The sequence below is a fragment of the Leucoraja erinacea genome, chromosome 6, assembly GCF_028641065.1.
Source record: "Leucoraja erinacea ecotype New England chromosome 6, Leri_hhj_1, whole genome shotgun sequence".
In the NCBI taxonomy this organism is placed as follows: Eukaryota; Metazoa; Chordata; class Chondrichthyes; order Rajiformes; family Rajidae; genus Leucoraja; species Leucoraja erinaceus.
Genome location: NC_073382.1, coordinates 86,619,256 through 86,763,434, shown reverse-complemented (window position 1 = coordinate 86,763,434; position 144,179 = coordinate 86,619,256). Strand labels below are relative to the sequence as shown.

The following is a 144,179-nucleotide window of genomic DNA, read 5'->3' as shown; positions in this document are numbered from 1 at the left end:
TTTGCCAGAGAGAGGGTTGGTCCGGGAAAACTTCAATGGGGAAAATAAACTGCTGAGCAGACTGTTAAGCAGAGATTGTTTACACTAACCTCCAGACCCAGAGGTAACTGTAGTCTTAGGATAATAATCCGTGTGTAGTGCTTTACGACTTTACATTGCAAAGAAGCTCAAGGGAGCAGCTGGATAGCAAAAGGCCACCTAGGTATCCCACCAGGTCTCCTTCATCTTCTAAAGATACTGTTGACAGTAATATTGACATGTGCACTCCAATGTTTTCGGCCAAGAATACCTTTCAATGAGAATGTAGATAGATGGTAGGTCAGGACCGCTCGCTAGTTGGCGACAGGATGGTTCAGTTGCCCGATAACAGCTGGGAAGAAACTGTCCCTGAATCTGGAGGTGTGCGTTTTCACACTTCTGTACCCTTTGCCTATTGGGAGAGGGGAGACGAGGGAGCGGCCGGGGTGATTATGCTCAGGAAGGAACTGCAGATGCTGGTTTGCACCGAATAGACACAAAATGCAGGAGTAACTCAGTGGGACAGGCAGCATCTCTGGAGAGATGGAGTGGTTGACATTTCGGGACGAGACCCTTCTTCAGACTGGGAGTCAGGGAAGAGGGAGTCAAGAGATATAGAAAAATAAGATGTGAAAACTGTTGACGATAAGTTAAGGTTAAGGACCAGTTCTGCTAGGCGGAGGGAAATTAGCTGGTAATGTGGTTGAGGAAGAATCGGCAGGCTTTAAGTCCTTCCTGGTTGGGTATGGATGTGTAGTATGACTATCACCAGGTCTCCTTAATCTTCTAAAGATACTGTCTGCACTAATATTGGTGAGCACTCAAATGTTTTCGGTCAAGAATGCCTTTTATAAGAGATGGTAGGGTAGGTCAGGATCACACTCTAGTTGGTGCTAGGATGGTTCAGCTGCCTAATAGCTAGAAAGAAACATTCCATGAATCTGGAGGTGTGTTTAAACACTTCTGTACCAGCCCTGTTGCCATCTATCTTAAAGCACATGCATCAAAGAAAATGTATCAACTTATTGGGTACGGCATCAAAACAACTTTTACATCAATGCCTATCCCTAATTAAGTCTGCAGGTTAAGATTGCCTGTATATATATATATATATGACAATTAAACTTTCTTGACTGATAGTCATAGTGTAGCAACAAGCACACGTCTGCAGAACGACGTCTACTCTGCCACAAACTAAAATGCAGGATTATCAGATCCACAGATATCAGTAAAGATAACATTCAATAGTCATGAGGAGCCAATTCATAACAATTTAGTGTCAGCTGTCAGTGGAGTTTAGAAGGATGAGGGGATATCTTATAGAAACATATAAAATTATAAAAGGACTGGACAAGCTAGATGCAGGAAAAATGTTCCCAATGTTGGGCGAGTCCAGAGTCAGGGGCCACAGTCTTAGAATAAAGGGGAGGTCATTTAAGACTGAGGTGAGAAAACCCCTTTTCACCAAGAGTTATGAATTTGTGGAATTCCCTGCCACAGAGGTCAGTGGAGGCCAAGTCACTGGATGGATTTAAGAGAGAGTTAGATAGCGCTCTAGGGGCTAGTGGAGTCAAGGGATATGGGGAGAAGGCAGGCACTGGTTATTGAGAGGGGACGATCAGCCATGATCACAATGAATGGGGGTGCTGGCTCGAAGGGCCAAATGGCCTCCTCCTGCACCTATTGTCTATGTTTCTATGTCAGAACAACCCAACTGACATTACAGGAAACATAGAAAATAGGTGCAGGAGTAGGCCATTCGGCCCTTCGAGCCTGCACCGCCATTCGATATGATCATGGCTGATCATCCAACTCAGTATCCCATCCCTGCCTTCTCTCCATATCCCCCGATCCCTTTAGCCACAAGGGCCACATCTAACTCCCTCTTAAATATAGCCAATGAACTGGCCTCAATGACCTTCTGTGGAAGAGAATTCCACAGATTCACCACTCTCTGTGTAAAAAATGATTTTCTCATCTCGGTCCTAAAATACTTCCCTCTTATCCTTAAACTGTGACCCCTAGTTCTGGACTTCCCCAACATCAGGAACAATCTTCCTGCATCCTGCCTGTCCAATCCCTTCAGAATTTTGTAAGTTTCTATAAGATCCCCCCTCAATCTTCTAAATTCTAGCATGTACAAGCCAAGTCTATCTTGTCTTTCTTCATATGAAAGTCCTGCCATCCCAGGAATCAGTCTGGTGAACCTTCTCTGTACTCCCTCTATGGCAAGAATGTCTTTCCTCAGATTAGGAGACCAAAACTGTACGCAATACTCCAGGTGTGGTCTCACCAAGACCCTGTACAACTGCAGTAGAACCTCCCTGCTCTTATACTCAAATCCTTTTGCTATGAATAGCGTTTAGGAAGGAAATTTAAACCAAAGATAGACACAAAGATCAGGCAGCATCTCTGGAGAAAACGAATAGGTGACGTTTCAGGTCAAGACCCTTCTTCAGACTGAGTCGGGGGAAAACCTGTCCTATCCATGTACCTATCTAAATGTTTCTTAAACTTTGCGATAGTACCCGACTCAACTGCCTCCTCCCGCACCCACCACCCTTTGTGTAAAAATGTTACCCCTCAGGTTTCCATTAAATCTTTCCCCCCACACCTTCAACCTATGTCCTCTGGTCTTCGATTCCAACCTTTTCAGCTTTGACATTATTCCTATGACATGGTGCAATGAACTGAACACAATGGCCTCACCAACATCATATATAACCCCTACTTTGGGCGAGAGACTGTGCGTCAATAGCAAGGTAATATGTTTGGAAGTTTGGAACCAGTTCAAAATTGGACAGCGCATAGAGTTGACCTTGTGAATAGGATTGAAGATAATGGCTTCTGATTTGAGTATCTAAGTAGAGTAAATTTCTACTCACCCAATCCTCATCGTCTGGCAAGTTGAATGCAAAACGGAGGCAGTGGAAGAGTTGATACACAATGTCACATACAGTTTCTGTATCAGACTTGGAGACCTTGTAACATAATGGGCTAGTTGTGGTGGCCTCACCAAGATGGCAGCCGAGACGGCAGTCTCGCGAGCAGCCCGTGTTATTTCGACTTTTTTGTTATTTTTAGTGTCTAAAATGTATGTTTTAATGTTTCTCAGTATGTTTTTGTGTGGGGGGGTGAGGGGGAAATAGGAGAAAACCGTTTTCAGTCACTTACCTCGACGGAGGTGTGATCTTTCTCCGTGTCACGTCTCTGTCCCTTCCCCGCGGCCTAATAACTGGATTGTGCGGCCTTTCCTAGAGACCGGCCTGGAGCTTCAAGCCGCAAGCGCGGTGCTGACTTTAACATCGCGGAGCTGCGATCCTTTGCCGAGGATCGCCAGAACTGCTCCAACCTGCGGGGCCTGTGGACTTTAACACCGTGAAGCCGCGGGCTCCGGAAAGAAAAGGCGAACTCAGGAGCTTCATGCCATGGAGTGTTTCCGTTCCGTCCCAACGCCGGAGTCACCATCATCCTGACGCGAGGGCTTTAACATTGGACCATCAGCAGGGTTCAAGGCCCCGACCACCACGGATGAACAAAGGAGGAAGATGACTGAACTTTATTGCCTTCCATCACAGTGAAGAATGTTGATTCCACTGTGGTGGATGTTTATGTTGAAATTATTGTATATTGGGTTCTTTTTGTTTTTAAACTTGTATGGCTGTATTGCAACTCAAATATCACTGTACCTTAATTGGTGCATGTGACAATAAATGTGAACTTGAACTAGTTATAAAATAAAGGCCTTCTACACAAAATACTTGAGTCTGGGCGGAATTCCATCTTTTCAAGAAAAAGGGAGGGAGGAAAAAGGTTTGAGAAGGGAGCTGGTGGGAGGTATCTAAAAAGAAAACGCATCAATCTTCAAAATTTTCAATTTATTGTAAAATACATATGCACGCAAAATGTTTTCAACATCTAGACTGCAGAAATAAGCCCAAGTAGCTATAGTTTTTGCAACACTGAACATAAAACAGGAACACGAAAGTGTGACTTAATCCATTGCATTTATATACCACAAAAGGTAACAATTCTGACAAAGTTCTTTCATAATTAATGAGAAAAAGTTAAAAGATTAAACGAGTGCAGGCTGGTTTCTCAAGTACTTATAGTTTTGAGGGCCAGTGCTGCATTGAACCTGTAGCTGAACAATTACAAGAAGTGTTCCCCACATTGTGTAGAAGGACCAATGAACTTGATACCTATTCAAAAGGCAAACACCAGCATCACCACAAATGGTCACTAATACTTGCACCAGGGGCTATCAATATGCCCTGTAATATTTTATTGCAAATGACATAAACGGAGCAACAAACATTCCCAACAAGCTTTACAATTTGAAAATAGATGCTATTCATTGCACTTCTAGTGTAAAGCTAATCGTTGTGGGAGAGAGTAAAAGACTCGGCAGTTCTTCAAAGCAGCACGTTGTACGTAGGGAGTGAGAAAGCAGAATCCCATTCCTATGACGTCAAGGCAGACTGATCTCCATGTTTATTTATTTATTTTTAAACATACAACTCCTTTCAGGGCGACCTCTGGAGAAATGAAGTGTGTGTGTGTGTGCATCTGCATGAGTGTGTGCGCGCATGCACACACCCATACACACACACACATATATATATATATTCCAGGTATGTTTGGATGCTTTTTCACCCACCTGGATTTTCCCTTTAAGTGTTTTCTCTTGAAACTTAAAAACAATAACTTTACATTTACTCAACATGAACGTGTCAACCTTTTTACAGCTGCATTATGCCGCTAACTACTCCCAATCAGAAAAAGTTTATCCAAAGAACCTGCATCGCGCCACACCATCCATCCCATTCTCACTTCCCCCCCCCCCATCTGACTTGAACACTAACTATTTACATAGGCAAGGATTCAGATATGGAGTCTTGTCCTGAAATCGACAAACTATACACCATCCATACAATCCTTTTAACCACAGACTGTCTTCATTGGACAGCAGAAGTGTCATAATGCTAAATAACACCCATTAAAATCAATAAGAAGCTCTCCGCCAGCAAGTGGAAGGAAGAGGTTTAACTAAATCAATCCCCACGTTCAAAGCAAGGGATAATGCCGCCCTGGCTATAACGATGGTCAACTAAGTGAAAAATATATAAATTAAGCACAATCTCTCCTTTACTGCTTGCATCACAAGTGCTGCCTGGGCTGCCAAGACAGAAAATACCTGTGCCGTTTAATTTTAAAACAAGCATGCTGTAAAGAACATTACAAAAGAATCATACCACATTACCAAATCTGTTTAAGCGGCTTACAAAATGGATCCGAGTTTTTTTTTTACACACACACACACACACACCGACACAATACAAATTTGACACTGATAAAAGGCAGTCTTTCGAAACACTCCAAAAGTTAAACTCGGGGATCGACAAATATTTCACAGAAATGGATTTCTAACACAATTATCAGTTGATAGGAAAGCAAGTAGCTATAAAACAACTGCATTTGTGACAAGGGACTGATTAATTAAAGCTTCATAGCCCTTGAACATAAAAAATGGAACACCTTTCTGCAACGGTGCATTAAATATACACAACCCACTCATGAAGTGAAGTTTTATATGACAGAAACAGGTTAATAAATTACACCATATAAATCGGAGTGGAATGTAAGAATCAACCAACCTACTGAAAAACACATCAAAAGGCCAATGTTCATCGAGTTGTCATTAAATTCTCCAGGACACCAGGAACATGAAAGAGAGCTCCCTCTTGTGGCCTGGCCTATAAGTGAACAGCACAAAGCAATAGACACAAAAAGCTGGAGTAACTCAGACGTCTGAAGATGGGTCTCAACCCAAAACGTTACCATTCCTCCTCTCCAGAGATGTTGCCTGCCCCCCTGGTTATTCCAGCTTTTTGAGTCTATCGTCGGTTTAAACCAGCATCTGCAGTTCCTTCTTACACAGCACAAAGCAATATTTGGTCCCAGGTTTAACATTTGTTCCTTCCTCGGCTACTTGAACTAGTAGCCACTGAAATGTTCAGAAAAGGGAGCCAGCCAGGCATTTAATACGAAGGTGAACATGCACCATGTTCAAACAAGATTAAATTCAAGGAAGGACACAAAATGCTGGAGTAACTCAGCTGATCATCCCTGGAGAATGTGGACAGGTGATGTTTTGGGTCTGGACTTTAAGAAGGGTCCCAGCATATTAAGTTATGTAGGAAGGAACTGCAGATGCTGGTTGATAGCGAAGATAGTCATAAATTGCTGGAGCAACTCAGCAGGTCAGGCAGCAGCAACTCTGGAGAAAAGGAATAGGTGATGTTGTGGGCCAGAAATCTTCTTCAGACTGGACTTTAATAAAGTCTGAAGAGGGGTTCCAACCCAAAACATAACATATTCCTTTTCTCCAGAGGTGCTGCCTGACCTGCTGAGTTAATCCAGTCTTTTGCTTTGATATTACTCATCTGAAGTTCCTGGTTTCTAAGGACAAAATTCAGGCATAACTGCTGCACTGGGTACTATTGTCTATGCCAATCGGTTCCAACACAAAAAACAGGTACAGGGACTCCCCAAAAAGGACACCTAAAAATATCATCCATTGTGGCTCCTTGAGCCTGATAGATTTGAAATTTAGCTGAATCCATCGCTCTCCGCCCTCAAATTCCCAGCAAAGAACAAACTGGTTTAATAGGAAAATACTCCAAAAATCCCTACATGTAGATATTAGATTGCCAGGGTGCCTGAAGATGCGACATCAGATAGGAACAAGTGCCGATCACTTTATACTCCAAAAAGATAGGATCAAATTACAGCTTGGTGTAAAATTAATCTTTTATTTTTGCCCTCCTCACTCTTTCCAAATATATGCTGTGATTTATTCCCACAAGCATCAGTAATTATCAACAAACGGGCCACGTGTTACCTAATGTGTACCCATGGGCTTTAAGCTAGAAGGGCTCACTACAAGTCACATGCTACCTCAATGTATACAACAGATTGTGAATAGGTCGACTGCCCAATTCCATTCCCACCCTTCCCCTTCATCCCAACCCTAAACCTACTACCTCTTCTTAGCCAGATCAGCAAGGAAGTTAATTACAATCGCAACTCTGCAAACCATGAGCAAATTGGGCTACATTGCACACTGCACTTGCTAATTGAAAGAGCGCAAAGAAAACTTAGCACAGGTCCCTTGATTCCAGAGCCTTTCTGGGTTATCCGTTTTACCGGACCAACCGAGGTCACGGCTTCTGAGAGGAGTCCAACGGTGCCGGAACCTTCCGCCTGGGCCACTGAGGAGCAAAGTCCGGCCTCGGAAGTCGGTCATGGGAACGGAGTTCCAGAGCCCCGGCCGCGGGGAGGGTGGGAGGCAAATTTGTTCTGTCGATCGGCTGCGGATGTCCCAACGAGGTTTGAGATTGGCCGCCTCACCGGCCGAGACGCTACTTTTATGGGAGGGGGGGGAGACTTCTGGAATGGGATTCCAAGTGAGCTCTCGTACATTTCGTCCGGATTAAAGGAGGCGTCGGTTCACCATTTGCCAGAAAATCGGTGACAGACCTGTATTTTAATTCACTGGGCCACTAAAATAGCAGTAACATCTTCCCCAGATGGAATTATATTTTAATTACAAAAAGGGAAAGGGTAATTTTCCAGATAACATTTTTCATTGAATTAAACTCTAATTAACTAACCTGCAATTTCAAAATATGACTATTACGTTAGTAAGTGCCGTTGTTCTCGCCCTCTCCCCAGACTTTTACAAATGCGCAGGATGTGCACATATATTGCTTACACATATATATTTAAGATAGGGAGCCAAGGGTATTTGTCTCAGTGATTATTTTTTATTCAATCTTTCAGCAGGTGGGGTGTTTTTGTCCCAGTATGAACTTCAATTAAAATACCTCAGTGTTAACAGCAGATTCCTCCCTCTCCTAAATGAGCCAGCTTCTTAAATCACAATGAATAGTAACACAATGAATAGATGATTATCGATGTTTCTCCACATCTCTCCCCATTGCCACCCCTCAGTCAAGAGACGGAGTTCATGGAAAACAAATAATTTAAAGTATTAGTAACTCTTGGTGGTCATGAGATGTGATCTATTCGATTTAAATGCAGTATTTTCTCCGGTGTTAAACGGATCTAGATTAAGTAGCCGGTTCTCATCTTTTAACCTTGATCGCGAGAATGGGCTGAATGTGTTGAGAGGTATGGGAAAAAAAAAACAAAACAAGTGAACTAGATTATTAATGAAACTAATAGCAAGACAAACCGCTGGAGTAACTCAGCGGGACAGTCAGCATCTCTGAATGGGTGATGTTTCGGGTTGAGATCCTTCTTCAGATTCGACCCTAAATGTCACCCAATCCTTCTTTCCAGAGATACTGTCTGTTCTGCTGAGTTACTCCAGCATTGTGTGTCTATAATCGGTGTAAACCAGCATCTGCAGTTCCTACACAAGGTATTCTAAATACATGATTATTAATAGTTTACTATTTAGAATACCTCATGCAGAGAGAAAAATAAAAATTCCCTGATTGGCTTCCAATACTGAAATTTAGCGATGACAGAAAAATAGTTGAATCATATGCACTGCTCAACTATTGATAGTGGGGAGGGAGCAGGGATTGGAAAGATGAAAGATCAGCTTGGTAACAAAATGTTTGCACCACAGCTCAGAACCCAATGTGGAGATCTGGTCATTTGTAGCACAAGCTCATGCAGAGTACCAGAGGAATGTCACACAGCCATACCCTCTCACACACCATGGCTCGAAGGCAAGTCAAGTTCAACGTCCAGGAGTGGGTAGACCCAGGCACAGATGCTGCACACTTAGAGTATTTCACACATACAAAAACATTGTTCATGCGTCAGGTTCAATTGTTTCGCCTGCATACCAACTTTTTAAAGAAACTTAACAATGGCGATCTCGGTGGAGACCGTTGCTAAAAAAAAACGCCCGGTGATCTTTTTAAATTATCCTAGGTCAGGCTTCACACATGGATGCGTCTTTGGCAAGATTCTCTCCGTTTTCTTTTGGCCCAGGGCAACGATGCTCAAAATTAGAGATAATTGAAGGTGGACGGAATGGCATGGCATGGAAAGGGAAGCCTTAAAGATAATGTGGGGGGTAAGGCAGAGGGAGGTTAAGTAAATATAACAATGAATGAAAGCACTCCAAAATTATCATACTCTCCTCATAATAAACATCTCTGAGAAACCCATGCAAGAGTCATCATTTAAACATGCCCAACCCGACTTGGTCACAGATTTAGATGCAGACTATTAAATTTACTCAAAGGGAGCACAGAAACATTTTATTGTACAGCTACTTCAGAACTATTTACATTACTTACACTAGAAATGTTCATTTCTGAATTTTCTTCTGAATTTTTAACTTCCAAAATCTTTATTCCTTCATCACTAACATCCTGAGTGCAAACACTCACACTGTCAACTTCCACCGTGCTGCCCACTGGTGGGGCGAGTGTTTCCACTGTCTCTGTGCAGTGCTCTACCTCCACCTCCACAGTCCCTGCATCTGAGTCGTGCTCCAATTCCACCGTGTCCACCACATCGGGTGCCAGGTGCGACTGCAACTCCAGTACGTTAGGTCCGGGGTGCTGGTGCATGTCACTGGCACCTGCGTCCGAATGGTCTGCGATCTCTGCAGCGCCAGGCGCAGGGTTTTGCTGGATCATCAGTGGGTGGTGTTGTATCCCTGCGACTGTAGCCTCTGGGTGGTGTTGGATCAGCACTATAGTGGTCCCCGGATGCTGGTGTATCTGGGCTGTCACGCACGCAGGATGCTGCTGTAACTCCAAAGCGGCAGGCTCAGAATTGTTCTGGACCACGCAGGCACTGGATTCCTCAGCGACGGGCTCAGGATAGTGCTGTATCGTCGCGGTCACAGGCTTGGGGTGGCTGGGAATTACTATGTCGCAGGGCTCCGAATGCTGTATCTCAGGGTTGGCAGACTCCAAGTGGAGCTGTGTCTCTGAAATGACTGCCTCTGAAGGGTGCTGGATTTCCACGGCGATGGGCTGAGGATGGTGTTGGATCTCTCCACTAGGAGGCTCGGGATCTTGGTGCATCTCTGTGGTGACCGATTCCGACTGGGGTTGGATTTCTGAGACTCCTGGCTCTGGGCATTGATGCATGGCTGCGTCATCTGGCTGCAACTTTGCCACCCCTGGGTCGAGAGGATGTTGCTCTTCTGCAGCCACAGGTTCCAGGCTGTGCTGCACATCTCCCTGTCCGGACTCTGGATGGCACAAAATCTCTGTTGTGACGGCTTCTGGTTGGTGTTGCAGTTCTATGGCATTGGGCTCCAGAGGTTGCTGCAAATCTGCGGTACTGGGCTCGGGGTACTGGTCCACCTGCATGACGCTCTCTCCTGCATGTTGGCTCAACTCTGCAGCACTGGTCTCAGGATGATGCATCTCCACCGTGCTGCCTTCAGGGTGATGCTGCAACTCCACGGTACCTCCGTGCATGTGCTGCAAGGTCACGTGGTGCGGCAGCTCCACGGTGCCTCCCTCCAGCGGCGCCTCAAATTCCACCGCCCTCATCTCCGAGTCGTGGCTCACCTCGACCACCACCTCCGGCTGGTGCTCCAGTTCCATGCCGTTCACCTCGGAGCCGTCCTGTATCTCAACACCGTTCACCTCCACCACTCTACCCCCCATGTGGTGCAGGACCTCGACGCTGCTTCCCACCGGCTGCCCAGCCTCCTGCGGATGGTGCTGCAATTCCACGCCGGCTTCCGTCGGGTGCTGGGTGAGGATCATAGTGCCGCCGACGGGAAGCTGCTGAAGCTCCACGGTGCTCCCCTCCGCGTGCTGGGCCACCTCAATGACATTCTTGCTTGCATCGCAGGCCTCCAGGATGGTTCCCGACGACTGGTGGTGCAACACTATCCCGCTCACCAGGGTGTGACTCGCCACCTCAATGCAGTCACCGTCGACAGCATACAGTGGACCGGTGTCCGTGGCCAAACTGTTTATTTCCACCTGGCTCCCGTCGCCATTGTTCACTTCCACGCTATCCAAATCTGTCATGTGAGCCAACTGCATTTTCTCCGGGTACAGCTTCGCATAGGTATCGACCATCAAGTCATAATCATGTTTGGTGTCGTAATTAATGTGGATCAGTGCCAGGCTGCTGGTTCTTTCCTCGACTGGAGTGACTTTCAAGTAGGCTTTGAGTCGCCTCCTTCCAATGTCACACTTGTCCGTCTCCAGCTTAATGATGGGAAGGTTGGAGATGATTTTCAGCAAAGTGTAGACGTTGGGAAAGAACTTGATGTCTGGGTGACGAAGGGTATCAGATATAGTGCTGGGCAGCTTGACATCTCGGCTGCGGTGCTTCCATTTGATCTTCCAGCAGTGCAACTCCGCGGAAAGGGTATCAGGGTTTGGGAGATCGTCTTTATACAAGTCAGCCATGTTTTCCTCACCCGTGTTATACTTGAGCTGTGCCATTACAGAGGGCACCAATGACAGGCACTTGAGGGCCCTTAACTGCTGCTCAGAGAACATGTCCTCGATTTCTAAAATAATGTGATCCAGAAATGGTGCGGTGATGGCTTCTTTGTAGTAATTTTCTGGAGTCTCGTCAGATATCTCTCCACTCTGGGGCTGCCTACGGCACCTCCACGGCAACTTCAATTCGATCCCCATTTTGAGGGACAGGTTGGTGGCTTCCTCCAGCCAGAACTCGTGGTACACTTCAATGTTGTCTCTCATCTCGTTCAACGAGTGGAGGACGGCAGTCAGAGTGCTGGAGGCAGCGTAGGTGTCCGAAGCCTGAGCCTGGAGGTTTTTGCCGAAGGCCCGTGTGTAAGAGAGGACGTTCTTCAAGACCATGAGAGAGACAATGATCTCGAAGTCTCGCATGGCGGATGACAACATGCTGGCTTGTGTTGCTATCTCCGAGTTCCACCGGCTGCACGTGTCATAGCTGATCTCATCCAGGCATGTCACCAACACCTCGTAAAGATCTGCCAGGATCTCAAAAGTGTCGTGCCTTTCGTACCAGTTGTTGAGGAAGAGCTTTTTCAGCTCTTTTGCCTTTTCCTCGTTCGTTTGGAAGGCGCCATCGACGGTGACTTCAAAAACCTTCTGGAGCTGGGATGATAGACTGAAAAACGACACTATGTTCTCCATCACGTTCAGCAACATGTTGATACCAAAAATCAAGCTGGACTTTGCCATCCATATATTCAGTGGGTACGAGGAGCAGGGGGTGCACAATGCCTTTGGACAATGTTGTAGGATGCTTGCCGAGACCACTTGCTTCTTGTAAGACATAGTCCCAGAGCCGCTGTAAGCTTGTCCGCGACAATAGTACATATTCAGCCCCCATTTCTCCGTGAGGGTTTCATGCATCCGACTTGCTAAAAACACCCCGTCTAGCTCACAGGGTATGAACCCAACAAACTCTTGCCTCAGGGAGTCGGATTCATCTACAAACCTAATGAGCAGAGAGACGTTGTCAACCCCAGCTATGTTGATCACCTCATCGGTTATGATTGAGAAGAAGTTGCTGTCGCGGACTTCTCTCAGGACCTCCTCCCGAATGCACATCTCACAGATGTCCAAGAGGTCCTTCTGCAAGGACTTTGGGCAATACACTGCGTTCACTGCAGTCGTCTCAAACCTCTTCCGTAGGATCTCGTCGCCTGCATTCATTCTGAATTCCAGCAGCGCTTGGATGTTATCTGGAGAATTGCACAAATGACTCACGTTTTCAGTGCCAGATCCTCCCAGGGGAACGTTTTGCCGCCCCAACAGCAGTAGAGTTTCAAATAAAACTTTGAGAAATTCTTTATTCCCTTTCTCTTCAGGCGTCAGGCTCAAAGACTCTTGCAGAAGAGTAGATCCCTCAAGGCCTTCTGTCGCACCCTCCAGAGCAGATTTCTCCAGTTCGTTGGCCGACTCCTGCTTGCATTGTAGTCCTCTCAAGACATCACCATCAGCTTAAAGATTAAAAAGAGATGTGAAACCTTTAATGCAAACGTGTGAAAGAGGAGCAGGCCGAGATCACTCAGAACCAAAGCCAGCTCCACCATTTAATGAAATCACAGCTGATATGATTGCAACCACTTACAAACTCCTGTACACCTCTGCAAAAATCTCTACCTTAAAAATATTCAGATTCAGCTTCCACTATTCTTTGGGGAAGAATGCAAAAAGTTACCTGAAAGAACCCATTTCCTTCATTTATCAGTCTGAAGACCCAAGAGGTACCTGTCCATTACCACCAGAGATGCTGCCTGATCCGCTGAGTTTCTCCAGCACTGCTTTACTGAAGACTCCAGCATCTGCAGTTTCTTGTGTCTCCCTCATCCCATGCCTTTTTATTTTACCGGCAAATTTCCACATTTTCATACATTAAATTCCATTTGCCGACTTACTGGACCTGTATCCTTTTTTTTATTAATCAATATATCATTTGGGAACAAAAAATAAGTTAGGCAAACACTTCACGGGCCTATAAAAAATGTTTTTTAACATGACTCGAGGTACTCATCCAGTTTCATGTAAAACTAAGAAAGACACAAAATGCTGGAGGAACTCAACGGGACAGGCAACATATCTGGAGAGAAAGAACGGGTGACATTTCGGGTCTCGACACTTCATCAATAAAAAACGCTATCTCTCGTTTCCCTGTGCCGTGACTTTCAGTCTCAAGGAGAGTCTACACCAAAAAGTCACCCATTCCTTCTCTCCAGAGATGCTGCCTGTCCCGCTGAGTTCCTCCAGCATTTTATGTCTATCACTGATTTAAACTAGCATCTGCAGTTCTTTCCTACTTATTAAACATATAAGATTGTTAAGGGCTTGAACACACTAGAGGCAGGAAACATGTTACCGATGTTGGGGGAGTCCAGAACCAGGGGCCATAGTTTAAGAATAAGGAGTAAGCCATTTAGAACGGAGACGAGGAAACACTTTTTCTCACAGAGTGGTGAGTGTGGAATTCTCTGCCTCAGAGGGCGGTGGAGGCGGGTTCTCTGGATGCTTTCAAGAGAGAGCTAGGTAGGGCTCTTAAAAATAGCGGAGTCAGGGGATATGGGGAGAAGGCTGGAACGGGGTACTGACTGGGGATGATCAGCCATGATCATATTGAATGGCGGTTCTGGCTCGAAGGGGCAAATGGCCTACTCCTGCACCTATTGTCTATAAACTAATTTAGGGAGGATCGGGGGTGGGGGAAGGGTTGTACAATTGCGCAATTACCAAACTCAATTACATTTCTTCTATAATGTTGATTTCTGTCAACCTTAAGTTCAAAACTCAAAAAATTAATGTAACAATGCCATGATTGCGCTGAAAGGAAATGGCCAAAGACAGAACGAACGGCTATTGTTTCAATGATGTGAAATAATGTGCAGTTCAAAAATCACAGGATGTTCCAAAAATCAAAACTACAGGAAGGTCTTTGGTTCCATTTTGCACACTTAAATGTCAACAAATATTTAAAAGGACTGAAGAAACTATAATATGGGGGATTTGTGAATTCATCCATTAAATTCTCCACACGATTGATGCTAAGTCATGAGATATAATCAAGACCAGGAGAAAATTACCCATACAGATGTGACAAGTCAGTGGCATTGAAGAGGCTTTTGGGATAGGCATATGGAAATGCAGGGAATGGGGCGATATGGATTATATGCAGGTAGGTAAGAGTTGATCATGGACTCGTGTTCGTCAGATATTATGACATAAAGGGCCTATTCCTGTTCTGTACTATTCTATCCATCACATAGAAAGCACAGGCTATGGAGATGGAGATCAGGCAGGGACTAGTCAAGGGCACTGATTAGTTCAGTGATCTTACAGCGGCTGAGCAGGATCAAGGAGCGATTGCTGCTGCTCTGTTATATACTTTTTAATAAACCACCATCATCACTGAATCAAAGCCATGTACGTATTCATTATAAATTAGCAACTGAAACAGGGTAAGCTTATTTAAATTGTGCATTAGCTCCACACAGGCAGCAATAAAATTAATGGCACATGCAAATTTAAAGATTTTGACCAATTTTTTAATTTTTGGATATGGTACTTCTGGTACGTTTTCGCAATTATTTAGTTACTTTTTAGCAATTATTCCTGACGTGAATACTGCAAAGTAATGCCTGGAATACTAAATTTAACTAAGAACAACAAATTAATGAGTTCATATCACTGAAAGATCAACACAAAAATCAATGGCAGAATTATACGCGTATGGAATGGTCAGCCAGGTATGTTCAGTAGAAGGAAAAATAATAGAATAAATTTAAGATCAAGAAACAAATGTCACATTAGCAGTCTGACATTCTAGAAGATATTCAGACAGAGCACACAGTCTCCATGTTCAGTAATTATCCAGTGTGACCTGCTATATTAAAAAAGGTAGTAAGATTTAGAGTTAAGGGCCAGTCACATTTACGCGATTTTTTTTGGCGACTTACCGGCACCAGTCGTAGTCGCAGCAGCCCGCCAAAAATTTTCAACTTGTTGAAAATCCAGCGGCGACCAGAAAAATGTACGACTCTTTGGGCGACAACTCACGACCATACAGGCGTCACCAGGATCTGGGGGACCTTGTACATCAGTCTATGAAAGTAAGCATGCAGGTACAGCAGGCAGTGAAGAAAGCGAATGGCATGTTGGCCTTTATAACAAGAGGAATCGAATATAGGAACAAAGAGGTCCTTCTGCAGTTGTACAGAGCCCTAGTGAGACCACACCTGGAGTATTGTGTGCAGTTTTGGTCCCCTAATTTGAGGAAGGACATTCTTGATATTGAGAGAGTGCAGCATAGGTTTACAAGGTTAATTCCCGGGATGGCGGGACTGTCATATGCTGAGAGAATGGAGCAGCTGGGTTGTACACTCTGGAGTTTAGAAGGATGAGAGTGTATCTCATTAAAACTTATAAGATTGTTAAGGGCTTGGACACGCTAGAGGCAGGAAACATGTTCCCGGTGTTGGGGGAGTCCAGAACCAGGGGCCACAGTTTAAGAATAAGGAATAAGCCATTTAGAACGGAGATGAGGAAACACATTTTCTCACAGAGAGTGGTGAGTCTGTGGAATTTTCTGCCTCAAAGGGCGGAGGAGGCAGGTTCTCTGGATGCTTTGAACAGAGAGCTAGATAGGGCTCTTAAAAATAGTGGAGTCAGGGGATATGGGGAGAAGGCATGAATGGGGTACTGATTGGGAATGATCTGCCATGATCACATTGAATGGCGGTGCTGGCTTTAAGGGCCGAATGGCCTACTCCTGCACCTATTGTCTAGGTTACTATACTGGACTCAAACCTCCAAATTTTGTTTAACATAAAAACAGTCACAAAATAAATGCATATTTTTATGGCTCTGTCATGGGTTATCAGGAACGAACCTGAAACACAGGTAAATTTAGTTTAGTTTATTATTGTCACCTGTACCGAGATACAGTGAAAAGCTGCGTAGGAAAGAACTGCAGATACTGGATTAAATCAAAGGTACACACGTAATGCTGGAGTAACTCAGCGGGACAGGCAGCATCTCCGGAGAGAAGGAATGGGTGATGTTTCTGGTCGAGACCCTTCTTCAGACTGACAATAGGTGCAGGAGTAGGCAATTCGGCCCTTCGTTCCAGCACCGCCATTCAATGTGATCATGGCTGATCATCCCCAATCAGTACCCCCCCCCCCCCCCTTCTCCCCATATCTCCTGACCCTGCTATTTTTACGAGCCCTATCTAGCTCTCTCTTGAAGGCATCCAGAGAACCTGCCTCCATTGCCCTCTGAGGCAGAGAATTCCACAGACTTACCACTTTCTGTGAGAAAAAGAGTTTCCTCGTCTCCGTTCTAAATGGCTTACTCCTCATTCTTAAACTGTGGCCCCTGGTTCTGGTCTCCCCCAACACCGGGAACATGTTTCCTGCCTCTAGCGTGTCCAAGCCCTTAACAATCTTATATGTTTCAATGAGATGCCCTCTCATCCTTCTAAACTCCAGAGTGTATAAGCCCAGCTGCTCTATTCTCTCAGCATATGACAGTCCCGCCATGCTGGGAATTAATCTTGTAAACCTACGCTGCACTCCCTCAATAGCAAGAATGTCCTTCCTCAAATTAGGGGACCAAAACTGCACACAATACTCCAGGTGTGGTCTCACTATGGCTCTGTACAACTGCAGAAGGACCTCTTTCATCCTATATTCGATCACTTGTTATCGCTTTCTTCACTGCCTGCATGCTTACTTTCATAGACTGATGTACAAGGACCCCCAGATCCCGTTGTACTTTCCCTTTTCCCAACAGCAAAAAGCTTTTTTGGTGCATGCTATGCAGTCAGCAAAAAGACTATATTGTCAAGCTTGAAAGGGCTCAGAAAAGATTTCCAAGGATGTTGACAGGACTAGAGGGTGTGAGCTACAGGGAGAGGTTGAGTAGGCTGGGTCTCTATTCCATAGAGACGCAGGAGGGTGAGGGGAGATCTCATAGAGGTGTACAAAATCATGAGAGGAATAGATCGGGTAGATGCACAGAGTCTCTTGCCCATAGTAGGGGAATCGAGGACAAGAGGACATAGGTTAGGTGAAGGGGAAAAGATTTAATAGGAATCCAAGGGGTAACTTCTTCCACACAAAGGGTGGTGGTTGTATGGAACAAGCTGCCAGAAGAGGTATTTGAGCAGAGCTGTCAAGTTTTGTCAGAGCATTTCAGTATTGTAGTACCTGAAAATCAGTATTTTGCTGAGGAAATCAATATATTTTACAGTGCCATTTTGCTGAAATAAATGTTGTTTTTTATGTCCGGTCATACCCATGTAATAGTACGACAATGCATAGCTTTGCTACCAATTGACAAGTCTTCTAAGCACCTTACTGGACAGTGTATTCATTGCCATCTCTTTGTATACGTCTGTTTGAACGGCTGCTTCCTGCTTTTAGCACCAGATGATGATGAAGAAGCCATTTTGGAAGCCTCCCTCTCCCTCCCTCACTCTCTCTCGCCCTCCTTCCTCTCTTTCCCTCCCTCTCCCTACTCCCCCTTTCCCTCCCTCCCTCCCTCCCCGAAGTCTGTGACCCATAGCGCTGTGGCTATAACGCTATGTGTAAAGCCCATAGCGCTAGGTGTAAAGTGCTCCAGCAGGTAGTGCTATAATTAGAACCCATAACACTAAACTGACAGCGCTGTTTAAATCTGTAGCGGGACAGGCAGATCAAAGCTTACAAAAATAATCATCCCGATCTTGAAATTTAAAATACCAATAGATTTAATCTGCTATAATTTTTAGAGTTACAGTATGACTTTTTATATCCTTGCATTTTTTAAGCAGCAAGATGAAACGGGTCAATTTTTTAAAAATCCGTATTTTACAAAGCAAGTCCGTACATCCATATTCTTATCGCATTTCCGTACAAAATATGGAAAATCTGTACTACTTGGCAGCTCTGTTTGAGGCTGAGACTATCCCATCGTTTAAGAAACAGTCAGACAGGGACGTGGATAAGACAGGTTTAGAAGGTTTTGGACCAAGCACAGGCAAGTGGGACTAGTGTAACTGGGACATTAACCAACGTGGGCAAGTTGTGCCGAAGGGCCTGTTTCCATACTGTAACACTCGATGACTCTCTATGACTATACATGATTACAATCAAGCCGTCTACAGTGTATAGATACAGGATAAAGGGAATAACGTTTAGTGCAATAACAGAGTTGCAGAAAATTGCAAAGGCAGTAGATCTTAAACTCGTAAATTAGCCTACCACAAGAAGATGATACAAAAGTGAGTGGTTTTGCAGATAGTGAAGATGGTTGTGAAAGATTGCATCAGGATCAAGATCGATTGCCAGGTGGGCTGAAGAATGGTTGATGGCATTTAATAGAGAAGTGCGAGGTGTTGCATTTTGGGACATCTCACAAGGGCAGGACCTACACAGTAAATGGTAGGCCTCTGGGGAGTGTTGTAAACCAGAGGGGTCTAGGAGTACAGGTGCATGGTTCCTTAAAGGTCGAGTCACAGGTAGCTAAGGTGGTCAAAAAGGCTTTTAGCACATTGGCTTCATCAGTATTGAGTATAGAAGTTGGAGGTCATGTTGCAGTTGTATAAGATATTGGTAAGACTGCATTTAGAATATTGTGTTCAGCTCTGGGCACCATGTTACAGGAAAGATATTGTCAAGCTTGAAAGGTTCAGAAAAGATTTACGAGGGTGTTGCAAGGACTAGAGGGTGTGTCATAGGGAGAGGTTGAGTATGCTAGGTCTCTATTCCTTGGAGCACAGGAGGATGAAGGGTGATCTTAAAGAGATGTACAAAATCATGAGAGAAATAGATTGGGTAGATGAACAGTCTCTTGCCCAGAGTAGGGGAATCGAGGACCAGAGGACATTGGTTCAAGGTGAAAAGGGAAAAGATTTAATAGGAATCCTATGGGTAACTTTTTCACACAAAGTGTGGTGGGTGTATGGAACAAGCTGCCAGAGGAGGCAGTTGAGGCTGGGACCATCCCATCATTTAAGAAACAGTTAGCCTGGTATATGGATAGGACAGGTTTGGAGAGATATGGACCAAGTGCAGGCAGGTGGGACTAGTGTAGCTGGGATATGTTGGCCGGTGTGGACAAGTAGGGCCGAAGGGCCTGTTTCCACACTGTATCATTCTATAACTAACTCTAGCTCCAGTAACATTTGTTGAAAATGTTTATAATCCAGAGTGTTTTAGTGTCATATGTCCCAGATCGAGCAATTAAATTCTTTTTTGCAGAGCATATGTAATAAAATAAACGAGACAAATAATTGTCTGTGTATGTGTTATTTTTATTTATATATGTGTATGCACACACAGACACATCCAAGATGGTGCCCAACCCAGGCGACTATTTGCCTGCAAGCCACAGAAGTAGATCTACAAACTCATATTACAATCGCTCCACACTTTTAAATCTCTATTCCTATAGCAACATTTCTTACTTTAACCATGATATTCCCTTGTCATTAATCTACACGCTGCTAATGGCTTGATTGCAATCAAGTATTGTCTTTCTGCTGACTGCATAGCACGCAAGAAAAGCTTTTCATGTGCACCTTGGTGGTGCATGTGACAATAAAGGAAACTGAAACACAGACATACACAAATCAACAATAATAGTGCAAAAGACAAAACCAATGCCCCCCAAGTCTATGTAGTTACTATATAGTTATCCCCATTACTGCTTGGGATATACACCTTCATCCCACAATGTGGTACTTACTTCTTGGTGCCTTCACCCTCAACAGATCTTCCTCAGTCTGCAACAAGGGAGGATAAAGACATTTGTTACCATAACAAGTTTAAATATTCAATTTATAAGATGCCTCTTAAACGCTGATCATCATTGCAAACGACATTGAGATAATAACTTACCAGCTCTTTTATCATCTTATGCTTTCTGTGTTTGCCTTCAGGTTTATTGAGATGACTTGTCAAGTCAAACAAGGTTGGCACAGCATTATCCTTGAGGACTGTTCTGTAAGGGCTCTAGAAGAAAAGTGTATGATATTAAATGTTTCATTTTGATGTCAAACACCTTATTTAAGTCAGTTTATATTTCTCACTTTCTCCATTCGTTTATCACAAGCTCCCACAGCCTCAGTTTTTCATTTTGCTGCCCGATCAAAAACTATAAGTTATTCAATTGCTGCAGACACCTCATAATAAGAGCTTTTAATTTTTCAGATGTGATGAAAACAGAACTTTTTTTTAAACTTGCAGCAGCAGAACAGATCAGTAAACAGTACTTACAGATGCAACAATAAACAAAAGAAACTTCAATAATCTTTAAAAAAAAAACCCACAGTTAGTGCAAAACAAAAGCCCAACATTCTAGTGCAACCAAGACAGTTTGTGGTTAATTGGCATTTGTAGTGTTGAAGAGTTCAAGAGTCTGATCGTTGTTGTGAAGAAGCTGGTCCTGAACCTGGAGGTCTGACATTTTAGATCCCGAGATGCATTAATATTTGTCAAAATAATATACTAACTTTACCTTGATACTAGTATCTCTTCACATATACCCAAGTGTGGAAAGTTTTGACTGATGCAAGATGAACTAAGCAGCTTTTGAATGGATACAGAAAGCAAGCAAAAGGAGTGGAAGGAAGAACTCAGATTAAAGACCAACAATTTGTCATAATACCATAAGACATAGGAGCAGAATTAGGCCAATTGGCCTATTGAGACTGCTCCACCTCGCGACCATTTTTGATCTATTCTTCCTTCTCAACCCCATTCTCCTACCTTAACATCTCCTACCCTGTAACATTTGATGCCCTTACTAATGAACTTTACAACGAAAAAGTGAAGCTATAATAGGAGCTGTCATCTTCCTAAATGTTGTAGATCGCAAAATAGTTTGCGCAACACGGCAAATGTAAAGTAGATAAGGGAAAACTAATGAATGTGGGGTTTTGGCGTTTTGGAAGATCATTGATAAAAGTCCCATGCTTGTGGTCCCTGTGAAAAATTAAAGCACAAGATTAAAGACAATATACTGGTTTGCAATTTAAAAAAATGGCTACAGACAGGAAAAAAACAGGGATAAAAAGCAATTATTTGGAATAGCAAGTATGGCTTCTTTGCTACCACAATGGAAATGAGTGCTTTGGGGCACAGCTTTTCCACAACATGCATCAACAATTTGGATGAGGGAACTGGAACTAATACCTTTAGTTTGTCAAACCACACAAAACATTTAGGAAGGGAAATTGAAAGGATGCAAATAGACTTCAAGGCAATTTAAATAAGTTGAGTAGATATGCAAAATACATCTGGCCCCAAAGAATGATGGAGGTGGCTAAAAACACCAAATAGCTTACTCCTGTTCCTATTATCTATGATGCTGATCATAATGCGCAGAGTCTCTTACCCAGAGAAGGTGACTCGAGAACAAATGTTTAAGGTGATGGGGAAAAGATTTAACAGGAATCTGAGGGGTAACCTTGCCACACAAAAGGTGGTGGGAGTACAGAACGAGCTGCCATAGGAGGTGGTTGAGGCAGGGACTATCCCAACGTTTAAGAAATAGTTAAGACAGGTACATGGATAGGACAGGTTTGGAGGGATATGTCCAATTGCAGGGGACTAGTGTAGCTGAGACACGTTAGCCAGTGTGGGAAAGTTGGGCTGAAGGGCCTGTTTCCACACTATCATTCTGTGACTCTATAACACTGAAATACCAAGGTAAACTGTATTATTCCCTCTGTCGAGCACACTTTCTCACTCGCTGTCATTCTCTGCTCAATCTGGTCACTAACTTAAACCTAAAGAATAGATAATTTATTGTATTTGTGGTCAACATCATAGCTACATTAGGAAATAAATGCAAAGTGTTTTATTTGTTATTCCAAAGGACACAGGACAAAATTGGATGAATTGCAATATGATGTTCTTATGCTTCTATCACAACAGTAAAGCCAAAAAAGTATGAGAAAATCGTGCAGCCCTCCAAAGAAAATACTGCCTGATCTTTTTTTTTTAAATTTCTGCAACCTTATTGACTTCCTGCTGACAGATCAGAAGAGAGCACACAAAAGTAGTAAATAAGATCTGGACTTCAACACCTTTATTAGTTCTACAATTTATTCGAAGTACTGCAAACCCTCATACTAACGGACCACGGGAGGGGGTGGGGGGGGGTGTGGGTAGTGGGAAATCGTGTCCGTTGTTGCCGATTGTCCGATGTGCGTGTGGGGGATAAATAATAACAAGTTGAACCTAAGGCTGGATAAGAAGAAATATAGCATCTGGGGGGAGGGGTTAAACCAGCAGGAATTCATTGGTGGAGGGGGGGGCGCAACGAGCCCCTGGCCCCACAGGCAATGTGCCAGGGAAGGGCCACCTTCATGCTGCTCACTCTCCACTACCGCAACCAGAAACGCGGCACTTGGCGCCAGCTCATCGGGTAACCTCGCCCAAGGTGGGCGGGGGAACAGTGCAACGGGGCCGGCGCAGTTACCGTGTGACTGAGGGACATGTTGCCAGCATGACGCGGGTGCAGTTACGTGCGCTGCATTTGCTTCCAACACCCCGATACCTCCCTTTGTGGCAGCCACGGCAAACCCATGCCCAATGCAACGCTTTCCAAGAGCGTCTTACTGCTCGCTCTCACCGCACCAATACTTTTCCACTGCACAACACCGTGCTGCGAACCGCCCACCAACCACCACAAATGGACCAAAATCCATTATGTACAGGTCCATAGTTTTGAGGGTTTGCCGTACTTGTTACAATTTTCAAAAGCTTGCCAAAGTATAAGTTCCAACTTACATTGGTGCATATTAGAGACTGTTCGAAGTGTCTCGCACACAGCCTGTACTGTTTGTGAAGCTGTTCTGCGGAACGGTTTTCTAGATCTGCTCTCCGACAGTTCTCCACCCATTTCTGGCACCTACATTAACACAAGAGCAATATTTCACTTTACCCAAGAGCTCGCAAACTTTAAATTACTGTAAAATAAAACCCCGTGCCAAAAGAACATTTGCTTTTACCAATATTTATTTCAAAAAGCAAAGGTCTGCCCCAGTACACACTGATGGATCGTACAAACCCTCAACTTCAAATCCACATGAAGATGAATTACTTTCACTATTGACTGGAAAACCTTAGTTATGCATGAACCAGATCAGCAACATCACCTGTGCATGTCCTATTCTGTTCAGCTATACTGTTTTTTTTGGGTTTTTTTATAAACACACACACACAGTAGGTACCCAGTAATGGAGACTTGGAACGCATTGCCTGGGGTGGTGGTGGAGGCAGATAGGATAGTGGCAATGAAGAGATTTTAAAATAGACACATGGAAGGTTATGGATAGTATATAGGTAGACAAGATCAGCTTAACTTGGCATCATGTATCGGCACAAATATTGTGGGCCGAAGGGCCCGTTCCTTTGCTGTACTATATTCTCCAGGGATGCTGTGCGACCTGCTGAGTTACTCTAGCACTTTGTTATTTTTTATATAAAGTGATAGACATTGCTCTCATTTCTTTCTCCCTCCAGCATGATAAACTGCAATCATCATAAAGACATTAGGCTGCATTTGCCTTTAATCCATTTTTCTAATCAATATTTTTATCTTCTTATGCTTCCATGAAGTATCATGGAACATCTTCTCATCCTAAAGGCAGTAAGCAAAAGCACAAATTTGTTGTTGACGTCCATCAGGAATGAGCACCATCTGTTCAAGAATAGAATCGATCCTCTCCATCTGTACAGGTACAGGGATAGGAAAGATTTAGAGGGATATTTGTCAAACTCAGGCAAATGGGACGAGCTTAGATGGGCCTCCTTGGTCGGCAACTGAAGGGCCTATTTCCACGCTGTATGGCTGTATGACTATCTGTCTACAGCAACCACTACAGCGCAAAAACACACTCACCAGAAAACTCAAATAGAATAGAGCAAGGGTCAGGGTAGAAAGGGAGGAAAGGAAGCAGCAATTGTGACTAAATAATCTGATTTATTCAAGATTTATTTCATACTTTGTGGGTGTCTTTAGCAAGGCCAGGATTTATTTCCCATTCAAAAGAGTGGCAAGCCATTTTCTTGGAACTACTGGGGCTATCTGGCAAAGGTCTCCCATAGTGCAGTTGGGTAGGGCATGTCACAATTTGCGCACAGCAATACATTACCCAGGCAAGACATGGATTGGTGGAGGGAAAGGGCAAGTCACAGGTCTTGGAGTTTCAATGGGCCTGAACGCCATCTCTAAGTGATCGGGTTTGCTGGCTTAGCATGTAATATCAAAGCAATCTTGATAAGTAACAGCAGTATCCTCTGTAGGCCGTATGGACTATAGATACAATGGGCTGAGGTGTAGGGAGTGAATTTTGGGGTTTGTCCATGCTTTGTCCTGGAGATAGACACAAAGTGCTGGAGTAACTCTGCAGGTTGGATAGCATATTGGAGAAAAAGGATGAGTGACGTTTAGGTTCAGGTTGGAACCCTTCTTCAGACTGAAAGTAGTGCCCCCTCCCTCTACTTTCCAACCAGAATTGTCTCATCTCTTATCTTCAGAGATGCTGCCTGACCCGCTGAGTTACTCGAGCACACTTATTCCAGTGTCTGTCTTCATCAATAAACAAAGCATTTTACATAATGGCTTTTGGCTGAATTATTTTGCTCATCTCGGTCTACGCACAGATGGAACAGTGCCAACACTGCCACTGTGGGATTTGCTGGGAAAGGATTTTGTATAAACCAGCATCTGCAGTTCCTTCCTACTACTTCGATTTGTCCTGGATGGATTTAAGCTTCTTAAATGGAGCTTCACTCAGCCAGGCACGTGGAAAGTTAAAAAAAATCTGAAACATCACAGGACAGGAGAAGGCAAGGCAGTAAGTTTTGGTGAGGAACGAACTGCAATGTTGGTTTACACTAGACACAAAATGCTGGAGTAACTCAGGACAGGCAGCTTCAGGAGGGTCTCGGCCCAAAACGTCACCCATCACTTTTCTCCAGAAATGCCGCCCGACCTGCAGAATTATTCCAGCAATTTGTATATCTTCGGTGTAAATCAGCATCTGCAGTTCCTTCCTGAACAAAAAAATATTTTCACTGTACCTCGGTACACGACAATAAACTGAACCTAAACTGATTTGAAGTGTGTCCTCCCGTCTGTGCGACAATGTATTTTGGCTCTACTGTATAAACCAGCATCTGCAGTTCCTTCCTACACATCTTGCCTTGCCCTGGATTGATTTAAGCTTCTTGAACGGAGCTTTACTCATCCAGGTAAGTGGAAAGTGTAAAAAAAAATGAGGACATGACAGGATTGAAAGGCGGTGAAGACGGCGAGGCAATTACTCGAGTTTTGATGAGGGGCGGGGAAGCGGCTGAGCACTTTCGCGCCTGCGCTTCTGGACGGCGAGGCCTGGCGTCGGAAAGTGGAAACACAAGCCTGAAAATGATCTGTATTGTTTTAGATATCAAGCGCCATCACTGGACGTCTGTCTCCTCCCTCCCACCACCCAACCCCGCTTCCCCGCGAAACTCCCCACCTATCCCCTCCCTCTTCTCCCGGGACACTTTAATGGGAGGGGAAAGGAGTGAGCGCTCACCTCTCGGGGTCTCTGGGGAACCTGAAGAAGGGTAGGTCCGGGTAATTGGTGCTGCCCCTACTACAATTCGGGGCCGCGCAGAAATTCGGCATGTTTTGTATTCCCCACCCCCTCCCTCTAGCTTGACCTCCCCCACCACCCCGTAAACTCGAGGAGGGGAGTGAGCCGCGTTGCCAGCGAAAAGATGCTGGGCCGGGAGGTCCGCCCGGTCCTCCCACAGTCCACAATGCGCCGCGCCATCGCGCCAAAAATCACTGTATCCAACTGCGGGAAAATGACACAAAATGCTGGAGCCAAACTCAGCGGGGCGGGCAACATCTCTGGACAACACCGAAGATAAGACACAAAAAGGTTGGAGTAACAGCGGGACAGACTCAGAGTCGGGAGAGGAAGATTAGAAGGTAGACAAAAATGCTGGAATAACTCAGCGGGACAGGCAGCTGGAAAGAAGGAACGGGTGACGTTTCGGGTCGAGACCCTTCAGACTGATGTCAGGGGAGTGGGCAGGACAAAGATATTATATAGTCGGAGACAGTAAGACTGGTGGGAGAATTGGGAAGGGGGAGGGGAAAGCAAGGGGTATTAAAGTCAATGTTCATACCAAAGATCTTATAGCGATAAGATCTTTGGTTCATACCGCTGGGGTGTAAACTATCCAAACGAAATATAAGGTGCTGTTCCTTCAATTTGCTCTGGGCCTCACTCTGACAATGGAGGAGGCCCAGGACACAGAGGTCAGATTGAGAATGGGAGGGAGAGTTGGACTGCTGAGCCACCGGGGTGATCAGGTAGGTTAAGACGGACAGAGCAGAGGTGAGCGAAATGATCAATGATCTTATAGAAACTTACAAAATTCTTAAGGGGTTGGACAGGCTAGATGCAGGAAGATTGTTCCCGATGTTGGGGAAGTCCAGAACAAGGGGTCACAGTTTAAGGATAAGGGGGAAGTCTTTTAGGACCGAGATGAGAAAAATAATTTTCACAAAGAGTGGTGAATCTGTGGAATTCTCTGCCACAGAAAGTAGTTGAGGCCAGTTCATTGGCTATATTTAAGAGGGAGTTAAATGTGGACCTTGTGGCTAAAGGGATCAGAAGGTATGGAGAGAAGGCAGGTACAGGATACCGAGTTGGATGATCAGCCATGATCATATTGAATGGCAGTGCAGGCTCGAATGGCCGACTCCTGCACCTATTTTTCATGTAAACCAGCATCTGCAGTTCCTGCCTAATTCGTTGTTGACTAAGAAGAAGGTGACAATGATAGATACAATCAGTAAAATGAATCAGAACAGTGAAACTAGCCAGAGAACTAGGATGGGGTAGGGAAAGCAGGCTTTACAACTCATACCGCTGGGTTGTAAGTTGCCCAAGCGAAATATGAGGGTTATCATTATTTATCAAATAATGTAATTCCCTTAAAAAAAAAAATCATTAAAATCTTGTGTTTAAATAGGCCTACCTCGCCTGTGTTCACCTATAGATCTATAATAGTGATGTTCAGAGTCATTTTTTGGATTTCAGCTTTGAAGGCATTATGAATACAAAAACAAATCTCAGCAAAAAATGACATCCACAAAACTTTCAATGGTGCTCAGCTTCAGGGTAAAGAGGCATTGGAGTATTTTCATTAATTTTAAATTTCTGCAAGAACAGCGTTTAGTGACCAATGATTCTTGGAAAATACAATTTTGACATATTTAAATTGACGTTGTTTTAAAATGGCATTGACATGGTTACGATTTTAAATTAAAGTTGATCTATGTGGTTATGTGAATTAATTAAAAAGCACAATTTCATATTACAATAGGATTGAGGCTAATAGAAACAGACATTTTCAAATATGAAATGAGTTATAATTATTTATAATAAGAATGAATAATTATTGACTGGCTCATACAACCAAGAATAAAAGTTCATTAGTTTATTGATAGCAATAATCTTATTAGTTTCAAAGTTGTATTTTATCTGTATAAACATACAATCAATTTAATGTTTAAGAAGGAACTGCAGATGCTGGAAAATCGAAGGTATACAAAAATGCTGGAGAAACTCAGCGGGTGCAGCAGCATCTATGGAGCGAAGGAAATAGGCAATGTTTCGGGCCGAAACCCTTCTTCAGACTCAAATTAATTTAGAGGTTGTTCTGCCTTAAGCCACAAAGAACCATTGAAGAGGCACATGGTTTGATGTGAATCTTTCTGGCACAGTTCTCTGAAGCAAATGGGTTGGGGTGGGAGACTGCTAGTCAGGGGGTTTAAACAACTATCACAAAATAAAATAAATAATAGTGTGTTTATTCTTGAACAACAAATTTAAATGTCTATACACAGAAGTGGTTAATGATCTGAAGTACTCGGAGAATGTTAAGAAAATATATGCAAGGAGTGTGATAATGACTTAATCGTAGAAGTCTCCAGGAATGATCAACACAGAAACAAAAATACAGACTAGAGCCAGACCAAAATGAGACAAATCTCCATTGTAATATCTTTTAGGTATCAGCCATGTTGGAAGCTAGTTCATTTCAGTGGTTTAACAAGACAGCTCCAGTGACATACAGGACAAACGGCGACTCAACCTGCAAATTAACCTTTTAGGAATCCTGTATCAGCGCTCCCAAATGCGTTTGCTCTGATTTCTGAATCCTCTCACAATTCTGATCAAAGCCTATATATGCCTTGGATGGAATAGTTGACAATATCTCCAAGCATAGTTTGCATACTGCAGCTCAGCTACTGAGGTTCGAATGAGTTCTTTCCTACACATTTTCTATGCACTGCGAAATCTCTTCAAGGTATGACACAAAAAGCTGGAGTAACACAGCTGGACAGGCAGCATCTCTGGAGAGAAGGAATGGGTGACGTTTTGGATCGAGACTCTTCTTCAGGTATGCCTACTTTGAAGAAGTTCTCCTCCTCTCTCCAACACACTCTCAAGCTGCTCTCCCTTTGTGAGTCCTCCTGCTCTCCAACCATGTTTTAACCCAGGCACATTAGCCTGCTTTGATCTGTCGTTTTCACTCCTTTCCATATCTAGTATCCCTCTCTCCTGACTCCCAGACTGAAGGGTCTCGACCCAAAATATTACACATTCCTTCCCTTCTGCCTCTCCCGTTGAGTTCCTCCTGCATTTTGACTATCTGAGGTTTGAATTAACTTGGTTCAGGAGGATAGTTGCTATCGATTGAGCAATTTCTCCATTAGTTCTGAAGATATGCTCTATTCCCATGGAAGGTTTGTTGGGAGGTGAGATACAACATTGCAGTAAGAAAGATTGAATAAAGGAACTAATATGCAATCTTGTTTGACACTTTTTTGCCGAGTTAGGCTCTTTTATAACCTATTAGTTAATAGCAGGGCCTGTACACTACCATGGAATAAACGTATGCGGAGATAGATCTGTGTCCAGCCAAATTTGATAAGGATGTTCCACAATAGTCAGAGTAATTCAGCAAGGAAACAGCCCATTCAGCCCAACTTACCCATGTTTGGTAAAATTGTAAATTATCTCTATTGTGTAGGATAGTGTGTGGGGTGATCGCTGATCAGCGTGGACTCGGTGGCTGGAAGGGCCTGTTTCCATGCTGAACATCTAAAGTCTATCGACTACTGAGCTGACCTGGAACTTGCCGAATCTGTCGAAAATGCAGTAGGGCTGGCATGAACATCACCCCCCACCATTAAATGCGGGCCTCCAAGAGGATTAGAACAGCACTGGAATGGTCTGCCTAGGTCGCGGGTGGGGGGAGATATACCAGCCCTCAAATGTCTGCCTTGGAAGTTGAATACGGGAACGGATCTTGGCTGCAAGGGGTAAATTTGGCCCGCCGATATGCGCGCAAGTCCCAATGACGATGAGATCGGCTGCCTCACCAGTGTAGGTGCCACATTTTAGGGGGAACTTCCGTAGAGGTGGGGGGAGATTTCAAGTGCACTCTTGTAACCTTGTCCAGGTCAAAGTCGGTGCCGGACCACTAGTTGCCGGAAAACCAGTGGTGGAACAAACCTCCTGATTCCTGAACAAAACTCAACACCGCTGAATGCCGGTGACATATTCTGAAGTATTTTTCCATTCGTTAACAGGATGCAACATACTGGGCTAGGAAAAATGTGGAGAGTCCCGCAGACAAATGGGAACAGCTCAGTAAGATGATATGGTGAGCTTGGATCATTTAGGCCAAATAGCCTGTTTCCATGCTGTATAGATCCTGTTTCCATGCTGTATAGCTCCATCACCATTTCCTTGAAGCAGTGAAACTTAAGAGGTGAACTGTTCATAATTTCCTAGGTGGCGAAAGGCTTTGATGGGGATAAACAAATGAAAAATACCAAATATGGAATGTAACATTCATTCATTATACTTGCCTCACTGACAATTGTACTCAAACAATCTTTTCATAGCTTTTGATCCATTTTTCAGCCTCACCCTATCAAATATGTTCATCTTGGTCTATAACTCCCACACTCTCTGCAAACTAAGACTAGTTATTTTCCTTTCCCAGCTTCAACAAAGGTGTTTGAGCTTTAATAACGTCCACTTCTAATTTCATAGATGCTGCCTCGCCTACAAAGGTTGATTTTGACTTGCCTATGCATGCCTCCCACCACCAAACCCAATTCACCTACGAAGCTCAACCTGAAACATCACCTATCCATGTTCTCCAGAGATGTTGCCTGACGTGCTTAGTTACTCCGGCACTTTGTGTCTTCAGACTTTAAAGATATAGCATGAAAACAGAAAGTTCAGCCCACCGAGTCTGCGCCGACCAGTGATCACCCCTGTACACTAACACTATTCTACACTCTAGGGACAATTTACTATTTATAACAAAGCCAATTAACCTACACACGTGTAGATCTTTGGAGTGTGGGAGGAAACCGGAGTGCCCGGAGAAAACACATGTGGTCAAAGGGAGAACGTAAAAAGTCCGTACAGACAGTATCCATAGTCAGGATTAAACCCAGGTCTATGGCGCTAAAACAGCAACTCTACTGCTGTGCACCCAAATCCTTGTGCATTAACCATCATCTGCAGTTTTTTGTTTCTCCAAATTAAACTAATCCCTACTACCTACACACGATCCATATCCACCCTCCCCCCATTCTCCACATATTTATGTGCCTATCTAAACCCTCTTAAAGCCATTACCATACCGACTTCCATCATCACCATTGGCGACATGTTCCAGTCAATTAGCGCACTCTTCGGAAAAAAAAAACGTACACATATCCTTTACACTGTCCCCCACAGTTAAGCTATGTGATCTAGCATTTGACGTTTTCACCCTGGAAAAAGACTCTTGACTATCCTGTCTATGTCTCGCATAACTTTATAGCTTGCAGTCAGAAACAGGTGAGTTGATCATGGGGAACAAGGATATGGCGGACCAATTGAATAACTACTTTGGTTCCGTCTTCACTAAGGAAGACATAAATAATCTGCCGGAAATAGCAGGGAACCGCAGGTCAAAGGAGTTGGAGGAATTGAGTGAAATCCAGGTTACTCGGGAAGTGGTGTTGGGTAAATTGAATGGATTAAAGGCCGATAAATCCCCAGAGCCAGATAGGCTGCATCCCAGAGTACTTAAAGAAGTAGCTCCAGAAATAGTGGATGCATTAGTAATAATCTTTCAAAACTCTTTAGATTCTGGAGTAGTTCCTGAGGATTGGCGGGTAGCAAACGTAACCCCACTTTTTAAGAAGGGAGAGAGAGAAAACGGGGAATTACAGACCAGTTAGTCTAACATCGGTAGTGGGGAAACTGCTGGAGTCAGTTATTAAAGATGGGATAGCAGCACATTTGGAAAGTGGTGAAATCATTGGACAAAGTCAGCATGGATTTACGAAAGGTAATTCGTCATGTCTGACGAATCTTATAGAATTTTTCGAGTATGTAACTAGTAGCGTGGATAGGGGAGAACCAGTGGATGTGGTGTATCTGGACTTCCAGAAGGCTTTCGACAAGGTCCCACATAAGAGATTAGTATACAAACTTAAAGCACACGGCATTGGGGGTTCAGTATTGATGTGGATATAGAACTGGCTGGCAGACAGGAAGCAAAGAGTAGATGTAAACGGGTCCTTTTCACCTTCGAGCCTGCACCGCCATTCAATATGATCATGGCTGATCATCCAACTCAGTATCCCGTACCTGCCTTCTCTCCATACCCCCCGATACCTTTAGCCACAAGGGCCATATCTAACTCCCTCTTAAATATAGCCAATTAACTGGCCTCAACTACCTTCTCTGGCAGAGAATTCCAGAGATTCACCACTCTCTGTGTGTAAAAAATTTTCTCATCTCGGTCCTAAAGGATTTTCCCCTTATCCTTAAACTGTGACCCCTTGTTCTGGACTTCCCCAACATCGGGAACAATCTTCCTGCATCTAGCCTGTCCAACTCCTTAAGAATTTTAAGTGTTTAAGAAGGAACTGCAGATGCTGGAAAATCGAAGGTACACAAATAAGCTGGAGAAACTCAGCGGGTGCAGCAGCATTTATGGAGCGAAGGAAATAGGCAACGTCTGAAGAAGGGTATACAAAAAAGCTGGATAAACTCAGCGGGTGGTTTCAACAACTAAGTGGACAGAAGATAGGTTGAATAGGTTAGTTTCGGGCCGATTCCCTTCTTCAGACTGATAAGGGGGCCTGGGACAGAGGTCTTTAAAATGATGGGAGGAGGAGCCCGAAGGCTGGGGGATGGGAGGAGACAGCAGGGGGACTGAGGAAGGGGAGGAGACAGCAAGGACTAACAAAATTGGGAGAATTCGATGTTCATGCCCCCAGTTGCAGACTCCCCAAATGAGGGGGAGGTGCTTTCCTCCAGAGTTCCGGTGCTGCTCGCTGTGGCCAGTGGAGGTGGACCCAGGACATTGGTAGAGGTCGGAGACGGAATGGGATAGGCATATGTGCTGAGCCACCGGAGGGAGGGTTTGGTTATTGCGGACTGAGCGGAGGTGTTCGGGGGAAAAAAATCGCCCAACCTCCGCTTGGTCTCACCGATATGGATCTGCTGACTGCTAGAGCAGCAGACGCAATAGATGAGGTTGGAAGAGATGCAGGTAAACCTCTGTCGCACCTGGAACGACAGAAGGGTTTCTGAAGAAGGGTTTCAGCTCGAAACGTTGCCTATTTCCTTCGCTCCATAGATGCTGCTGCACCCGCTGAGTTTCTCCAGCTTTTTTGTGTACCCTTAAGAATTTTGTAAGTGTCTATAAGATTCCCCCCCTCAATCTTCTAAATTCTAGCGAGTACAAGCCGAGTCTATCCAGTCTTTCTTCATATGAAAGTCCTGTCATCCCAGGAATCAGTCTGGCGAACCTTCTCTGCACACCCTCAATGGCAAGAATGTCTTTCCTCAGATTAGGAGACCAAAACTGTATGCAATACTCCAGGTGTGGTCTCACCAAGACCCTGTACAACTGCAGCAGAACGTCTCTGCTCCTATACTCAAATCCTTTTGCTATGAATGCTAACATACCATTTGCTTTCTTCACTGCCTGCTGCACCTGCATGCCTACTTTCAATGACTGATGTACCATGACACCCAGGTCTCTCTGCATCTCCCCTTTTCCTAATCGGCCACCATTCAGATAATAGTCTACTTTCCTGTTTTTGCCACCAAAGTGGATAACCTCACATTTATTCACATTATACTGCATCTGCCGTGCATTTTCCCACTCACCCAGCCTATCCAAGTCACCTTGCAGCCTCCTAGCATCCTCCTCACAGCTAACACTGCCCCCAGCTTCATGTCATCTGCAAACTTGGAGATGTTGCATTGAATTCCCTCGTCCAGAACTGCATACCCCAATGTAGCTGAACTACAGTTTTATAGAGCTGCAACACGAGTTCCTGATTCTTATACTCAATGCTCTGAACAACGAAGGCAAGCATATCATACACCTTCTTTACCACTCTGTCTGCTGGAGTTGCTACTTTCAGGGGGCTATGTACTTGAACCCAAGGTTACCTGCTGTTAATGGGTGTTACCGTTAAGTGTATACTATCCCCTTACGATTGACTTCCCAAAGTGGGACACTTTATCTTTGCTCAGATAGAAGATGTGGAGATATGCCATTTCTCCACCATATGTGGTGCTGGCTCGAAGGGCCTAATGGCCTACTCCACGTGCAACTGCCGTATTCATTGACAACTATCTTCATTATCTGTAACTCTATCAATTTGTTGTGTCGTTCAAACTTACAAATCAACCCCTCTACATTTTACAGTCTGAAGAAGGCTCCCGACCCGAAACATCACCTATCCTTTTCCACCAGAGATGTTGCCTGACCCGCTGAGTTACTCCAGACACATGGGGACGAAGGGAGGGGAGGGGGGGAGGGGAGGGGGGGATCGAGGGATGGGGGGATCGAGGGGAGGGGGGGATTGAGGGGAGGGGGGGACGAGGGGAGGGGGGGATCGAGGGGATGGGGGGGGCATCGGGGGGTAGGGGGGGGTGTGAGGGAGGGGGGGGTGGGGGGATCGGGGGGACGGCGGAGGGGAAGGGACGGAGGGGGGGGGGGGGGGCCGAGGGGAAGGGGATCGAGGGGGGGGGGGAGCGAGGGGCAGGGGGGGGTGACTTGGGGAGGGGGGGGGGGATGGAAGGGGTGAATGGACTAGGGGGGGGGGGGGGGGGGGATGGAGGGGAGGGGGGAAACTAGGGGGATGGAGGGGGGGGGAATGGGTGGGATCGAGGGGAGGGGGGGGGGGGTGAGTGGGGGGATGGAGGAAACTAGGGGGAGGGGGGGGGGGATGGAGGGGAGGGGGGGTGAGTGGGAGGGATGGAGGGGGGGGGGGGAGAAGGATGGATCGGGGGGGACGGAAGGGGGGGGGGGGTGAGTGGGGGGGATGGAGGAAAACTAGGGGGAGGGGGGGGAGGGGGGAAGGGGGATGGGGGGGGGGGGGGGCTGACCCGTCCTGCGCAGGGGGGGGGAGTGGGGGGGGCCCGCGGGTTGGGGAGAGCGAGCGAGTCTGGAGACCTCCCAGCTGACCCGTCCTGCGCATGCGTTCCCCCGGGGCCCTCGGGTTGGGCGAGCGAGTCCCTGTCCCACTCCGGGCGCCCACTGTCCCCCCCACTCCCCCACCCAGGCCGGCGGAACATTCTGGAAGCGGCACCCCGCGCCGCGCTCACCTGGTCGGGTCTTTGGGGAACCTGAAGAAAGGGATCTCGGGGCAGTTGGTGCTCTTCCTGCTGCAATTGGGCGCCGCGCAGAAGTTCGGCATGGCCGCCTCGCCTCTCGCTCCGCGCTATCTCCGTTTAAACACGACGCCTTTGTCCAGTCGGCGCCCCCTGATCTCCAGCCTCGGCGGGCGGGGTGACTGTAGGCCGCAGCTCCTGCCGTCGCCCAGGGCCGCACGACGCGCTGATGTCACCGCGCAAACTAGCTGACTGCTGCGGCCGTCCTCCAGTATCCCACAATGCAAACGGGAGGCGCCAAAAACGGCAGATGCCTCAATCCCGAGGCAAAAACCCGGCAGATGCTACAATCACGGGGCAAAAACCCGGCAGATAATAATAATAATAATGTATTTTATTGTCATTGCACGTCAGTGCAACGAGATTTAGTATGCAGCTTCCAACCGATGTAAAAGAAAAGTTTAAAAAAAAAATAAGTTGTGTGTCGTGACCATCCGAGGGAGACAGTCCAGGGGGGCACTCAGCAGGACCAGTTCAGAGCCGCTATAGCTCTGGGAATAAAGCTGTTTCTGAGTCTGGAGGTTCGGGCGTAGAAGTCCTTGTAACGTCTGCCGGAGAGAAGTAGTTCGAACAGTCCGTTATAAGGGTGTGAGGAGTCTTTTTGGATGCTGACGGCCTTCCTGAGGCACCGTGTGTGGTAGATGCCCTCCAAGGCTGTTAGCCCTGTCCCAATAGTCCTCTGCGCTCTGTGAAGCTCTCTGCGCCTCCATGCAGCTGAGATACCGCACAGACATGCCATACGTTAATATGCTCTCTGTGGTGCAGTGGTAGAAGGTTGTCAGCAGCTGTTGGGGCAGACCAGTCTTTTTTTAATGTCCTCAGGAAGAACAGTCGTTGCTGTGCCTTTTTGACCAGTGCAGCGGTGTTGGTAGACCATGTGAGGTCCTCTGAAATGTGTGTGCCCAGAAACTTAAAGCTGGACACTCTCTCCACACTTTCCCCGTAAATGGAGATTGGGGCGTATTCTCCATTATGGGGCCTCCTGAAGTCAATAATCAGCTCCTTGGTCTTGGAGGTGTTTAGTGACAAGTTGTTACGTGCGCACCAGTCCACCAGGTTCTGCACCTCCACTCTGTATTTTGTTTCATCACCGTTGGTGATCAGCCCAATCACAGTTGTGTCGTCTGCAAACTTCACCATGGCATTGGTGTCGAATGCAGGAACACAGTCGTGAGTGAAGAGGGAGTAGAACATGGGGCTTATTACACAGCCCTGTGGTGTGCCGGTGCTCAGGGTGATAGTGGAGGACAGGTGCGGGCCCAGTCTCACTGCGGTCGCTCCGTCAGAAAGTTCAGGATCCAATCGCATATCGGCGAGCTGAGGCCTAGCTGGTGGAGTTTGGTGGTGAGCTTGGTGGGGATGACCGTATTAAATGCAGAGCTATAGTAAATGAAGAACATCCTCACGTACGTGCCCTGTCTGTCCAGGTGAGTCAGGACAGTGTGAAGAGCCAGAGAGATGGCATCCTCTGTTGATCTATTTGCCCTGTATGGAAATTCATGAGAGTCCAGTGAGGCAGGGATGCTGGATTTGATATGGGAGAGGACCAGCCTTTCGAAGCACTTCATTGGGATTGGAGTTAGGGCAACCGGGCGGTAGTCGTTCAGGTTGGTGACTTTAGACTTTTTCGGCACCGGCACTATGGTGGCTGTTTTCAGGCACTTGGGGACCGTTGCCAGAGATAGAGACAGATTAAAGATTCTCGTGAATACCTCCGCTAGCTGTACAGCACAGTCCTTTAGTACCCTTCTCTGGACTCCATCCAGGCCTGCAGCCTTACGTGGATTGATCCTATGCAGAGCGCACTGTACCTCCTGAGTGCTCAGTGTTAAGGCCTGTCCCTCCGCCATGGCCGGGGTTATTCCACTCCTGGTGGTGTTGCCAGTTTCGAAGCGGGCAAAGAAGGTGTTTAGTTAGTTGGCCAGTGTGATATCACCGTGGGTGCTGGAGTGGCTGCTCCTGTAGTCAGTGATGTCCCTGGCACCCTGCCACATGCTTCTGGTGTCCGCTGTATTGAAGTGGTCTTCCACCCTTTGCCTGTGGATGTCTTTGGCCTTTTTTATGCCTTTGTTCAGGTTCGACCTGGTCGCACTGTAGGCAGAAGTCACTGGATTTAAAGGCATTGTTGCGTGCCCTTAACAGATCCTGAACCTCGTTGTTCATCCAGGGTTTCCGGTTTGGGAACATCTTTATTTGCTTGTCCACTGTGACAGTCTCCACGCAGCAGTTGATGTAGGAGAGCACAGTGGATGTGTACTCCTCCAAGTCTACCTCTGTACCACTGGTTGCCTGTTGTGCAAACAGGTCCCAGTCAGTGCGATCAAAGCAGTCCTAGAGTTGTAGGGTGGCGTCCTCGGGCCATATTTTGACCGTCCTTGTTGCAGGTTTGGTCTTGTGGATGAGGGGTTTGTATGCAGGCAGTAGAAACAGTGAGAGGTGATCGGATTGTCCCAGGGATGGGCAGGGGAGAGCGTATGCGTCCTTGATGTTGGTGTATACTTTATCCAGCGTGTTTGAGCCCCTGGTAGGGCACTGCACATGCTGGTGGAATTTGCGGAGTGTGGCTCGTAGGTCGACCTGATTAAAGTCCCCTACAACAATGAAGGCACCGTCGGGGTGAGCATCCTGCTGCTTACTGATGGCCGAGTGCAGCTCTGCTAGCGCTAGATTAGCATTAGCCTGTGGTGGGATGTATATGGCCATGATGATAACCACAGTAAACTCCCGAGGCAGGTAAAACGGCCTACATTTAAGCAGTAGGTATTCCAGGTCTGGGGAATCCCGATGCCGCAATCCCGAGGCAAAAACCCGGCAGATGCTGCAATCCCGAGACAAAAACCCGGCAGATGCTGCAATCCCGAGACAAAAACCCGGCAGATGCTGCAATCCCGAGACAAAAACTCGGCAGCTGCCGCTATCCCGAGACAAAAACCCAGCAGATGCTGCAATCCCAAGACATGAAACCCGGCAGATGCTGCAATCCCGAAACATGAAACCCGGCATATGCTGCAATCCTGAGACATGAAACCCGGCAGATGCTGCAATCACGAGACATGAAACCCGGCAGATATCGCAATCCCGAGGCAAAAACCTGGCAGATGTCGCAAACACGAGACATGAAACCCGGCAGATGCTGCAATCCCGAGGCAAAAAAACACTTTGGGGCGGCGCAGCGGTTGAGTTGCTACCTTATAGCAAAATGCAGCGCCAGAGACTTGGGTTCGATCCCGACTACGGGTGCTGTCTGTGTGGAATTTGCACGTTCTCCCCTTGACCTGCATGGGTTTTCTCCGAGATCTTCGGTCTCCTCCCACACTCCAAAGACGTACAGGTTTGTAGGTTAATTGGCTTGATAAAAATGTAAAATTGTCCAAGGTAGCGATATGCAGACTACTGCCCTGTCGACTACAAAATTCAGAAGGTTCACATTGCCAGAGACAGTGTTTAATCCTGACAACGGGTGCTGTCTGTACGGAGTATGCACGTTCTCCCCATGACCGCATGGTTTCTCTGGGTGCTTCGGTTACATCCCACACTCCAAAGACGTACATGCTTGCAAGCTTATATGCTTTAGTTGTAGATTGTAAATTGTGCCTCGGGTGTAGGATAGTGTTAGTGCACGGGGTGATCACTGGTCGGTGCGGAATTAATGGGCCGACGGGCCTGTTTCCGTGCTGTTTCTCTAAATTAAAGCTGGCAGACAGTGCAATCCCAAGGCACAAAACCCGACATTTCAGTTCAATTTAGTTTATTGTCACGTGTGCCGAGGTACAGTGAAAAGCATTTGTTGTGTGCTAACCAGACAGTGTAAATCCAGAACCAGGCATCACAGTTTAAGAATAAGGGGTAGGCCATTTAAGACTGAGACGAGGAAAAACATTTTTCAGCCAGAGAGTTGTGAAGCTGTGGAATTCTCTGCCACAGAAGGCAGTGGAGGCCAATTCAAGAGAGAGTTAGAATTAGCTCTTAGGCCTAAAGGAATCAAGTGATATGAGGACAATAGGCAATAGGTGCAGCAGTAGGTCATTCGACCCTTCGAGCCAGCACTGCCATTCAATGTGATCATGGCTGATCATCCTCAATCAGTACCCAGTGCCTGCCTTTTCCCCACATCCCCTGACTCCGCTATCTTTAAGAGCCCTATCTAACTCTCTCTTGAAAGCATCCATAGAACCCGCCTCCACTGCCCTCTGAGGCAGAGAATTCCACAGACTCACAACTCTCTGTGAGGAAAAAGTGTTTCCTCGTCTCCGTTCTAAATGGCTTACCCCTTATTCTTAAACTGTGGCCCCTGGTTCTGGACTCCCCCAACATATAACCATATAACAATTTACAGCACGGAAACAGGCCATCTCGACCCTTCTAGTCCGTGCCGAAAACATAATCTCCCCTAGTCCCATATACCTGCGCTCAGACCATAACCATCCATTCCCTTCCCATCTATATAACTATCCAATTTGTTTTTAAATGATAAAAACGAACCTGCCTCCGCCACCTTCACTGGAAGCTCATTCCACACAGCTACCACTCTCTGAGTAAAGAAGTTCCCCCTCATGTTACCCCTAAACTTCAGTCCCTTAATTCTCAAGTCATGTCCCCTTGTTTGAATCTTCCCTACTCTCAGTGGGAAAAGCTTTTCCACGTCAACTCTGTCTATCCCTCTCATCATTTAAAAAACCTCTATCAAGTCCCCCATTAACCTTCTGCGCTCCAAAGAATAAAGCCCTAACTTGTTCAAACATCGGGAATATGTTTCCTGCCTCCAGCGTGTCCAAACCCTTAACAATCTTATATGTCTCATCCTTCTAAACTCCAGAGTGTACAAGCCCAGCTGCTCCATTCTCTGAGCATATGACAGTCCCGCCATCCCGGGAATTAACCTTGTAAACCTACGCTGCACTCCCTCAATAGCAAGAATGTCCTTCCTCAAATTAGGGGACCAAAGCTGCACGCAATACTCCATCTGTGGTCTCACTAGGGCTCTGTGCAGCTGCAGAAGGACCTCTTTGCTCCTATACTTGACTCCTCTTGTTATAAAGGCCAACATGCCATTCGCTTTCTTCACTGCCTGCTGTACCTGCATGCTTACTTTCATAGACTGATGAACAAGGATCCCCAGATCCCACTGTACTTCCCCTTTTCCCAACTTGACGCCATTTAGATAGTAATCTGACTTCCTGTTTGCCTCCTACCAAAGTGGAGAAAGCAGGAACGGGATACTGATTTTTGATGATGAGCCCTGATCATATTGAATGGCGGTGCTGGCTTGAAGGGCTAAATGGCCTAATCCTGCTCCTGTTTTCTATGTGAAGACTATTAATGGTTCGTCCTTTGTCCACTCGGCGCCCCTTCTCCAGCCTTGGCAGGGGGAATGACTGACGGCCGCACCTCCTGCCATCGCCCATCGCCACCCAACGAGCTGATGTCGCTGACTGCTCGGGCAATCCTCCAGTATCCCACAACGCAAACGGGAATCACCAAAACCCGGCAGATGCTGCAATCCCGAGACAAAAAACCCAGCAGATGCTGCAATCCTGAGGGGGAAAAACAGCAAATGCCGCAATCTTGACGCAAAAGAAACGGCAGATGCTGCATTCCTGAGGCAAAATAAATGGCAGATGCTGCATTGCTAAGGCAAAAAAAAAAAAAAACCTGGCAGATGCTGCAATCCTGAGGCACAAAACCCGGCAGATGCTGTGAAAGAGTTAGTTATTAATTGATTGTTGTCATATTTAAGTTTTCCTGTTGTAAAAGGCCAATTGTAATGCATGATGGGATTTGGACAACTTCCATCATGACAAGGGTTTTTTTAACTTAAGGTGAAAAGTTCGCAGCTCTCATGCAAGGTTTTTTATGTAAGTTGAAGAGGTTAATCAGATAAGAATGGGCCCAGAGGATGCCATTGGGGTAACTGGCTTTTGGCAAAGAGTGAAAAACAACTCCATATTTGGAGGTGGAGGATGGTTTTTGTACATTACATCATGTATTTGATTTTATTTCTGCACGTATATAAACTCACGTTTTCTGGTATGTCTGTGTGTGTGCTGCTGGAGATTCAGACATGAAACTGTTGCCTCTGGGTCTCTCAGTCCACACCCGTCAGACGTTAAATTAAAGCTTTGTATGGTCTTAAGAATTTGTACTTTGTCTATCTTTTAAGTGCACTTTTTCAGCTGCAATCTTGAGGCACGGACCAAACTGCTGGAACTGCTCGGTCAGGCAGCCTGTTCCCCACTATGCAAAGTGCTTAACTGTAACTGAGGCAAGAAATAAACTGCTGGAGGAACTCAGCAAGTCTACTTCAGTTTAGTGTAGAGATACAGCATGGAAACAGGCCCTATGGCCCAATGAGTCCACACCAACCAGCAATCACCCATACAATAGTTCTATCCTACAAACTAGAGATAATTTACAGAAGCCAATTAATCTACAAACCTGAGATGGACACAAAATGCTGCAGTAACTCAGTATCTTTAGAGAGATAAAAATTGTTGGTCGGAACCCTTCTTCAGTCCAACCTGAAATATCATCTATTCTTTTACTCCAAATATGCTGCTTGGCCCATTGAGTTACTCCAGCATTTTGTGTCTATCTTTGGTGTAAACCAGCATCGGCAGTTCGTTCTTATACAACCTACAAACCTAGGATGTGGGAGAAAACCGGAGCTCCTGAAGAAAATTCTTGCGATCGCAGAGAATGTACAATCTCTGTACAGACAGCACCCGCAGTCAGGATCGAACCCGGGTCTCTGGTGCTGTAAGGCAGCGATTCTACCACTGTGCCACCCTCAGTTCAGGGCAGGCAACATCTGTGGAGGTAAATAGATCTGTCTAGCAGCAGTTTGTCTGTTCCCCACAATGCAGGGAGGTCAACTGGATCAGCTGTTCAGCATTGTATGGAGCAATCCCTTGCCACCTATCCTTGCCAAACAAGTCTCACAATATTTCTGTGTATATAAGCATGGTATATGTTCAGAGAGCATCTTTTCAGTCCTGTCCTAATGCAGGGTTTTGACCCAAAACATCCGCAATTCTTTTGACCCTACAGCTTCTTCCCCGCTGTTATCAGACTACTGAATTGCCCTCCCATCAACTGGAGTGGAATTCCATTCTTCCAACCTACCTCATTTCGTACATTATGCTTTTTCTCTGTAATTGTACTGTTATAAAGCTGTAAGATTATTTGGTGTGGGTCCTTGATGACCTTAGCAGCCTTTTGAGGCAGCGACTGTGATAGATCCCCTCGATGGTAGGGAGGTCAGAGCCGATGATGGACTGGGCAGTGTTTACACCATTTTGCAGCCTTTTGTACCAAGTAAGAATATCATTGTTCTATCTGGGACATATGACAGCCTTGATAAATGCAAAAAGCTGGAGTAATTCAGCACATCAGGCAGCATCTCTGGAGAAAAGGAATGGGTGATGTTTTGGGTCAAAACACGTCTTCAGACCTGATACGTCACCTATTCCTTTTCTCCAAAAACGCTGCCGGACTTTGCTGGCTTGCACTTTACCTTGCACGAAACATTATTCCCTTTATCATATATCTATGCACTGTAAATGGGTTAGTGCGCAACAAAAAGTTTTTCACTGTACCTCGGCACACGTGACAATAAACTAATTGACCCGCTGAGTTACTCCAGCTTTTTGTGTGTATCTTCGGTTTAAAGGGGTGACGGGGAGAAGGCAGGAGAATGTGATTTGGAGGGAAGAGATAGATCAGCCGTGATTGAATGGTGGAGTAGACTTGATGGATCGTACGGCCTAACTCTGCTCGTATCACTTATGAAGTTATGAACTGCCTGAGGCGGCATGTGGCGCAACTGTCGAGGTCACTGCCTCACAGCGCCACAGACCCAGGTTCGATCCTGACTCCGGCTGTTGGCTGTATGGAGTCTGTACGTTCTCCCCGTGGGTTTTCTCCAGCATCTGCAGCAACAATCATAGAAACCATGCCATGATCATATTGAATGGCGGTGCAGGCTCAAAGGGCCGAATGGCCTACTCCTGCACCTATTTTCTATGTATCTATGTAAACATAGAAAATAGAAACATAGAAGGCTTTTGCTCTAGTATCTTTGATTTGCAGTGCCTTCCAACAAATCTTCCAATTGCCCTTGCTTGACCCAAGACCAAAGCTCCAGCTCTGTAGTATTGTTCAAAGATCCTATAGCTCTGCTATAGGATCTTTGGTATTGTTGCCCAAGACCATGGAGCTCAATGGGAGGTACACAACATTGCTGGAGAAACTCAGCGGGTGCAGCAGCATCTATGGAGCGAAGGAAATAGGCGACGTTTCGGGCCGAAACCCTTCTTCAGAGCTCAATGGGAGATTGGCCTCTCCCTCCCCCTCCCCCCCCTCTGGTCGCTGACCCCGCCCCTTTGGGAGCCGGCGCCGTGCATGGCGGGATTGTGGAGGACCAGGCCGTCTGTCCGTCCGTTGGCGCCATCACCCGCAGCCGAATATCCGCGGAATAAACCCCCTCCTCCCTCCTCCCCCCGCTCGAGACGGGCCAGGATGAAGGAAGGAAGGAAGGACAAGGGATGCCGAGCCTTTGGAACGGGATAAGCGCCGGGCTCGGCGGCTCCAGGTTCATTGCCCGGAGAGCCCGTGAGGTGAGACGGCGCGGGGAATGTTCCAGAAGGCAGAGGAAGGGAGGAAGGGAATGAGTGAGGAGGGTGGAGGGTCTGGGGGTTGGGGGGTGAGGTTCCTGTCTCCGACGGGCGGAGGCGGCGGCGGGGCCGGCTAGGCCGCGCCGGGTAAACACTGGCCATTGCGCACGCGCGCCCGGCAAAACCTGTCTGATGAATGAATGGGATCCGGATCCAGGATCCCGGCCCCCAGGCCAAGAGTGTTGTTTAATTGTCACAGGTAGCACCCACACACAATAGTGAAGCCTTGTAGGAACAAGAGTGTTCAATTGTCACAGGTAGCACCTACACAATAGTCAATAGGTGCAGAAGTAGGCCATTCGGCCAGCACCGCCATTCAATTTGATCATGGCTGATCATCCACAATCAGTACCCTGTTCCTGCCTTCTCCCCATATCCCCTGATTCCGCTATCTTTAAGAGCCCTATCAAGCTCTCTCTTGAAAGTATCCAGAGAACCGGCCTCCACCGCCCTCTGAGACAGATAATTCCACAGACTCGCAACTCTCTGTGTAAAGAACATTGAAGCTTAGTCGGAACAAGAGTTTTCAATAGTCACAGGCAGCATCCATACAATAGTGAAGCTCAGCAGACACACGAGTGTTTAATTGTCACAGGTATCACCCACACAACAGTGAAGCTTAGTAGGAACAAGAGTGTTTAATTGTGTAAGAAGGAACTGCAGATGCTGGTTTAAACCGAAGATAAGACAAAAAGCTGTAGTGACTAAGCGGGACAGCATCTCTGGAGAGAAGAAATGGGTGATTTTGGGTCGAGACCCTTCTTCAGATTGTTGAGTGTTTAATTGTCTTGGGTAGCACCCACACTACAGTGAAGTTAAGCAGAAATAAGAGTGTTTAATTGTTACAGGTACCGCCAACATAACAATGACTCTTAATACACACAAGAGTGTTTAATTGTCACAGGTACCACCAGTTGGATAGAGTGGATGCGGAGAGGATGTTTCCACTAGTGGGAAGGTCTATGACTAGAATTGATAGCCTCAGAATTAAAGGATGTTCTTTTAGGAAGCAGATGAGGAGGAATTTCTTTAGCCAGAGGGTGGTGAATCTGTGGAATTCTTTGCCACAGAAGGCTGTAAAGGCAAAATCAGGGATATTTAAGCAGAGATAGATAGATTCTTGAATAGTACGAGTGTCAGAGGTTATGGGGAGAAGGCAGGAGAATGGGGTTAGGAGGGAGAGATAGATCACCCATGATTGGTGTAGTAGAGTTAATGGGCCAAATGGCCAAATTCTACTTTCACTTATGATCTTATGACCACAAAATAATGATTATTAATACACACAAGAATCTAGAGTGTTTAATTGTCACAGGTACCACCAACAGAACAATGACTCTTAATACAAGTCAAGTATATATTTGTCGCAAGTATGACTAGTACAACGATGAAGCTTGGTAGACATAAAAGTGTCTAAATGTAAATGTACCACCGACACAACAATGACTCTTAATAGGGTGACAGGAGTCTAGTGTTTAATTGCACATGTAGAAACATAGAAAATAGGGCTAACGGAATCAAAGAGCATGGCTTAAAAAAGCAGGAAAGGGGTACTGATTTTGGATGATCGGCCATTGCATTCAATGTGATCGTGGCTGATCATCCAAAATCAGTACCCTGTTCCTGCTTTTTCCCCATGCTCTTTGATTCCGTTAGCCCTAAGAGTTACATCTAACTCTCTTGAAAACATCCACCAACACAACAATGGCGCTTAGTAGACAGTGTTTAATTGCCACAGGTACCACAAACAACAATGAAGCTCAGTAGACACAAGAGTGTTTAATTGTCACAGGTACCTGAAATTTGATGAACGATGAAATTTAGTAGGTACAAAATGCTGGAGTAACCAACCATCTACAGTTCCTTCCCACACAATTAATATTAATAGACACAAGTCAAGCTTGTTTAATTGTTTATGTACTAACACAGAACAATAAATCTACGTAGTCGAGAGTGTTTAATTGTTACACGCACCACCAACAGAACAATGACTTAATAGACGCAAAATGCAGGAATAACCATCTGCAGTTCCTTATGATTCTTAGTAGACACAAGGAACTGTGGATAGATGCAAAGTGCTGGATACAAAGCGGTTCAGGCAGCATCTCTGGGTGTCATTGTGGTGCAGCGGTAGAGTTGCTGTCTATATGGAGTTTGTATATTCTCCCTATGTCAGCATGGGTTTTCTCCAAGATCTTTTTTCCTCCCACACTCCAAAGATGTACAGGTTTGTAGGCTAATTTGCTTGATATAAATGTAAATTTGTCCCTAGTATTTGTAGGATAGTGTTAATGGGTGGGTATCGCTGGTCGGTGGCGACGCGGTGGGCCGAAGGGTCTGTTTGCGCGCTGTATCTCTAAACTGAACGAAACTAAAAAGAATAGGTGACATTTAGGGTCGGAACCCTTCGCACCGACTAGTTTACACAAAAGGACGCAAGGTATTTGCAAAGTGCACCTCTTATTGAGGTGTATATAATCATGACAGGTATAGATTAGGTCGTTAAACAGAATTTTTTACTGAGGGTAGGGGTATCGAGAACCAGAGCACATGGGTTTAAGTTCAGGGGGGGAAATTTAATAGGAACCTGACGGGTAACCTTTTTACACAAAGGTGGGAGTATGGAACGAGCTGCTGCAGGAGACTGAGGCACATTTCAGAGCCAATTGGACAGGTACATGGATAGGACAGATTTAGAGGGTTATGGGCCAAGCGTGGGCAGGTGGGACTAGCAGAGCTGCCAAGTAGTACGGATTTTCCACATTTTGTACGGAAATGCGATAATAATACGGATGTACGGATTTGCTTTGTAAAATACAGATTTTTTTTAAATCGGCCCGACTTCCTGTTTCATTTTGCTGCTTAAAAAATACAAGGGTATAATAAGTCATACTGTACCTCTAAAAATTATAGCAGATTAAATCTATTAGTATTTTAAAATTTCAAGATCTGGATGATTATTTTTGTAAGCTTTGATCTGCCCGTCCCGCTACAGGTTTAAACAGCGCTGTCAGTTTAGCACATGGGAATTTAAACAAAGAGCTGTTGGGTTCTAAAAATAACGCAACCAGCTGGAGCGCTATGGGCATTACACATAGCGCTATGGCCACAGCGCTATGGGTCACAGACTGTTCGGGGAGAAGGAGAGAGGGAGGGAGGGGGAAAAAAGGAAGGAGATGGGGAGGAAGAGATGAGGGAAAGGGGGAGAGAGGGAGAGGGAGGGAACAAGAGGAAGGAGGGAAAGAGAGCGAGGGAGCGAGAGGAAAGCTTCCAAAATGGCTTCTACATCATCATCTGGTGCTAAAAGCAGGAAGCAGCCGTTCAAACAACAGTATACAATGAATACATTATCGAGAAACGTGCATTCATTACCATCTCTTTGTATACTGCTGTTTAATAATGCAAAGTTATTCATTCTTGTATTCTTACATGGGTATGACCACATAAAAAACAACATTTTTTTTAATTGGCACCGCGTAAAAATACTGATTTCCTCAGCAAAAAACTGATTTCCAGGTACTAGAATACTGAAATGCTCTGACAAAACTTGGCAGCCCTAGTGTACGTGAGGCATTTTGATCAGCGTGGGGAAGTTTCGCCGAAGGGCCTGTTTCCTCCCTATATGACTCTAAACTGGATCAACTGATGGCCTTGGGCCTGTACTCACTACAGTTTAGTATGATGAGGGGGGACCTCACTGAAACTTACTGAATAGTGAAAGGTCTGGATAGAGTGAATGTGGAGATGTTTCCACTAGTGGGAGAGTCTGGGACCAGAGGGCACAGCCTCAAAATAAAGGGATGTATCTTTGGAAAGGAGATGAGGAGGAATTTCTTTAGTCAGAGGGTAGTGAATCTGTAGAATTCATTGCTACAGACGGATGTGAAGGCCAAGTCATTGAGTGTTTTTAAAGCAGAGATTGACAGGCTCGTGATTATTAAGGGTTTCAAAATTTTGGGGAGAGTGTCATTGAGAGGGAAAGAAAGATCAGCCATGATTGAATGAATGGCTGAGTAGACTGAATGGGCTGAATGGCCTAATTCTGCTCCAATTACTCAAGATCTTATGAAGTAACTCAGCGGGTCAGGCAGTATCTCTGGAGAACACAGATAGATGACATGTCATGCCGGGAGCCTTCTTTAGAAGTTCAGATTGATTGCGGGGGGCTGGACAAATCATGGCTGGCAATAAAGGTGTGGTGGGGTTCCCTGACAAGCAGATTACATTTAGTTTGCAACTATGTATTTCTTTTGAATACACACTTGCTTCTATCTCTAGCCTTTGTCCAACAACCTGTCTAGCAGGGAATCTTCTTGCCTGAAATCTTCTGTTGCCGGCGGGATTTGTTTGGCCCCTGTTCACTCTTCCAGTTTTTATTCCTGCTAGGAAAAAAGCTTACCGTAGAAATTCATAGCTGAGGTTAATCTTGTGTAATCCCGATGGTTGTTGAGAAGAAGCTGTTCTTGAACCTGGTTGTTAAGTCTGAAGGTTTGGATGCGGGGATTGAAGGCTTTGTGGATTTGGATGAACGGATTGAAGGCTTTGTGGCTATGTTTGCAGATGATATGAAAATAGGCGGAGGGGCAGGTGATGTAGAGAAAGCAGGGACTCTGCAGAAGGACTTGGACAGATTGGGAAAGTGGACAGAGAAGTGGCAGATGGAATATAGTGCAGCAAAGTGTGGAGTCATGCATTTTGGTAGTAGGAGAGGTGCAAAGGGACTTGGGAGTGCTGGTGCAAGATTCCGAAAAAGTCAATTTACAAGTCATATTGGTAGTAAAGAATTGCCAGCGCAATGCCAGCATTTATGTCATGAGGTCCAGAATACAAAATGCTGGTCAGGCCGCATTTGGAGTATTGTGAGCAATTTTGGGCACCATATCTGAGGAAGGATGTGCTGGCCCTGGAGAGGGTCCAGAGGAGGTTTTTACAAGAATGATCCCAGGAATGAGTGGTTGAACATATGATGAGTGTTTGATGGCACTGGGATTGTACTCCCAAGGGCTAACGGGATCAAGGGATATGGGGAGAAAGCGGGAACAGGGTACTGATTCTGGATGATTAGTCATGATCATTTTGAATGGTGGTCCTGGCTCGAAGAGGACTTTTTCACCCGGAAAGTTGTGAATCTGTGGAATTCTCTGCCACAGAGGCAGTGGAGGCCAATTCACTGTATGTTTGCATGGGCCGAATGGCCTACTCCTCCACCTAATTTCTATGTTTCTATGCTAGAACTAGGGGTCATAGTCCCAGAATTAAAAGACGTTCCTTTAGGAAGGAAATTAGGAATTTCCTCAGTTAAAGGGTGGTGAATCTGCAGAATTCTTTCCCCCAAAAGGCTGTGGAGGCTGTCAATGGATATTTTTTAAGGCAGAGTTAGATAGATTCTTGATTTGTACGGGCGTTAAGGGTTATAGGGAGAAGGCAGGAGAATGGGGCAAAGAAAGAATGGTGATATATTCAACTCTGTTGAATGAAGTGACGGAGTGCAATTGATGTCATTCTCACATGCCTTGCACTCGTGTTCATCCAGGTGCTATAAACACTACTTTGCAAAGTAAAAAGTACCTTGGGAATGTTGATAGGCATTTTTTGTGTTGTAATATTACATTTATTTGTTATTGATTAGAATGGGTATCAGGGGTTATGGGGAGAAGGCAGGAGAATGAGGTTGAGAGGGAAAGATCAGCCATGATTGAATGGCGGTGCAGACATAATGGGCCGAATGGCGTAATTCTGCTCCCATCACTTATGAATTTATTTATCGTATCTTAGTTCAAATTCTTTTCTAGATACAGCCTCTGTCAAACAAGATGCCATACTGCTGTTGCTATTTGTTTTATGAATCTTATGAAACCAGTGTGCAACATTTATTGGCGCATCATTTGTTTTACTGAAATAATTGTAACACTGAAGGAGTGTTTTAATGTTAAGTTGATTGTCCGAGATGATTTGCAATTCCTCTTTCACAAAGTACATCAGAAAAACAGATTCTTGTAATTTTACTCAAAAAGATGATGTTTGCTATTATTTAATTCTTATAATTCATATGGATACTTCTATTCCAAATGTTATGTGGCAGAGTAATTAAAACTCACTCTTTTCCCATTGGTTGCAGAGTTAGGCCGACCCTGTAGGACGTCACCCATCGCTATGCCTGCTGTTTGGCCGACTCTTCTGGATCTCAGCAGGGATGAGTGCAAAAGAATACTCCGAAAGCTTGGTAATCAAGTTTGCTGTTTATTTCATATTTGCATGAAATCTTCAGAGATACTTAGAAAAGTACGTCAGAGGAACAGGCCCTTCATCCCACACCGCTGGTTGTGGGCTAGATGATAACGAGTTATACAGACAGAAACTCAACAGGACAACAGTGAAACTAGTACGACGACTCGGGTGGGTGAGGGACGGAGAGAGAGGGGATGCAAGGGTCACTTGAAGTTAGAGAAATCAAATATACCGCTGGGTTGTAAGCTGCCCTAGTGAAATATGAGGTGCTGTTCCTCAGCTCCACCTTTCCTTGATCGTCTATACTTTTTGCATATCTTTCATTCGTTTGTTCTATATCTCTATCACCGTCCATATTTCTTGTTTTCCCTTTCCCCTGACTCCTAGTCTGAAGAAGGGCCTCGATCTGAAACGTCACCTATTCCTTTTTCCAGTGATGCTGCCTGGCCTGCTGAGTTACCCCAGCCTTTTGTGTCTATGTTTGGTGTAAACCAGCATCTACAGTTCCTTCCTGCATGTGATAGGTGGATATAGGTGAGGGTTTTACTTTATAGGTAGATGGTTGGACAAAGGTCAACCATCAAAGATGAAGTTGGACAACAATGAAGAGACAAAGTGAAAGATAGGATAGAAGAGGTGCAAATTGGAGTAGTGAATTGTTTTCTCCATTTTTAAAAATTGCACAATAGATTTTGTCATATTTCTTGCGTATGATCAGGTATGATCAGCAAATGGTTCTGTTTCATTAAGTATGCTCAAGTCCTGAGGTTTGCCACAATAGGCTATTTGGATGTTACAAATTCTAAAGGCCCTGTCCCACTTACGTGTCCTTGGCACGCAAATTACGCAATCTCGTCGTTGCGTTGAGGCGTACGGGCATCGTATGGCGGCGTGGGGCTGGTCCACTGAGAAGCGTGGAAGGGTATGGAGTTGTGCGCGGTACCGCGCGGCACTCCGAAATATTGTAGCGAACAAAATCTTTGCGCGCCGCTGGCTTGTCGTGCAACTGACGGCCAAAGTGTGACAGGCCCAAAACCCTGGCGCGACATAACGTCTCGTCTCCAACAGCAGCGGAAGCAGGTAAACGATCGCCGAGCTCGGCCTGGAGCTCACGGCCGTTGCGGTCAGGATTCACCCCCACTTCTACTGCCAGAGCGGGGCCAAGAATATTGAAGGTAGACACAAAATGCTGGAGTAAATCAGCGGGACCGGCAGCATCTGTGGAGAGAAGGAATGGATGATGTTTCGGGTCAAGACCCTTCTTTCAGACTGAAGAAGAGTCTCGACCTGAAACATCACCCATTGCTTCTCTCCAGAGATGCTGCCGGTCCCTTAAAGCATGAAACCAGACCCTCTGGTCCAACTTGCCCATGCCAACCAAGATGGCCCATATCCCTCTTAGCATTTCCTATCCAGTTGCATTTCAGTAATAATTAATTCTCATATGTACTGATTACGGCCGACTGGTGGCCAGGGCTCTGGACCTCCGGCTTGGCCGGAGCCGGCAAATCTGTTCCCATAGCTGACTTTGCGGACTGATGTCTCGGCCCGGGCGGACCTTTCCTGAACTGTTCGCAAAATGCATAATCCAGAAAGTCTCTGGAAATAAGGGTGCCGTAAAATCTTTGATGTGCCTGTATTTAAACTAAAAATCAGAAATATGGATGGAAGATAATCCTTCGGAAAAGACAGTATAACAATATACAATTTCTCAGATGGACAGTAAGTGTGTAGATTACAAATATGATTTTCCTTTTCCTTTTATTCTAGAACTCGAAGCTTATGCTGGTGCTATCAGTGCATTCCGTGCACAAGGTGACCTTACAAAGGAAAAGAAGGACCTTCTTGGAGAATTGGCCAAAGTTCTTAGGTAAATTATATTAAAAGATAAAATATTTAAGTTCTGTGTTCTCAATTGGTGTACCTTTTTTACTGATCCTATCCCTAGTCTTATTTGTTTAGTTTAGTTCATTATTGCCACATGTACAGTGGAAAATGTTTGCCTGCATGTTATCTAGTCAATGAAAAGACCATCACTGAACTTGGATAGGCTGGGTGAGTGGGCAAATGTTTGGCAGATGCAGTATAATGTGGATAAATGTGAGGTTATCCATTTTGGTGGCAAAAACGGGAAAGTAGACTATTATCTAAATGGTGGCTGATTGGGAAAGGGGGAGATGTAGCGAGACCTGGGTGTCATGGTACACCAGTCATTGAAGGTAGGCATGCAGGTGCAGCAGGCAGTAAATAAAGCGAATGGTATGTTGGCTTTCATAGCAAAAGGATTTGAGTATAGGAGCAGGGAGGTTCTACTGCAGTTGTACAGGGTCTTGGTGAGACCACACCTGGAGTATTGCGTACAGTTTTGGTCTCCAAATCTGAGGAAGGACATTATTGCCATAGAGGGAGTGCAGAGAAGGTTCACCAGACTGATTCCTGGGATGTCAGGACTGTCTTATGAAGAAAGACTGGATAGACTTGGTTTATACTCTCTAGAATTTAGGAGATTGGGAGGGGATCTTATAGAAGCTTACAAAATTCTTAAGGGGTTGGACAGGCTAGATGCAGGAAGATTGTTCCCGATGTTGGGGAAGACAAGGGGTCACAGCTTAAGGATAAGGGGAAAATCCTTTAAAACCGAGATGAGAAGAACTTTTTTCACACAGAGAGTGGTGAATCTCTGGAACTCTCTGCCACAGAGGGTAGTTGAGGCCAGTTCATTGGCTATATTTAAGAGGGAGTTAGATGTGGCCCTTGGGGCTAAGGGGATCAGGGGGTATGGAGAGAAGGCAGGTACGGGATACTGAGTTGGATGATCAGCCATGATCATATTGAATGACGGTGCAGGCTCGAAGGGCCGAATGGCCTACTCCTGCACCTAATTTGTATGTTTCTATGTTTCTATGAACACAATCAAGCCGTCCATAGTGCACAGATGAAGGATACAGCATTTAATTCAAGATAAAACCCAAATAAAGATAGTTCAGAGGTCTCCAATGGAGTAGAGGGGAGGTCAGGCCAAACACTCTAGCTGAAGACCGTTCAGTTGCTGGGAAGAAACTGTCCCTCAATCTGGAGGTGTGAATGTTCACACATCTGTACTTCTTGCCTGATGGGAGAAGAGGGAGTGACTGTGTTAGACTGGTCCATGTTTATGCTGGTGTAGATGGAGTCAATGGAAAGGAGGCCGTTTGCGTGACCTGGGCTATGTCCACAACTTTGCCGTGAGAATGTATTTTTTCTTTTGCTTGTCTCGACGCCCTTGATTTGGGTTAAGTCTTTTAAAGATCGTTTGCAGAGTAGGAATCAGGAACAATAGACATAAAATTAAAATGATTGACAAAAGAATCTAAACTAGGAGTCCCGACCCAAAATGTCACCTATCAATTTTGTCCAGAGATGCTGCCTGACCCAGTGAGTTACCACAGCTTTTTGTGTATGTTCAGAATCAAAAGTAGTGTCAGCAAAAGGCTATTTGTGCAGTAAATGTTTGGGAACTGGAATGCACTGTTGATGGGGATGTTCTGTTGAAAAGAGGACCAAGATAATACTTGTAAGGGAAAACAATCTAAATGGGTGAGAACATGTATTGTCTTTCATGTAGCACTTCCCAAGACATTTCCAATGAGCATTATTAATCAAATTTGAGAAACCAGGGGAAGAATGTATTGGGGTGATTTATGGAAGGTGGAAATATGGAAAATGGCCATTTTACCACCCCTGTATAATTGGAGATCACCAAAGCTTGTTTGCCAAGAGGTGGGAAGCTGGAGGCGATGGATAGAATTGATGAAAAAAATGGTACTGTGAGACCAGGTGCCAATAGTCACAGTTGGAATGGGGTTTTTTTTCCCCCTGATTTCTTTCTGAATTTTTCTTTTCCAAGAGATGCAGTTCCTTGCCCAGAGTAAGGGAATCAAGAACCGGAAGACACAGGTTTAAGGTGAGGGGGGAATGATTTTAATAGGAATCTGAGGGATAACTTTTTCACACAAAAGGTGGTGGGTGTATGGAATGAGCTGCCTGGGGAGGTAGTTGAGGCAGGTACTATCGTAACATTTAGACAGGTACATGAATAGGACAGGTTTAGAGGGATATAGGCTCTATGCAGGCAGGTGGGACTACTGTGTTGGTCGGTGCAGGCATGTTTTTGCTGAAGGACATGTTTCCATGCTGTATGACTGACTCTAGAATTAATAAATGAATAGAAGAATGTAAGGTGACCACTAATTGACAAAGGGTGAAAGAAGTTTCACAGAGAAGCACTGGAATGGTCAATATAACCTCAATTTCAGGGAATGCTGATGATTTTCTTTCCCCTACAACAGCATTTCAACAGAACGCCATCGTGCTGAAGTTCGAAGGGCCGTTAACGATGAAAGGCTGATGACTATTGCACATCAGTAAGTTTATCTGCAAAATTTGAATTTGTTTTCTTAAGAATTTACTTACCTTTTTTGCTTGGGTTGTATTATCCACTACTTTGATTTCCCAGTGGGGTCTTTCATCAGATCATCGTTAGGTACCTAGTGTACCTAGTGTTCAGCACAGATATTATAGGCCACGGAGCCTGCCCCTGCATTCCACTAATCTATGTTCTATGTTTTTAACACATAGTATCATCACCTTGTTTACAGTGGGAACCGCAAATGAAGACACATTTAGTATTGAATCCAACACATGTGGTTTTTGTAGCCATCCAATTTAGATCATGTGTTCCATGTGTGAAATTTGGCTGAATGCAATTGCCTTTTTATTTGACAGGAACTTACAAGTTCTATGTATATCAAGTAAGTCTAGACAGTGAATATTGATTGGATTTGAGAGAATTCTTGTGGGGGGGGGGGGATGATTATAGTTGATCCTATTTGTACACACGTTATCCAGAAAAGGCTTCTAGACTGTCTCCTGTACAGAGATGGATCTGATTACCAGCGTTAACATTTCAGGGTGAAGACCTTTCATCACACATACAGTGCCATTAAGTTATTGCCCTATTGACAAAGGATATTTTTAAACCTGGAAGGTTATCTGTCTAAAGAAGGATTCCGACCCAAAACATCACCTATTATTTTTCTCCATAGATGCTGCATGACCTGCGGAGTTACTCCAGCATTTTGTGTCTTATCTTCTGTATAAACCAGCACCTGCAGTTCCTTTCTTCACATGTTAACTCAGTTTCTGTTCCACAGATGTTGCCATACTTGCTGAGTGATTCCAGCATTTTCTGCTTTAATTCGCATTTCCGTGCGTGTCAATTCCCTCAATGCCTAAGGAGCTAGTAATCCTTGTATCAATGTAGATTGAGCATCCACAGCCCTCTGGAGAATTCTGAACATTTAGATTGAGCTTTTAGCTTTCTTCATTGAAGTTAACAACTCGCTCTTTCTGAATGTGTCGCTTAATTGCAGCATACGCAGTTTGGCTTCGGGGACATAAACCTCTCCCAGGTGTTTGCTTTTATATACTCAGATGTACAAGGAATAGAGGGATATGGATTACATACAGGCAAAAGGATTGGGTCTGAAGAAGGGTCTCGACCATTCCTTCTCCAGAGATGCTCCCGCTTTTTGTGTTTATCTTCAGTTTAATTTGGCATCATGTTTGGCACAGACGTCGTGGGCCAAAGGGCTTGTTCCTGTGCTGTACTGTTCCATGAAATGCATCTCTCTATGTTGGCACAGGCAGGAAAAAGAAATAAGCTTTGGGCTGCATTTTACATCGCAGATGCTTTTTAGTTTAGAGATACAGTGCAGAAACAGTCTCCTGCGGCCCACCGTATCCGCACCGACCAGCGATCCCCACACATTAACACTACAACACTACCCTACTAAGGGACAATTTTACATTTATACCAAGCCAATTAACCTGTTTGTCTTTGGAGTGTGGGTGGAAACCAAAGATCTCGGAGAAAACTCACGGGGAGAACGTACAAATTCATACATACAAGCACCCGTGGTCAGGATCGAACACGGGTCTCTGGCGCTGTAAACATGGTAACATAGAAAATAGGTGCAGGAGTAGGCCATTCGGCCTTTCAAGCCAATATGATGGCTGATCATCCAGAATTAGTGCCCTGTTCCTGCTTTCTCCCCATGTCCCTTGATTCTGTTAGTCCAAAGAGCTGTATCCAACCCCCTCTTGAATACATCCAGTGAATTGGCCTCCACTGCCTTCTTTGGCAGAGAATTCCACAGATTCACAACTCTCTGGGTGAAAAAGTTTTCCCTCATCTCAGTCCAAAATGGCCTACCCCATATTCTTAAACTGTGACCCCTGGTTCTGGACTCCCCCAACATCGGGAACATTTTTTCTGCATCTGGCCTGTCCAATAATTTTACATGTTTCTACAAGATATCCTCTCATCCTTCTAAATTCCAATGAATATAAGCCCAGTCAATCCATTCTTTCATCATATGACAGTCAAGCCATCCCGGGAATTAATCCTGGTGAACCTACCCTGCACTCCCTCAATAGCAAGAATGTCCTTCCTCAAACTAGGAGACCAAAATTGCACACAATACTCCAGGTGCGGTCTCACCAGGATCTGGACATCTGCAACGGCATTAGGACCTCCTTGCTCCTATAATCAAATCCTCTCGCTATGAAGGCCGTAAAGGCAGTAGCTCTACCACTATGCCACTGTGAAGCCCTAATTAGGGTGATTTGTGAAACGATTCTCCCGAGTCAGTCCATGCAGTAAAATCTAGAGATGCAAGATTCAAGCTTTAAAGTAAGAGTACATTACGTTCTCTTCTCTTTTGGCTTCATTTTTCCATGTTGTCATATTAGGTGTTCTCTGCTCATGCAGAGGAAATGCTTTGCTGGGAAGAATCCTCTTGTTCGATTCAAACAATAAAGTTTGAGAAGGAAGTGACCCTGAATTTCTGAAGTGCCACTTCAGAATATCATAATAGATAAATGATTTGAGGGCCACGGTACTGGTTTCTTGCCTGATGCAAAACGTCTGAAATATACTCTTGCGTCTATGCACGGATTTGGTCAGTTTGTGTTATCTGCTTCAGAGCCCTTCTTTCCGACTGTTAATTTTCTGCCCTGTGCCAGCTTTTGCTCCTTGTTCTGTGATGTGCCATTTCATAATTTTTTGTGCTTTGGTCTTTTGTGTTTTCTTTTCCATTCTTTGGTTTTGAAAGAAGTTCAAATCATAGTTAGAATGTGTATGTTTGTGTGTGTTTTTTTTATTTTCACGGCACCTTTACAGCTAATCTGATTTTTTTTTTTTGGATGGATTTAATGTTGGGACGGGACACCTTTCATGTTTAACCTTTTCTTGATGGAGTGCAATTGCAAAGATAAATAATTGGTGCACACTGAGATGTCGGACTAATAAAGCATTAAAGATATGAAGAAGAAATAATTGCAAGCTTTACCTAAACTTTGTTATGATATATCAAAATGTCCAAGAGCGTCAAACAGGTGGTTATTTAAATTTGCGTTTGATGATCAACATTTTTAAGGTGTGTAAAAAACAAAGTTGTCGTTGGCATTGAATAAAAACATTGTGTATACATTATACTTGCAGCATGTCTGGACCTAACAGCTCGGCTGAATGGTCCATTGAAGGTCGTCGACTTGTCCCCCTCATGCCCAGGCTGGTTCCTCAGACAGCATTCACAGTGACAGCGAACGCTGTAGCTAATGTAGCAGCTCTCCATAATGCCACGCTTCCATCACCAGCTGAAACTGGTAACAAAGAAGGTGAGCTTCTTCTGTTGTGCCTCGGCAGATTACTTTAATGTCATTCATTTTTAAAACTAAGAAACAGCCTGCCTTTGAAAGAGGAGGGTATCCAAGATGATGTAGTTGAATGTGATGCTGACAAGTGCTGAAGGAATTCCGATCAAGCCCGAATTGATGCAGTGTTGCGGTAAAGCCACAGACTATACAGCCAGGAAGCAGGTCCTTCAGCCAAACCCGTCCATGTTGACCGAGTTGCTTAACCGAGCTAGTCGTACTTCCCTCCACCTGGCCCACATCCCTCCAACCTTTTGTATCCATGCACCTGTTCAAGTGTTTCTCAACCCTCTGATTCTTACTTACTGGCCAATTTGTTTAGCTCACCCCAGATGCCATGTCACCAAACCTTCCAAACCAGCACACCACATGGCACCTGGTCAGAGGCCTTGCTAAAGTCCATGTGGACAATACCTACTGAACTACCCTCATCAATCTTCTTGGTCGTCTCTTCAAATAAAAATCTCGAATCAGTTGGTGAGGCAAGACTTCCCAGGCTCAAAATCGTGCTGACTGGCCATCATTAGTTCTTGCTTTTCTAATTGCTATTTCTCAATGCAAACCCCATCCTCTCTATCCTTCTTCTCTATCCCCTCTAGCATTTGTACCCTCATCATTAAGCTGCCAGTTCTGTCTCTCAGCCATGTTTCTGTAAGCGCTATAATATCCCAGTTCCATGTTCATAACTGCGCCTTGAGTTCATCTGCTTTACCAGTCGGGCCTCTTGTATTGAAATAAATACAGTAAACCATTAGATTTCCCTGCCATGCTCTTGTCTGTCCTGTTTATTATTGCCTCAACCTTCTATCTACCTCGCTACTAGGGGTCTCAACCTCTGACCAGACGAGTAGCTCTAGCGAATCTCCCTGCTATGGTATGATCCCCCTCCAGTTCAGGTGCAATCCCTCCCTCTTGAACACATTACCTCTGCTCTAGCAGAGATCCCATGGTCCAAAAACCTGAATTTCACAACTCATCGATTTTCTTGTTGATAAAAGACTTACTGTTTTGCTTCTTGACTTCAGGTACCATGGTCAGATGAAATTGTATTCATTTTAGATCTGCCGACTTCCAATTTATATTAAACTTTAAAGCAAATTGACTGGATTTGGTTGTATTTAACAAAGAGCAAAATTCAATCAGCAAAGAGCCACTCATTAAATAATAGACTAGGCTATATCCTTTAATTGCAGAAGTTTTGCATTGATTATTTGCAGAAGCATGCCCCAAACATGTACAAATGCGGCCTTACCAGCATTTTAGAGCCTCAACATTACATCTCTGTTTTTGTATACAAGCTCTCTTGAAATAAATGCTAGCATTGACTTTGCTTTCTTTACTACCGATTTAACTTGCAAATTAACTTTGTGGGAATCCTGCACCAGCACTCACAAGACCGTCTCAGATTTCTGGATTCCCAACCCCATTTAGAAAATAGTCAACGCCTTAATTCCTACTACCAAAATGCATGACTCCACACTTTGCCACACTATATTCTATCTGCGCCTTCTTTGCCCGCTCTCCACACCTATCCAAGTTCTTCTGCAGAGTCCCTGCTTTCTCTACACCACTTGCACCTCCACCTATTTTCGTATCATCTGCAAACTTTGCCGCATAGCCTTCAATCCCCTTGTCCAAATCATTAATCAACGTGAAGAGTAGTGGCCATTTATACCTCATGCTTCCTCGGCAAGACCAGCAGCATAATCAAGGACGAGTCGCTCCCTAGTCACTGTATTCTCCCCCCTCCCATCAGGCAAAAGGTGTGAAAAAGCACACCTCCAGATTCAGGGACAGTTTCTTCCCAGTTGTTATCAGGCAACTAAATCACCCTACTACAACCAGAGAGCAGTCCTGGACTACTAACTACCTCATTGGTGACCCTCAAACTACCCTTGATCAGACTTTGCTGGCTTTACCTTGCATTAAACATTATTCCCTTATGTATCTATACACTGTAAATGGCTCGGTCATTGTATTGTAACCATGTATTGTCTTTCCGCTGACTGGATAGAACACAACAAAAAGTTTTTGCTGTACCTCGGTACACGTGACAATAAACTAAACTAATCCTATCCAAAAGCATGAAAGCAAAAATAAAATGATTCTTGTTTTTTCTTAACAACCGTATAATTATTATTCTCACACATGGTTTCACAGATGCTGGGATCTGAGATAGAATTAAAGGGGGTTGATTGTCCCTTCAAGTTCCTGACCCGTTGTACTCGATGGCGTTTCATATTAGTAAACCTGCACCCTTTCCCATTAAAATGGGGATCCCAAAAGTTGCAGACATGGAGAAGCTGCTGACAAAAGACGGCAACATTTTGACAAATTGTTTGGACATTATAGTATCGACATTACTTTCTCTGCTGATGAAATGCAGCCAGGCATAGCACTTTGATAAATATATAATTTTATTCTGTATGATGTGCCAGCCATTGCAGTTAGTTGTACAATCCACAGCTGCACTGATTGCAGTGCAGTCGTTGGGCACATGGTGGCACCAAATGCAAGCCACTGAAATGCAAAAACCATTGAATTTCTTGCAAGTAACATCTTAATGATTGTGTAGGAAGGAACAGCAGATGCCTGTTTAAAAGTTGTGAGTCTGTGGAATTCTCTGCCTCAGATGGCGGCAGGTTCTCGGGATAAAGAGAGAGCTGAATAGGGCTCTTAAAGATAGCGGAATCAGGGGATTTGGGGAGAAGGCAGGAACGGGGTACTGATTGGGGATGATCAGCCATGATCACATTGAATGGCGGTGATGGCTCGAAGGGGTGAATGACCTACTCCTGCACCTATTGTCTATTGTCTAAACCGTAGATACAAACAGCTGGAGTAACTCAGTGGGTCGGACAGCATCTCTGGAGAAAAAGAAATAGGTGATGTTTTGGGTCGAGACCTTCCTGAAGAAAGGTCTCGATCCGAAACGTCACCTATTCCTTCTACAGTCTTGACTTTTCTTTGATCTATCTGAGCTGTTAATTAAAAATGAGCCAGGTTTTACTTTGTTTTCTTCTAGTGATTGTTTGTTATTCGTACACAAGTACCACTCCCACCCCAACATCAACAACGATGCCCAGTGGGAGTGTCGCAACGGTCAAGTCTCCCCGGCCGGCTAGTCCTGCTTCCAACGTTGTCGTACTGCCAAGCGGAAGCACCGTCTATGTCAAAAGTAAGTGCTTGTCCTCGCATTTTATATATGGACTATTTCCAAAGGCAAGGCAAGGCAAGTTTATTGGTATAGCACCTTTCAACAACAAGGTAATTCAAAGTGCATTACATAAAACATTAAAAGCATTGGAAAGAAACACATATGAAATGACATTTAGATGTAAAACAATTATTAGATTATTCAGATAAAATAATTACAAAATTAAAAGCAATCAAATAAAATATTTAAAATAGAATAAAATCAGGAATAGAAGTTACAGTGCAGTATAGGTAATTAATAAATTGTATTGTTTACTGAAAGGCAGCGGCAAACAGAAAAGTCTTCAGTCTAGATTTAAAAGAGCTGAGAGTTGCAGCAGACCTGCAGTTTTCTGGGAGTTTGTTTCAGATATGTGGTGCATAAAAACTAAATGCTGCCTCTCCATGTTTAGTTCTGACTCTGGGGACACAGAGCAGACCTGTCCCAGACGATCTGAGAGGTCTGGGTGGTTCGTAGCTAAGCAGAAGATCAGAAATGTATTTTGGCCCTAAACCATTCAGTGCTTTGTAAACCAACAGTAGTATTTTGAAATCCATTCTTTGACAGACAGGAAGCCAGTGTAAAGACCTCAGAACTGGAGTAATGTGATCTACTTTTTTGGTCTTAGTGAGGACTCGAGCAGCAGCGTTCTGAATTAACTGCAGCTGTCTGATCGACTTTTTAGGGAGACCTGTAAAGACACTGTTACAGTAGTCGAGCCTGCTGAAGATAAATGCATGGACAAGTTTTTCCAAATCCTGCTGAGACATAAGTCCTTTAATCCTTGATATATTCTTTAGGTGATAGTAGGCTGACTTTGTGACTGTTTTTATGTGGCTGTTGAAGTTCAAGTCCATGACTACTCCTAAGTTTCTGGCTTGGTTTGTTGTTTTTAGCATTACCATTTGAAAGCCCAATTTGAAGCATGAAAATCGGGTGTTTATAAGTACTGCGTTTTATTTTTGGTTAAAAAGATTCCATGAAATTAGATAGACTCAAAATATTGGAGTAACTCAGCGGGCCAGGCAATATCACTGGAGAAAAGGAATAGGTAGCGTTTCGGATCGGAACCATATTAGACAATAGACAATAGGTGCAGGAGTAGGCCATTCAGCCCTTCTAGCCAGCACCGCCATTCAATGTGATCATGGCTGATCATCCCAAATCAGTACCCCGTTCCTGCCTTCTCCCCATTTCCCCTGACTCCGCTATTTTTAAGAGCCCTATCTAGCTCTCTCGAAAGCATCCAGAGAACCCGCCTCCACCACCCTCTGAGGCAGAGAATTCCACAGACTCATCACTCTCTGTGAGAAAAAGTGCTTCCTCGTCTCCGTTCTAAATAGCTTACTCCTTATTCTTAAACTGTGGCCCCTGGTTCTGGACTCCCCGAACATCGGGAACATGTTTCCTGCCTCTAGCGTGTCCAAACCCTTAACAATCGTATGTTTTAATGAGATCCCCTCTCATCCTTCTAAACTCCAGAGTGTACAAGCCTAGCTGTTCCATTCTCTCAGCATATGACAGTCGCGCCATCCCGGGAATTAACCTTCTAAACCTATGCTGCACTCCCTCAATAACAAGAATGTCCTTCCTCAAATTAGGGGACCAAAACTGCACACAATACTCCAGGTGTGGTCTCACTAGGGCTCTGTACAACTGCAGAAGGACCTCTTTGCTCCTATATTCGATTCCTCTTGTTATATAGGCCAACATGCCATTCGCTTGCTCTATGCAATTCTATGCTTGCTCTGCAGTGATTGCATGGAACATACAGTTGTTTTAGTTTAGAGATACTGCATGGAAACAGGCCCTTCGTACCACTGTTCATGCCAACCATTAATCACCCATTCACACTAGTTCCATGTTATCCTACTTTTGCATCCACTCACTACACTCTTTTTATGTTATAATGTTAAACTTCTTTAATGCTATTTTGTATTTTTATTAGTGTGCTGCAAGGACATCTGAATTTCCCCTGAAAAGGGGATTAATAAAGTATTTATTATTATTATTATTATTATTATTACACAGTAGGGACGACATACAGAAGCCAATTAACCAACGCAGGTTTTTGGGATGTGTGGGAAACCCATGTGATTACAGGGAGAACGTGCATACTCCACACACAATCAGGATGGAACCTGGGTCTCTGGCACGGTGAGGCAGTGGCTCTACCCACTATGCCGCCCCTGCTAGCCAGTTTTCTGCGCCATAATAATCCACAAGCAAAGTATTGGAGAATCAACAAGTATGACATAAAAACAGATGGTGAAAATGATCAGAACTGGGATCAGTTTTGATTCTGATTAAAGACCAATGACTGGAAATATCAAATTTGTTTTGCACTATACTCATGCTGCATGACTTTAAGCATTTATAGTACGACAGACATTTCCCTCCGCATATAACCATATAACAATTACAGCACGGAAACCGGCCATCTCGGCCCTACAAGTCCGTGCCGAACAACTTTTTTTCCCTTAGTCCCACCTGCCTGCACTCATACCATAACCCTCCATTCCCTTCTCATCCATATGCCTATCCAATTTATTTTTAAATGATACCAACGAACCTGCCTCCACCACTTCCACTGGAAGCTCATTCCACACCGCTACCACTCTCTGAGTAAAGAAGTTCCCCCTCATGTTATCCCTAAACTTCTGTCCCTTAATTCTGAAGTCATGTCCTCTTGTTTGAATCTTCCCTATTCTCAAAGGGAAAAGCTTGTCCACATCAACTCTGTCTATCCCTCTCATCATTTAAAAGACCTCTATCAAGTCCCCCCTTAACCTTCTGCGCTCCAGAGAATAAAGACCTAACTCATTCAACCTATCTCTGTAACTTAGTTGTTGAATCTTTCAGCATCTTTGAGCTTTGCAGTTTCTCACCATTTAGTAAGATGCTTCTATGCACTTTCTAGCCACACTTTTTCCTGCAAGATATGATAATTAAATAATAAAACTCTCTCTAATCTAATGGACATGTTCAATGTCTTGTGGTATTAACTCTACATGCTGAGCAATCCTGGCTTTGATATCTTGTCGATGCAGTTAGCTACGTTCAGCTGGAGAACTAATAGTAACAGTAGAATTTACTATTGCCGCCCCTAGTAGTGATGAATCCCATTAGCTTCTCTTTGACTTTTTGCTTTGGGGAAATTGTTGTGTATAAAGAAATAAGTTGAATTTAAGTTTGAAGCCTTCAAGGTTTAGTTTAGAGATACAGCTTGGAAACAGGCACTTGATCTCCCAGGGTAAACAGTTCATGGTTGGGGTGAGAGCAGTCCTTGGCGATGCTGCGCGCTCTTCACAGACATCGCTTGCTTTGGACAGACTCAATGGTGGGGAGTGAGGAACCGGTAATGCGTTGGGCAGTTTTCACCACCCTCTGCAGTGCTTTCCAATCAGAGACAGAGCAGTTACCATACCATACTGTGATACAGTTGGTAAGGATGCTCTCGATGGTGCAGCGGTAGAAGTTCACCAGAATCTGAGGAGACAGATGGACCTTTTTTAGTCTCCTCCGGAAGAAGAGACGCTGGTGAGCCTTCTTGACCAGTGGTGAGGTATTGTGGGTCGAAGAGAGGTCATCTGAGATGTTGACCCCCAGAAACCTGAAGCTGGAAACACGTTCCACCTCCGTCCTGTTAATATGGATGGGGGTGTGCGTGCCGCCCCTAGAGTCTACAATGAGCTCCTTGGTCTTCTTGGAGTTAAGGGCCAGGTTGTTGTCGGCGCACCATGTTGCTAGGAGCTGGACTTACTCCCTATAGGCCGACTCATCGTGGTAGCAAGTAAGGTAGTGTCAGCAAGCTGGGGAAACGTATCTTTCTATTTTCCTAAATTTCGTCTACTGCAGCTCATTAACTTTGTGGGCTTCCGATTTCTTACTCTACAGGCGTCAGCTGCGCAGATGAAGATGACAAACCTCGGAAACGAAGGCGTACAAACTCATCAAGTTCTTCCCCTGTGGTGCTCAAGGAGATTCCCAGGTCAGCCATGCCAGTTGCCAAGTCAATTGCAGTTCCCGTCGGAAGCAGCCCGAAAGTGAGCAACATTATGCAGAGCATTGCAAACTCCATTCCCTCGCACATGTCACCGGTGAAGATTACCTTCACAAAGCCTACAACCCAAACGACAAACACAGCTACTCAGAAGGTAAGTCAGTTGTGTAGGAAGGGACTGCAGATGCTGGTTTAAACGGAAGATAGACACGTAAAGCTGGAGTAACTCGGCGGGACAGGCAGCATCTATGGAGAGAAGGAATGGGTGATGTTTCAGTTTGAGACCCTTCTTCAGACTAGTTGGGGATAAGGGAACGAGAGATATATACGATGATGTAGAGAGATGGGAACAATGAATGAAAGATTGCAAAAAAGTAACAATGATAAAGTGCCTTGGGTTTAGAAAAAGGTCGATCGCACATTTTAGTGGAACTGCCTGAACTAATATATCTGTATTAGTTCCTATCACGTGGAATTGTTGCATAATGTTCCATGGTAGGGAAAGCAAAATTAGCTGAAGTCTCCAAATCTGATTGCTCTCCAACTTCACTCTGCTTTTGGCAAATGTGACAATTAAAGCACTATTAAACTATTGAGTACTGCTGAGCACTGTGAATAGTAGTTAAGGTTGCTGCTTTGACTTCACAATTGGGCAGCCCACTCCTATTTTCGTGCTGAAATGTAGCTAGTTCCCTCAAAATAATACTCCAATATGAGCAAACATGTCTAAGAAGGATGGTAAAGAAATGGGAACAAAAATGTAACCGTATTCTCAAGTTCACAAATGTGTGAATGTGCGTGGAGTAGATGAGAAAGTGGAATAACACTGGAACTAACTTGAGTTGGTGATTGATGGGTGGGTATGGCCTTGGTGGGCTGAAGGGCCTGTTTCCTTGCTGTATCTCTAAACTAAACTAGTAGCTTTGTTAATTTGGCAAACAAAAATTAATAATAGTGAATCATAAAACATTAATTTATAAAAATAAATTTTATTCAATGCATTATATTAGTGGATGTTGTAAAAGCACGCAACAAAAGCTTTTCACTGTACACGTGTTTGCGTTTGTTTTAAAATAGGTGATAATTGTAACCACATCGCCGAGTTCGACGTTCGTACCCAACATTCTGTCCAAGTCTCACAACTACGCAGCTGTCACCAAACTCGTGCCAACGTCCGTCATCACCACCACAACCCAGCGACAGCCAATGGTCATCACTGCCACGCAGCCACCCTTTACTGTGGGCAGCACTCCTTCATCCTCTGCTACCGCCATGTCACTGATATCATCGTCATCCTCTGTGGTAATGTCAACAATAGCTCAAGGTAATGGAAAAACGCATTTGTTTAGAATGGTCTCATTATACAGGTCCGCTACCGATTTTCTAACAACTTTTCTAGCATTAGTGTTGTCTAATGAACCAGATTTGATAAGAGAACTCGAGGTAAAGGAAGGTAGTAATCATAATATGATTAGTTTTAATCTGCAATTTGAGAAGGAGTAGGTTAAATCGGAAGTGTCAGTGATGCAGTTGAACAAAAGGGATTATGATGGCAAGAGAGGGGAGCTGGCCAAGGTAGAATGGAAAGGGATCCTAGCAGGAATGACGGTGGAACAGCAATGGCAGGAATTTCTGGGCATAATCCGGAAGACGCAGGATCATTTCATTCCAAAAAGGAAGAAAGATTCTAAAGGGAGTAGGAGGCAACCGTGGCTGACAAGAGAAGTTAGGGATAGAATAAAACTAAAAGAAAAGATGTATAACACAGCAAAGAGTAGCCGGAAGCCAGAGGATTGGGAAACCTTCAAAGGACAACAGAAGGAAACAAAACGTGGCAGATTATTATGGGTCACGTTAGGTAAGGGGGGGGTGCAGCAAGACCTGGGCGTCCTTGTACACTGAAAGCTGGCGTGCAGGTACAGCAGGCAGTGAAGAAAGCTAATGGAATGTTGGCTTTCATAACAAGATGATTTCAGTATAGTAGTAAAGAGGTTCTTCTGCAGTTGTATAGGGCTCTGGTGAGGCCACATCTGGAGTAATGTGTACAGTTTTGGTCTTCTACTTTGAGGAAGGACATCCTTGTGATTGAGGCAGTGCAGCGTAGGTTCACGAGATTGATCCCTGGGATGGCAGGACTGTCATATGAGGAAAGATTGAAAAGACTAGGCTTGTATTCACTGGAGTTTAGAAGGATGAGGGGGATCTTATAGAAACATATAAAATTATAAAAGTACTGGATAAGCTAGATGCAGGAAAAATGTTCCCAATGTTGTGCGAGTCCAATCCTCTTGTTATGAAGGCCAACATTCCATTAGCTTTCTTCACTGCCTGCTGTACCTGCACGCCAACTTTCAGTGACCTGTGTACAAGGACGCCCAGGTCTCGCTGCACCTCCCCCTTACCTAACCTAACCCCATTGAGATGATAATCTGCCCCCTTGTTTTTGCCGCCAAAGTGGATAACCTCATATTTATCTATATTATACTGCATCTGCCACGCATCTGCCCACTCACCCAACCTGTCCAGGTCACCCTGCAACCTCCTAACATCCGCTTCACAGTTCACACTGCCACCCAGCTTTGTGTCGTCCGCAAACTTGCTAGTGTTGCTCCCAATTCCCTCTTCCAAATCATTAATATACATGGTAAACAGTTGCGGCCCCAACATCGAGCCTTGCGGCACTCCACTCGCCACTGCCTGCCATTCTAAAAAGGACCCGTTCACTCCTACTCTTTGCTTCCAGTCTGCCAACCAATTTTATATGCATGTCAACACCCTACCCCCAATACCGTATGCTCTAATTTTAGTAACCAGTCTCCCGTGCGGGACCTTAGCAAAGTCTTTCTGAAAGTCTAGATACACTACATCCACTTCATCCACTTTACATGTCACATCCTCAAAACATTCCAGAAGATTAGTTAAGCATGATTTCCCTTGCATAAATCCATGTTGACTTGGACTAATCCTTTTACTGCTATCCAAATGCCCCATTATTACCTCTTTAATAATTGACTCCAGCATCTTTCCCACCACCAAGTCAGGCTAATTGGTCTGTAATTCCACGTTTTCTCTCTCGCTCCTTTCTTGAAAATGGGATATCATCAGCGATCCTCCAATCCACAGATCCTGAGATCTATTGAACATTGGAAAATGATCACCAATGTGTCCACTATTTCTAGAGACACCTCCCCGAGGACCCTGGGATGCAGACCATTAGGCCCAGGGGATTTATCATCCTTCAGTCCCATTAGCCTACCCAATGCTATTTCTTGCCTAATGAAAATTTCTTTCAGTTCCTCTACCCCCTTAGATCCTCTGTCCTCCACTACATCTGGGAGATTGTTTGTGTCTTCCTTAGTGGAGACAGATACGAAGTACCTATTCAACTCTTCTGCCATTTCCTTGTTGCCCATAATAATTTCACCCATGTCTGCCTTCAAGGGACCCACATTTGACTTTGCTACTCTTTTTCCCTTAACATATCTAAAGAAGCTTTTACTGTCCTTTATATTCCTGGCCAGCTTCCCTTTGGACTTCATCTTTTCAGCCCGTATTGCCCATTTTGTTTCCTTCTGTTGTCCTATGAAAGTTTCCCAATCCTCTAGCTTCCGGCTACTCTTTGCTGTGTTATACATCTTTTCTTGTAGTTTTATTCTATCCCTGTTCTCTTGTCAGCCACGATTGCCTCCTACTCCCCTTAGAATCTTTCTTCCTTTTTGGAATGAAATGATCCTGCATCTTCCGGATTATGCCCAGAAATTCCCGCCATTGCTGTTCACACCATCATTCCTGCTAGGATCCCTTTCCAGTCTACCTTGGCCAGCTCTCCACTCATGCCTTCATAGTCCCCTTTGTTCAACTGCACTGGGGGAGGGACTCAAATAGAGAAAGCCAGTAGACAATGTGTGAGGCAGGGGGCAGAGAAGGGAAGCACTCAGACCTAACATGTAGGGGGGAAAGAAGAAAAAGATAATAAACAGAGAATAAGAGGTAGCAATGTTACAACATTTTGTGATAAAAAAATCAAGTCTTTAATTTATCCCATCAGATAAAGCATAAACAGAAGTTTAATTTGACACCTAATTCACTTTCATATCTCCAGTATTAAAAGAGTTATGGCCATTTTCATACTCGGAAATTGGCATCTTGTTCCCTATTGCTTTTTCATTGACCTAACACAAAAGCTGTGATCGAGAACATTTAAAGGCCGATAACTTTCTTAAAATTTAAGAGAACTGAAAGAAAATTTCAGTTATTGTAGATTGAAGCATTCTGAAACAAATATGAAACAATCTTAGATGATTTGAAATTAAAGCATATAATTAGTTAGTTGCCTAATTGTAGTTAATTACAAAATTCAATTACTAGATCTAAACATCTATCCATTTCTTAAGAATAGATTGTGGCGTCAGCCTAAACACGGGCCACTCATGCTCGAACCCTCGTCAAGAGATACGAGGGCGGGCACGTGACGTCATGGGCTAGAGGGAGTGTCCTGATACTAACGGTCTCTCACCGCGAGACCTTTTTGGAGTCAACAGGTAGCTGAGCCCAAGCTAACAACCTCGCTCAGCTACACCAACATTGTATTATAGTTGGCGCACCAACCTAACGTGTCACTACTGAATAAATGACTCTTTCACCCGGCCTGACGTCTTACCTTTATTCACCACGTATGGTGCTGCTACACTGGTGACCCCGACATTTTTAATGACATTTTTAACATTTTTAAATAGCCTAAGTGTCCAAATAATATTCACACAAGAATTCAGAATCTAACATAATTTTAAAATCTCATTGTCATGGGTTTATAGGCCAAATGGAAGGAATTTAATGTTTAGTACCTGTAAATTAATGGCCATTTAAAACAGCTTGCGAGTGGGTTTTACTGGAACGGGACCATTTAGAACGTTCAGATGCGGTGAATTTATACCCCCATATCTGCAGCAAATACACTGCCGGTTCTTTGGGAGGAAAAATCACCGTTTCGCAACTTAAAATGTGAATTAAATACATCTTAAGCATCACATTTATACATAAAAATAAACTACTTTCTTTTACCTGGTCCTGCATAAAATCCGTCCCAGTTGTCGGCATTGACAGCTTCAGAAGCTGCTTTTAAAATCATTCCAGCTATAAACTTGTCAGGTGTTTAAAAAAATTAAAAAAAAACAGAACGGCCGTAGGAACGATTCTTTAGCTAAATCCTGCACTCCAACAAATGGAAGGAATTTAATGTTTAATACCTGTAAATTAATGGCCATTTAAATCAGCTTGCAAGTGGGTTTTACTGGAACGGGACCATTTAGAACGTTCAGATGCGGTGAATTTATACCCCCATATCTGCAGCAAATACACTGCCGGTTCTTTGGGGGGAACCGGACCAGGTCAGGAAAAAACCCCGTTTTAACCCTGCCCCCCCTCAAAAGTGCCAAAATAGCGCACATGGCCAGTGGCAGAATTACAGCGCCGCTGAAGGTAAGTTTTGTAACATACCTATAAGAGGTGATGGGTTTCTTAAATGTGTGAGCAGAGAGACGGAGGGGTGTAAAATGAGGGTAGAAGCAAGGTGAAAAGTAAAAGTAGCAGGCAGACAAATCCAGGGCAAAAATCATAAAGGGCCACCTTTCAACATAATTGTATAAGGGGTAAGAGTGTTGTAAAAACAAGCCTGAAGGCTTTGTGTCTCAATGCAAGGAGCATTCGTAATAAGGTGGATGAGTTGAATGTGCAGATAACTATTAATGACTAGGATATAGTTGGGGATCACGGAGACATGGCTCCAGGGTGACCAAGGCTGGGAGCTGAACATCCAGGGATATTCAATATTCTGGAGGGATAGACAGAAAGGAAAAGGAGGTGGAGGTAGCGTTGCTGGTTAGAGAGGAGATTAACGCAATAGAAAGGAAGGACATTAGCTTGGAGAATGTGGAATCGATATGGGTAGAGCTGCGAAACACTAAGGGGCAGAAAACGCTGGTGGGTGTTGTGTACAGGCCACCTAACAGTAGTAGTGGAGTTGGGGATGGCATCAAACAGGAAATTAGAAATGCGTACAACAAAGGTAAAACAGTTATAATGGGTGACTTCAATCTACATATTGATTGGGTGAATCAAATTGGCAGGGGTGCTGAGGAAGAGGATTTCTTGGAATGTATGCGGGATAGCTTTCTAAACCAACATGTAGAGGAACCAACGAGAGAGCAGGCTATTCTAGACTGGGTATTGAGTAATGCGGAAGGGTTAGTTAGCAGTCTTGTTGTGCGTGGCCTCTTGGGCAAGAGTGACCATAATATGGTTGAGTTCTTCATTAAGATGGAGAGTGATATAATTAATTCAGAGACAAGGGTTCTGAAGTTAAAGAAAGGTAACTTTGAGGGTATGAGACGTGAATTGGCCAAGATAGACTGGCAATTGATTCTTAAAGTGTTGACGGTGGATATGCAATGGAAGGCATTTAAAGACTGCATGGATGAACTACACCAATTGTTCATCCCAGTTTGGCAAAAGAATAAATCAGGGAAGGTAGTGCATCCGTGGATAACAAGGGAAATCGAGGATAGTATCAAAACAAAAGATGAAGCATACAAATTAGCCAGAAAAAGCAGTCTACCAGAGGACTGTGAGAAATTCAGAGTCCTGCAGAGGAGGACAAAAGGCTTAATTATGAAAGGGAAAATGGATTATGAAAGAAAACTGTCAGGGAACATAAAAACTGACTGCAAAAGTTTTTATAGATATGTGAAGAGAAAAATATTAGTTAAAACAAATGTAGGTCCCTTGCAGTCAGAAACAGGTGAATTGATCATGGGGAACAAGGACATGGCAGACCAATTGAATAACTACTTTGGTTCTGTCTTCACTAAGGAAGACTTAAATAATCTGCCGGAAATAGCAGGGGACCGGGGGTCAAATGAGATGAAGGAACTGAGTGAAATGCAGGTTAGCCGGGAAGTGATGTTAGTTAAATTGAATGGATTAAAGGCCGATAAATCCCCAAGGCCAGATAGGCTGCATCCCAGAGTACTTAAGGAAGTAGCTCCGCAGAAATAGTGGATGCATTAGTGATAATTTTTCAAAATTCTTTAGATTCTGGAGTAGTCTCCCAGTGAGGATTGGAGGTGAACCGTAGCTAATGTAACCCCGCACTTTTTAAAACAAGCAGGAGGGCAGAGAAATACCATTACAGGGAATTACAGACTGGTGTACCAGTTTGCTGCATCTAACGGCCATTGGTAGGATTGGGGGGTCCCTGCACTGAAACTGCTAGAGTCAGTTATGATAATTTTTCAAAACTCTTTAGATTCTGGAGTAGTTCCTGAGGATTGGAGGGTAGCAGCACATTTGGAACGTGGTGAAATCATTGGACAAATTCAGCATGGATTTATGAAAGGTAAATCATGTCTGACGAATCCTATTGAATCTTTCGAGGATGTAACTAGTAGAGTGGATAAGGGAGAACAAGTGGATGTGTTATATCTGGACTTTCAAAAGGCTTTCGACAAGGTCCCACATAAGAGATTAGTATACAAACTTAAAGCACACGGTATTGGGGGTTCAGTATTGATGTGGATAGAGAACTGGCTGGCAGACAGGAAGCAAAGAGTAGGAGTAAACGGGTCCTTTTCAGAATGGCAGGCTGTGACTAGTGGGGTACCGCAAGGCTCAGTGCTGGGACCCCAGCTATTTACAATATATATTAATGATTTGGACGAGGGAATTGAATGCAACATCTCCAAGTTTGCGGATGACACGAAGCTGGGGGGCAGTGTTAGCTGTGAGGAGGATGCTAGGAGGCTGCAAGGTGACTTGGATAGGCTGGGTGAGTGGGCAAATTCATGGCAGATGCAGTATAATGTGGATAAATGTGAGGTTATCCACTTTAGTGGCAAAAACAGGAAAGTAGACTATTATCTGAATGGTGGCCGATTAGGAAAAGGGGAGATGCAACGAGACCTGGGTGTCGTGGTACACCAGTCATTGAAAGTGCAGGTGCAGCAGGCAGTGAAGAAAGCAAATGGTATGTTAGCATTCATAGTAAAAAGGATTTGAGTATAGGAGCAGGGAGGTTCTACTGCAGTTGTACAGGGTCTTGGTGAGACCACACCTGGAGTATTGCGTACAGTTTTGCTCTCCTAATCTGAGGAAGGACATTCTTGCCATAGAGGGAGTACAGAGAAGGTTCACCAGACTGATTCCTGGGATGTCAGGACTTTCATACGAAGAAAGACTGGATAGACTTGGCTTGTACTCGCTAGAATTTAGAAGATTGAGGGGAGATCTTATAGAAACTTACAAAATTCTTAAGGGGTTGGACAGGCTAGATGCAGGAAGATTGTTCCCGATGTTTGGGAAGTCCAGAACAAGGGGTCACAGTATAAGGATAAAGGGGAAATATTTTAGCACCGAGATGAGAAAAACATTTTTCACACAGAGAGTGGTGAATCTCTGGAATTCTCAGCCACAGAATGTAGTTGAGGCCAGTTCATTGGCTATATTTAAGGGAGTTAGATGTGGCCCTTGTGGCTAAAGGGATCATGCGGTATGGAAAGAAGGCAGGTACAGGATACTGAGTTGGATGATCAGCCATGATCATATTGAATGGCGGTGCAGGCTCGAAGGGCCAAATGGCCTACTCCTGCACCTATTTGCTATGTTTCTATGTATCTATCACTGACACTGACGATTTAACGTTCTCCTTCTCAAATTGCAGATTAAAACTAATCATATTATGATCACTACCTCCAAGCGGTTCCTTTACCTCGAGTTCTCTTATCATATCTGGTTCATTGGACAACACTAAATCCAGAAATCTCTGGTCGGCTCCATTACAAGCTGCTCTAAGAATCCATCTCGGAGGCATTCTACAAACTCTCTTTCTTGGGGTCCTGAACCAACCTGATTTTCCCAGTCTACCTACATATTGAAATCCTCCATCACCACATTGGCATTACCTTGGTTACATGCCAGTTTTAACTCCTGCAGCAACTTATAGCCTACATCCGGGCCACTATTGGGGGTCTGTAAATAACACCAATTAGTGTCTTCTTGCCTTTACAATTCCTCAACTCAATCCACAGTGACTCTACCTCGTCATTCCCTATGTCTTCTCTCGCAAGGGACTGAATTCCATCCCTCACCAGCAGAGCTACCCCCCCCCCCCCCCCCCTTCCCTGCCCACCTGCCTGTCCTTTCTATAGGATGTATAACCCTGAATATTAAGTTCCCAGGCCCAATCCTCCTGTAGCCATGTCTTAGTAATCCCCACAATGTCATCTACCAACCTCTAACTGAGCCTCAAGCTCATCTACTTACTACTTATACTTTGCGCATTCATATACATATTCCTTACGCATCTCACCTTTCTCATCGATCCCTATTACACTTGGCCATACTCTCCTATCCCTTTGTGAGCTTCATTTCCCGTTAATTCTGGGGCCATTAACCATCCCTTTACTCTCTTGTCCCTTTAACTCTGTCCTCGACTATCCCATTTGACACCTCACCCCCTTTCATTTTGAATGCTGATGTAAATTAAGATGACCAACAGTTTAGTGCCTGTTAAGGGCCTGTCCCCCTTGCGCGACTTTTTCGGCGACTGCTGGCACCCGTCATATGTCATTACAGGTCGTCGAAAATTTGAAAATCCAGCGGCAACCAGAACAAGGTACGATACTTTGTGCGACTACTCACGACCTTACAGGCTTCACCCCGCGACATGTCACCAGGGTGTCGCCTATATGGTCGTGAGTAGTATCCTCAGTCGCCCAAAGAGTCGTAGCGTCTTTCTGGTCGCCGCTGGATTTTCAACATGGTGAAAATTTTCGGTGACCTGCAACGACCTATGACGGGTGCCGGCAGTCACTGAAAAAGTCGCATAAGTGGGACAGGCCAGTAAGAATTGTGATAACACCACCAACTAATAAGTATGGGGTGGCACAGTGGCACATCTAGTAATGCTGCTGCCTCACATTCATAGAGAGCCCAGGTTCCTTCCTGACCCCGGGTGCTGGCTGTGTGAAGTTTGCATGTTTTCCCTGTGACCGCGTGCATTTCTTCCGGGTGCTCCGTTTTCCTTCCACATCCCAAATACATGTGGGTTTGTGGGCTAATTGGCCTCTACAAATAACCCCTAGTGTATATGGAATGGATGAGAAAGCGGGATAACATAGAACTTGTGTGATCGATGGTCGGCATGGACACACTGGGCCGAAGGGCCTTTTTCCATGCTGTATGTCTAAACGTTGGCACTGAAATTTGAGATTATTGAGACAAATGCATGAGTTGCTTGGCTTTTGAATTCAGCTATGAATGTTTTAAATCTTTACTCTTGGCAATCAAGATGACAAGCACTTGGACATTGCTTTTCAGTGAACTAATGCTGATATACAGCTTTCACAAATAGCACTCTCTTGGTGGGAAATGGTATGCATCTCGTGATGTGATCGACAGTGCACTGGCCCCTGCCCTTTGCTGTAAGCTATTCAAGGATATCTTTTATAATTCCATACTGCCCCAAAGTCAATGAAATAACGAGCCACTATTAAAATACACGAAAACACTCAACAAGGTTCCATTAGGAGAAATGTGAAAACCTATTTCCTCTTTCTAGGGATGTTGCTTGGTGGATTAATGTCAAAAGTTGTGTCAAGAATGTTTTATTGTCTTATGTCCCAAAACAGAACAATTATTTTTTTACAGATATGTAAACATAGTACTTATACTCTGCTAACATCATAATAGACGATAAAAAAGGTGTGCGTGTGTGCGCATGTGTGTATATAAACACAAACCATAATAGTGCAAAGACAAAAACAATGCCTCCAAGTTTAGTTTAGAGATACAGTGCGTAAACAGGCCCACCGGGTCCATACCGACCGGCGATTCCCGCACGTTAACACTATCCTACACACCAGGGACAATTTACATTTACCAAGCCAATTAACCTACCAACCTGTACGTCTTTGGAGTGTGTGAAGAAACCGAAGAACTCGGGGGAGAAAAACCCACGCAGGTCACGGGGAGAACGTACAAACTCCATACGCTCGTAGTCAGGATTGAACCCAGGAACCAGGGCGCTGTAAGGCAGCAACTCTACCACTGCGCCTCCGTGCCGCCCATCTATGTAGTTCAGGGCTTATTTGGAATGAATAGCCTGATGGTTGTAGAGAAGAAGCTGCTCTCGAACCTGGACATTACAGTTGTCAGTCTCCTTTACCTTATTAATGTCAGCTAGGGATCTTAGCTGAACTCTTCAGCTTTTCAAATATTGCTGTGGTTTATTTTTTAATATCCACCTCTGCCCAGATATAATATCTCATTGGAAAATGGCAAGTCTAGCAGTATATAGTTCTAAGGATTCTGCATGCCTTTAACTGTGTTCAGATTTTTGGAGTACACTTAATATTTTCGTAGAAACAGGACAGAAAATGCTGGAGTACTCAGTGGGCCAGGCAGCTTCTCTGGAGAGAAGGGATGGGTTATTTCGGGTTGAGACCCTTCGCAGACCTATTATAGTGTCTGTATTAAGGAATTAAGGAATCGGTCTGAAGAAGGGTCTCAACCCGATACGTCACCCGTTCCTTCTCTCCAGAGATTCTGCCTTTCCCGCTGAGTTACTCCAGCTTTTTGTGTCTACCTTGAGGAATTAAGGTTTGTGCTGGAACAAACTGCCTTACATTTATAAAAGTACTATTCCTTTTCTCCTCTGACAGGTGCATCTGGCACTGCGGTGAAAGTCACTGCAGCCAGGCTTCAGTCTCCTAAAACCCCGACCCAGATCCTGACCCAGTTTCCCAAACAGCAGCAGCAGCAGGTTTCCCAGTCTCCACAGCAGCAGTCTCAGACCTCGCCCGGTATCAAACCCACCATTCAAATCAAACAAGAGTCTGGTAAGTTGAAAACATAGCCATGATTTTATATAAACCTATATAAAACCATGAGGGGAATAGATAGGACGAATGCACAGAGCTTTCTTTGCCCAGTGTAGGGGATTTGAAAACAATTACATAGGTTTAAGATGAGAGAGGCAAGGTTTACTATGAACCCAAGGGATTTCATTCAAGAGCATGGAGGGTGTACATGGAATGTGCTGCCAGAGCAGGTAGTTGAGGAAGATACAATGCAGCATTTAAAAGACACTCGAACCGTTACGTGGATGGGAAAGGTTTAGAGGGATATAAGGGGCAAATGGCAAGAACATAGATGGGGCATCTTGGTCGGCATGGATGACTTGGCCCAAAGTGCCTGTTTCCACACTCTTGGCTCCATGACTCTAAACCCAAGGTAACTGGGAAGTAACAAATTTATGGACTTTATTGCATATATGCATCTGGAAATTGTGTGCAGTTCTCGTCACTCCTTCACAGGAAGGATGTGGAGTCTTTGGAGAGGGTGCAGAGGAGGTTTACCAGAATGCTGGCCAGTCTAGAGGGCATGAGCTATAAGGAGAGGTTGGACAAACTTGGATTGTTTTACACAATAGACAATAGGAGCAGGAGTAGGCCATTCGACCCTTCGAGCCAGCACCGCCGTTCAATGTGATCATGGCTGATCATCCCCAATCAGTTCCTGCCTTCTCCCCATATCCCCTGACTCCGCAATCTTTAAATCTAACTCTCTCTTGAAAGCACCCAGAGAATTGGCCTCCACTGCCTTCTCAGGCAGAGAATTCCACCGACTCATAACCCTCTGTGTGAAAATGTTTTTCCTTATCTCTGTTCTAAGTGGCTTAACCCTTATTCTTAAATTGTGGCCCCTGGTTCTGGATTTCCACCAACATCGGGAACATGTTTCCTGCCGCTAGCGTGTCTGTGACGCATTGGATGTTGAGGGGAGACTGGATAAAGACCTGCATACCCAATAGACATATATAGATACATTTATATAGCACAAAGTTATATAAATCACCAGGACTTGAGAAGAAATTGTAGGATCCATGGCTGATATATACTTTACCCTTAAAGGTAAAGGTGATGGAAGATAGGCTGAGGTGATGGATGACTGGCGGATAGTTCATGTTGTGCCTTTATTAGTGAGAAATCTGGTAACTATGGAACTATGGACAAGTAAGCCAAACATCTGTGGTAGGCAAGTAACCGGAGGGGGTTCTGAAGGATAAGATACGGCTAATCCGGTCGGGATGGCATGGCTTTGCGCATGGGAGACGTATCTCACAAATTAAGAGTATTTTGAAGAAGTAACCAAGAAGGTTGATGAGGCTAGGGCCGAAACATAGTCTTCAAGAAGGAAGTGCAGATGCTGGAAGATCGAAGGTACACAAAATTGCTGGAGAAACTCAGCGGGTGCAGCAGCAGCATCTATGGAGTGAAGAAAATGGGCAACGTTTCGGGTCGAAACGTCACCTATTTTCTTCGCTCCATAGATGCTGCTGCACCCGCTGAGTTTCTCCAGCAATTTTGTGTACCTCCGAAACATAGTCTTCTTGGTTTATCTACTGGGTGACTCTGACACTGAGATGAGCTGGGTGTTTCTGACTTGTGAATGCAACAAGGGGGGATACGGTGGCGTAGCAGTATAGTGGCTTGTTTCCACGCCTTACAGCGCCAACTGAGACCCGGGTTAACTCCTGACTACGGTTGCTGTCTGTGTGGATGGCTTGATTTGAGACCATGTCTTCTCCCCGTGACCTGCGTCCTGTTTTCACCTCTACCCACAAGCCTTTCCTTCCCACCCCACCCCCACACGGTAAATTACCACAAACATGTACTTAATACTTTTTTGTAGGTTAATTTTTTTTGAGCTTTAAGTAAAAAGGTAGAAGTAAGTTAAATTGTTGCCTAGTGTGTCGTGTGTGCCAGGGTTGGGAAAAGAAAGCCCCTGTTAATAAAGTGTGGGGATTGCTGGTCGGTGAAAATAGGAACAGTTCTACTCAGTGGGGACGAATGGCTTTTTTGTTTCCACCAGGTCTGATACCACTTCTCTAAAGTTACTGAACACCTAAACGTATGGTCTTAAACTGACCACGTGGACGTCTGCTTTAAAGGTGGTGCAAAAAACATATTTGATATCCACATTCTTATTGAAAAATTTAGATGGCTATTTTCCCCATTTGAGACCATGTCTTCTTCTGAGAGTGAATTGTTCTGTTAGAAGAATCCCTCCTGGTTTTGGTCTGACTTCTCGACCCAAAAGGGAGAGAAAGTTTCCTAACCTGACACTTACACAATCTATGTCACAAAAGAATATTTTGGGAATTTTCTGAATCCTCTATACCTTGCTTCAAGAGAGGAAGCTGGAACCGACCAACCAGTTTTACAAAACTATACATTTTCATTATTTCTATTTGCTTTCTCCACCTTGGGTTTCCATCACATCTTCAAATCATAATCATCAGATGATTCTGGCATGATTAGTCAGCAGAAGAAATGGTGGGGAGAAAGTAGAACAGATTTGTGCAAATTATCATCAATGCAGCAAAGCAAAGTCCCTTCAATTTAACTGCTTAACATAATTTTACTGATCACAGAGTTTTATTGAAATAAGCTTTTGAAGTGTCAAGTTGCTTGAGAGGAACTTGTTTTCCGATGGGTTGCATTACAGCTTGCCATAAAGTGAGATTTTAATTGAAACTCATATTTTAAACAGCATCATCAGCTGAGTTGTGTCTGGACTAATTGAGTAATTAACTGGAAATTTGTTTCAGTTGTAAATGGACTTGAGTGTGTCTGGATTCATTAGTATGGTGAAATAGACAATGGATTTTAAGCTGCTAGTAAATGGGGGGGGGGGGGGGGGGGGAGATATTCATCTGGATATAAGCAAAGCACACCTTTTTTGTTGTAAATTGATTGTATTTACGAACAGTAAATACATCTTAACTTTTTTTCTCTGTTGCCAACCGTGACAGCTTTTTATGTTGCCAAATGACAGTTTAGGTGGTCATTTAAGACGGTTTGCATGACACGTGCGATAATGTGCTCGGGCGAAGTGCGTAGTTACCAGTCGGAATTATGCTCAATTAAGCATTCACATATTATGTTCAACAAGGAACTGCAGATGCTGAAAAATCGACGGTAGACACAAATGCTGGAGAAACTCAGCGGGTGCAACAGCATCTATGGAGCGAAGGAAATAGGCAACGTTTCAGGCCGAAACCCATCAGTCTGAAGAAGGGTTTCGGCCCGAAATGTTGCCTATTTCCTTCGCTCCATAGATGCTGCCGCATCCGCTGAGTTTCTCCAGCACTTTTGTCTACATTCACATATTATTTCTGCTTCAAATAACTCACAAACTAAACATATTCACCAATCAAGACATGATATATATTACAATGACATGCAGCAAAATTTTAATACAATATCTCAAATCTTTTTACACATTGCAATTAATGCAATTTCTATTAGTTCTTTCCACTTCCAAACAAAAATGTGGTTGGATTATTTAGTATATGATCAACCTGTGTCAATAAATCCTGGACCATGGTAACATATATGCTTAACCATGCACACCACAGATTGATGCAAGCATGGTCTCTGTGAAAGACCGAAAATTACCATGACATGGCCTTAGCATGGGTCGTTATTGCTATTGGTACAGAAAACACTCTGGCTTCCCACATAATTTATCCATAACAAAATATACAGGTTGCAAGGAAATTTCTAAAGGCATTTTATGATAATAGCTGTTAAAACCGACTATACCCATCTGACAGGTTAAACATTACACTAACTGACAAGAGATGGCCAAAGTACATAACTGCAACAAATATTATTTTGGTAATATGTTTAAAGGTGTCAAATAATAACATTGGGAATTAAAACACATTTGATTGCATTCCGTTATCAAACATAATCAATGTTTGCTCTGAAGACCATGAAGCACAATAGGGCCAGGGAGGAGGGGGGGGGGGGTGTCAATCAATGCAGAGTGGATAGATGGGGGGGGGGGGGGGGGGGGGGGGGGGGTTGAGAAGGCAATGGGATGGGGGGTTCAGTACAGGATGAATGGGTGGTCAGTACACGATGAATGGGGGTAGACAAAAATGCTGGAGAAACTCAGCGGGTGAGGCAGCATCTATGGAGCGAAGGAATAGGCAACTTTTGGGGTCGAGACCCTTCTTCAGACTGTTCCCCCCCATTCTTCTTGAATGTGGGGATCAGTACAGGATGAATGGGGGGGGGATCAGTACAGGATGAATGGGTCAGGACTGTGTGGGGGTCAGAACAGTGTGGATCGGAGGGTCTGTGCAGGATGAATTGGGGATCACTACAGGATGAGGGGATCAGTTTAGGATGAATGGGGGATCAGTACGGGAAGAATGAGGGGATCAGTATAGGATGCATGAGGGGATCAGTACAGGATGCATGATGGGATCAGTACAGGATGCATGCGGGGATCAGTACAGGATGCATGAGGGGATCAGTACAGGATGCATGAGGGGATCAGTACAGGATGCATGCGGGGATCAGTACAGGATGCATGCGGGGATCAGTACAGGATGCATGCGGGGATCAGTACAGGATGCATGAGGGGATCAGTACAGGATGCATGAGGGGATCAGTACAGGATGCATGTGGAGATCAGTACAGTACAGGATGAATGGGGAGATCACTACAGGATGGATGGAGAGATCACTACAGGATGGATGGGAGGTTGGTGCAGGGTAAATGGAGGATGGGTCAGTACGGGATGAATGGGCGGATCAGTGCAATATGAATGGGGGGAGAAGTGCAGGATGGATGGGAAGGGGGGTCAGTACAGTATGAATTGGGGGATGTAGGATGGATGGGGGGGTGGTGGCACCAATCAATGCGAGATGGGTAGGGTGATGAATAGACTGGGGGGGGGGGGGTAGAGGGGAGGGGATCACAGGGGATGTCAGGGAGGGTGAATAGAGGAGGGAATGGGGGGCGGGAGGAGGGGGGGTACCGGGAGGGGAGGAGGGGGGCGTACGAGAGAGAGAGAGAGAGAGAGAGAGAGGGGGGGGGGAAGGGGCAGAGGAGGTGGGGAGGAAGGAAGGTCAGCGCTCCTCGGACAACATCGCTCGCAGCCTTGGCCGTGCCTGTCTAACGCCAAAGTGCCGCCGCCTCCTCGCCACCGCCTCCCCTCCTCCGCCAGCTGACAGGAAGGTGCGGGGCAGAGCAGTCGGTGCAGCTCAAGGATCCTATAGCTATAGGATCTTTGGTGGAGTAGCTTCAGACGGCGGAAGGAGGCCTCCCTCTCCCTCCCTCCCTCCTCCCGGCCTAAGCGTGTGAGAGGGGTTGTTTTAAAAGCGGCGTTAACGGATTTGCAGGCAGCGGCCGTTATCAGGGCGATAGCGGCTGCTGCTTGCAAATCCACCAATGGCGCTTTCAAAACATCCCCTCTCGCACGCCGAGGCCGGGAGAAGGGAGGGAGAGAGAGAGAGAGGGAGGCCTCCTTCCGCTGGGCGGGGTGCGGGAGGATGAGGCGGTGGAGCCGCTGTCGCGGCCACTGTTCGGGGCCCATCATTCGCTCCGACTCTTCGTCACCCCGCACCTAGTATCTTTGCCCCGTACAGCCGCCGCTGACACGAAACGTCACGTTCCTATTCTCCAGAGGTGCTGCCTGACCCGCGGAATTACTCCAGTTTTTTGGGTCTATCAGTATAAACCAGTATTTGATTGTCACACCGGGCAAAATGACTCAGTGTTTCGATTGCCCGGCGGCACTTTGGGTGGTCAATGGCACCCGGGCAACCGCTAATTTCGAGCCCTGCTGATCTGTTTGGATACAATAGACAATAGATTTTTGCATACCATGCAAAACAAAGTTATACACAATACCTCCGTCTATGTGACAATTATAAACCTTCATCTAGAATTTTTTTTAAAGCAGTTTATCTTATAATTTTGTCACATCCCATTATATTTCCCATTTGTTAATCATCGACTACAATATATTTGGAAGATGGTGATCCTATTTCTTCCGGCTGGATAATCTTTGACAGGTGAAGTTGAATCTTGCAACAAGCAAGAATTTCATTGTCCTATCTGGAACACATGACAATAAACTCTCTTGACTTGACTTCATACTGTCCACTTGTAGTGCAATTCTTTTAAAGACAAATCACTTCCAACCTCTCTCTATAATTTATTGCCATGCAATCCAGGCTATTCATTGCTGTTAAATCTCTACTGAGCAGGAGAGAGTGTTGTATTAAGTCTCTGCTCCCATGACAGACTGCCTCAATTATAAGCTTGCGTTTTTTTTTTGCCAGGTGTGAAGATAATAACGCAGCAGATGCAGCCGAGTAAAATTCTGCCAAAACCAGTCACAATGTCTAGTGCGAGCACTTCCCCCATCATGGTGGTTAGCAGCAACGGTGCCATCATGACGACCAAACTGGTTACTACTCCAACAGGTAAGTGTTAATTAAGATCGACACAAAGTGCTGGAGTATCTCAGCAAGTCGGGCAGCATCTCTGGAGAATGCGAGATGTAACGTAGCGGGTTGGGGCTCTTCTTCCGGCTGATTGTGAGGGAGTGGGGTGGGAAAGGAAACTGAAAGAGCGGAGGGGCAGAGGGCATGACAGAGTTGGTAATAAAGTGAACTTAGGTGGGGTGGTTTTTGGATAGGTAAATTGTTGGACGACGGCCAGAGATGAAAAGACCAGTGTGAGCCCAAAAGGATTGCGAATTGTGAAACTCGAGGATAGAAAAGTTACGAAATCTGAAGCTCGTGCAAGGGATATAGGTGGATGGGGGGGGAATGGTGCAACGCCAACGCCAACATGAGTTCAGGGGAAGGGGAGTAGACTTGGGGGGGGGTGAGGAAAAAGGGGGGGTCTTGGGGGAGAAAAGGGAAGGCGGTGATTTGTGGGTTAGTTAAAGTCAGAGAATGCAATGTTCATGCCATTGGGTTGTAAGCTGCCCATGAAGGTATGAGATGCTGTTCCTTCAGTTTGCTTGAGGCCCAGGACAGAATGGCCAGTGGGGAATAAATTTATATGTGAAATTTTATTGGAGCCTGTGAGATATTGTATTAAATGTATGTGCTTTCTGTTCTGTAACAGGTACCCAAACTACCTATACACGTCCTACGTTGAATCCCACCATCAGTGCCCGTATGGCAGCTTCTCCAGGATCTGCCACTTACATGAAAACAACAAGTGGGAGTATCATCACTGTGGTACCTAAATCACTCGCCACGTCACTTGGTGGAAAGATTATCAGCAGCAGCATTGTGTCTGGTTAGTTTTTCTTTTGGTTTAAAATACAGTGGGGGAAACGGGAAAGTTTTGCCAAGCGAGTCCATGTGGACCGACCATTGATCACCCATGCACACTAGTTCGATGTTATCCCACTTTCTCATCCACTAGTGGATTGGGACTTTGGGTACATTGGGAGTCATAGTTACAGGGTGTCACTGTGGAGCAGCGGTAGAGTTACTGCCTTTACAGCACCAGAGACCCGGGTTCGATCCCGACTGCGGGTACTGTCTGTGTGTATGGAGTTTGTACGTTTTCCACGTGACCAGGGGTGGAAAACCCGGGGGGGCCAGAGGGGACACATCCCTTCCATGTTTTGAGAGGTGGGGGACATCCCCCCCCCCAAGTTTTTGTGATCCGGATTTTTAAATCTGGTGAAATCTCCGCTTTCCGTGAGACAGTGGGGGAGAGAGACGTCAATCAGCAGGCAATGGTGGCGGGACATGATTCAGTGCGATGATTGGAGGAGGCAGGAGTGGGGGGGTTGGGACTGTGGATAGAGCGCGGTGATTGGAGGAGGGAGACGTCAGTCAGCAGGCAATGGGGGCGGGACATGATTCAGTGCGATGATTGGAGGAGGGAGGAGGGGGGGGGGGGGGGGGGACTGCGGATAGAGCGCGGTGATTGGAGGAGGGAGACGTGGCACAGACCTGCGCCTCATCCACAGCCAGGATCGCTCCCGGCCGGCTCTTCGGCGTTGTCCTGTCCCCTCCCGAGTACCCCTCCCCCCCAGAGAGGTCGGCAGCAAAGATCCTCTGCTACAGGATCTTTGGTCGGCAGTCATACGGGCCAGCGCAGAGAAACAGCCCTAAACCCAGCTAACTGCCTGTCCCGCCAGGTGAGCTTACAACCCATCCTGGACTTGCAGGAAATTCCCGTCAGCCCAAACAGGGCTGTAGTTAACCCGGTGAGAGAGGCACAGTTGAGCTGCATTTATCGCTGGATTGAGCCTCCGAAGCCTCGCGCGCGCGTATGTGTAAGTGTGCGCATGCGTGCGTGGTCGCCAAAATATTGTGTCCCCGTCCCCTCCATGTTTTGATAGCGAGTTCCGCTCTTGCACGTGACTGCGTGGGTTTTCTCCAGGTGCTCCAGTTTTCTCCTACATTCCAAAGATGTACAAGTTTGTAGGTTAATTTGCTTTGGTTAAAAAAATGTAAATTTGGCCCTAGTGTGTAGGATAATGTTAGTGTACGGGGATCGCTAGTCAGCACGGACTTGGTGGGCCGATGGGTCAACTTCTGCGCTGTATCTCTAAACAAAACTAAACAAGGGGCAATTGTACAGTGGTAAATTAACCTACAAACACACACATCTTCTAGGATGTGAGGGGAAACCGGAGCACCCGGAGGAAACATTCCCGATGTTGGGGAAGTCCAGAACAAGGGGTCACAGTTTAAGGATAAAGGGGAAATCTTTTAGGACTGAGATGAGAAAAACATTTTTTACACAGTGGTGAATCTGTGGAATTCTCTGCCACAGAATGTAGTTGAGGCCAGTTCATTGGCTATATTTAAGAGGGAGTTAGATGTGGCCCTTGTGGCTAAAGGGATCAGGGGGTATGGAGAGAAAGCAGGTAGAGGATACTGAGTTGGATAATCAGCCATGATCATATTGAAGGGCCGAATGGCCTACTCCTGCACCTATTTTCTATGTTTCTATGAAACCCATACGGTTACAGGGAGAATGTCAAACTCCACACTGACAGCACCTGAGGTCAGGATTGAACCCAGATCTCTGGCACTATAAAGGCAGCAGCTCTATCAGCTGTGCCACTGGGCTGCCCTATTGCTCACCGGTGCAGCTGTTAACCATGCTCAAAAGACTGGTGCAGCACTTGGCTAGAGTTTGGAATTGGCGGTGACATTTGGCTAGAGTTTGGAATTCAGAAGTGAATTGTAATAATCTTGTTGCATTGCACTTTATAAAATCTGCACATTTTTGCAGCCACATTATATTCTGAATTCTGTTTATTTTCTCTTTACACTACCTGATCCACCGTGCGATGGTTGACAAAAAAAAAATGAAACCCTTAACTTTTTAATTCAAATTTGCCTTCTCCTTGGGTCTTAAAGTGCAGGAGTGTTCTATTAATTGGGTCATTTGCCTTCTCCTTGGGTCTTAAAGTGCAGGAGTGTTCTATTCATGTGTCTTTGTAGTTGCTAATAATTTTATTTAGTTTCTTAATTTCCTGTCTTCCTTTGGAGAAGATTTGGCCTATGATAAGAGTTGTTCAACTGAATTTATGCTTAAAGAAACCTAAATATATTCAGTGACGTTCCTTATTAATGCATTGCCATTAGGGACAACAACAAAAATAACAACTATACCAATGACCTCTATGATGTCGAAGCCAAATGTTATTGTTGTGCAGAAGACTGCAGGGAAAGGAACGACCATCCAGGGTATTCCAGGAAAAAATGTAGTCACGACGTTGTTAAATGCAGGGGTGAGTATATAGCTAACTTTCAGACATTCAGTAGAAACAAGTCTAAAGAAGGGTCCCGACCCAAAACGTCACCTATCCATGTTCTCCAGAGATGCTGCCTGACCTGCTGAGTTAATCCAGCACATTTCAAACGTGCTGCCTCTCCACCGTAATTTTACTGTTAAGGTCACAAAAAACTTAAGCTTCCACAAAATTAGGAGCTAGAATCAGTAGAAAGCAAGGATGTTCATTTTGTGAAGGAAGTTACTATAATTAAAATATACAGTGCCCCCCATAATGTTTGGGATAAAGACGCATCATTTATTTATTTGCCTCTGTACTCTACAATTTGAGATTTGTAATAGAAAAAAAATCACATGTGGTTAAAGTGGACATTGTCAGATTTTAATGAAGGCCATTTTATACATGTGGAAATTACAACATAATCCCCCCATTTCAGGGGACCATAATGTTTGGGACACAGCAGCGTCATGTAAATGAAAGTAGTCATGTTTAGTAATTTGTTGCATATCCTTTGCATGGAATGCCTGCTTGAAGTCTGCGATTCATGGTCATCACCACTTGCTGGGTGTCTTCTCTGGTGATGCTCTGCCAGGCCTGTACTGCAGCCATCTCTGCCAGGCCTGTATTGCAGCCATCTTTAGCTTATGCTTGTTTTGGGGGATAGTCCCCTTCAGTTTTCTCTTCAGCATATAAAAGGCATGCTCAATTGGGTTCAGATCGGGTGATTGACTTGGCCACTCAACATCCACTGCTTTACCCTCATCAATTTCCCGAGTAACCTCTTCAAAAAATTCAAGAAGATTAGTCAAACATGACCTTCCAGGTACAAATCCATGTTGACTGTTCCTAATCAGACCCTGTTTATCCAGATGCTTATATATATTATCTCTAAGTATCCTTTCCATTAATTTGCCCACCAATGACGTCAAACTAACAGGTCTATAATTGCTAGGTTTACTCTTAGAACCCTTTTTAAACAATGGAACAGCATGCGCTGTACGCCAATCCTCCGGCACTATTCCCGTTTCTAATGACATTTGAAATATTTCTGTCATAGCCCCTGCTATTTCTACACTTCCCTCAATGTCCTAGGGAATATCCTGTCCGGACCTGGAGACTTATCCACTTTTATATTTTTCATAAGTGTCAGTACTTCCTCTTCTTTGAATCTTATAGTTCCCATAGCTACTCTACTTGTTTCACTTACCTCACATAATTCAATATCCTTCTACTTGGTGAATACCGAAGAAAAGAAATTGTTCAATATCTCCCCCATCTCTTTTGGCTTTGCAGATAGCTGTCCACTCTGACTCTCTAATGGACCAATGTTATCCCTTGTTATCCTTTTGCTATTAATATAGCTGTAGAAACCCTTTGGATTATATTGTGAATTCTTGTGTGAATGTAATTTGGACACTTAGGCTATTTAAACATGTTAATCTTTTGTTAAAAAATGGATAGATGTTTAGATCTAGTAATTGAATTTTGTAATTAGCTACAATTGGGTAACTAACTAATTACATGCTTTAATTTCAGGTCATCCAAGTAAGATTGTTTCATATTTGTTTCAGAATGCTTCAATCCATAGTAACTGAAAATTTCTTTCAGTTCTCTTAATTTTTAAGAAAGTTATGGGCTTTTGACTGTCCTCGATCACAGCTTTTGTGTTAAGTCAATGGAAAAGCAATAGGGAACAAGATGCTAATTTCCGAGTATGAAAATGGCCATAACTTTCTTTAATACTAAAGATATGAAAGTGAATTAGGTGTCAAATTAAACTTCTTTTTATGCTTTATCTGATGGGATAAATTGCAGACTTAATTTTTAAAATCTCAAAATGTTGTAACATTGCTACTACTACCATCAGCAGTTGTATCTTGCCATCACTAAATAAGTTAATCTTTGTCTCATCTGTCCACAAGACCTTTTTCCAGAACTGTGATTGCTCTTTTAAGCACTTTTAAACTGTAACCTGGCCATCCTATTGTTACGGCTAACTAGTGCTTTGCATCTTGCAGTGTAGCCTCTGTATTTCTGTTCATGAAGTCTTCTGCGGGCAGTGCTCATTGACAAATCCACACCTGACTCCAGAAGAGTGTTTCTGATCTGCCGGACAGGTATTTGGGATTTGTCTTTATTATAGAGAGAATTCTTCTGTCATCAGCTGTGGAGGTCTTCCTTGGCCTGCCAGTCCCTTTGCGATTAGTAAGCTCACCAGTGCTCTCGTTCTTCTTAATGATGTTCCAAACAGTTGATTTTAGTAAGCCTAACGTTTGGCTTATGTCTCGAACAGTTTTATTCTTGTTTCTCAGTCTCATAATGTCTTCTTTGACTTTCAATGGCACAACTTTGGTCCTCATGTTGATAAATTGCAATGAAAGATTCCAAAGGTGATGGAAAGACTGGAGGAAAGATTAGGTGCTGAGAGCTCTATTATACCTGCATTAAGGACACATTTAAACACACCTGAGCAATTACAAACTCCTGTGAAGCCATGTGTCCCATATGGGGGGGAAGTATTTATAAACACAGCTGTAATTTCTACATGGTGAAACTAATATGTATAAAAATGGCCTTTAATAAAATCTGACTTTGCACTTTAACCACATGTAACTTTTTTCTATTACAAATCTCAAATTGTGGAGTACAGAAGCAAATAAATAAATGATGGGTCTTTGTCCCAAACATTATTGATGTAGGTCTTTCAGTTCACTAAGTCCACGTCGACCACAATCACCTATATACTAGTTCTATCCTACGCACTTGGGACAATTTACAAAAGCCAATTAACCCGCAAACCCGCACGTCTTTGTAATGTGAAAGGAAACCGAAACACCCGGAGAATTTCTTTGCGGTCACAGGGAGAACATGCAAACTCCGTGCAGACACCACCGATAGTCAGGATCAAACTAGGGTCTCTGGCACTGTAAGGCCACAACCCAACCGCTGTGCCACAGTGCCAGCCCACAGGTTGGTGAATCTCCAATGCATAAATGCAATGTCACTGATTTCCCATCCTCATGTAATGAGAGCAGTGTTTTGCTTTAATTAAAAGAAAATAAAGGGAAGAATGACTTAATCGTCCCAGCCATTGCTACTTATCTTCTGTGATGGATATCAAAAGAATGGTTTGATTTAGTAGACATAAGGAACTGCAGATGCTGGTTTACAAAAAATGCCGGTGATGGGGTAGCATAGTGGATCGGGCTGCATCGTGGGATGGGCGGTGTTTTGGTTCTGGACTCTTCAGAGTGATGGGTGGGGCGTGACAAAGGAAGTTGGAGACGAGGTGGGGGCAAAACAAAGTCTGGCAAGTGATAGGTGGATATAGGTGAGGAGGCTCTTTGATTAGCAGATGGTTGGACAAAAGCCGGATGTGAAAAGATGAAAAATGTGAGATAGGAGGTAAGAATAGAAGAGACATGCAGTGTGGAGCTAGAGGGAGGAATTTGTGGAAGTTGCAAGTGGAGGGAAGAGGAAAGGGAGGAATGGAGGTGGGGCAAGGAGTGAGAAATCCAGGCGAGGCATGGGGAAGAGTGGGAGAAGAAATGGAGGGGGAAGAGGTGGGGGGGGGGGGGGGGTTGTAGGTTAGCTTTTCACTACCTCGGTACATGGGACAATAAACTAAACTGGACATAGTCACCTTAAATTGGAGAGTTCAGTGTTCATACCATTGGGTTGTGAGCTACCCAAGCAGTATATGAGCTGCTGTTCCTCCAATTGTCATCATGTATAGTCTTTCCGCTGACTGGTTAGCACGCAACAAAGGCTTTTCACTCCACCTCAAGTACACATGACAATAAACTAACTAACCAATTGGAAGGTAGACAAAATGCTGGAGAAACTCAGCGGGTGAGGCAGCATCTATGGAGCGAAGGAAATAGGTGACGTTTGGGTTGAGACCCTGCTTCAGACTGAAGAAGGGTCTCGACCCGAAACGTCACCTATTCCTTCGCTCCATAGATGCTGCCTCACCCGCTGAGTTTCTCCAGCATTTTTGTCTACCTTCGATTTTTCCAGCATCTGCAGTCCATTTGTAAACAATTAACCAATTGGCCTCACTGGCAATGGAGGAGGCTCATTAGTCGATGGTTTGAATCAAAAAAGCCAAGGGCATATCAGTCGAGAGAAAAAATCATGTGATGTTCATGGTAGGTTAGAATCTGTACTTTAAATCTTCCTTTATGATGCTTTGTTTTCATTCAGGGTGAGAAGACCATCCAGGCAGTACCTGCAGGGGCAAAGCCAGCAATTATCACGGCAACCAGACCGATCACTAAAATGATTGTGGCCCAGCCAAAAGGGTTGGGTTCGACATTACAACCCACCACAAAAATCATCCCCACTAAGATTCTCTACGGACAGCAAGGGAAAACGCAGGTGAGTGGCTTCCTAGGCGGCAGAAATAAAACACAGGAAATACTGGCTTATGAAGAGTGTGATCTCAGATAATTAATGTTCATAAGTTATAGGAGCAGAATTAGACCATTTGGTCCGTCGGGTCTGCAACATTCAGTCATGGCTGATCTATCTTTCCCACTCAACCCCATTCTTCTGCCCCCGCCCACCACCACCATCATATCCCCCGACACTTTTATTAATCAAGAATGATTTGTTTTAGATTTTGGATCAACGTTTTTCTCATGCACTTTTTCTTTGGAGAATATTTCTTCTGCTTCGTTGGATCAGATTGTTTTTAGTCATTTAAAGTAAATTGAATTTGAATGTTTGTTCGTGCATGGGGAAGGGAACTAAAGATAGACACAAAATGCTGGATTAACTCAGCGGGACAGGCAGCTGGGAGTGAAGGAATGGGTGACGTTTTGGGTCGAGACCCTTCAGATTCTTTGGGAAGGGAACTAGTTGGGAAAAGGGGAAGTACAGCGGGATCTAAGGGTCCTTGTTCATCAGTCAATGAAAGTAAGCATGCAGGTACAACAGGCTGTGAAGAAAGTGAATGGCATGTTGGCCTTCATAACAAGAGGAGTTGAGTATAGGAACAAAGAGGTCCTTCTGCTGTTGCACAGAGCCTGAGTAAGACCACACCTGGAGTATTGTGTGCAGTTTTGGTCCCCTAATTTGAGGAAGGACATTATTGCTATTGAGGGAGTGCAGCGTAGGTTTACAAGGTTAATTCCCGGGATGACGGGACTGTTATGTGCTGGGAGAATGGAGCGGCTGGGTCTGTACACTCTGGAATTTAGGATGAGAGGATATTTTATTGAAACACTAGACCAAGTGCAGACCTGTTGGGTCTGTTTCCCTAATGTGCGGTTGTGGGGAGGGAGGCGGCATGCAGCGTCACACACACTAACTATCCCCCCTCCCCCCCACACTCACGCTAATTACCCCCCATGATATTATATTAATATTATTAATTTGCTCCTTTTACTCCATAACCACCCTATCTACTGACGCATAGCCCCCAACTTGCAGTCACATCTAGAGAGGCGGGGGGGGGGGGGGGGGGAGGGTGGGGGCAGGGTAGAGAGAGAGGCAGAGACAGAGAGAGAGGAGAGAGAGAGGGGAGAGAGAGAGGGGGGAGAGGTGGGGAGCAGGGAGGGGGAGGGGGGGGAGGGAAGAGGGTAGGGGGTGTGCAGGGGAGGGGGTTTAGGCGAGGGAGGGTGGGGGAGGAGATGTAGGGGGGGGGAGAGAGGGGAGGGGGGGGGGGAGGGGAGAGGGGGAGAGGGAGGGGGGGAGAGGGGAGGGGGGGGGGGGGAGAGGGGAGGGGGGAGAGAGAGGGGGGAGAGGGAGGAGGGGGGGGAGAGGGGGGGAGAGGGGGGGGAGAGGAGGAGAGGAGAGGAGGGGGGGAGAGAGAGAGAATGGGAGAGAGACAGGGGGGAGAGAGAGAGAAAGAAAGAGGGATAGGGAGAGAGAGAGAGAGAGAATGCCTTTTTACTCAACCCAACCCACCCAAACAACCATTTGCAGGCAGTGCTTTTTTCCTTCAAACTAACCATAACCATATTTTCATTTTCAAACCAAATTAAGGATACTTACAGCTGTGTAGACATTTGTTCAGTCATTCAGAGCTCAGACCTCCAGCTTACAGACACTGATTGGGGCACACCACTTCCTGGTTTTATAGTCCTTCCCCCATCCCACTAGCAGGAGCAGCAGAGAGAATGGGGAATTTTGTAAAATCATTAATATCTCTTTCATATTTCATCAACGGGAAAAATCCTCAGCACACATACGGCGGAGGGGGGCTCTGAGCGAGGTGACCAAAAATGACGGCCGTAGGTGGCGGCGCTCTCTTGGAAATCGCAGCACAGATCGCCAAAACCGGTCAAGAACAGAGTTTTAGTAATATAGATAGATATGAGATTATTAAGGGTGTGGATACGGTAGAGGCAGGAAACATATTCCCGATGTTGGGGGAGTCCAGAACCAGGGGCCACTATTTAAGAATATGGAGTAAGCCATTTAGAAAGGAGATGAGGAAACACTTTTTTCGCAGAGTTGTGTCTGTGGAATTCTCTGCCTCAGAGGGCGGTGGAGGCCGGTTCTCTGGATACTTTTAAGAGAGAGCAAGATAGGGCTCATAAAGATAGCGGAGTCAGGGTATATGGGGAGAAGGCAGGAGGACTGATTGTGGATGATCAGCCATGATCTCATTGAATGGCGGTGCTGGCTCGAATAGCCGAGTGGCCTACTCCTGCACCTATTGTCTAATCTGAGTGAAATCCGAATCCTGCTCCGCCACCATCTTGCGGATGTTTGGGTTGCTATGGGAGAACCATTGCAGCCGATTGCCCAAGATTGGTGGGCAGCTACTCTTATCTTGGCCATTCAGCTGATTCTGGGTATAAAAAAAACAGGTCGGGAGAGAAATCTCTGTCAACTATGTATGCCTGAGGCTGTCACTATCAGAATGAGGCCACATATAAACTGTAGGAACAGCGCCTCATATTTTGCTTGGGCAGTTTACAACCCAGTGGTATGAACATTGATATCTAATTTCAAGTAATCCTGGCGTTCCTCGCTCTCTCCCGCTCTCCCTCATCCTAGCCATCACACTGTTCGCATCCTTACACTCCTGTTGTTAGCACAATGGGACATTATGGACTCCACGCTTCCAGAGGTCATTGTTGCCGTCCCTGCTTTGTTCTGGGTTTATCTTGCCTCAAGTCTCTCGTTCCCACCCCCCTCCTTCGGACCATCTGAAGGGTCTCAACCTGAAACATCACCTATTTGTTTGCTCTAGAGATGCTGCCTGACCTGCTGAGTTACTCCAGCATTTTGTGTCTATCTGTGCTCGACATTCTCAGGCTACCAGTATCTATCAGTGAGTTTAAGCACAACTTGGATTACTTGCTTTATAATCATGGATTTTTTTTTTTGTAAATGCTTTGAAATTTGGACAGGAAATACAGAAGTTTTTTTTGTTTAGAGTCATTCAGCATGGAAGCTGGCCGTGCGGACTACCTTGGTCAGGATGACCAAGATGGCCCATCTGCACCAGCCCCAACTGCCTGTGTTTGACTCGTATCTCTCTAAACCAGTTTAGAGATACAGCATGGAAACAGGCCATTTGGCCTACTGATCCACGTGGACCATCGATCACCTATTAACACTAGTTCTACATGAGGCCAATTTCTGATCCACTCCCTGCACACTGGGGACATTTTAGAGAGGACTATAACACACCTGCACTTCTTTGGGATTTGGAAGGAAACCAGAGCAGTGAAGGCCGTCATTGGGTGTTTTTAAGGTGGAAATTGCCAGATTCTTGATTAGTAAGGGTGTCGGGGGTAATGGGAAAAGACAGGAGAATGGGGTTGATGGGGGAAAGATAGATAATAGACAATAGGTACAGGTGTAGGCCATTTGGCCCTTCAAGCCAGCACTGTCATTCAATGTGATCATGGCTGATCATCCCCAATCAGTATCCCGTTCCTGCCTTCTCTCCATATCCCCTGACTCTGCTATCTTTAAGACCCCTATCTAGCCCTCTCTTGAAAGTATCCAGAGAACTGGACTCCACCACCCTCTGAGGCAGAGAATTCCACAGACTCACAACTCTCTGAGAGAAAAAGTGTTTCAATGTCTACGTTCTAAATGGCTTACCCCTTATTCTTAAACTGTGGCCCCTGGTTCTGGATTCCACCAACATGATTGAATGGCAGTGGTGACTTGATGGGCCGAATGGCCTAATCCTGCTCCTATGACTGGTGAACTTATGAACACCTGGAGGAACCCCACCTTTTGCTGCTGGATTTAATGGTTAATAATTGTGCTATCACCATGCTTACTGAATGTAGGGACTAAGTTTCCAAAGGTCTCCTTTGGGACTAAACATAGGGACTAGAGGTGTCTGAAGGTTATTCAGTAATAACGGTTGCTTCTCTGTACAGGTTCTAATTAAGCCCAAGCCTGTGGCCTTCCAGGCCACAATGGTGAGTGAGCAGACCCGCCAACTGGTGAGTGAGACTCTCCAGCAGGTATCAAGAGCGACCGAGGGGAGCAGCATGGCCGGTCAAGAAAGCAGCCTGAAGGAAGAAGCCCAAGCTTTCACTGAGAGTGGCAGCGGGAGTCTGGTCTCCAGTGACTCTGTACAAAGCTCACATGGTACAAAGGCCACTGCGTATTTTTATTTAAAAATATTTGAGAAAATGGTAAATGTATCAGTTTGTGCACGTATTTAACAGAAAAATGGAAGGTCCCTTCCCCCCCCCCCCCCCCCCCCCCCCCCAAATCAGTATGAAGAAGGGACCTGACCCAAAATGTGACCCATCCATGTTCTCTAGAGCTGCTGCCTGACCTGTTTAGAAAGTGCAGCATTTTGTGTCCTCCTAGCTTCTAGTTGCTAAATGGGATGATTTAAAAATATATCCAGCCATGCTACAGGATGGGCAGGTAAAATGTTTCACATTGACCTATAATAACAATTGTATTTTATTACATTATAATGCTATCTTGTTTAGTGGAATAAGCTGGACATCAAGCAATAGTGGACTGCCTTTACGTGGAATAGGAAAGTTGAAGGGCGGGGGAAGAGGATGTCCATGAAATCTACTGAAACAGCACGGTGGCGCAGTACTACAGTTGCTACCTTGCAGCACCAGAGACCCGGGTTCGATCCTGACTACGGATGGTATCAGTACGGGCTTTGTACCCGCTCCCTGTGACCACGTGGACTTTCTCTGGGTCTTTTGGTTTCCTCCCACATTCCAAAGATGTATAGGTTTCTAGGCTGATTGGCTTCTGTAAATTGTCCCTAGTATATAGGATTGAACTGGTATACAGGCGATCATTGGTCAGCAAGGACGTGATGGGCCAAAGAGGCTGTATTCTAAAGTAAAGTAAGCTTTTTTTTAAATCATTTGTTTTACAATGGTTACATTTGCTTTGATTCCCTTTGCTCTTCAACAGTTCGTGTAAATCGCAAAGTGCTGGAGAAACTCAACAGGTCAGGCAGAATCTGTAGAGGGAATGAATAGGCAATGTTTCGGGTCGGGACCTTACCTCAAACTAATTGTAGTGGGGTGGAGTGGAGGGAAAGCTAGAAGAGAGAGATGGGGCTGGAACAAAGGCAGGCAGGTGAAGGGGTTTGATGGGCGGGCGGGTAGAGTCAGTGACTAAGGCTTGTTCTCATTATTAGATCCTTTTTGCACAGTGCACACTTTGACTTGGAATAAGGTATTCTCTCTTTCTCACTTTGATCTCTTATTCTTTAATTGAGAAATAATGTACCACTATTTGAAACTCACTTGGACATAAATTAGCAGAATTCCTTTAAATAGATAATGGACATCTAATTTGGTTGGGTCAGAATGCATGACAGATTGTGAATAACCTAACTTCAAAAATAATCAATTTGTAAGTTATTAAAATTACGAGAGGGATAGACAGAGTTGACGTGGATAAGCTTTTTCCATTGAGAGTAGGGAAGATTCAAACAAGAGGACATGATTTGAGAATTAAGGGACAGAAGTTTAGGGGTAACATGAGGAGAAACTTCTTTACTCAGAGAGTGGTAGCTGTGTGGAGTGAGCTTCCAGTGGAAGTGGTGGAGGCAGGTTCGATTTTATCATTTAAAAATAAATTGGATAGGTATATGGGCGGGAAAGGAATGGAGGGTTATGGTCTGAGTGCAGGTGAGAGTAAGTGTTCGGCAGGGACTAGTAGGACCGAGATGGCCTGTTTCCGTGCTGTAATTATTATTTGTTATATGTTATATATGTTATATTAGAACATTGTTGAACTATTTTTAATTTTGCACACAATTTATAAAAAATGTCAACTTTTAATTTTGTGCAACTGAGCATTGTTTGATGAATCTGTCAACTGCAGTCATGTCATTGATTACTAATGTTTATATATTGATATCTTTTTGCATTTAGTTTCATTGTTTTGAAAAGATTATTTTTATAATTGGTGGGCATTTTTAGGGAGTGTAGGGCTGATTTTTGTTCCAGTTGAGAAACATATTGAAGCCGTAAATGGAAATAGACAATAGGTGCAGGAGTAGGCCATTCGGTCCCTTCGAGCCAGCACTGCCATTCAATGTGATCATGGTTGATCATCCCCAATCAGTACCCCGTTCCTGCCTTCTCCCCATATCCCCTTTAAGAGCCCTATCTAGCTCTCTCTTGAAAGCATCCAGAGAACCTGCCTCCACCGCCCTCTGAATCTTTCTTCGTTTGCTTTGACTTGCCTCTTGGTAATTGGCGGCAGAAAAGAAAAACAAAAGTAGTCAGAATTATAGATAGAGCTCTCGGGGCTAGTGGAATCAAGGGATGTGGGGAGAAGGCAGGCACAGGTTATTGATTGGGGACGATCAGCCATGATCACAATTAATGGCGGTGCTGGCACGAAGGGCCGAATGACCTCCTCCAGCACCTATTTTCTACGTTTCTTTGTTTCATTTCAGAATGTTGCACGATGCAGGATCGCATGAAAGCAAATCGTTGGTTTAAACTTTACTTGTATACAAGATCGTTGCGTTAATGTTAATCCAGGTTTACTTTCAGCTCCAGTGGTTGGAGTTTGCTGTTGAATGCAGTAAACAAATGGATTTTAGTGCCCTCTTCGTAGAAAGGGAGATAGACGACCTCAAATGTGGAACTTACTTTGTTGAGGTGGCATATTTAAATACAAAACCTTGTGGTCTGCCTTAACCCCTGCTTGTTGTTTTGTCTTAATTGTTTTTTCATATATTGATATCTTTTTTGCATTTAGTTTCATTGTTTTGAAAAGATTATTTTTATAATTGGTGGGCATTTTTAGGGAGTGTAGGGCTGATTTTTGTTCCAGTTGAGAAACATATTGAAGCCGTAAATGGAAATAGACAATAGGTGCAGGAGTAGGCCATTCGGTCCTTCGAGCCAGCACTGCCATTCAATGTGATCATGGTTGATCATCCCCAATCAGTACCCCGTTCCTGCCTTCTCCCCATATCCCCTTTAAGAGCCCTATCTAGCTCTCTCTTGAAAGCATCCAGAGAACCTGCCTCCACCGCCCTCTGAATCTTTCTTCGTTTGCTTTGACTTGCCTCTTGGTAATTGGCGGCAGAAAAGAAAAACAAAAGTAGTCAGAATTATAGATAGAGCTCTCGGGGCTAGTGGAATCAAGGGATATGGGGAGAAGGCAGGCACAGGTTATTGATTGGGGACGATCAGCCATGATCACAATTAATGGCGGTGCTGGCACGAAGGGCCGAATGACCTCCTCCAGCACCAATTTTCTACGTTTCTTTGTTTCATTTCAGAATGTTGCACGATGCAGGATCGCATGAAAGCAAATCGTTGGTTTAAACTTTACTTGTATACAAGATCATTGCGTTAATGTTAATCCAGGTTTACTTTCAGCTCCAGTGGTTGGAGTTTGCTGTTGAATGCAGTAAACAAATGGATTTTAGTGCCCTCTTCGTAGAAAGGGAGATAGACGACCTCAAATGTGGAACTTACTTTGTTGAGGTGGCATATTTAAATACAAAACCTTGTGGTCTGCCTTAACCCCTGCTTGTTGTTTTGTCTTAATTGTCACATTAGGCAAAAGCCGATCGTACATCGAGGTACAGAAAAGCCGAAATAATTATTTGAGTAAGTCTGGATATCGTGCTGTCCATTTACATTTTTGTTTTAAAAACTGCCCACCCTTGTAAGTCTACATGGGATGTGATTCACAACATGTCATTTGTGTTTTTTTTCCCCCTTTTTGTTTGGTTTTATTCTTTTGAATATACAATGTTATTGTTCATTTCAGCTCATACAGAATTTTTTTATAATAAGACTATTTTTTTGTGTTCCTGTTCCTGTTCCATATTGACTAATTTGTTCTCTTTAAATTTGACAGTTTTGACATTCCAGCCATGCTGGAGATGATAAATTTTTTGCACATCGCACCTATTGAATCTGTAGAGTTGTTTCAACAGGATGTGTTTTGACTTGAACATGAATCGGCGCATATTTCAGGGTGACCGTAAATGTAGTTAAGCTAAAATGATGCAGGAGTTGTATACAGTGTTCAGACCTTTCTCTTTTTCCACATTTTGTTACGTTACAGCCTTATTCAAAAATAGATTTTTTTTTTAATCATCAATCTACACACAATATATACCCCATAATAAAAATAGCGAAAACATGTGTTTAGAAATTTTTGCAAAGTAATTAAAAATAAGTAACTGAAATATCACATTTATATAATTATAGAAACATAGAAATTAGGTGCAGGAGTAGGCCATTCGGCCCTTCGAGCCTGCACCGCCATTCAATATGATCATGGCTGATCATCCAACTCAGTATCCCGTACCTGCCTTCTCTCCATACCCCCCTGATCCCCTTAGCCACAAGGGCCACATCTAACTCCCCCTTAAATATAGCCAATGAACTGGCCTCAACTACCCTCTGTGGCAGAGAGTTCCAGAGATTCACCACTCTCTGTGTGAAAAAAGTTCTTATCATCTCGGTTTTAAATGATTTCCCCCCTTACCCTTAAGCTGTGACCCCTTGTCCTGGACTTCCCCAACATCGGGAACATCTTCCTGCATCTAGCCTGTCCAACCCCTTAAGAATTTTGTAAGTTTCTATAAGATCCCCTCTCAATCTCCTAAATTCTAGAGAGTATAAACCAAGTCTATCCAGTCTTTCTTCATAAGACAGTCCTGACATCCCAGGAATCAGTCTGGTGAACCGTCTCTGCACTCCCTCTATGGCAATAATGTCCTTCCTCAGATTTGGAGACCAAAACTGTACGCAATACTCCAGGTGTGGTCTCACCAGGACCCTGTACAACTGCAGTAGAACCTCCCTGCTCCTATACTCAAATCCTTTTGCAATGAAAGCTAACATACCATTTGCTTTCTTTACTGCCTGCTGCACCTGCATGCCTACCTTCAATGACTGGTGTACCATGACACCCAGGTCTCGCTGCATCTCCCCCTTTCCCAATTGGCCACCATTTAGATAATAGACCCTTTTATTCAGACCCTTTACTCAGTACTTTGTTGAGGCATCTTTGACAGCGATTACAGCCTCAAGTCTTTTTGGGTATGATGCTATAAGCTTGGCACACGTGTATTTGGGTAATTTCTCCTATTCTTCTCTGCAGATCCTCTCAAGATCTGTCAGGCTGGATGGGGAGCGTCGATGCACAGCTAATTTCAGGTCACTCCAGAGATGTTCGATCGGGTTCAAGTCTGGGCTTTGGATGGGCCACTCCAGGTCATTCACATACTTGTCATGAAGCCACTCCTGCGTTGTCTTGACTGTGTGCTTAGGGTCGTTCTCCTGTTGGAATGTGAACCGCCTTCCCAGTCTGAGGTCCAGAATGCTCTGGAGCAGGTTTTCATCAAGGATTTCTTTTTACTTTGCTCTGTTCATCTTTCCCTCGATCCTGACTAGTCTCCCAGTTCCTGCTGCTGAAAGACATCCCCACAGCATGATGCTGCCACCACCATGCTTCACCGTAGATATGGTATTGGCCAGGTGATGAGCGGTGCCTGGTTTCCTCCAGACGTGATGCTTGGCATTCAGGCCAAAGAGTTCAATCTTGGTTTCATCGGGCCAGAGAATCTATTTCCTCATGCCTTTTGGCAAACCCCAAGCGGGCTGTCATGTCACTTTTACTGAGGAGTGGCTTCTGTCTGGCCACTCTACCATAAAGGCCTGATTAGTAGAGTGCTGCAGATATAGTTGTCCTTCTGGAATGTTCTCCCATCTCCACAGAGGAACTCTGGAGCTCTGTCAGAGTGACCATCGGGTTCTTGGTCAACTCCCTGACCAAGGTCCTTCTCCCCCGATTGCTCAGTTTGGCCGGGCAGCCAGCTTTATGAAGGGATCTGGTGTTTCCCTAAGTTCTTCCATTTAAGAATGCCACTGTGCTCGTCAGGACCTGCAATGCTGCAGAAATTGTTTTATACCCTTCCCCAGATCTGTGTCTCGACACAATCCTGTCTTGGAGGAATACGGACAATTCCTTCATCTTCATGGCTTGGTTTATGCTCTGACATGCACTGTCAACCGTGGGACCTTATATAGACATGTGTGTGCCTTTCCAAATCATGACCAATCAATTTAATTTACCACTGGTGGACTGCAATCAAGTTGCAGAAACAGCTCAAGGATAATCAATAGAAACAGTATACACTTAGGCTCAATTTTGAGTATCATAGCAAAGGGTCTGAATACTTATGGAAATGTGATATTTCAGTTATTTCTTTTTAATTACTTTACAAAAATGTCTAAACACCTGTTTTCGCTTCTACATTCCGGGGTATTGTGTGTAGATTGGCGATAGAAAAAATGAATATAGTCCATTTTAAAATAAGGCTGTAACGTAACAGAATTGGGACAAAGTGAAGGGGTCTGAATACTTTCTGAATGCACTGTACTTAATATGTGGAAAGGAACTGCAGATGCTGGTACAGTGCTCTCCATAATGTTTGGGACAAAGACCCATTATTTCTTTATTTTCCACTGTACGCCACAATTTGAGATGTGTAATAGAAAAAAAATCATATGTGGTTAAACTCGTATGTCAGGCTGTTATTCATTGACTTCAGCTCGGCGTTTAACCCCATCATCCCCTCCAAGCTGATTACCAAGCTCTCAGATCTGGGTATCTCGGCATCCCTCTGCAATTGGATCCTCGACTTCCTCATCCGCAGACCACAGTCTGTTCGTATTGGTGGAACTTTGTCATTCTCGATAACAATCATCAAGGGAGCACCTAAAGGCTACGTGCTCAGCCCCCTGCTGTACTCTATACTCATGACTGTGTAGCCGGACATAGTGCGAACTCCATCATCAAGTTTGCCGACGAATCACTGATGATGATGAGTATAGAAGTGAGATCAACCGATTGACCATATGGTGCCAGCATAACCTGGCTCTCAACACCAGCAAAACCAAGGAACTGATTGTGGAGTTTGGAAGGGGTAGGATGAGGACCCACGGTCCCGTTTATATCAACGGGTCGATGGTGGAAAGGATCAAGTACTTCAAATTCCTGGGCGTGCATATTTCCGAAGATCTTTCCTGGTTCCAGCACACTGGTGCAATTATAAAGCAAGCACATCAGCACCTGTACTTCCTGAGAAGATTACAGAAAGTCCATATGTCAAAGAGGACTCTCTCGAATTTCTACAGGTACACAGTAGAGAGCATGCTGACCAGTTGCATCGTGGCTTGGTTCAGCAACTTGAGCGTCCAGGAGCAGAAAAGGATGCAGAAAGTTGTGAGCACTGCCCAGTCCATCATTGGCTCTGACCTCCCCGCCATCGAAGGGATCTATTGCAGTCGCTGCCTTAAAAAGGCTGCCAACATCATCAAGGACCCACACCATCCTGGCCACACACTCCTCTCTCTGCTGCCATCAGGTAGAAGGTACAGGAGCCTGAAATCTGGTACATCCAGGTTCAGGAACAGCTACTTCCCCACAGCCATCAGGCTATTTAACTCGCCATCAAACAAACTCTGAACTATACCAGCCTATTGCACTTTATCTGTTTATTTATGTGTATATATATGGTCTATGCTATATAGACACACTGAACTGTTTTGTATTTATGCTTACAATACTCTTGTGCTGCAGCAAGCAATAATTTCACTGGCCTATCTGGGACACATGACAATAAACTCTTGACTTGACTTAATTTGAAGATTGTCAAATTTTAATAAAGGCCATTTTTATACATTTTGGTTTCACCATGTAGAAATTACAGCTGTGTTTATACATAGTCCCCCAATTTCAGGGCACCATAATGTTTGGGACACAGCAATGTCATGTAAATGAAAGTAGCCATGTTTAGTATTTTGTTGCATATCCTTTTCATGCAATGACTGCTTGAAGTCTGTGATTCATGGACATCACCAGTTGCTGAGTGTCTTCTCGGGTAATGCTCTGCCAGGCCTGTATTGCAGCCATCTTTAGCTTATGTTGTTTTGGGACAACTTTGGTCCTCATGTTGATAAACAGCAATAAAAGTTTCCAAAGGTGATGGAAAGACTGGAGAAAAGACTAGGTGCTGGGAGCTCTCTTATACCTGCAACAAGGAGGCAATTAAACACACCTGGGCAATTAAAAACGTCTGTGAAGCCATGTGTCCCAAACATTATGGTGCCCTGAAATGGATTGACTATGTATAAACACAGCTGTAATTTCTTCATGGTGAAACCAAAATGTCTAAAAATGGCCTTTAATAAAATCTGACAATGTACCCGTGATTTATTTTTTTCTATTACAAATCTTAAATTATGTAGTATAGAGGCAAATAAATAAATGATGGGTCTTTGTCCCAAACATTATGGAGGGCACTGTATAAACAGAAAAAAGGCACACAGTGCTGGAATAACTCAGTGGGTTAGGCTGCATCATAGAAACATAACTCCAGCATCCTAACTTCAGGCATCTACCTCACCCGCTGAATTGCTCCAGCATTTGGTATATTCAGTGTACTGGGATCTCATCTGACTTGGGCAAACAATTGTAATCAGATTCTATGTTTGCAAATTTTGATCTGCTGGCATTTACACAACATGTATTAATAGCATACTACATAAATAGGGTGGCGCGATGGCGCAGCGACAGAGCTACTGCCTTACAGCGCCAGAGACCCTGGTTCAATCCTGATAACAAGTGCTTGTCTACAGAGTTTGTACGTTCTCCCCGTGACCTGGTTGTTCCGGTTTCCTCCCACACTCCAAAGACATGCAGGTTTATAGGTTAATTGGCTTGGTCTAAATGCAAAAAAAAAAATGTCTCTAGTGTGTGTGTAGGGTAGTGTTAATGTGCGGGAATTGCTGGTCAGTGAGGTCTGGGTGGGCCGAAGGACCAGTTTCCGTGCTGTTTCTCTAAGCTAAATACTGCATATTAATATTAGTAGAACTGCATTCATTGCATATTCTTCTTCATTTGGATTTAAAAGTCAGCTGCGCTCTTTTCCTATTTTTTTTTTCCTTTGGATTTCACATCCTTCTCCCATTTTGTGTTTCAGACATGAATATTCAGACCCAATATTCAGGTTTGATATTTCTAGAAGTCTTAATCCTTAATAATTGGGGTGCTTTTTAAATGCTTAAATCTGTAGAAAACATTATCTTTTCTCGTATAACCTGATGGTTATATTATTTGTGTGTTCAGTGTAATTAAACTGCATTTTGTAGATATTAGACTTTGGAGATACTCCACGGCCTTAGGGCCCACCAAGTCTACGCCAACCAGCGATCACCCTGTAACCTACACACACTTGGGACAATCTTACAACTTTCCAAAGCCAATTTACCTACAATTTACCTACAAACCTGTGCTTCTTTGGAGTGTTGAAGGAAACCGGAGCACCCGGATAAAATTCACACGGTCACAGGGAGAACGAACAAACTCCCTGCAAACAGCATCCGAAGTCAGGATCGAACCTGGGTCTCTGGCGTTGTAAGGCAGCAGCTATACTGTTGCGCCACTGTGCAGCCTGTAATCAGTTATATACAAGCTTGTTTCATTCCTTAATTAACACTAGACATCACATCTCGATATAAGCTCTAGCTATGTGGGGTGGTGAAGCTGGTAGAGCTGCTGCCTCAGTGTCAGAGAACCAGGTTTGGTCCCAACCTCGAGTACTGTTTTTGTGGAGTTTGCACATTCTTCCTGTGACCGAGCGGGTTTCCTCCCACATCCCAAAGTGCGGGCTTGTAATGCAGTTGAACTGAGGGATCTAGGAATAACTGCATAGTTCCCTGAAGGTGGAATCACATGTAGATAGGGTGGTAAAGAAAGCTTTTGGTGTGCTAGCATTTATAAATTAGAGCATTGAGTATAGAAGTTGGGATGTAATGTTAAAATTGTACAAGGCATTGGTGAGGCCAATTCTGGAGTATGGTGTACAATTTTGGTCGCTAAATTATAGGAAAGATGTCAACAAAATAGAGAGAGTACAGAGGAGATTTACTAGAATGTTGCCTGGGTTTCAGCAACTAAGTTACAGAGAAAGGTTGAACAAAGGTCTTTATTCTTTGGAGCGCAGAAGGTTAAGGGGGGACTTTATAGAGGTCTTTAAAATGACGAGAGGGATAGACAGAGTTGACGTGGATAAGCTTTTTCCATTGAGAGTAGGGAAGATTCAAACAAGAGGACATTGAGAATTAAGGGACAGAAGTTTAGGGGTAACATGAGGGGGAACTTCTTTACTCAGAGAGTGGTAGCTGAGTGGAATGAGCTTCCAGTGGAAGTGGTGGAGGCAGGTTCGATTTTATAATTTAAAAATAAATTGGATAGATATATGGACGGGAAAGGAATGGAGGGTTATGGTCCCGAGTGCAGGTAGATGGGACTTGGTGAGAGTAAGTGTTCGGCACGGACTAGAAGTGCCGAGATGGCCTGTTTCCGTGCTGTAATTGTTATATAGTTATATATGGTTAATTGGTGATGATCTCAGGTATTTATACCAAGTGATTAGGGGAGCAGATTAAATGCAGGTGTAACTCCTAATAGCTCAGAAGGAGTGTGGAATGAGTCTCAAGTGTGTGGAGGCGTGGCAGGTGTGACAGTATGTGTTATATGGTTATTGTAGGTTATCGGGGCCTCTGTAAATTGTCCATAGGTGTGAAAGTGAGATAACATGGAACTACTGTGAACAGGTGGTCGGCATGGACTTGGTAGACCGAAGGACCTGTTTCCATGCTGTATCATTCAATCAGTGTGAGATCTCTGAGGCCGGCTGCGTAACACTATTTGCAGTAAAACCTATGTGTGGCCTTGAACTATGTTTCACATTTTTCACGGTGTCCATTGGCACTAATTTGGATTTTAATGTTTTAATTTGTCCTGATAAATCTAGTGATTTATAGGCCAGTGAGTTCAAGGTTTCTATAGTACTTTGAGTACATCTTGTTTAGATGGAAGAGAGGTGGTGGTGGTGGGACAAAGCCTGGCAAGTGATTGGTGGATACAGGCGAGGGGAGGGTTTTGTTGGTTGATGGATGGACAAAAGCCAGAGATAAGGAAGTAAGGATAATAGTGGAGTGAGTTCAGGTCAGGGTATTGTCAAAGAGCTGGGCAGTAGCAGGAATCACAGAAGGCAAGCAGTGAGAGAAGGTCTCTTCAGAACGCATTGGAGAGTGAGGAACTTGCCTAAATCTCCTAAATTTCATTTTACATTAGCTTTCTCATTAAATAATTCCCAAGCATTATTCTGTTCAATGTTTGTCAATGAGTTTGCATTAGTCTCTTGAAATATGGCCAGATTTGGCAACGTCAGCATTTTTAAGATTCGTATGAAGCCCTGAGCAGGACCTATATTCATTTCATTAGTGGGGGTGCTGCGATGTTGAATAATCTTCCTGTGAAACTGAGATCCAATCTATCCTTTCATTTGTACATCAAAAAATGTCACTACACTTTGCAACGAAGCAATACATATCACTCAACTAGTATCACTGCAGATAATCTAATTGTTTATCTATTGTTGGCCATTGCTTAATATGTATTAGTTGCACTTTTTAAATGTGCAAATTGATATGTATGCGTGCCAGTTGTTGTGGGGAGAAGGCAGGAGAATGGGTTGAGAGGGAAAGATAGATCAGCCATGATTGAATGGTGGAGTAGACTTGATGGGCTGAATGGCCTAATTCTGGTCCTATATGGATGTATAAAATGTAAATACCATTTAGTAACGTCGGATTAAATGTGACATATTGTTCTTGTGTTGAGAGAAATATTGAATATTTCATCAAGGAACAAAATTAAACCAGTTTTGGAAACTATGGAAAACTATGGAAAACAGTGGACACTGGAGCGAAGTGTTTGTATCGTTCACTAAATTATGTGTTTAATGATGGTATGTTGGCCATCGTGCAAGAGCCGAGTAACTACCAATAAATTAGATTTCAGAGTAATTGGAAAGCCAAATAAACATTTGGAGATGGAAATACTTAATTTACGTATTACAGCAGAAGAGCATTGAGTTTGGTTTAAAAATCCAATTTTATTGAACTCTATGGTCAGGGAACAAAGTGACGGGTGGAAAAAAGTAACCCTTCCTGGAATTTGCTTTTCCAGCATATTTATTAATGGTTCAATCGTGCTTCTATTGTCCTATGTGCAAACGGACAGTGAAATTATTTTCTTACACTCAATCCAGTACAGTATTCCCATAACATGTATGCGGAATGAAATAAATAGTAGAGACATGACTAGTACACAAATTAAAGACAAAATACAATTCAAAACACAATATGAGGCAATTCAAGCACAGATGAAAAGGGAAGCGGACGTGGGGCTAAGGATAGGCAGAGGTGAAGAGATGGGTCTTGAGGCGGGACTGGAAGATGGTGAGGGACACGGAATTGCGGATCAGTTGGGGGAGGGAGTTCCGGAGCCTGGGAGCTGCCCTGGAGAAGGCTCTGTCCCCAAAACTGCGGAGGTTGGATTTGTGGATGGAGAGGAGACCGTGAGGCACCGTGAGGGTTGGTAGGAGGAGAGGAGGTCAGTGAGATATGGGGGGGCTAAATGGTGGAGGGCTTTGTAGGTGAGGATCAGGATTTTGTAGGTGATCCGGTGGGAGATGGGAAGCCAGTGAAGTTGTTTGAGGACTGGGGTGATGTGATGCCAGGATTTGGTGTGTTCTGCGGCTGGATGAGAGGACCATCTCCTCGCCCATCCACCATTGTGTTCTGGGAGCACCTCCTGCAGCTGACCTTAGGCCAGTTCTTTCTCCGGCTGGTCTTGGTCCTCTCCCGTCGCGTCCGTCACCGTCTCTGGCTCCATCCTCCCGGGTTTCGGGGGACGAGCAGGGGTCGGTTCAGCGGCTTTCTTGTACGGGCCCCGATGAGCCGGGTCCTTCGTCCGGTGGCCGGCGCGGCAGCTCTCCCTACGGGCCATGGGTTAAGATTATCCCCAGTTCCTGGATCAATAAATTAGAAGTCTAGCAACTTTTCGCGCAATGTTACTGTAACCTTGCAAATGGTTACCGTTACACGGATAGGACAGTTTTGGAAGGATATGGGCCAAACACAGGCAGGTGGGACTAGTGTGGCTGAAGCAGGTTGGTCGGTATGCGCAAGTTGGACCAAAGGGCCTGTTTACACGCTGTATTACTATGATTTCTCTCATTACTTCACTGTACTGAGTGAATTATTGATTGATGAAAATAATATGTCCAGAAATCTATTTTTGAGCATTTTTTTTATCTGATATAGCGAGTGTTGGGGGGCATATTCAATGGATTAAATGTCATCCTGCTGTGTCAACATCCACACACTGACACTTTCCATCCTGTATCAACAGAGGGAAACGATGAATTTGCTGCAACTGAAGAATGCTGCGTAGGAATTGTAATCTCTGCACATTTACCCCCAACTGAGATCAGTTAGCGCGCCCTAGCCTGCAACCTTCTACTCTATGTGGGTTAATACTACACTGATTCTTAAGTGGACCTTAAGAGTTTTCAGATTTGAAACAAAGGAGAAAATATTTGACCTTCAGCTGCAGAGATAAGCCACATGGATTGTTACTTGTCCAGCAAAGTATAACACTAATATACTTGAGATTCTGCAGCTTTAATAAACGTTTCTTTTTTCAGACTCTCAGCAAGTGGTTCATGTCATTTCGTCCAGAAGCCAAGATTGGAGCGAGCATGAAGTTGCCATGGACACCAGCCCCACTATTATTTACCAGGATGTATCTGGGGAATCGCAGTCAGCAACTTCCACCATTAAAGCCCTACTGGAACTTCAGCAAACAGGTTTGAATCTCCACTTTATTTATTCTTTGTTAAGTTCATGTTCAGAATTAGGCCATTCGGCCCATCAAGTCGACTCCACTCATGGCTGATCCATCATCCCCCTCTTAACCCCATTCTTCTGCCTTCTCCTCATAACCCCTGACACCAGTACTGATCAAGAATCTATGTGTCTCTGCCATAAAAACTATCCATTGACTTGGCTTCCACAACCTTCTGTGGCATTGAATTCCACAGATTTGCCACCCTCTGACTAAAATTCTTCCTCATCTCATTTCTAAATGAAGTCCTTTAATTCTGAGGCTGTGACCTCTAGTCCTAGACTTTCCCACTAGTGGAAACATCCTCTCCACATCCACACTGCCCAGGCATTTTGCTGTTGCTGCGAACATTCTGTAAAGCTAAAGAAATTGCCATAACAAGTTCATAAGTTATAGGAGCAAAATTGGGCCATTCAGCCCATCTAGGTGGCATGGTGGCGCAACAGTAGAACTGCTGCCTCGCAGCCAGAGACCTGGGTTCGATCCTGACCATGGGTACGTTTCCTTGTGACCTGCGTGAGTTATCTCTGGGTGCTACGGTTTCCTCCCTCAAATGAAAGACATACAGATTTATAGGTTAATATGGCTTTGGTAAAAATTGTCTGTAGTGTGTAGGATAGTGCTAGTGTACGGGAATTGCAGGTCGGCACGGACTCGGTGGACCGAAGGGCCTGTTTCCGTGCAGTACACACTCGGGGACACAGGGAGAACGTGCAAACTACATACAGACAACACCCGTAGTCAGGATCACACCCGGGTCTCTGGCGCTGTGAGGCAGCAACTCTACCGCTGCACCACCGTGCGGCCCTATGCCACCCGTTTCACTCATGTCTCTAAACTTGTTTTTTTATTTGTTTGTAGGAAAAGAAAAGCTGGAGTCTAAACCTCGTCAGCCAACTATTGATCTCAGTCAAATGGCAGTTCCAATCCAGATGACACAGGAAAAGAGACAGACTCCAGAAAGCCCGGCCATTACTGCTCTTGATTCGGAGCTGGCTTCTGAGTACTTCAGCGGTGGCAAGTGTTTATCTGAACTCGAGTTTAAAAAAAAAAACGAGTCCTGGAATTTAAATTAAGAGAGTTCAAGAGATAATTATTAATTTGTCTGGCTTTTATAGACGAACTACAGACCAAACAGAAGTATTCTCTTGCAGTCCCTCTTTGACACCAGACGTTCACAGCCTTGGAGGCATAGAAGCTTTTTTAAGTTGATCCAGTGCCAGATTGTAACAGAGTGCAGCAGTGATGACAGCAGGGATTCATCCCTTGTTGCTAATCCAGTGTTAACCCATTGCTGCTATCCTTTGTAAAACACAAAAGTACTGAAGTAACTGAGCGGGTCAGGCAGTTTCTGTGGAGGGAAAAGGATAGGCGACGTTTCAGGACGAGATCCATCTTCTGACTCTGCCACCGGGTCCACACCTTTACCATTCAATGAGTGGAGCGGCAAGGTGGCGCAGCAGGAGAGTCACTGGCGCCAGAGGTCCAGTTTCGATCCTGATTACGTGTGCTGTCTGTGTGGAGTTTGTACATTCTCCCTGTGGTGAGTTTTTCCCCCTGAGGTGTGCCGATTTCCTCCCACACTCCAAAGATGTATAGGTTTGTTGGTTAATTGGCTGTGGTAAAGTTTGTAAACTGTTCCTCGTCTGCAGGTAGTGCTAATGTATGGGGATCGCTGGTCAGCACGGACACGAAGGGCCTGTTTCTGCGTTAGATCTCTAAACTAAACTGCTATCCATTGCTTCGCTTTGGGAGAGCCTGTCCAATCATTTTAATTCCTTCAGTTAAGGAATCCCAGCAAGAGCCACAAGGGATTTCCTCTGCTAATTATCCACTGAGAAGTATAGGAAGGAACTGCAGATGCTGGTTTACACTGAAGAGAGACACAAAATGCTGGAGTAGCTCAACAGGTCAGACAGACTGCAACAGGTCAGACAGACTGGTCTAAAGAAGGGTTGCGACCCGAAATGTCACCTATTTTCTCCAGAGATGCTGCCTGACCTGCATACTCCAGCATTTTGTTGCTGGCCCTGTTTTGTTCTGGCCTTCTCCATCTTTCATTCTGAAGAAGGGTTTCGGCTCGAAACATCGCCTGTTCCTTTTCTGTAGAGATGCTGCCTGACCCGCTGAGTTACTTGGGCATCTTTAGTCTATAATCAAATGGAGAGTAAGAAGAAGGGAACCCGTCGAAAACGCACCTATCAACATCATCCAGAGATGCTGCTTGTCCCGCTGAGTTACTCCTGCACTTTGTGTTCTAATCAAGAGATATTTTGTGACATGAGGATTTTTAATGTGGATATTTTCAAATGTAGTTTGGTCTCCCTCAGTAATCGGTGTATGTATAGACAGGGCTCGAAATTAGCGGTTGCCCGGGTGCCAATGGCAACTTACAGTCCCGTCGGGGAACCTAAAAGCCATGCCATTTTGCCCGGCTTGGCAAGCACCCGGGACACCTAACGTTTAATTCTGAACGGCCCCCCTCTCTATCTCTCTCTCTCTCTCTTTCAATCTCTGTCTCCGCCCACCATCCGTGTCCGGGTCTCGGCTCTCGGGTCTCCTCTCGGCTCTCGGCTCTCCGCTAGGCTCTCGGGTCTCGGGTCTTGGGTCTCCTCTCGGCACGGCCGGCCGCCTTATACATGCGCACAGCTACAGCCAGCACATCATCGGCCGTGGTTGTGCGCATGTGCGGCCCTGCACATGCGCACTGCCACGGCAACTGTTCGGCGTCAGCCACTTTCTCCCTCTCTTTGCATTGTGGGAGTTCTGGCCGCCATTGCTGTCTGGTCACTGCCTCGCCGCGACCGCTGAAAAACAATGCAGAATCACTCCTTGGAGCTGGAGTAACTGCCTGGGGTAACTCTTCCTTCTTGGTTTCCTGGTCCTCCTAAAATATTCGAAATGGAATTTAAACTGGTGGACCCACCACCACCAAACTCTGATAAATAACAGCCTATTACATTTTATCTGTTTATTTATTGTGTATATATATGGTCTATAATATATAGACACACTGAACGTTTATCTCCTGTTCTGTATTATGTTTACATATTCTGTTGTGTTGCGGCAAGCAAGAATTTCATTGCCCTATCTGGGACACATGACAATAAAACTCTCTTGACTCTTGACTTGGACAAGCAAAAAAGGGTTCTTGGGGGAAAAAAAAGCTACCTTAAATCTAGTTGCGTATGGTATGGTGAAGACTATTCTATGCTTTAATTGTGCGGGGGAATTCCATGGAGCAGCCAGCATCTCTGGATACAAGAAATTGGATGACTTTACTGGTAGAAACCCTTCTTTACATTTCCTCTGGTTTTAGTGTTTTTAGTTTAATTTAAAGATACAGCGTGGAAACAGGCCCTTCGGCCCACCGAGTCCACTCCGACCACTGATCACCCATACTCTAGTTCTATGCCACACATCAGCGACGTAAGTCAAGACTGTTTTATTCTCTCACGTCCCAGTTAGAACAATGAAATCATTACTTGCAGCAGCACAACAAAATATGTAAACATAGTACTGTGTAACAATGTTATAACAATGTTATAAACGAGAAAACAAAACTTCATACAGACAGCACCCATATTCAGGATCAATTCCGGGTCTCTGGCAATTTTAGGCAGCAACTTTATGGCCAATATACTGCCCCAATAGCCTTGAACTGAATTAAAACATACAGTGGCTGTAAAGGGGGACATAGCGTCACTTAGAGATTTAAGGCTGAAAATGGATAGTTTCTTTTTTTTTTAGTAACCAAAGTTATGAAAGTGCACAGCCCCCTGCTGTACTCACTCTATACTCATGACTGCGTAGGCGGTCATATTGCGAACTCCATCATCAAGTTCGCTGACGACACCACTGTTGTGGGACGTATCACTGATGGGGATGAGTCAGAGTATAGAAGAGAGATCGAGCAACTGTCCATATGGTGCCAGCACAATAACCTGGCCCTCAACACCAGCAAAACCAAGGAACTGATTTTGGACTTTGGAAGTAGTGGGGACCCACAGTCCCGTTTATATCAACGGGTCGATGGTTGAAAGGGTCAAGAGCTTTAAATTCCTGTGCGTGCACATCTCTGAAGATCTTTCCTGGTCCGAGAACACTGATGCAACTATCAAGAAAGCACATCAGCGCCTCTACTTCCTGAGAAGATTACGGAGAGTCGGTTTGTCAAGGAGGACTCTCTCTAACTTCTACAGGTGCACAGTAGAGAGCATGCTGACCGGTTGCATCGTGGCTTGGTTCGGCAACTTGAGCGCCCTGGAGAGGAAAAGACTACAAAAAGTAGTAAACACTGCCCAGTCCATCATCGGCTCTGATCTCCCTTCCATCGAGGGGATCTATCGCAGTCGCTGCCTCAAAAAGGCTGGCAGTATCATCAAGGACCCACACCATCCTGGCCACACACTTATCTCCCTGCTACCTTCAGGTAGAAGGTACAGGAGCCTGAAGACTGCAATGACCAGGTTCAGGAATAGTTACTTCCCCACAGCCATCAGGCTATTAAACTTGGCTCGGACAAAACTATGGACATTAATAACCCATTATCTATTATTTGCACTTTATCAGTTTATTTATTCATGTGTGTATATATTTATATAATGGTATAGGAACACACTGATCTGTTTTGTAGTCAATGCCTATCTGTTGTGCTGAAGCAAAGCAAGAATTTCATTGTCTTATCAGGGACACATGACAATAAACTCACTTGAACTTGAACTATCAACGTATAATTTTTTGTGTGTTGGAAAATAAAATCTAGTGGCACAGCTGGTGGACTTGCTGCCTCACACGCCAGAGATCTGTGTTTGATCCTGTTCTCGGGCATTGTCTGTGTTGAATTTGCACATTCTCCCAGCAAGCACGTGTGCGTTTCCTCCCACATCCCAAAGCTGCATTGGCTTTGTAGTAGTATAAAATTGCCCCTAATGTGCAGGGAGTGGGTGAGGAAAGTGGGATAACAGAACTTGTGTGAATGGGTAGACATAAATGCTGGAGAAACTCAGCAGGTGAGGCAGCATCGACGGAGCGAAGGAAATAGGCGACGTTTCGGGACGAGACCCTTCTTCAGACTGATGTCGGGAGGGATGGGGGCGGGAAAAAGAAAGGAAGAGGCGGAGACAGTGGGCTGAGGGAGAGCTGGGAAGCGGAGGAGAAAGTAGGGGCTACCTGAAATTGGAGGTTAATGTTCATACCGCTGGGGTGTAAACTGCCCAATAGGCGACGTTTCGGGTCGAGACCCTTCTTCAGACTGATGTCGGGAGGAGGGGGGGGGGGGGGGGGGGGCGGAAAAAAGAAAGGAAGAGGCGGAGACAGTGGGCTGTGGGAGAGCTGGGAAGGGGAGGGGAAGGAGGGAGAAAGCTAGGACTACCTGAAATTGGAGAAGCCAATGTTCATACCGCTGGGGTGTAAACTACCCAAGCAAAATATGAGGTGCTGTTCCTCCAATTTGCGGTGGGACTCACTCTGGCCATGGAGGAGGCCCAGGACAGAAAGGTCGGATTCAGAATGGGAGGGGGAGTTGAAGTGCTGAGCCACCGGGAGATCAGGTTGGTTATTGCGAACTGAATGGAGGTGTTGTGCGAAACGATCGCCAAGCCTGCGCTTGGTCTCACCGATGTTCATCATACACTGAACAACCATATTTTTGTTTGGAAGTGGAAAGAGATAATAGAAATTGCATTCATTGCAACGTGTAAAAAGAGATGAGATACTGTATTGTAATTTTGCTGCATGTCATTCAGATTCAGATTCAACTTCAATTTATGTGGTATATATCATGTCTTGATTGGTGAATATGTTTAGTTTGCCACTTTATTTGAAGCAGAAATAATATGTTAATGCTTCATTGACCATAATTCCGACTGGTAACTACGCACTTCGTCCGAGCACATTATCGCAAGCCGTCTTAAATGACCACCTAAACTGTCATATGGCAACCTAAAAAGCTGCCGAGGTTTACAAGCTGGCAACAGGAGTAAAAAGTTAAGCGAGAGCCCTGATTGAACTCTCTCATTTGTCCATTTCATTTTGGGGAAATGCCAAATGTCAGCATTATCAAGCCCAGCTGTTGAAGTAGAGATCAGAAAAGTTTGTCTGGGGCACTTGGGGGCCAGAAAACAAAATTGCTCCTATATAGTAAGTGTAGAAAATACTAATGGGTCTGGATTACTAGCGTAATTGCTTTGTATATTGAGTATTGACTGGAATTTTAAACGTGTGAAGAGGATAATTGGCACACCATTCCGTGAACTATTCTCTACACCGTGAACTCTTGCTTGTCTTTGTCAGATGGTTGTAATTTTTGGTTGCATATTCCCTTGGCACTGACTGCCTTCTTTAACCCAATAAACAGACTAACTACACAAATATATAAATCGGAGAGCTATGTAAGCACCAGAAGGATTACTTCCATTCTGTTCATAACTGGGTTCCAAGACCAGCGTGAGCTAGCTCGTTGAAACATTTTGGACGCGTGCTTTTTCCCCTGTTCTGATTTATTCACCAAATAAACCAAAGCAACATATAGAAGCTGGGATGTAATGTTAAAATTGTACAAGGCATTGGTGAGACCAAATCTGGAGTATGGTGTACAATTTTGGTCGCCCAATTATAGGAAGGATCTCAACAAAATAGAGAGAGTACAGAGGAGATTTACTAGAATGTTGCTTGGGTTTCAACAACTAAGTTACAGAGAAAGGTTGAATGAGTTAGGTCTTTATTCTCTGGAGCGCAGAAGGTTAAGGGGGGACTTGATAGAGGTCTTTAAAATGATGAGAGGGATAGACAGAGTTGACATGGATAAGCTTTTCCCATTGAGAATAGGGAAGGTTCAAACAAGAGGACATGACTTCAGAATTAAGGGACAGAGGTTTAGGGGTAACATGAGGGGGAACTTCTTTACTCAGAGAGTGGTATCGGTGTGGAATGAGCTTCCAGTGGAAGTGGTGGAGGCAGGTTCGATGGTATCATTTAAAAATAAATTGGATAGGTATATGGATGAGAAGGGAATGGAGGGTTATGGTATGAGTGCAGGAAGGTGAGAATAAGGGAAAATAATTGTTCGGCACGGACTTGTAAGGCCGAGATGGCCTGTTTCCGTGCTGTAATTATATGGTTATATGGTTAAGAAGTTAATTGCAAATGATTGGGAAAAAATATATATTATTTGGGTAGACGCGTCGATCCGCAGCTACTGGCTGACAAAAAATGACACACAGTGCCTTAGTAACTCAGCGAGTTAGGCTTGAGAACATAGAGAGGTGACGTTTCGGGCCTGAAGAAGGGTCCTGACCTGAAACGTCGCCTATCCACGTTCTCCAGAGGTGCTGCCTGACCTGCTGAGTTACTCCAAAACTAGTGTTTTTGAAAAATGATTTTGATATTGCCCATCTGATTTTTAGGCAGTCCCTCAATGATCAAAGATGGTTTATTTTTAACCCATACTTCTTCATTGGATTCTGAGGAGGTTTATGAAAGGAATGTAGAACTTGCAGACTGCCCGAGCAGAGAACAGAGATTTTTCTTGAACAACAGGAGAGGTGTCCGCGGAGAGCAAACGTTTCACAGCCGCTGCTGCTGTCCTTCTACTGGTGTGCCGTGGAAAGTATCCTCTCCTATGGCATCCTGGTGTGGTTTGCTAGCTGCACTGTGGCTGAGAGGAGGGTGCTGCAGAGAGTTATTAAAACTGCACAGAGCATCACAAACGCTCAACTGCCCTCCCTGGATGACATATACTTGCGCCGGGCCACAAACATCAAGCAGGACACATCCCACCCTGCCAACCACCTTTTCACTCTGCTACCCTCTGGGAGGTGATACAGGTCTCTGAGGACTAAAAAATAGTTTCTACCCATGTGCGATAAAAGAACTTAACTCTTAACAGAGAACACTGGGGGAAGCACAATATAATTCGGGGTGCAATATTTGTGCCATATTTTTAATACATATTTATTATTTTCTTTACTGATCTTGTGTTTATGTGAGTTGTGTTTTGTTCTTTTTAAATCTTTTATCCTGTGTCGAAGGAGATGCAATGGAATTTTGTTGCACAGTTGTTGTGCAATGACAATAAACGTATTCTAAATAAAAAATTCTAAATCCTAGGTGGCCCTTTTGTACATTTTATGTTGTCACTCAGCAAAAGACATATATGGAAAGGCAAGTTCAAATGCTGCATATGTTGACACAAATGCTTTAGTAACTCAGCGGGTCAGGCCGCATTGCTAGTGAAGATGGGTAGGAGACTTTTTGGGTCGAGATCCTTCTTCAGATTGATTGTAGCAGGGAGAGCAGGGATATTTCCGCCCCCGACCCTTCCCCTCTACCGTCAGTCTGAAGAAGACCTGCTGAGTTACTCCATCATTTTGTGCCTATCACCAAGAGGTTTGGTGGCACAGATATTGGGTGAGCGAATTAGGTTTGGGTGTGAAAGCTTCCACTGTTAAATAACCTGCACCAGCAAATTCCTAAAATTGCTCTTACCTCAAGTTAAATGGTGACTTTGTACACCAATGTGTGCTACTGGCTTCATGAGCGTTATTGAGATTGAGACCAAATAGAAAATTATTTTAGGTTCAGTGTATTTGCATTTATTGAAAACTAAATGTATAGGAAAGAACTGCAGATGCTGGTTTATACCAAAGATGGACACAATAATCTTTCTTTCAGCCTGAAGAAGGGATCTCACCCAAAATGTCACCTATTTCTTTTCTCTGGAGATGCTGCCTGACCCTCTGAGTTACTCCAACATTTTGTGTCCATCTTCAATTGCAAACTGAATCTAATGTCATTGATTTGGGACCATAGACCATGTTTCTATTGCCAGCTAGCCTCCCTTGTCTGGCCTGGAACTGGATCCCAGGACATCCTTTCAGTATGAAGAAGGGTTCTGACCCAAAACGGATAGGTGAAGTTTTGGGTGGGGGCCCATCTTGTGACTAATTGTAGTAGGGAGAGCAGGGAAATTTCCTTCCCCCCTCCGCACTACAATCAGTCTAAAGAAGGGTGCAAACCAAAAATATCACTCATCTGTTTTCTCCAGAGATGCTGCCTGACCCGCTGAGTTACTCCAGCACTTTGTGTCTATCTTTGGTGTAAACTAGCAGATAATCCACAGTTCCTTTTTATTAGAAAATACTGCATTACAGCTTCACAACTTGATGAAAGTGTGAACCAGCTAATTAGAAAATGTACTATATCTGCTTTCCTTAAGAGATGTTCCTTTTAGATTCAGGGCAATTGCAAGAAGGGAAAGGTTTACACCTTGATTAATGACGACTTCTTGCTTTCCCTTCCTGCTTTTCCCCGTATATACTGTTGCAATATTAATGCGCACCTATTTTTGTTGCTGCTGTTGACAACACATTCTTTACGTTACAGGGAAAACCATAAAAGTGGCAATCGCCAGTTCGAGCATTGGCTCTGGGGAAGTGGCATTGGCCTCCCTTCTATCAAGCAGTCAGCAGCAGCAGCAGACAGCACAGCATTCCGCAGGGGTGAAATCAGTCCCAGTATCCTCCGCGATCGCTGTCACACACATTCTCCAGCAGGTAATTACTCAGCTCGAACACTACGCCGAAACTGTCAGCAAGTTACACAGCCAGTGAGGGTTTGCAAAAAGAAAAAACATGGACAGTTTTATTTGCTTTTATGGAGAATGTCTCTTTCAAGAAGTAGAATGCTGACCCGTGATTATATTGGAGCATGCTGCTATGAATTTTGAAAGTGCTTGAGTATAGTTCAGATTAGTTTAGTGATACAGCATGGGAACAGACCCTTTGGCCCACCGAGTCCACGTTGACCATTGATCACCCGTTCATACTAGTTATCCCACTGCACACTAGGGGCAATTTCCAGAGGGCCAATTAACCTACACACCTGCACGTCTTTGGGATGTGGGAAGAAACCAGAGCACCTGGAGGAAACCCATGCATACGGTCACCGGGAGATCATGCAAACACCACACAGACAGAACCTGAGGTCAGAATCGAACCCAGGTAACCCTTCGGCCTGCTTGATACAACAGTATTCCCTAATTTCTCAACGCGTTATATCCAAATTATGTTGTAGAGATGCGTTCTAGCAGATCTACCTATCTACCTGCAAGGAAAACTTAATCCATTTTGGCACACGTACAACATGCATTAATTTTCTCTTGGGTTGCTCATTCCCCAAACCTTCACGCAGATCCCGATAAAGCTGCAAGCGGTTACGGAGCAGGCCTCCGCAGCCAAACAAGAGGACTCGGAGGCTGAAGAAAGCGAAGTAGAAGATGGTGACACGTTGGACCCACAAACTGGTCTCTTCTACAGGTCAAACATCTCGATGCCGCTGGCTCAGCCGCAAGAAAAGCCAGCTCTTCAACATCGGGAGGTGGCGCAGACTAAATTGCCGGCGCTGCAGAAATCGGTGGTGGCTGCAACCCAGGCCGCGCAAGCCATGGTGCAGGTGATCGCAGTCAAGGCGCAACAGCAGCTTCCAAAACCGCCGCATCAACCAAAATTGCAGCCGCAGTCCCCACACCCGCAGCAGCAGCAGCAGCCGGAGAAATCCCAGCTAGCCATTAAACAGCAGCCAGTCTCAACGGAGCAGCATCTTCCTGGACAGGTAACACCATACCGTGAGCGGCGGGCGATTGCATTGGTTACACTTTAAATGCTGTTTCTGATAGAATAGACAGGAGTCGGAGCGAGTAATAGTATCCTGTTTGTAAGTAGTCACTAACACTCACGCACAAAGTGGTGTATTCTTATTGATGGCCAGGAAAGTGTTAAACTTTACAGATCAAGAGCAGAAACAGTCCCTTCGGCCCACCAAGTCTGTGCCGACCAGCGATTATCCTGTACACTAGCACTATCCTGCACACTAGAGACAATTTTACAATTGTACCAAAGCCAATGAACCTGGCTGAACATCTTTGGAGTGTGGGAGGAAATTGAAGCACCCGGAGAAAACCCATGCAGTCACAGGGAGAACGTACAAACTCCGTACGACAGCACCCCATAGTCAAGATCGAACCCGGACCTCTGGTGCTGTAAGGCAGCAACTCTACCGCAGTGCCAATGTGCCGCCCATGTTTTCTTTAAGATTTCTATGAAGCATCTTTAGGGTGAGATGGAGAGAAGAGATTTTCATCATATTGAAGGCCCAATATAATTGGAAGCTCTGATGTGTATTTACAATCATAGTCATACAGAGTGGAAACTAGCCCACACTGACCAACATGTCCATCTACACTGCACCCACTTGCCTGCGTTTGGCCCATATCCCTCTAAACCTGGCCGATCCACGTACCTGTCCAATTGCTTCTTAAATGTTTCAATAGTCCCAGTCTCAACTACCTCTTCCTGCGGCTTATTCCATACACCCACCACTCTTTGTGTGAAACATAAAACCTATTCCTTTCTCTATCCTGGGAAATAATTGGAGCTGGGACTTGGTCAGGGAAAACTCTGACCTAAATCACAGGGCTGTCACTAAATATTTGCTCAAAATCACTGAAAAATTGACCAAGGAGAAAATAGCCATGGGTTGTGGAGGCACATATTTCAATCCCGGTTGAGAACAAATATAGTTTTATAGATACGGTTCAATTGATCGATCCTTCACCCCCCCATTAGGAAGCGTTATTCAGTCGAAGCCGACCTTGGCAGAATCAAGACTGCAGTGGTAACACGAAGCAAAGCTTGTAATGTCAACGATGTTGGCTGCAGTGGCTTCAGCCAAATCAGGGGTACTGGACTAAACTTTAGAGATACAGCGCAGAAACAGGCCCTTCGGCCCGCCAAGTTCGTACTGACCAGCGATCACCCCGTACACTAGCAGTATCCTACACACAAGGGGGCCAAAGCCAATTAACTTACAAACCTGTACATCTTTGGAGTGTGGGAGGAAACTGGAGCATCCAGAGAAAACCCATGCAGTCACAGGGAGAATGTACAAAGTCCGTGCAGACAGACAGCACCCGTAGTCAGGATCGAATCCGGGTCCCTGGCTAGTTCAGAACATTTTCAGAAAAATCGTCAAAAGTCGTCAAATCACTCTATCCGTGCCTAAATCCCAGCCTTTAGAAAGAAACCAGAAGCTTTACTTATCTCCCATTTCCAACCCAAACTAAAAATGAGGTTTAGAAGGTTTAAAAAAAACACAAAATGCTGGAGTAAGGTAGTGGGTCAAGCAGCATCTCTAGAGGACATAGATAGGCAGTTTTGGGTCAGGCTCTAAGAATGGTCCCAACCCGAAACATTGCCGATATGTGTTCTCCAGAGATGCTACCTGACATGCTGAATTACTACAATACTTTTTTTTTGTAAACCTGCTGTTGCTCTGTCTAAGTTTTTAGTTGTAATTCCTTGTAAACACTGACTTTAAGCACATAATTAATATCATTTTATGGTCATGATTAAGTAAGAATGAGAAGTGAGCTATAAAAACTAGAATATATTAATATCATAAATTAGACTCTAGGTCTTTAGACCTGCTTCCTGTAAAGACTCTATCCCCTACTCCCACTTCCTCTGACTTCGCCGCATCTGCGCCCAGGATAAAGTGTTCCATACCAGGGCATCGGAGATGTCCTTATTCATTGGGAAACCGGGGTTCCCCTCTTCCATTATAGATGAGGCTCTCACTAGGGTCTCCTCGATATCCCGCAGCTCCGCTCTTGCTCCCCCTCCCCCCATTCGTAACAAGGACAGAGTCCGCCTTGTCCTCACCTTCCACCCCATCAGCCGTCGCGTACAGCATATAATCCTCCAACATTTTCACCACTTCCAACGGGATCCCACTACTGGCCACATCTTCCCATCTCCATCCCTTTCTGCTTTCCGCAGAGACCGTTCCCTCCGAAACTCTCTGGTCAACTTGTCCCTTCCCACTCAAACCACCCCCTCCCTTGAGACTTTCCCCTGCAACCCGCAGGAGATGCAACACCAGTCCTTTTGCTTCCCTCCTCGACTCCATCCAAGGACCCAAACAGTCTTTCCAGGTGAGGCAGAGGTTCACTTGCACCTCCTCCAACCTCATCTATTGTATCCGCTGTTCCAGGTGTCAACTTCTCCACATCGGCGAGACCAAACGCAGGCTCGGCGATCGTTTCGCTGAACACCTCCGCTCAGTCCGTCTTAACCTATCTGTTCTCCCGGTGGCTCAGCACTTCAACTCCCCCTCCCATTCCCAATCTGACCTTTCTGTCGTGGGCCTCCTCCATTGTCAGAGTGAGGCCCAGCACAAATTGGAGGAACAGCACCTCATATTTTGCTTGGGTAGTTTACACCCCAGCGGTATGAACACTGACTTCTCCAACTTCAAATAGCCCTTGCTTTCCCTCTCTCTCAATCCCCTCCCCCTTCCCAGTTCTCCCATTAGTCTTACTGTCTCCGACTACATTCTATCTTTGTCCCAACCCCTCCCCTGACATCAGTCTGAAGAAGGGTCTCGACCCGAAACGTCCAGAGATGCTGCCTGACCCGCTGAGTTACTCTAGCATATTGTGTCTACCTAGGTTTTTAGATGTTGCCATAGTTTGACAGTCATGGAAGGTTGCAATGTACTAATGTACAATATGGATGGTTGTTTGTCATCCATTGTGTAGAAACAAATAATCTGGATGATGATGGTAAATTGGATGTAAGTATGCAGATGATACTAAGATAGGTGGGGTTGTGGGTAATGACACAAAAGATTTATGCCAGTTGGACACAAAGTGGCTGGAGTAATTGATAGCCGGCCAGGCAGCGTCTCTGGTAGGGAATTGAACAGAGGATAGAACTGTGCACAGTGAAAGTGGAATCTCATGTAGATAGGGTGGTAAAGTTTTGGGTCAATGTTAAAATTGTACAAGGCATTGACCCTTTTTCAGACCGAAGAAGTGATTTGACCCGAAACGTCGCCTATCCATGTTCTGCCTAACCAGCTGAGTTGCATCACCACTTTGTGTCTTTTTTAATTATATTGTGCGTTTATCTGGAACAGTTTATATGGCCGGTTCAAACAAGGGGTGACTTTACTGCTATTTTGTTATCCATGTCCAGCTCTTATCTTTTACTCCATTTATTTAATACTTGTCCTTATTTGTAACTGTCTATGGGGGCATTTTATTCTGTATTCACAACCCTTTGCTTTTAACCAACTTATTTTTAATTCTAAGATTTTCTTCCTCTGTTCTGGAACAGAAGAGCTGTCTTGAGCTGGCAAATGCATTTGGCCTATGTTTATTCCTTTAATTGGCTCAGGTTCTCTTCCCTCATTCGAGCTTTGCCCCCTGGAGTGTTCATTGATTTCAGTTGCAGCATGAGAACTAGTAGCTGCTTTGCCAAGACTGTGGTATCTACAGTAGATGACGTTAGCCTGATCACCCTTCCAAGTTGAGTGCTTAGAAATCTAAGCTAAAATGCAGTATGTTTAAATTCTTTGTAAAAAAACAGCAAAGTGCTTTGAAGTTCTGCCTGATAGTTTGATGGGATTGGGTCTTTGTATCTACAATTATGCATCGTTTACTCCCAATCTCAGTGTGCTGTTTAGGCTTCTAGTTTAGAGATACAGCCCTGCGGCTCACCGAGTCCACGCCGACCAGCGATTCCCGTACACTATCCTGCACACTCGGGACCATTTACAATCTTTACAGAAGCCAATTAACCTACAAACATGTACGTCTTTGGAGCGTGGGAGGAAACCGGAGCACCCGGGTAAAACCCACGGGGAGGACGTACAAGACAGCACCCGTAGTCAGGATTGAACCTGGGTCTCTGGCGCTGTAAGTCACCAACTCTACCGCTGCGCCCTAGATGATCAACTCACTAGATGATTTTTAGTATATCCCTGCCTATGATGAGGCCACCTAGAAGTTTTCTTCAAGTTGCTCAGTGTCTTTAAGCTACTGTGCACAAAGCATGTCTGTCAAAACTACAGCAAGGTGTCTATGCGATTACAATTATCAGAAAAGATTGAAGAGATTGGGTTTCTTTTAAAGAGGAGATTATGAAGCAGTTTCATAGCATAGTCATAGAAAAGTTGCCATGAGATGGATCCAAACTGTAAATGTAAGACAACCACCAGTACAAGCCAGTCTGTAACTTGGGAGAAACTATCTTACCTAGAGTGGTTGGAATATGGGATTCGCATGTTGTGGTTTAGATGAATAGCGTAGACGGATTTAAATGGGGAAGTATGTGCACGTGGATGAAAGAACAAAAATCTAAACACATGACGTTAGTCGATATATAATGGGAAGAGGCTAGTGTGTAACATGAAAACCCTGGATCATTAGTGTAATATTGATTGCTGTGCACTTGGCTCAAAAATTACTCATGGAGATTATCAGAAGATTAGATATTGAACTTGATCTCTGGATTCTGGGTCTGGCTTGTCATTCTACCTCAGCCAAAGACTCAAACATAACTTATGCTACACCAATGCCATGCATTCCTGTTTATCTGGATCAGCTATTCCAGTGACTGAGATTGCCAATGCAGAGACTAAACAGGCACAGTTTGGTGCAGTAGATTTGTCTCACTAGAAACTGAATGAATATGATACACAAGCAATGTGTAGGAAGGAACTGCAGATGCTGGTTTACACCCAAGATAGACACAAAGTGATGGAGTAACTCAGCGGGACAGGCAGCATCTCTGGACAGAAGGAATGGGTGACTTTTTGGGTCGAGACCCTTCAATTAATAAGAAGGACTTTCGATATCAACAGATAGGGAATATTTTCATCTTCAGTTTATATTCTCTCTTGCATTCCTGAAATCACATCATTCAGAAAGCTTAGTATCTCAGCCAATAAAACTGATGGGTAGGTTAAATTTAAGAAATATTTGTTTTCATTATTTTTAACACCAGATGGATTTATACGGTAATGTTTCATGTTTTATTTCTTTAGCTTTCACCTTTGTTATTAATCTAGCATACTGCGGTCCCTTCTAGAATTCCTACTAAAGCCCAACATTAAAAATCCAATGGCTCAGCACAGACCAGTATCAAATCTGAGAACTACCTCCTCTACAAAAAATAAGACGCACAGTGCTGAAGTGACTCAGTGGATCAGGCAGCATCTCTGGAGAACATGGATAGACGACGTTTCGAGTCGGAATCCTTCTTCAGACTCTGAACGAAGACTGCAATCTTCGGAGTCTGAACAAGAGTCCAGGCATACCTATTAGTCATAACTACCTGGTCTATGTAGCTCCATTTCTTTCTGAGCCAAATGTGAGAGGAGCGAGGGTAATGGGTGGTGGTGACAAGCGGTGGAAGATTCAGGCCCCAAATCACTCTACTGTGACATTCCAGTTCTTGATTCACTCGGTGAAACGGAGCACCAAGCTTCAAATGCTGGAAACTGAAATTTAAAAAAACAAAACAAGAAAAATGATGGAAATGTTCGGCTGCACCTTGAAAGGAAAGATGGATTAATGTTGCAGGCCTTCATCAGAAGTGGTGTGACACTGAGTAACTTCGTTGAAAGAAATTGCAGACTGTTCTGCTCTGTCCTCCCATTGTCATTTAATGATTATTGTAGGGCTTCTGTTGACATTTGCAGGCACACCCTCCCATCATAAGCCAAGGAGCAACAGTCACCAAAATAACCTTTGGGAATTACCAAGCCACCACCATCACGAAAAAGGCCTGTGGCAGCTCAGAGAGCTCAGTACTGGCAACAAACTATTACACGGTGCAATCTTCCAAAAAGTCCACGGAAACAGATATTTTAAAGATTTCAATGATGGAGGCCCAGATCGAATTGAACGAGGAAGCCGCCAATGTAGACGCTAGAAAAGAGAGGAAGTCCACCGTGCCGAAAGTGAGCGCACTGCAGTCAGCTCAATCGAGTCAGTTCCAAAAAGCAGCTGCGGAATCCGCGGCCAAAGACAAGGAAGGCAAACAGAACCCACAGAACACACTTCCACCCAGGGCAGCAGAGGGAACTGGAAAGTCTACTCAGAGCCACTTTCTTCAGATTCAGAATGTAACACGAGAGAAGTTTGATGAAATATCTGCAGATATCCTTATTCAGGTAAGCATACGTGTATCTGTTTACAATCTTGACACAGCCTCGATGTGCATGTCGTGCACAGACTCTGTGTTCCGTCACCTGTCTGTGGCACCAAGAGAGAAGTAAACTCAAGGCAGTTTAGCAGCATTTTGCAGGGGAAATCAAAGGACACAAAGTGCTGGGGGGGTGGGGGTCAGCAACTCTGGAGAATGTGGATGGGTGACTTTTCGGGTGGGGACAAATGATGTTCCAAGCGCAGTTGTAAACGGTTCTAAGTTGCTTCTGAACTTTAGTTACAGACTTACCCAGCTGTGAAATTTATGCCTGAAAAATAACGCTCCGTGTAATGTGAAAGTTCATTTAAAATGGCAGTCTTCAGTGAAAAAATATTACCACATGCAAAGATTTCGAAGAGCCTAACCTCACCCTGGAGTAGAACAACTAAACAAAAACGATTCCTCGTGCTACAGATATATTTTTCTTTTCTGGATGTTATACTGGAAGGGTCAGCTAGTCCTCAATTCCCTTCCTGTTGTAACATTTAAAGGTATCAGAGTGTGACCTGGCCTAGTCCATAATACCTTTCAAAGTCTGAAAGAAATGTTCGTAGATATTTTCAAAATCAAGTTTTATGAAAACCTTCAATCTTCAAAAAAAAAAAGCACAAGGCCAGGATAAAGCAAGTACCAGAAAGAGCTTTGATTATGGCCTCTGCTTTTACGTCTGCCGTCCATATTAATTTATGCATGAAGCCACACAAGGCAAGTAGATACCAGGCTCGATGCCTGGTATGTACAAGCTCAAGTTACTACACCTGGTGGAAATTTAGTTATTGGAACTAGTTTTGGTATCCTGAATTAATCATAGTCATATGGTGTTTCAAAGGCCCTTCTCGTCCATACCATCCAAACCCATGCCAATGGCCATTTGGCCCATATCCCTCTAAACCTTTCCTTTCCATGTAAATGTCCAAGTGGCTTAGTTCTTTTCTTGTTCCTGTCTCACCTACTTCTTATGGCAGCTCACTCAGCATCTGTGTGGGAAAGGTTGTTCCTCGGTGTAATGTTTGAGACCACTTAAGGCCCTGTTGTGACTAGCACAAAGAAAATACGTCCGACATCTTGTAAGTAAAATATATTCTGCCCCACCCACGGAAACTTCTCGAAGGTCACCTGATCTCGATCACGAGGCACAGGCATTTATATTAAAGGGGCACTGGCATGTATATTACATATACATCACACTCGGGTTCCTATTAAATCTTTTCCCTCTCACCTTAAAGCTATGACCTCTAGTTCTTGATTCCCCTTATCCTGGGGGAAAAAAAGACTGCATCCACCCTATCTATTCCCCTTGTGATTTTGTACACGTCTAAAAGATTGGCCTCCTGAACTCCAATGGATAAAGTCCTAGCCTGCCTAACCTCTACCTGTATCTCAGTCCCTCGATTCTTGCAAATGTCCTCGTAAATCGTCTCTGCACTCTTTCCAGCTTAGGGGCATAATTTCTTCAAATTATTAGGGGAAAACCTCCAGTCTCCTCTGTTGCAGATTACTATGCAATAACACCTCCTGAAAAAGACGCATGCAAGAATATATAGAAGCTAGACTTGAGCTTTGGTTATGTACCACCCTCACATTGTATTGCAGGTATTGGCTGAATTATATGAATTAGTTGTCAAAGGTTGACCAGGGCACACAGACAGCAACTAGTTAGTTTTAGTTTTAGTTTAGTTTAGAGATACAGGCCATTCCCCCCCCGGAGTCCATGCCGACCAGCGATCCCAGCGCACTAACACTATCCTACACACACTAGGGATAATTTACAATTATACCAAGCCAATTAACCTACAAACCTGTACGTCTCTGGGGTGTAGGAGACTATCCACCCGGGTCACGGGGAGATCTTACAAACCCCATACAGACAGCACCCTTAGTCCGGATCAAACCCGGGTCTCTGGCGCTATAAGGCTGCATCTCTACCACCGTTCCACTTTGCTGCCCATCTTATTGACTTTAAAAGATAGGATAAGTCTGGGAGAGAAAACTATCCAGGAAAATTGACCAGTTCACATTTATCACCAAGCAAATTTTGATATTTTTGGCTTGAAAGGAAAAAAACCCAAGACAAAAAACCTAAGACAAGGAGAAACAGTCTTGTATGCCGTTAGAAACACAAGAAATAGAAGCAACAGCCCTTGATGCCTGTTCTGTATCTGATCTCTTATCTCACCGCCTCGTTCAGGCACGCGCCACACATCCTTTGATTCTCTTTATTTAAAAAAAAAATCAATGGATCTCTTGAATATATTTAATGTGGTCTCTGTAACCCTTTTGTTCAAAAGATCCCCCTTTGGGCGAAAAAAATTCTTCCTACCTTAGTACTGAATGGCTGATCCCTGATTTTGAATCGGTGATCATCTTTCCAGATACTCCGACTGGTGGAGAGCAGAAGGGGTGGGGTGGAGGGAGAAGGGGTGGGGGGAGAATTATCAATGATTCTTCCTTATTAAGACCCATAATAATTTTGTATGTTTTAACATGATCGCCAATCTGTTCCCCTGATCTAATGAGAATTCAGGCCCATCTGGTCCTTCAGGGCGGCACGGTACCTCAGCGGTAGAGTTGCTGCCTTACAGAGCCAGAGACCCGGGTTTGATCCTGAACACAGGTGCTGTCTGTACGTTCTCCCTGTGGCCTGCGTGGGCCCTCTCCGAGATCTTCGGTTTCCTCGCACACTCCAAACATGTACAGATTTGGAGGTTAGTTGGCTTGGTACAAATGTAAATTGTTCCGAGCGTGTGTAGGAGTGTTAATGTGCAGCGATCGCTGTTCGGTGCGGACTTGGTGGGCTGAAGGGCCTGTTGCTACGCTGTATCTCAAACTAAACTAATCTTTGCCACATTCCCTCATATGCACACAATCCTTCCTCAGACGGGGAGTGCTGACTTGTACACATTATTTCACGTGCCTTGACCAAGATCCTATGGTATTTGGAGCAAGACATCTCTTCTGCTTAAATCCTCTTGTGTTGAAGGCCTAATTGCTTGTTATAGCTGGATATTAACATTTATTGCTCTATATACGTAGACACTTAGGCCTGTGCCTGTGTGTGTCTGTATATGTATGTATGTATATGTGTGTGTGTGTGTATATATGTGTGTGTATATGTGTATATATATGTATGTATATGTATATGCATGTATATATATATGTGTGTGTGTATATATATATATGTATATGTGTGTGTGTGATATATATATATATATATATATATATATAAAAATAATCTAATTTTTAAATTCCTGATCTTCTAATCTATCTCGATGCAACCCTTACCTTTTTTTATTTGCCCCTTCTCTGGTTATAACACTACATTCTGCACTGTTTATTTTTCCTTTTTTCTGCTTTATCTTTGTACTAATGTACATGTATGGTGTGATTGATGAAGTGACATGCAAAGCAAAGTTTTTCACTGTGCCTTGGTGCACATGTCCATAATAAACCAAAACCTAATCATATTCTGCCAGAGGAGGTAGTTGAGGCTGGGACTATCCCATCGTTTAAGAAACAGTTAGACAGGTTCGTGGATAGGACAGGATTGGAGGGATATGAACCAAATGCGGGTAGGTGGAACTAGTGTAATTGGGGCAAGATGGCCAGCGTGGGCAAGTTGGGCCGAAGGGCTGTTTCCACACTGTATCACTCTGACTCTAGATTCTGTCCATCATGTGTTGCTCATTTACTTACCTTTATATTTCCCTGCACAGAGACGCAGCTGGTAGAGCTGCTGCCTCACAGCACCAGTGACCCGGGTACGATCCTAACCTCACGTGCTGCCCGTGTGGAGTTTGTACATTCTCCCCGTGACCATGTGGGATCCTCTTGGTGCTCCGGTCTTCTTCTTCTTTCGTGTCCATCTTGCTGCAAATGTTGACCTTGTTGTCATCGTCCGTCCTGAAAAGAACGCAAGCTTCCGGCGACAATCAGTGGGAGCCATCACTTGCCACAATAGATGATGGTGGTAGCAGAATTAGCTCGGGAGACTTCCAGTTTCCAGCCCCGCGATGTGGATGCTTCTGGGTTATCCCCCTACACCCCAAAAATGTGTGGGTTTGTAGGTCGTTTGGCCTCTAATTGAAAAGAAATTGCACTTAGTGTGTAGGGAATTGATGAGAGTAGGATAATATTGAACTAGTGAGAACAGGTGATCAATGTTTGACGAGAACTTTGGTGGGGCCACGAGCCTACTTCTATGCTGTATATCTAAAACTAAAAATAACTATCTTCCTCACAGCCCTCATTGCCACCAAGTGACAATGAATGCCTCATTGAATTACAGTAACAAAATTTACTCTTAGCAATTAACTAATACAATAACCCCACATTTTAGTTTAGTTTATTGTCATGTGTACCAAGGTACAGTGAAAAGCTTTTGTCACATGCTAACCAGTCAGTGGAAAGAAAATGCATGATTATAATCGAGACATCTACAGGTACAGATACATGATAAAAGGAATAACGTTTAGTGCAAGGTAAAGTCCGATTAACGATAGTCTGGGGTCTCCAATGAGATAGATGGTAGTAGTTGTAAGTTGCTTTGCCCTGTCCCACAAATCCTCAGTGTGACCACCCTCCGTACCAAAATCACTGTAGCAATCCTCTATTAGGACGGAATTAATGTTTATGGGAAATGTATTTATAATGTAAAAATCAGTAAAACAGTGGGTTTACTTTCATTAATTGTGTTTAGAAATTAAATCTGTTACAGAAAATAGTGCCCAAATTGATTATATTAGTTTAAAGATAGAGTGCATAAACTTTGGCCCACTGAGTCCGCGCCGACCAGCAATCCCCCGCACACTAACACTATCCTACACACACTAGGGACAATTTACAATTATACCAAGCTAATTAACTAACCGACAAGCCAGTACGTCTCTTGGAGTGTGGGAGGAAACCGAAGCACCCGGAGAGAACCCATGCGACCACGGGAAGAACGTGCAAACTCCGCACAGCCAAGTTGTGGTTTGGTGTTTGTAGATTCTATTATGGAGCATAATCAATTTAGACAATACATACTCTGCAGAACAGAACAAATTAATGAGAGTGTGCAGGTTCACCAAGTCCACAGGGTGACAGTCAAGTTAATGAGGGAACAGGTAACCTGGTGGCCCTTTAGACTGGAATTGAAATATTCATTGCATATTGGCTTTGAGGGTTTCCTTCTTTTCCATTTTCATTCATTTCTTTACATGACTAATATATTTTGTTTGTTCTATTCTCACATAAATTATTTCTTATAATTTGGGCCATTGTCTTTTTAGTTGGTTATATGACTTTAAAGATGCAATATATTTTGTTATAGACTTGATATTCTTTTAAATTGTGCTTAGTAATTGGATAAATAATTGCATGCAGCTGACGTCTACTGATAGGATTTTGGTCGTTTGGCTCTTGATTGAAAAAAAATTGGAAGTGGTACTAAATTTATGTAATGCATTGGTGAGACTGGGGTGACATCGTAAATTCACTTGTTTAAGAAGGAACTGCAGATGCTGGAAAATCGAAGGTAGACAAAAATGCTGGAGAAACTCAGCGGGTGAGGCAGCACCAATGGAGCGAAGGAAATAGGCGTGACGCGGCGTGATGACGTATTGACGCCAGTGTCGCAACTTTTTTTTGTCGCCGCTGGATTTTGAAATGTTCAAAATCTTTCGGCGACCCTGATACGCAGGCAGTCGCTGAAAAAATCGCCAAGTGGGACAGGCCCTTTAGTACTAGGATGGATATTGGCTGCTGTCTGGTTGCAATGTCAATGATCAATGTTTTCCCTTCGTCCTAGTCTATACCGCAGTATTCCATACCAAGTCAATCCAGCTCGAATGTGGTCTTTGATCCCAGTCTGAAGATAGGTCTTGACCCGAAACATCGCCTATTTCCTTCGCTCCATAGATGCTGCCTCACCCGCTGAGTTTCTCCAGCATTTTTGTCAACCTTCGTACATTCACTTAGCTTGTTATAAACAAAATATTAGTAATAGAAAGTTATCACTTTTAATATATTTGTACCAGAAATGAAAAGCTTTGTTTACGAAGAATGCAATTAAAGAAAATTAAACCATCATGAAAATTAAGTGACCATTTTAATGAGAGCTTTCAAAATTATAAAAGTTGTTGAAAGAGCAATAAAGTATTTCAGCTGATTGCCAAATTGATAGTAAGATCACTCAAGGAAACATTTATCTCAATGGTAGGACTTTTGCCTCTTACACTGTTTGAAAATATATATTTGAGATGTAAGATACTTTCGAGATACCTCAAAATTCTGAAAGGCGCTATAGCGATGTATGTTTTTTCCTCGAAGACACGAGATACATGTTGGAATCCTGTGGGGGAAAAAAACCCATAAAGTACTGGAGGAACTCAACAGGCCGGACAGCTTCTGTGGAGGGAAAGGACCAGTGACATTTGGGTCGGGACCCTTCTTCAGACTCTGAAAGAAGTCTGAAGTCTTCAGTCCGAAGAGGGTCCTGACCCTAAACGTCAGCTGCCCATTCTCTCCACTGACCTGCTGAGTTCTTCAAGCACTCTTTTTTTGATCAGGTTCTTCTGTTGATCAACAGTGGAGGAATGAACAAAAATGTCCGTGAAATATTTTTCTACATAAGATTATTCAGTAATTGAGAAGATACAAATAGAAAGGTTTAGTTTAGTTTAGAGGTACAGCGTGGAAACAAGCCCTTTGACCCACCAAGTGCGTGCCGACCAGCGACCCCATACACTGGCATTATCCTACCCACTGGAGATGATTTACAATCTTTACTGAAGCCACTTCACCTACAATCCTATGTCTTTGGAATGTAGGTCTTTAAAGATATCACAGACATTTAAAATATTTGTACCAAAAAAGGCAAATGGGTGAAGATAGGTAGTCAAACATTTAAGGATCTGTTCCACTTGACGATTTTTTTCGGCGACTGTCGTCATCATTGACTGACATATTAGGTCACCGAAAAAGACGCGGCGTGATGACGTATTGACGCGATGATGTATTGATTTCCTCAAGTGCGCAACTTTTTTTTTGCTCGCTGGATTTTGAAATGTTTTGCCGACCCTGATATGTCAGTCAATGACGCCAGCAGTCGCCGAAAAAAATTGCCAAGCGGGACAGTCCCTTTAGTACTAGGATGGATATTTGCTGCTGTCTGGTTGCAATGTCAATGATCAATGTTTTCTCTTCGTCCTAGTCCATACCGCAGTATTCCATACCAAGTCAATCCAGCTCGAATGTAGTGGTCGAACCCAGTGGTCTTTTGGATATCACAAACTTTACCAGCCAAAGGATCGCTGATGAGGAGTCTGTACAGTATTCAGCCATGGAACAAGATATGGACAGTAGCAACGAGGAAGGTCCAGAGCCCAGTTCAACAGACAGTGCGGCTAGTCAGCCTCCTTGAAAGACCGGCTCTACTTCAGCAACTGACATGTCCCACTGTGTCTTGAGAAACTTCTCCATGAGGAGACAAGTGTTTGAGTTTTTTTAAGAATATGTACATAGAAACTGTTTTTTGGTAGAAAATAAGTTGTAAAGAAGATTCTGTATATATACATTTAGAACTTTCAAAGTGAAAGAAGTATTTTTTTTTTAATGATTTAAGAAGGCCCAATCATTTTCATTTGACTGAAAACTAACCACACCAAGAATTCTTGCCATTCCCAAGAGAAACAAATGGACATATTATTGTAGCCTTTTGGGAAGCAGTCAAAAGAAAACGTACTATTGTGTCGGTAGGAGTCTGGGCCTGGAGGTGGGCTCTCCCCAGGGGAGTAAATATCTCTGCGCCATTAATAATAAAAAACAATTGACAAATTATCTCACTGAAGCAAGTTACCACCTAATATTGAGACATGTGGAATAATTACCAATTAGCATCTTTGCATGCCCGCCCGCTATGTCACACTCGAGATTACATGTTTATCATGCTAATTTTGTTATGTTTATTGTGTGGATTTATTGATTATCTGGAAATTGAAAAGATGGGAGTTTTTAATGACAATAAGGCATTGGAGCAGAATTAGGCCATTCAGCCCATCAAGTCTACTCCGCAATTCTATCTCTCCCTCCGAACCCCATTCTCCTGTCTTTTCCTCCATAACCCCTGACACCCCTACTAATCAGGAATCTATCTCCCTTAAAAATATCCATTGACTTAATAATAATATTAATAATACATTTTATTTATGGGCGCCTTTCAAGAGTCTCAAGGACACCTTACAAAAATTTCGCAGGTAGAGGAAAAACATGTAAGGGGAATTAAATAAATAGTAGAGACATGACTAGTACACAAAGTAAAGACAATACAATTCAAAACACAATATGAGGCAATTGATGCACAGATGAAAAGGGAGGGGGACGTGGGGCTAAGGATAGGCAGAGGTGAAGAGATGGGTCTTGAGGCGGGACTGGAAGATGGTGAGGGACACGGAATTGCGGATCAGTTGGGGGAGGGAGTTCCAGAGCCTGGGAGCTGCCCTGGAGAAGGCTCTGTCCCCAAAACTGCGGAGGTTGGACTTGTGGATGGAGAGGAGACCGGCTAATGTGGATCTGAGGGACCGTGAGGGTTGGTAGGGGGAGAGGAGGTCAGTGAGATATGAGGGGGCCAGATGGTGGAGGGCTTTGTAGGTGAGGATCAGGATTTTGTAAGTGATCCGGTGGGAGATGGGAAGCCAGTGGAGTTGTTTGAGGACTGGAGTGATGTGATGCCAGGATTTGGTGTGGGTGATGGCGGGCGGCTGCGTTCTGGACCAGTTGGAGTCGGTTGATGTAGGTGGAGCTGATGCCAAGGAGAAGTGAGTTGCAATAGTCCAGTCGGGAGGAGATGAAGGCATGAAGTGCAAAACTCTGAAATTGAATCGGTTAGGCTGCCATCTGATATTGAGTTTCCTTCTGAACATTCTTCAGATCATCATCTGCATGATAGCCTCGACTGATCCATATGTCTTCTGCAAGGGCAGGCGTCATGAGAGAGGGTGAGAGAGTTTGGCGATGTTGCGGAGATGAAAGAAGGAGGTTTTAATGACATGGCGGATGTGATGCAAAGATCACGCCAAGGTTGCGGGCCTTGGGAGATGGGGAGACAGTGGTGCCGTCGATGGTGAGAGTGGGGTTATTGATTTTGCTGAGTGTGGCTTTGGAGCCTATGAGGAGGAATTCTGTCTTATCACTGTTGACTTTGAGGAAGTTATGTTGCATCCAGGTTTTTATAGCTGACAAACAGGAGTTGATATGGGAGAGGGGGGGAGTTGTGGGGGTATTTGGTGCCGAGGTAGATCTGGGTGTCATCGGCGTAACAGTGGAAGTCCAGGTTGAAGTGGCAGAGTATCTGACCAAGAGGGAGGATGTAGATGATGAAGAGGATTGACTTGGCCTCCACAGCCTTCTGTGGCAAAGAATTCAACAGAGCCACCACCCTCGGACTAAAAAAATTCCTCCATCTCCATTCTGAAGGTACGTTCTTTAATTCTGAAGCTGTGTCCTCTGGTTCTAGACTCTCCCACTAGTGGAAACGTCCTCTCCACATCCAGTTAATTTTCCGGTATCCACGAATGGGTGAGTACTTTGCCTTCAATCATTCTTCGAAGTCGGGTCGTGTAAAACAAAAAGTCAATGCAAGGGGAGCCGGACGGCTTGATTTTCCTTTCAAGTTCTTAGTTTTTGAATTTCGGAAATTCATGGAAGATTTTGAGGTAAAACTGAAATTAAAAAATATATACTGCTGAGAGCATTTGATAGTTCCAATTAGTGGTATGTTGATTTGTTCTAATTTCAAGAAGCTCACGCATTCCGCTCTCCCTCACCCTAGTCTAAGATTCTGTGAACTGCGAGGAGGATGCTATGAGAATGCAGGGTGACTTGGACAGGTTGGGGGAGTGGGCGGATGCATGGCAGATGACGTTTAATGTGGAGAAATATGAGGTTATCCACTTTGGTAGCAAAAACAGGAAGGCAAATTACTAAGTTGGGAAAAGGGTAAGTACAGTGGGATCTGGGGTCCTTGTTCATCAGTCTATGAAAGTAAGCATGCAGGTAAAGCAGGCAGTGAAGAAAGCGAATGGCATGTTGAGCAAAGAGGTCCTTCTGTAGTTGTACAGAGCCCTAGTGAGACCACATCTGGAGTATTGTGTACAGTTATGGTCCCATAATTTGAGGAAGGACATTCTTGCCAATAAGATGCCCTCTCATCCTTCTAAACTCCAGAGTATACAAGCTCATCCGCTCCATTCTCTCAGCAGATGACAGTTCCGCCATCTCGGAAATTAACCTTGTAAACCTACGCTGCACTCCCTCAATAACAATGATACAAACTCCGCATAGACAGCACCCAAAGTCGGGATTGTCGCTGAGGCCAGTGCCAGTGGGCTATCCTACTTCTCTTGAACGTGCTCAAGTTCTTACTTAGGGCCTTTTCTGCCAATTCTGGTACTTAGACCAAATCCCTCAATTCCATTAACATCTTAAAAATCTTTTTATTTCTTTGAAGATACTCAGCAACTGAGCCTCTGTAGCCCTTGGATAGAGAATTCCAAATAGATATTACCTCTTGTCACTCAGCAGTGTGTCACAAGTAACCTGGATATATTATGTTTAAGAAGGAACTACAGATGCTGGAAAATCGAAGGTAGACAAAAATGCTGGAGAAACTCAGCGGGCCTCCTCCATGGCCAGAGTGAGGACCACCGTGAATTGGAGGAGCAGCACCTCATATTTCGCTTGGGCAGTTTGTACCCCAGCGGTATGAACGTTGCCTATTTCCTTCACTCCATAGATGCTGCCTCACCCGCTATGCATTTTTATCTACCCTGGATATATTTATACTCGTATAAATTATTGAAATGGATTGGAACAGCTTGGTGCCAGTGGCTTCCCATTAGTTGCAGCTTCTCTACCAAAAAAAAGGACCCACGTTGATATTTATTAATATTGATATCCCCCTCCCATTCCCACACTGACCTTTCTGGCCTGGAACTCCTCCATTGCCAGAGTGAGGCCCAGCACAAATTGGAGGAGCACCACCTAATTTTTCGCTTGGGCAGCTTACACCCCGGCAGGACTTCTCTAACTTCAACTAACCCTTACTTTCCCTCTCTCTCCATCCCATCCCAGTTCTCTGACCAGTCTTACTGTCTCCGACTACATTTTACCTCTGTTTTGTTACCTTCTCCCAACTAACAATGATCTATTCTACATTTTCATTGATATGCATTCCCTTTGTCCCGTTTTCACACCTTACCCTTCCTTATCTATACACTTCCATATCTATGTACCTCCCATTTCCCCTGACATCAACCTGCAACGTCACCCATTCTTCTCTCCAGAGATGCTGCCTGTCCTGCTGAGTTACTCCAGCATTTTGTGTCCCTCGCACTTGTTGATGTTCTCCATTTTCTATTTATTCAGACATTATTCTATGTCAATATACCCAAATACAGTGTGCTATGAAAAAAACCCACATTGCTGGAGTAACTCAGCGGGTCAGGCACCATCTCTAGAGGATCTGGGTCGTTGCCGTTTTGGTCCAGGACTCTACTTCATACCGAGCTGGTGGTTCATCATACTGAAGAAGGGTCCCGACCAGAAACATCACCTATCCACGTTCTCCAGAGATGCTGCCTGACCTGCTGAGTTATTCCAGCAAATTGTATCTTTTTTTGTAAACCAGCATCTGCATTTCCTGATTTCTGGCACATTGTCTTTACAAGTCTAATTTAGAGATGCAGCGCGGAAACAGATGCTTCGGCCCGCCGTGTCCGTGCCGACCAGCGATCACCCACGTACACTTGCACTATCCTACACACAAGGGACAATTTACCATTTTTACCCAAGCCTGTATGTCTTTGGAATGGGGTAGGGAACCAGAGCTCCTGGAGAAAACCCGGGGAGAATGTCACGGGGAGAATGTTACAAACTCCGTATAGTCAGAATGAATATGGGTCTCTGGCTCTGTAAGGCAGCAACTTTACTGCCGCGCCACTGTGCCAAGTCCAACTGCATTGCATTGAATAAGTTTATTGGCCAAGTATTCACATACAAGGAATTTGCTTTGGTGCTCCACCCGCAAGTGACAACATGACATTCCTAGCTGTCACAGTATGTCATGTTGTCACTTGCGGGTGGAGCACCAAGGCAAATTCATTGTATGTGAATACTTGGCCAATAAACTTAATTCATTCAAACTTCATTCATTCAAACTGATCTACCCAAATAGATCGAGGGCCATAAAGTTGTGAAATGTGGAAATGTCCACGTTGCATATTTACATGATTCTTGCAGTAATCGCATTGTCCACATTTCCAATCAACTCTTCCCACACTCAGTCACCCACCTGCACATTAAGGACTTTCTGAGCGTTGAATTAACCGCCGACTCAGCCATCTTTGGGGGGTAACTGGAGCACCTGGGGAATAACATACGTGGTCACAGGAAGAATTTGCAAACAACACCATAGAGCGCGTCAGAAATTGGGATTGAACTCTGGTCCGGGGAGCTATGAAACAGCTAAACTCACACTGTGCCCACAGATCTTTGCTGCAACCTGGATTTCCAATAGATTTTATGTTATAGGAGCTGAATTAGGCCCATTTGGCCCATCAATCATGGCTGATCTATCTTTCCCTCTCAACCCCATTCTCCTGCTTTCTCCCCCAAATGCCTGACACCCGTACTAATCAAGAAATAAATATTTGTCTAACGTTTGGGAGATGGCAGTCAGTATAAGAAGGCTCCAAACAAGTTCTAGAAGTAGAATTAGGCCTTTTGGCCCATGAAGTCTACTCTGCCATTCAATCTTAGCTGATCTATCTCTCCCTCTCAACCCCATTCTGCCTTTGACCCATGACATCCATGCTAATCAAGAATCTGTCAATATCCGCCTTAAAGATATCCATTGACTTGCCCTCCACAGCTACCTGTGGCAATGATTCCACAGATTTACCACCCTCTAACTAAAGAAATTCCTCTTCATCTCCTTTCTAAATGTACAACCTTTTATTCTGAGGCTCTGGTCCTAGACTCTCCCACTGGTGGAAACATCCTCTACATTCACTCAATCCAGTCATTTCACTATTCGGTAAGTTTCAATGAGGGTTCCCCCTCATCCTTCTAAACTCCAGCGAGTACAGACCCAGTGCTGACAAAAGCTCATCACATTTTAACCCACTCATACCTGGGATCATTCTGTTGTTGTTGATCATCATGGTGCTGTTATACGGGGTTTGTACGTTCTCCCTGTGACCACATCGGTTTTTCACCGGGTGCTCCGGTTTCCTCCCACACTCCAAAGACCTGCAGGTTTGTAAGTTAATTGCATTCTGTAAATTATCACTAGTGTGTAGGATAGACCTAGTGTAGGGATGATTGTTTGACTGAAGGGCCTGTTTCCGCTCTGTATCTCCGAACGAAATTACATTCAATCTGAAGAAGGGTCCCTACCCAAATTGTTGCCTTTCCATTTCTTCCAGAGATGCTGCCTGACCCGCTGAGTTACTCCAGACTTTGTGTTTTACTTAGCCTTGGAAGTCTGTTGCTTTTCAGACTTTAATAGTGCCTGGATGTGAAAGAATTGAGGTGAAAAAACAATTGGTCTGTTTTAACCTGAGTGTTGGTGGATTCATTCAACACACAAACCAAGAGTTTTAGCCAGGAGAGTAAATATAATTTATACTCAATTCAACTGAACGTCTCCAGCTGTTCAAGAGAGTTGTATTATTTTTGCTTTTGTGAAATTTAGTCCCGAAATGCTGTCCAATTTACATGCTATTATATTTTTCCTCCCTGTGCATAATAATTTTAGAAAACATAGTATAATAGGTACAGGAGTAGGCCATTCAGCCCTTCGAGCCATCTAAAATCTACCCCATTTTCTTCATGATCATCTGCACTTCTGGTGTGTTAAAAAAATAAGAGTTTTGTTAGGGTTTCTTTGTTGTTTAGTTTAATTTAGATATACAGCACGGAAACAGGCCCTTTGGCCCACCAAGTCTGTGCCGACCAGCAATCCCCACACATTAACACCTATCCTACACACACTAGGGACAATTTACAATTATACCAAGCCGATTAATGTGAGGTTATCCACTTTGGTGGCAAAAACAGGAAAGTAGACTATTATCTGAATGGTGGCCAATTAGGAAAAGGGGAGATGCAACGAGGCCTGGGTGTCATGGTACACCAGTCATTGAAAGTAGGCATGCAGGTGCAGCAGGCAGTGAAGAAAGCGAATGGTATGTTAGCATTCATAGCAAAAGGATTTGAGTATAGAAGCAGGGAGGTTCTACTGCAGGTTACACAAAAAAGCTGGAGAAACTCAGCGGGTGCAGCAGCATCTATGGAGCGAAGGAAATAGGCAACGTTTCGGGCCGAAACCCTTCTTCAGACTGATCGGGGGCGGGGGTGGGCGGGGACAAGAAAGGGAAAAGGAGGAGGAGCCCGAAGGCTGGGGGATGGGAGGAGACAGCAGGGGGGCTGAGGAAGGGGAGGAGACAGCAAGGACTAACAAAATTGGGAGAATTCGATGTTCATGCCCCCGGGATGCAGACTCCAGTTGTACAGGGTCTTGATGAGACCACACCTGGAGTATTGCGTACAGTTTTGGTCTCCTAATCTGACGAAAGACATTCTTGCCATAGAGGAAGTACAGATAAGGTTCACCAGACTGATTCCTGGGATGTCAGGACTTTTCATATGAAGAAAGACTGGATAGACTCGGCTTGTACTCGCTAGAATTTAGAAGATTGAGGGGGGATCTTATAGAAACTTACAAAATTCTTAAGGGGTTGGACAGGCTAGATGCAGGAAGATTGTTCCCGAAGTTGGGGAAGTCCAGAACAGGGGGTCACAGTTCAAGGATAAGGGGGAAATCTTTTATGACCGAGATGAGAAAAACATTTTTCACACAGATAGTGGTGAATCTGTGGAATTCTCTGCCACAGAAGGTAGTTGAGGCCAGTTCATTGGCTATATTTAAGAGGGAGTTAGATGTGGCCCTTGTGGCTAAAGGGATCAGGGGGTATGGAGAGAAGGCAGGTACAGGATACTGGGTTGGATGATCAGTTATATTCATAGTGAATGGCGGTGCAGGCTCGAAGGGCCAAATGGCCTATTCTGCACCTATTTTCTATGTTTCTATTATACTATGTCTTGTACGTATGGCCTGTGCATCTTTGGAGTGTAGGAGGAAACCAGAGATCATGGAGCGAACCAACGCAGGTCACGGGGAGAACGTGCAAACTGCGTACAGACAGCACCTGTAGTCAGGATCGCACCCAGGTCTCCGGCGCTGTAAGGCAGCAACTCTACCACTTTGCCACAGTGCCACCCCTTGTTCACTTTAGAAGCATTAGACATAGATGAAATGTAGTGCTGTGTTTGTTTTATTTCCTACCCATCGGCACGGCTGGTGCTGGTACACGGCACGGCTGGAGCTTGCCTTGAGAACAAGTGAACGGCGGTATTGGTCATTCATGCTCTATCCTGACCCTCGTCCCACTGAGGAAGCTCAGCTCACTTCTTCACCCAATTGTCCACTGAGGTTGAAATCAAAGGGGAGGTTTGAAGCTAAGAAGTGTGTTCTTCTGTTACGATGCCGGAGCTCCGATTATCCCAGTGAGGGCCTGAACGTCGGGCCGCCGTAGCGGTGACTGTGGAAGGCTCGAGGTTCCGACTACAGGTGAACAAAGAGGAAGCTGACTGAACTTTGATGCCTTCCCTCACAGTGGGAAATGTTGATTCCGTTGTGTAGGGACTATCGAGTATTGTGTTCTTTTTATTCGTATGGCTGTATTGTAATTCAAATCTCACTGTACCAATTGGTGCATGTGACAATAGATGGAACTTGAACTTGAACTTAAGAGGATGATAAGATAATTAGTTTTGATTAGTTTGGAGCGGCTCAGTGGCGCAACAGTTGAGATCTTGCCTGACAGCGCCGGAGACCTTATGTTTGATCCTGACTACGAATGCTGCTTGTGCAGAGTTTGTACTTTCTGCCAGACCTCATGTTTTTTCTCCGGGTGACAATAGGTGCAGGTGTAGGCCCTTCGAGCCAGCACCGCCATTCAATATGATCATGGCCCAGTTTACACTAGTTTTTTTTTATGTCTATCAAAGACAATTTTATTCGTCAGTCAAACTTATTCGTCACATGCACCCGAAGGTGCAGTGAAATTAATTTGCCAGCAGCTATACACTTAAAAAGAACACACAATACACAATAGAATTGAACACAAACATCCACCACAGCATTCTTCACTGTGGTGGAAGGCACAGAGTCCAGTCAGTCCTCCTCCTTAGTTCACCCATGAACCCACCGTAGTCGCTGCTAAGGACGGCCCGATATACAGGCCTTCTTGTCGGGATGATCTAAACTACGACGTCGGGATGGTCAAACACAGTCCGCGGGTTGGAGGTCTCGAATCGGCTCTTTCTTACCGGAGATGTTATAGGCCGCAGGCTTCAGGATGTTATAGGCCGCAGGCTTCAGGATGTTATAGGCCGCAGGCCAGCGGTCGGAGCTCCTCTCTGGCGATCCCTGGCAAGGGATCCCAGGCTCCGGATGGTAAGTTCACGTCACGCCCAGCGGCTAGAAGCTCCGCAGACCACAGCCCCCATGGTGGCATAGTCACCAGGCCAGCACTCCTCTCTGGCGACCCCCGGCAAGGGTTTGCCCCGCTCCGCGATGGAGAAGTCCGTGCTGCGCCCGCTGCTGCAGCTCTGCGCTCGACTCCGGGAAAGGCCGCTCTAATCCATACTGCTAGGCCGCAAGGGAGGCGACATGGAAAAACTCCGTGGAGGAGGCGATCGAAAACTGTCCCCCCCCTCCCCCCCCACACACACAAGACACGCCGAGCGAGACACCCAAACCAACATTAGACACACAAACCCCCCTCCCCCCAAAAAAAAAGTCAAAATAACGAACACGCTACTGGCAGGGAATCCGACTTGCAGCGCCCCCACTGACCTTCATGGTCTCCTGAGATGCAGCCTGAACCACAGAGTCACTCTAGCACTTGATGTCTTTTTTTTGTAAACCAGCATCTGCAGTTCCTTTTGTGCCCATGAGCATTTAATATTTTGTCCATTTGATGACTCGGGTCCTATTAAATCGTTCTCCTCTCAGCTTAAACCTATTTCCTCTGGTTCTTGTTTCTCTTGCCCTGGGTAAAAGACTGTGCCTTCACCCTATTTATTTGTCTCCTCTACAAGATCACCCCTCATCTTCCTGCACTCCAAACCTGTCCAACCTCTCCCTTTGTCTCAGGCCGTGGGGTCCTGGCAATATCCTCACAAATCATGTTCACTGTTCAGAAAGTTAGCCTGGTAATTAAATGTGGCAGTTCTGTATTGAAATAATCTGTTTAAGTTGTGGCTTGCCAGGAATTTCAAAGGTCAGGCTCTAAGATATTGAAAAATAAACATCTGATACCTTGATACTTGATAAATGAAACCTGGGTAGGAATGAACTGCAGATAGATACAAAAAGCTGGTGTTAAGGGGCTGTCCCACTGCGGCGACCTAATCTGCGAGTTTAGAAGAGTTTACCCGCGACTCAAACTCGCAGCATGGTCTACACGAGGTCCTAGGAGGTCGTTGGAACTCTCCTTCATGCTCAAGGGAAGTTCCCGAATACTCGCGGCCTCAGCTAGGTCGCAGCAAAACTTTCAGCATGTTGAAAAATTTTCTGTGAGTAAAAATTGGTCGGCATGATTCTTTTTAACTCCTAGTGCAGTGGAATGGGGTCGCTATTTAGTTACAGGCAGTGGAGGGCAGCCGTAGGCAATCTCCTTCACTGACCGGGCATTTTAATTGGCTCATTGGAGTCTTCAGGACCAAGGAAAACTGACCGGTAATGTCCGCTAAACGTTGTCTGACTTCTTAAAAGTGTCTCCACTCCCACACTCCAAAGACCATATTACCATATATAACAATTACAGCACGGAAACAGGCCATCTCGGCCCTTCTAGTCCATGTCGAACACTTACTCCCACCCAGTCCCATCTACCTGCACTCAGATGATAACCCTCCATTCCTTTCCCATCCATATACCTATCCAATTTATTTTTAAATGATAAAATCGAACCTGCCTCCACCACTTCCACTGGAAGCTCATTCCACACAGCTACCAC

At 44.6% G+C, this 144,179-nt stretch overlaps 2 protein-coding genes across 11 annotated transcripts; one reads left to right on the top strand and one right to left on the bottom strand.

Annotated features, from left to right (window-relative positions):
• Positions 1 to 5,331: 5,331 nt before the first annotated feature.
• LOC129698399 (52 kDa repressor of the inhibitor of the protein kinase-like) lies at positions 5,332 to 35,479 on the bottom strand. The gene is made up of 5 exons (XM_055637541.1): positions 35,224 to 35,479; positions 23,297 to 23,417; positions 20,399 to 20,512; positions 20,247 to 20,283; positions 5,332 to 12,985 (listed from the first exon to the last, which is right to left on the bottom strand). The coding sequence occupies exons 1-5, from the start codon at positions 35,313 to 35,315 to the stop codon at positions 9,324 to 9,326; spliced, it is 4,026 nt and encodes a 1,341-aa protein (XP_055493516.1). The 5' UTR covers positions 35,316 to 35,479; the 3' UTR covers positions 5,332 to 9,323.
• An 8,206-nt stretch (positions 35,480 to 43,685) lies between these two features.
• On the top strand, positions 43,686 to 133,872 carry emsy (EMSY transcriptional repressor, BRCA2 interacting). Of its 10 annotated transcripts, none has more exons than XM_055637530.1 (21): positions 43,686 to 43,904; positions 50,080 to 50,184; positions 51,960 to 52,059; positions 54,518 to 54,592; positions 57,733 to 57,908; positions 60,970 to 61,122; positions 65,038 to 65,297; positions 66,221 to 66,467; positions 76,858 to 77,034; positions 83,343 to 83,486; positions 84,139 to 84,315; positions 86,634 to 86,779; positions 90,989 to 91,162; positions 95,140 to 95,353; positions 98,779 to 98,829; positions 108,801 to 108,962; positions 109,862 to 110,017; positions 118,385 to 118,554; positions 119,192 to 119,611; positions 125,546 to 126,019; positions 133,247 to 133,872. In XM_055637530.1, exons 2-21 carry the CDS (start codon positions 50,115 to 50,117, stop codon positions 133,454 to 133,456), a joined length of 3,756 nt encoding a protein of 1,251 aa, XP_055493505.1. In that variant the 5' UTR covers positions 43,686 to 43,904; positions 50,080 to 50,114; the 3' UTR covers positions 133,457 to 133,872. The 10 variants fall into 10 exon arrangements, with proteins under 10 accessions (XP_055493505.1, XP_055493507.1, XP_055493508.1 ...); XM_055637532.1 differs by lacking the exon at positions 133,247 to 133,872 and adding an exon at positions 131,843 to 132,963; XM_055637533.1 differs by lacking the exon at positions 76,858 to 77,034.
• Positions 133,873 to 144,179: the final 10,307 nt, after the last annotated feature.

Bases quoted from the DNA above. Each gene is read 5' to 3' on its own strand.
- LOC129698399 (XM_055637541.1), bottom strand. From the start codon at position 35,315: ATGCCGAACTTCTGCGCGGCGCCCAATTGCAGCAGGAAGAGCACCAAC. The intron at 20,284-20,398 runs GTAAGTTATTAT...CCCTTGTTGCAG, and splicing joins ATAAGATGATAAAAGAGCTG to ACTGAGGAAGATCTGTTGAG. The intron at 12,986-20,246 runs GTAAGTACCACA...TTAATCTTTAAG, and splicing joins GAGGGTGAAGGCACCAAGAA to CTGATGGTGATGTCTTGAGA.
- emsy (XM_055637530.1), top strand. From the start codon at position 50,115: ATGCCTGCTGTTTGGCCGACTCTTCTGGATCTCAGCAGGGATGAGTGC. The intron at 84,316-86,633 runs GTTAGTTTTTCT...CATTGCCATTAG, and splicing joins CAGCAGCAGCATTGTGTCTG to GGACAACAACAAAAATAACA. The intron at 91,163-95,139 runs GTGAGTGGCTTC...TTCTCTGTACAG, and splicing joins GACAGCAAGGGAAAACGCAG to GTTCTAATTAAGCCCAAGCC.